Source organism: Thamnophis sirtalis, unplaced genomic scaffold (assembly GCF_051295495.1).
Source record: "Thamnophis sirtalis isolate CommonGarterSnake01/CBP01778 unplaced genomic scaffold, rThaSir2_p1.2 scaffold_4, whole genome shotgun sequence".
Classification (NCBI taxonomy): domain Eukaryota; kingdom Metazoa; phylum Chordata; class Lepidosauria; order Squamata; family Natricidae; genus Thamnophis; species Thamnophis sirtalis.
This window is the reverse complement of record NW_028261384.1, coordinates 109486318-109630496: the sequence shown is the minus strand read 5'-3', so window position 1 is coordinate 109630496 and position 144179 is coordinate 109486318. Positions and strand designations below refer to the sequence as shown.

The window sequence follows — 144179 nt, the reverse complement described above, 5'->3', positions numbered from 1 at the left end:
ATGTATCCACTTTGCTTCCTTGTTGTAGTCCTTTGCATTTTCCCACAATTCTTTCCAGAATTCAACTGTGGCCTGTTTTTCTGGTTTTTCACTGTTGGTGTCACCATTCACATTAAGACTTTGATAAAAACGCCGTTGGTCTGATCGAAATTGCTGATTTTGTTTATATTGGATGATTCGTGCCTCATATCTTTCAATTTTTCTAGCTGTTGCTGTTATCTGCTGTTTTACAATCTCTACAGCTTCATTGATGTTTCTTGTATCCAATCTATATCTCCTGATTAGGCGATCTATGATTTTGTTGTTTTTAAGCCGTTGCTCATGCATGTTCTTTAAGTTACTAGCATCTGCCCTTAATTTTTTGATTTTTTGTTCTAAACGGATTTTCCACTTTGGCTTTGATGCTTTTTCTGTTGTGTGACTAGGTACTTTAATTTTAATGCCTAGTTCATTAGTGACTATTACAGCTGCGCTGTATATTAACTGGTTTGTTTCCAAGATGGATCCCGGTTCAATTGTTGAAAACACTGCATTAACCATTTTCATGATAGGGGCCAAAATTTTCTTAGGCACAGTTTTTAGTGATGGTAAACGTTGCCTTTCCTCATTAAGCACAAAATGCTCAATGATCTTATCCTTCAATTCTTTTTGTTTTTGAGTTAGTTCATCAGTTGGTTCAGTGATAACTGGTTCTAGTGGTGGTGATGTTATTTCCTCCCCGAAAGCTTCTTCTGGGCGTTCTACTATAATGTCTTTAGTTGTGTCTTGAATATCAGTTATTTCCGCTTGTGATATTGTTTTTGGGGTTTTGCAATTTGCCTGAATTTCCTCATGTTCAACTTCACTAAACACTTTATTCCATATAATAAATCGCCTTTGATCTGCTAGTCGTTGTTCACTAACATTTGAATCTGGATATTGTTGTTTCCATAATTCATACATTCGCTTTAAATAGCCTCTTTTTTCTGGCTCTGAGTTGTAGTAACAGGCCATTATGGCACGGTTTTCATCTGCACTATATTTTTATCGTTTTGTTGGCTGGTCCACTTGTAGCCCACTTGTCGACGGATGTCCAGGGACCCCAACATCCGCCACGGCCTTTGTTAACCTGCGCGACGACCGATGCGGTATGGAATTCTTATTTGGTTTTTTTCACCATATTGTGAAAAAAATGATCCATTGGAATTTGTGCAAAAATTATAATATTAAAACAGCAACAAACTGGTGGGAACATCAGCCTGAAAAAGTTACAGAAAATCAGATGGTCAAGATCTTGTGGGATTTCTGCATACAAACCGAAAAAATACTGGCGCATAATACACCAGACATCACATTGGTTGAGAAAAATAAGGTCACAATCATAGACATTGCAATACCAGGTGATAGCAGGGTCACTGAGAAGGAACATGAAAAAATCGCAAAATACCAGGATTAAAAATTGAAATTCAACAACTATGGCACAAACCAGCAATGGTAATTCCAGTGGTAATTGGCACACTGGGTGCTATTCCAAAAGCACTGGAATTACATTTAAAACAGTTAAATATTGACAAAATCACCATCAGTCAAATGCAAAAAGCCGCACTGCTTGGATCTGCATGCATATTACGAAAATATGTTACGACGTCCTAGGCCCCTGGGTGGGGCCCGACTAGTAACCAATGCCAAATCCGGCGAAACAACTGGCCGCTGTGATACAATTGTATAATAATAATAATAACAACTCCAATGTTGCCGGTCCCAAGCCCGGATGAGAAAGGAGGAGGGTTGGGGTCAGGTTGGCATCTGGTCCCGTAAAAAAAAAACCACCAACCCATACAATATGGTGAAAAAAACACTAATATAAAATATATAATATTTCGGGGCAGATATAATCTATCAGTATCACCACGTGGATGTCAACTGTAGTGCATTGTCATTAGTTTCCTGGTTTTTCGGTCCAAAAGGTCCAAATCAGTTTGTGTCCAGTTAACTATGCCAGCTGTGTATCTTATAACTGGTATTGCCCAGGTATTTATGGCCTTGATTGTATTTCCACCATTCAATTTAGATTTCAAAATTTTCCTAACTCTGTTGGTGTACTCTCGTCTGACAATAGTTTTTACTTCTCCATGCTTGATGTTATCCAACTGCAGAATGCCTAAGTATTTGTAGGCTTCATTTTCTTTGCATTTAATTAGTTGGCCATTGGGCATTTCAATTCCCTCAGATGCAGTGATTTTGCCCCTTTTTATGGATACAGTGGCACATTTTTCCATGCCAAACTGCATTGAAATATCGGTGCTGAATACTCGGACTGTATTTGTCAATGATTGGATTTCTATTTCTGACTTTCCATAGAGTTTCAAATCATCCATATATAGTAAATGCGAAATTTTTTCAGCTTCTTTGGCTGTTTGGTAGCCTAATTTCATTTTTTTAAAGATTACTGATAGTGGGATCATTGTGATGATGAAGAGAAGAGGTGAAAATGAATCACTCTGGAAAATTCCTCGCTTGATATTAACCATTCCGTAGATCTCATTCCCTACTGCCAACTCAGTTCTCCATTGTTTCATCGCCTTTTCAGTAAAGGATGTAATATTTTTGCTAATGCCAGTTGTTTCTAAGCATTTTATGATCCGACTATGTGGCAGTGAGTCAAATGCCTTTTTGTAATCAATCCAGACCATATTCAAGTTCGTTTTTCTGTTCTTACAATTTTCTAATATCATTTTATCAATTAGAAGTTGATCTTTTGCGCCCCTGCTCCTTCTTTTGTTGCCTTTTTGCTCTACTGGCAAGATGTTGTTTGTTTCCAAATAATCCATCATGTTATCTGCAATAATGCCTGTGAGTAATTTGAAGGTTGTTGGCAAGCATGTTATTGGTCTATAGTTTTCAGGTGTTGTTCCTTTAGTTGGATCTTTCTGAATCAAGTATGTTTTTCCAGTTGTCAACCATTCATCAATTTGGCCCTTTTGTAAAATTTCATTCAGTTGCCTGGCCAATATTGCATGTAAACTGGTCAGATATTTGAGCCAGAAACCATGTAATTGGTCCTTTCCAGGTGATGTCCAATTCTTTACCTTTTTAACTCAATTTTTGACCATCTCAGTTGTTATTTCTAATACTTGCATTTGTTTGTTGCCAATGCTTTTCTCAAAGTCATGTATCCACTTTGCTTTCTTGTTGTAGTCCTTTGCATTTTCCCACAATTCTTTCCAGAATTCAACTGTGGCCTGTTTTTCTGGTTTTTCACTTTTGGTGTCACCATTTACATTAAGACTTTGATAAAAACGCCGTTGGTCTGATCGAAATTGCTGATTTTGTTTATATTGGATGATTCGTGCCTCATATCTTTCAATTTTTCTAGCTGTTGCTGTTATCTGCTGTTTTACAATCTCTACAGCTTCATTGATGTTTCTTGTATCTAATCTATATCTCCTGATTAGCCGATCTATGATTTTGTTGTTTTTAAGCCGTTGCTCATGCATGTTCTTTAAGTTACTAGCATCTGCCCTTAATTTTTTGATTTTTTGTTCTAAACGGATTTTCCACTTTGGCTTTGATGCTTTTTCTGTTGTATGACTAGGTACTTTAATTTTAATGCCTAGTTCATTAGTGACTCTTACAGCTGCACTGTACATTAACTGGTTTGTTTCCAAGATGGATCCCGGTTCAATTGTTGAAAACACTGCATTAACCATTTTCATCATAGGGGCCAAAATTTTCTTAGGCACAGTTTTTAGTGATGGTAAACGTTGCCTTTCCTCATTAAGCAGAAAATGTTCCATGATCTTATCCTTCAATTCTTTTTGTTTTTGAGTTAGTTCATCAGTTGGTTCAGTGATAACTGGTTCTAGTGCTGGTGATGTTATTTCCTCCCCGAGAGCTTCTTCTGGGAGTTCTACTATAATGTCTTTAGTTGTGTCTTGAATATCAGTTATTTCTGCTTGTGATATTGTTTTTTGGGTTTTGCAATTTGCCTGAATTTCCTCATGTTCAACTTCACTAAACACTTTATTCCGTATAATAAATCGCCTTTGATCTGCTAGTCGTTGTTCACTAACATTTGAATCTGGATATTGTTCTTTCCATAATTCATACATTCGCTTTAAATAGCCTCTTTTTTCTGGCTCTGAGTTGTAGTAACAGGCCATTATGGCACGGTTTTCATCTGCACTATATTTTTGTCGTTTTGTTGGCTGGTCCACTTGTAGCCCACTTGTCGACGGATGTCCAGGGACCCCAACATCCGCCGCGGCCCTTGTTAACCCGCGCGACGACCGATGCGGTATGGAATTCTTATTTGTTTTTTTCACCATATTGTATGGGTTGGCGGGGTTTTTTTTTTACGGGACCAGATGCCAACCTGATCCCAACCTTCCTCCTTTCTCATCCAGGCTTGGGACCGGCAATGGCGGAGTTGTTGTTATTATTGTTGTTATTATTATTATTATTATTATTATTATTATTATTATTATTATTATTTGCTGGCAGAAAACGGTATCAACCATTAGCACCAATCACTTCTATTTGTAATGCATTTTTGAATGTTCAGTTCGATGAGTTTCATGTTTAATGAATAAAGTATATAATAATAATAATAAATTAATGCTACATTAATCCACTGGTCATTGTGTAAAAATATGCCTTACTTGTATCCAAAAAGTCATGGGAACATAAAGTAGAAAAAGTTGTCAAAAATGAGATGGTGAAGATGGATTGTCATTTGAAACAAAATATGCCAGATATTATGGTTGTTAAGGACCGAGGCATACAATTTATTGAAATCACTGTACCAGGAAATGCCAGAGTTGAAGAAAAAGAACTGATCAAAATCACAAAATATTGTGATCTCGCCATCAAAACTACATGGTTATGGGTGAAACATGTAACAGTGATACACATTGACATTGGGGCACTTGGTACTATGTCCAAGAATTTTACAAAACACATCAAGAAATTGCAGCTTCCTGCAATAACATGAGTGGAACTACAAAAAAACTGCATTACTCGGAACACTGTATATTTTAAGAAGATACTTGGTTGATACCTAGAACACTGGCAGCAACCCACATCAATCATTAGCACCAGTCAATGGTATAATAATTATTATTATTATACAGCTCAGCATAAGTAGGATTGATTAGTACTTGGGGATGAAAGTAGGAAAAAAATCATGGTTGATAGGGTACACAAGAAATATTTTTAAAATCCAGAAGAAAGCAGTTGGAAATTATTCCTTTGCTTGTGCCAAGAAACTATGATAAAAGATACCATCAAACTTATATAATTTGTACGTGTGAATAAATCTTAATATCCTACCTTATTGCTCTAAATTTTACACAAGTTCCTAAATGTACGTTTTCCAAGGCCTGGAATAGTCCTTCTATATATGGTTGTTTTTTTTATTGTATGTTAATACCTATCATACCAACAGTATAAGTTGGAATAAAAAAGAACCAACATTGGGAAACGTTGTTGTTAAAACATACTTTTAACATAGAAAAATATTAACATAAATAGGAGGTGCTTTAAAGTTGAAAGAAGTCAAGAAGTTGATGAATAGAATTCACATATAAGCACACCAGCAGATAGGCTGATCATATTTTTAAGCAAAATACCATGAAAAGTACTATGTATATATAATTTTTTTGTGCATATTCAAGGATGCCATTTTCAAACAGATATGACTTTAAATCTTGAAACATAGTCTCTACTTCCCTATCATTTCCTATTTGGCAAAAATAGAGTTAATCCTGATATGTATTCCTGATACATTCCTTTCATAACAAATTAACACTTTTATGTAAATTTTCAATATAATTTGAAAAATTATTGTTTTATGAGAAAAACAGTATATCTAAACTGTGTATTAGATTAGTTGGATAGGATATATTCCCAATTGATTTTTATTCTTCTCAATTCCAGGAGGAATTGTGGCATCAGCTCCCTCCTTTTCTTATCATCTCCCTCCCATGAAGATTTCCTCTGGCTTAAATGTCAATTGTAAAGATCCTGGGCATTTCTTTACTGCAGTGCAACTACATCTTAGAAGGTAACTGCTTATCTCATGTGTTTGTATTGCTAGAGGAAAGAATGTTTATTATATGGAAAAAAAGTTGGGTACTTTTTCCACATTTTAATCCTGAAATCTCTGCAGAATTACTGGAATGATTGGAAAGGTGATAGAAAAAACACCCTTTCTATAAGATACATTAGCAGTACTTGGGTTGGATTATTTTGGCTACTACTGTATAAAATGATCCTTATAGACATAGACTATTGATTTCTGCACCTCTTGCACAGATATCTTTCGCTTCAGTCAGGTCCTTCAATATTAGCAACACTCAGAGTAAAACTATATAGCTAGATGTGAGTTTCTTGCTGAATAAAGTGTCAATACTATCAAAGTTGCTAGCAACCATTCACTTGAAAAAGTGAGATATTGGGTATATCTTTTCCATTCAGATTTTTTTTCAAAACTTTCAAATACTATCTGAATCTTTCTTTCTCCAATTCATCACAACAACTCCTGACTACACTTAAACAACAACAACAACATCATGTACTTACTACATAAGTGCATGGCTGCAAAAGTGGGGTGAAGGGTGAGAGGAATCCTGGAAGAAGACAGTAGCAAAACAATTCTACACTGTTTTTACATCTATCTAGCAACCAGAAAACCAGAATAATACAATGATGTGTTTGTCAGTAAAAGGCAGGAAGGAGTTTACATCCTGCCATAATATCTGACTGTAATTCATATGCCATACACAGGAAGTATATTTCATCTATACAGTGCACTATGCTGCAAATATAGCTTTAATTTTCTTTTTCTTCTCCCTAATGTTCTCCTGCAGGTTCAGAGTTCAATTTCTGGATCAATAAAGTTTTAATCTATTTGTTGGGCCAGCCAGCCTTAACATCGTGGGCTGAGAGAAGGTGACTGGCATAAATTGTCTCTATCAAATTTGATTCCTAATGATTCTTGAATTATGGAAAATCAAACTGTAATAAAAGAGTTTATTCTGTTGGGCCTCTCCAATGATCCACAGATACAAGATTTCCTTCTTTTCTTCTTCATGATCATATTTTTAATCACTGTCTTTGGGAATATGGTAATTATATTAGTGATCAGGTCTGAGCTTCATCTTCAGACTCCCATGTTCTTCTTTCTCAGACATTTAGCTTTTGTTGACATTTGCTATTCCTCAGTCACTGTTCCAAAAATGCTGGAAAACTTTATCCAAAAGCAGAAAACTATTTCCAGGGAAGGATGCATTGCACAGATTGCCTTCTTTTTCCAAATTGCTGGTGCAGAAATATTCATACTTTCAGCAATGGGTTATGATCGATATGTGGCTATATGTCACCCGCTACACTACAGCAGGTACTTGACAAAAGAGGTATGCAATAAAATGGTGGGTGGTGCTTGGCTCCTGGGTTTCTTTCATTCTATAGGCAATGCCCTTCCTTTGCTAAATCTCAATTTTTGCAGAAACAATGTCATTAAACACTATACTTGTGACCTTCCTCAACTCTTGGATTTGTCTTGTACAGAGACTCTCACTAATTATATTATTCTTCTAATTTTTATATTTGCCTTAGGTTTTAGCTCATTTCTTTTCATTTTGGTCTCTTACATTCGCATCATTTCAACAATCTTGAAAATTAAATCAAAAAAAGGCAGGCAGAAAGCTTTCTCCACCTGCAGTTCCCATCTAATTGTTGTGGGTTTACTCTACCTTACATCTTTTTTTCACTATGTGAAGCCAAGTTCAGAATCACTCATGGATCTGGACAAAGTTATCTCTATTCAATACAGCATTTTAACTCCAATGTTAAACCCTATCATTTACAGTCTGAAAAACAAAGAGATCAAATCAGTTCTATTGAAAATTTTTGGAAAATGGAGGCCCATTTCTCACCCCTGAAATATTTTTAGTTCCTTATAAGAAACACAGCTGCAATCCTAGTAGCCATAAAATAAAATATTTAACACTTTAGCTTAGCGTGGTTTAAGGGCATCTCCTTATCTCCCTATGACAACTTTTCATTTGGGGGCTAGTATAATATTACATAATATTGAATAAGAGAACCAAGATACTAAAGGCTAAAAGGCAGTGGTGGGATTCAGCCAGTTCAAAATGTTTGGAGAAAAGCAGTTTGGATAACCGATTGTTGGAAGAAATCTCATTTTTGGTTTTTTTTCCACTTTACATGGCTAATCCTACAAGGAAGGCAGAAAGGAAACATTCTGGTGTTGTTTCTATCCTAATCTTTATTGTCTTGCTTACAGAACTGCCTCTCCAGTTAACCCTTATTACATTGTAACAGCTAAGGCAAAGCACCCATTGACATGAGTGACATTGAGTTGACCATGCCCAACCAGTCTCATGACCAATGAGCCATGCCTGCCCAGCTGGTCATTAGGGCAGGGAACTGGTCATTAAATTATTTGAATTCCACCACTGCTAAAAAGTATAATAATATATTCAATCATATATTTAAAATTTGCTGAAAAAAAGAAATTTAATGTATGTGGTAGAAAGATAGAGATAAATATCTTTTGTGTTATCAAGTTTTTAAATTTTTAATACACTTCCATTAAAATGTATTTTTAAAAAATGGTTTCACCAATTGCATATGCATTTCTCCCACCCTCTCTGTATATAATGTCTGTCTGTCTGTCTGTCTGTCCGTCCATCCGTCCGTCCATCCATCCATCCATCCATCCATCCATCCATCCATCCACCATCCATCCATCCATCCATCCATTCCTGTAGTTCCTCCAAATCTAATTTCTAATCACACAAAGACACATGAAAAAACACAAACACAAACATACCAGCCCACATAAACACAACATGCAGTTAATAGATGATGAAGAAGAAAATGATGAGGAGAAGGAGGATGAAGAGGGGGTAGAGGAAGAGGAGGAGGAGGAAGACAGACAGACAGACATTGAACTGGTTATTTGCAATATCAAATCAATTGAATTTCTAATATATTTTATACTATAATGTGATCTGGATATTTATCTTGGAATTGGAATCTTTCATTTAATATCAGATGCTGCTTAGAAACTATTAACTTTCCCTATCAACATAGCTGTCATTAACAGTGTGATAATGTATTGCATATTTTCATCATGCAGTTATTTTTCAGTTGCAGAGGCTTTTGCTGTCCTTAAGTCATTTTTTAGTCCTCATCCATATAATCCAAATAATTTGATTCACACTGGTAGACCTGCAAACAGATTAACTGTCCATTTGTATGTATGCTTTGTGAAGATATTTAAAGCGTACATTACAAATATTCTAAAAATATATTACTTGTCATATAATGACAATAATAAAGACCTGTGCTTTTTAAAAATTATTTATTGTATACTGTTTTGCTTCCTGAAACCATATCATGAAAGAATCTCTCTCAGAGATTGAATTTTGTTTTAAAACTGGAACCAAAAGAACCCTCATCATGCCCTTGATTTCAGCAAATTATGATAGCAAGACATATGAAGGATATGAAAAGGCATGAAAGGTACAAAATATGAAGAATTCAATTCATATACTGTTGAAACTGTGTAATGTATAAGGTTTTTTACTTGTTCTCTAATCGTTAAATTGATTGAGGAATGATTCCATGTGAGCAGTAGGGAAGTGTGCACTTGTATAAATGGAGCACATAAACATGCATTCACCCACTGCTCATGCAAGTGAAGATATGGATGCTCACATTTGCCCACCATTTCCATGGCCCATTTTTGAATGGCTTAAGGCTTGGCAGTGGACTGCAGCACAGGAATTAGGGACTTTTGTTCTAGAGAGCTTTGAAGATCTAGATTCCTCCAGGTATTGGGTTAGAATGGCAGGTTGGACTGCAAGGATATTTGGTCTGCCCACCCCAAGGAAATGAACATGTTTTGTCCATGTTTTATGGATTGTTCTGAAACAGCTAGAGTATGAGATATATAACCATATGAACCCTGTAAATAAAGAAATTGATTAAAACTTGAAATAAATGTAACATCTCTTTTCCTGGCTATAGCACTTGCAATAAAAATACTAAATTGCCCAACAAGCTTTATTCACAAAAATTGGTTATTATGTGAATTCTTTTGAAAACCTGAGTGTGTTTGACTATATGTAAAAACTAATTCCCTTTAGCTTATTTTCAAACTGCAATAACATCTGTTTTCTGAACTATATTTTCCAAAATTATAAGGGTTTGAGGTGAAAGAAAGAAAAAGCCAAGTACTTCAACAAGCATCTCTTCTACTAGAATTAGTGGTAAAATTCTTTTAATTCCTACTTCAAGCATGCTGAATTAGAGCACTTCCATAGCTGGTAGTGTTCCACTGATCATTCCATGTTTTGTGTCTGACAAAATTCAACAAGTCCGAACCTCGCTGTCATGTTAAACCAAACGAGAGCTTCAGCTGTTGGGGACTTTGGGAGTCTGAGTTGCTTTTCACTACTCCCACCATAATGGATTTATTACTATCACAAAGAATTAGGACATCTTCTGATCTGCTATCTTAATGATGTCATAACTTTCAACAGTTGTTGATGAATTTGTGTAACTTGAGGACTACTGATACATTGTAAGTGAAAAAAATTGGAACACCATGGTTATTAATATAAATTAATTAATTATAATTCTCACTCAATTTCTCTGTGCCAATGCATCTGTGGAAATAATGTTGTCCATTAACCAAAATAATGAACACTTTGTCCAGTAATAAAAGCAAATATGTACCTCAATGGAACAACTAGTCCTGACCATGAACCTGCTTGTCTAGCAAAGGGGTTGGAATCAAAACCAGAAGCTAGCACAAATGGACCTTCTGTTTTCCAACATTGGGTTCCTTAGTTGTAGTAATCCAAGGAAATGTACTCATCTTCTTCCAAGTCAATTATATATCGGAGTCTCTAGAAATGTCAAAGAATTGTAACATCATGAACTTAACAGACTTTTACTATTAATTTATTCCTAATAATTAGTGCTGACAACATCACTTATTTTTAGTTCTGTCATGACAGATGTGTAGAGAACAGAAGGATGTGATATATTCTTAACCTCTTACCCTAATTACTGTGTTATATAAAACTAATGTCTAATTTTTGTCATGAGTGTAGTTAGTATATACCACTTAATCTATAACTGCACTGTCTAAAATGCAAAAGTGCAAGATACAATGTTTTGGAACTGTCACTAAAGTTCAGATAGCTGAACTATATTTGCTGCAATGGCACCTTATTGGAAATTAACAAATCGTTCTAATTATATCACATCAGAATAACTTTTACACTTTAAAAAAAAACTCAGAAAGAAGGAAGATATAGTAGTCAACTTATTTCCAGAATTTCCAAATTTCCAAATTTTGTTTTTTTGGTCAAACCTTTGTTAAGTGAACTTTTCCCATTTTACAATCTTTACAATCTTTTTTTTTTTTTTATCACAGTCAGTCATTGCTGTTGTTAAGTTAGTTGGTTTAACATGGTTAAATGAATCTGGTTCTTTGACTTCACTTGTCAGGAGGTCATAAAAGATGATCACATGACCTCAGGGCCCTGCAATCCTCATGCATCCAAATTTTGATTATGTGACAATGACGATGCAGCAATCATTGTAAGTGTGAAAAAATAAGGTGACTCCTTCTATATCCTAAATAATAGATGCTAACCTGGATACAGATTATAGTAATAATAAATGAATTTGTAATGGCACCCATGCACTTCTGCCTGAAGCAAATAGAAAATCACTGACTCATACTTTTTACACTTATAAAAGTTGTTTAGGAGACACTGTTTACCCAAAGAAACTTTTTAAATGTTCTTTCTGAGCTGACTCAAATATTTGCATGTAGTCATTTGTTGGAAAAATATCACAATTCAAATACTGATATTCTTTCTGGCCCAGAGTCCATAATAAAGATTTGATTTGATATCATTTATGCCTTCCAGGCAATAACAATGTTAATTGCCCGAATGTTATTTTAGAAAACAGATCATACATTCAATATAAAATTTCAAAAGTAAATTTATTAGGAAGCTCATTTTAAAGGAGAATTATCCTCAGTCTTAAAGAAAACACGCTTGAAATTACTGGTGTTCTATTAAGGGCAGTCTAGAGACTAGCCTTAAAGGACCAGAGGAAGAGAGGCCAGGAGGTGAGGCAAGCGAGCAGAGGCTGAGGTAATTGGGTGTCAGATCTGCAAGTCTTCTTTTCCTATGGACTTCAGGCCTGCCTCACTTTCTACTATTCATTTTCTATTGTGGGAAAATGGGAAGGGGGATTATACAGAGTTGGGTGATATGTAGCCATAATTATATTGTTTCTAAAAAGCCAATATCATCCTTGGTCTTTGTACCTGGCCAGAACTAGATGGGTGGAAGGTGGCATTGTGGCAGTGGAAGATTGGACCATGTGATGGGTGGGTGTGAGGGCAGGATCTTGAACTTTCAGCTCGGTGGGAAAATCTGGGAAGCTTTAAGATTCGGGTTTTCCCAGATGTGCCAATATGGCTCTTTTAATAAATTGGAATTTTGAGGGATCCTTTGCCTCAGTCTCGGATTTAATTTTGGATGCTATTTGGAACTCTGATAGCAGGAGAAGGTGGAGGTGAACAAGTGGAGGCCAAGGTGAGCATGTGGAGGTGAGCAGGAGCAACCCAAGATGAGTGGGCAGAGGCCGAGGTGAGTGGGAACAGGCCTCCTGGCCTTCATTTCACTGTCAGAGGCCATCATTACGTATGTTACAAACCCAATTATCAGATTTACAAAAAAGAATAGCTGATTTGCAGAGATCCCTAGCAGCTTATTAGCTATGCATCTGGGAACAAAGTGACCGTCAAGGCAGTCTCCCTCAGTAACCAAGAAAAAAAACCTTTCAATTTTGCAGAATTAAGAGTACTTTTACTGGTCATGAGTATATAGTAGCTAAGCAAAGCAAGATCTATGGCAAAAGTGTCTGTAAACATAGAAATCAATATGTGACCCAACTCCCTCCCCCTGGTAATCCCATCCCATAGTCCAATCCACACATCCCTCAGGTGTCATATGGGAATCATCTTCAAAAAGCATCATCAGGTTGGACAGTTGTCCTTGGTGGCAAATCCACTATCTGCAGCATGCACAGTAAATGGTGAGAACAACTCCCTTTTTACAATCACTCCTGTACTGAAAACTTCCCTACCCAAATACCATGCCCCCCTCCCCATTTCAATGGCAGCCAAAAGCAAGTAGTGAAGCAGAGGTTGACATCCGGCCCTCCACAAGGAAAGGAAGTCATCCCTGCAAGAAAAACAAACACACAAAAAACAACAGAACAAGACAATTTAGAAATGTATAAGTCAATTTGGGTCAGGGCTTAGTGAGGTAGGCAGAGTAGAATTTACGCAAAAGTCTAGGAGCCCTAACATGGGACTTATCGACCCATTCAGCTTGGGAGGGGGGAAAATGTTTCCAGGAGACTAGATATTGAATCCAATTTCTATGTTTCCTGGACTCCAAAATCTCCTTAATCTCAAAATGTTGCTCTCCTTCAATGAGAAGAGAGGCAGGTGGTGTAGGTATGGGTGCCCAGAAAAAGGAAGTGTGTTCCGGCTTCAAAAGGTTTACATGAAACACTGGGTAAATACATTTAAGATGCTTTGGTAGTTCCAATTGTACAGAAACAGGATTAATGATCTTCACAATAGGAAACGGACCCACGTATTTAGGTCCCAGTTTCTTTGATTTTTGGGAGGTTTGGAGAAACTTGGTAGACAAAAACACTCGATCTCCAATTTTGTATTTCCGTTGTTTCACCCTCTTCTTGTGAGCCTGTTTCCTTTCTGCCTGATGAGCAGCTTCAAATGCTTTGCGGGTCATGGGCCAGATTTGTCGGAGATGGTCACGAAACTTGGAGAGGGACAAAACTTGTGGTTTTACTTGAGGTAATTCTGGAATAGATACACAATCCTGTCCAAACACAATTCTAAAAGGAGTGAAACTGGTGCTGCTGTGAACAGAGATGTTGTAGGCCACTTCAGCATGTGGTAACAATTCAGCCCAATTATCCTGCTGATAATTAATGAAACACCAGAGGTACTGTTCCAAAACAGAATTAGTCCATTCACAAGCACCATTAGTCTGAGGATGGTGGGTGGAGCTTAGCCCTTGGGTAGGGCCAATCAACTTTAAAAACTCCTTCCAGAAGAAGGAGGACACTGGACCCCCCTATCCAAAATTATGCATTCCTGTATGCCATGTAGATGGTATACATGTGTAATAAATAATTTTACTAACGATTTAGCTGACGAGATCTTGGAACAAGACACAAAATGAACTTGTTTAGAAAACAAGTCCATGATGACCCAAATCACGGTATTTCCTTGACTTTCTGATAATTTGACAATGAAATCCATTGATATCTCCTACCACGGGGCTTCAGGATGGGCCACACCTTGGAGCAGGCACTGGGGTTTTCCCGGTGGGCGCTTCACAGCAGCACATATGGGGCAACTGGCCACATAGGACTCAATGTATTTTTTCAATGAAGGCCACCCCACCAAAATTGTCTTTTAGTGAGATGTAGAGTCTTTACAAAAGCAAAATGGCCTGCCATTTGCGAATCATGGGCCCGCTATAGAACAAAAGTTTTCATGCTCACAGGAACATACAATTTAGCCCCTATCCAAGCTAGTTCATCTTTCATGGTACATTCATTTGAATGTTCTTTCATCCAGTCATTGGACCCAAGGCCTTCCTTGAGTTGCAGATGAGGCCTGTTGTAACTTCAAAATTAGAGTTGCTTTGGCTTCTTGTAACCATTGAGTTAGCAAGACTCTTCGCTGGGATGACTGGGTGAACCACGGTTAGCTTTGAGCTGTTGTATTGTGGGAGTCTGGATAAAGCATCAGCCATAAAGTTCTTCCCTCCCGGGATGTACTTCAGGGTGAAATTGAACCAATTGAAATTGAACCTGCAGCCTTGCGCTTATACCTCTCGAAAACTAACAGAGACAGGGAGACGATGGACTATATGGGAAAAGGAGGCTTTTGCTGTCAGGTGGGCCCATCACATTTGTTTAGGAGATAGCCTTTGAGGGGTTTTCAATGCCTCCAAATTTTTGTGATCAGTCCATACTTCAAAAGGGTGTTTAGCCCCCTCAAGGAAATGTCACCAGATCACTAAAGCCCACCTGACAGCAAAGCTATGCATAGCCAATACTTGAAAGGTATTGAAGGCAAAGCTGACCAAAAGCTAACTTGGAACTGGTTAAGATCAGGAGCACTGAAAAAAGAAACAGAAGGCTTTATTTTGGCAGCTCAAGAACAAGCCTTAGCCACAAATTTCATGAAGGCCAAAATTCAACATATTACCACCAACAGAAAATGTCGCCTCTGTAATGAGAAAGACAAGACGGTTGACCTCTTGATCAGTGGGTGCAGCAAAAATTCACAAACTGACTACCTACAATGCCATGACCGCTAAGGGCTACCTCACTATTTGGAAATTTTAAATTTATCAGACTTGAACATTCTGATTCTACAAAAAAACACCCTACTTGAACAGCTTATATCCTTTGATGTTACCTTAACAGTTCCTAGGTCCTTGATTAGAATTTTACAAAACACATCAAGAAATGCAGCTTCCTGCAATAACACCAGCGGAACTACAAAAAACCTGCACTACTCAGAACACCATATATTTTAAGAAGATACTTGGTTGATACCTAGGACACTGGCAGCAACCCATATCAACCATTAGCACCAGTCGATGGTATAATAATAATAATTATTATTATTATACAGCTCAGCATAAGTAGGATTGGTTAGTACTTGGGGATGAAAATAGGAAAAAAATCATGGTTGATAGGGTACACAGGAAATATTTTTAAAATCCAAAAGAAAGCAGTTGGAAATTATTTCTTTGCTTGTGCCAAGAAACTATGATCAAATTTATATAATTTGTATGTGTGAGTAAAATTAATGTCCTATCTTTTGCTCTCAACTTTACACAAGTTCCTAAATGTACATTTTCCAAGGCCTGGAATAATCCTTCTGTATATGGTTGGTTTTTTTATTGTATGTTAATACCTAACATACCAACAGTATAAGTTGGAATAAAAAAGAACCAACATTGGGAAAAGTTTTTGTTAAAACATACTTTTAACATAGAAAAATATTAATATAAATCAGAGGTGTTTTAAAGTTGAAAGAGGTCAAGAAGTTGAGGAATAGAATTCACATATAAGCACACCAGCAGATAGACTGATCATAATTTTAAGCAAAATACCATGAAAAGTACAATCTATGTATATATAATTTTCCTTGTACATATTCAAGGATGTCATTTTCAAACATATATGACTTTAATTCTTGAAATATAGTCTCTACTTCCCTATCAATTCCTATTTGGCAAAAAATAGAGTTAATCCTGATATGTATTCCTGATACATTCCTTTCATAGCAAATTAAGATTTTTATGTAAATTTTCAATATAATTTGAAAAGTTATTGTTTTATGAGAAAAACAGTATATCTAAACTGTGTATTAGATTAGTTGGATAGGATATATTCCCAATTGATTTTTATTCTTCTCAATTCCAGGAGGAATTGTGGCATCAGCTCCCTCCTTTTCTTATCATCTCCCTCCCATGAAGATTTCCTCTGGCTTAAATGTCAATTGTAAAGATCCTGGGCATTTCTTTACTGCAGTGCAACTACATCTTAGAAGGTAACTGCTTATCTCATGTGTTTGTATTGCTAGAGGAAAGAATGTTTATTATATGGAAAAAAAGTTGGGTACTTTTTCCACATTTTAATCCTGAAATCTCTGCAGAATTACTGGAATGATTGGAAAGGTGATAGAAAAAACACCCTTTCTATAAGATACATTAGCAGTACTTGGGTTGAATTATTTTGGCTACTACTGTATAAAATGATCCTTATAGACATAGACTATTGATTTCTGTTCCTCATGCACAGATATCTTTCACTTCAGTGTCAGGTGCTAAAATATTAGCAACAACTCAGAGTAAAACTATATAGCTAGATTTGAGTTTCTTGCTGAATAAAGTGTCAATAATATCAAAGTTGCTAGCAACCATTCACTTGAAAAAGTGAGATATTGGGTATATCTTTTCCATTCAGATTTTTTTTTCAAAACTTTCAAATACTATCTGAATCTTTCTTTCTCCAATTCATCACAACAACTCCTGACTACACTTAAACAACAACAACAACATCATGTACTTACTACATAAGTACATGGCTGCAAAAGTGGGGTGAAGGGTGAGAGGAATCCTGGAAGAAGACAGTAGCAAAACAATTCTACACTGTTTTTACATCTATCTAGCAACCAGAAAACCAGAATAATACAATGATGTGTTTGTCAGTAAAAGGCAGGAAGGAGTTTACATTGGCTCCATGAATAGGAAATTTAGGAATTCTTATAGATAAGGAAGCAAGTGCATTTACACTAAAACAGTGTATCTTCATCTTCCAAACATGTCTGTATTTTTAGCATGGCTATCCTTAGAAACAGTTTTTCCTGCCATAATATCTGACTGTAATTCATATGCCATACACAGGAAGTATATTTCATCTATACAGTGCACTATGCTGCAAATATAGGTTTAATTTTCTTTGTCTTCTCCCTAGTGTTTTCCTGCAAATTCAAAGTTCAATTTCCGGATCAATAAAGTTGTAATCTATTTGTTGGGCCAGCAAGCCTTAACATCGTGGGCTGAGAGAGGGTGACTGGCATAAAGTGTCTCTATCAAATTTGATTCCTAATGATTCTTGAATTATCTGAGCTGGAAAATCAAACTGTAATAAAAGAGTTTATTCTGTTGGGACTCTCCAATGATCCACATATACAAGATTTCCTTCTTTTCTTCTTCATGATAATATTTTTAATCACTGTCTTTGGGAATATGGTAATTATATTAGTGATCAGGTCTGAGCTTCACCTTCAGAGTCCCATGTTCTTCTTTCTCAGACATTTAGCTTTTGTTGATATTTGCTATTCCTCAGTCACTGTTCCAAAAATGCTGGAAAACTTTATCCAAAAGCAGGAAACAATTTCCAAGGAAGGATGCATTGCACAGATTGCCTTCTTTTTCCAAATTGCTGGTGCAGAAGTACTCATCCTTTCAGCAATGGCTTATGATCGATATGTGGCTATATGTCACCCGCTACACTACAGTAGGTACTTGACAAAAGAGGTATGCAATAAAATGGTGGGAGGTGCTTGGCTCCTGGGTTTCTTTAATTCTATAGGCAATGCCCTTCCTTTGCTAAATCTCACTTTTTGCAGAAACAATGTCATTAAACACTATACTTGTGACCTTCCTCCACTCTTGGATTTGTCTTGTACAGAGACTCTCACTAATTATATTATTCTTCTAATATTTGCATTTGCATTAGGTTTTAGCTCATTTCTTTTCTCTCTGGTCTCTTACATTCGCATCATTTCAACCATCTTGAAAATTAAATCAACAAAAGGCAGGCAAAAAGCTTTTTCCACCTGCAGTTCCCATCTAATTGTTGTGGGTTTATTTTACCTTACATCTTTTTTTCACTATATGAAGCCAAGTTCAGAATCACTCATGGATCTGGACAAAGTGATCTCAATTCAATATAGCATTTTAACTCCAATGTTAAACCCTATCATTTACAGTCTGAAAAACAAAGAGATCAAATCAGTTCTATTGAAAATGCTTGGAAAATGGAGGCCCATTCCTCACCCCTGAAATATTTTTAGTTCCTTATATTTAAGGGCAGTCTCCTTATCTCCCTATGACAACTTTTCATTTGGGGCCTGGTATAATATTATACAATATTGAATAAGAGAACCAAGATACTAAAGGCTAAAAGGCAGTGGTGGGATTCAGTCAGTTCAAACTGTTTGGAGAAAAGCAGTTTGGAGAACTGGTTGTTGGAAGAAATCTCATTTTTGGTTTTTTTCCACTTTACAGGGGTAATCCTATAAGGAAGGCAGGAAGTAAACATTCTGGTGTTTTTTCTAGCCTGATCTTTATTGTCCTGCTTAAAGAAATGCCTCTCCAGTTAACCCTTATTACATTGTAACAGCTAAGGCGAAGCACCCATTGACATGAATGATGTTGAGATGACCATGCCCACCAACTCACATGACCACCAAGCCATGCCCACCCAACTGGTCATTAGGGCAGAGAACTGGTTGTTAAATTATTTGAATCCCACCACTGCTAAAAGGCATAATAATATATTCAATCACATATTTAAAATTTTCTAAAAAAAAGAAATTTAATGTATGTGGATAGAAAGATAGAGATAAATATCTTTTGTGTTATCAAGTTTCTAAATTTTTCATACACTTCCATTAAAAATGTATTTTTAAAAAATGGTTCCACCAATTGCATATGTATTTTTCCTTCCCCTCTATATATAATGTCTGTCTATCTATCTATCTATCCATCTGTGCATCCCTGTAGTTCCTCCAAATCTAATTTCTAATTACACACACACATGAAAAAAATACAAACACACCATCACACATAAACACAACATGCAGTAAATAGATGAAGAGGAGGAGGAGGAGGAGGAGGAGGAGGAGGAGGAGGAGGAGGAGGAGGAGGAGGAGGAGGAAGACAGACAAACAGACAGACAGACAGACAGGTATTGAACTGGTTATTTGCAATTTCAAATCAATTGAATTTCTAATATATTTTATGCTATAATGTGATTTGGATATTTATCTTGGAATTGGAATCTTTCTTTTAATATCAGATGCTGTTTAGAAACTAATTTTCCCTATCAACATAGCTGTCATTAACAGTCTGAGAATACATTGCATATTTTCATCATGCAGTTATTTTTCAGTTGCAGAGGCTTTTGCTGTCCTTAAGTCATTTTTTAGTGCTCATCCATATAATTTGTTTCACACTGGTAGACCTGCAAACAGATTAACTGTTCATTTTTATGTATGCTTTGTGAAGATATTTAAAGCGTACATTACAAATATTCTAAAAATATATTACTTGTCATATAATGGCAATGATAAAGACCTGTGCTTTTTTAAAATTATTCATTGTATACTGTTTTGCTTCCTGAAACCATATCATGAAAGAATCTCTCTCAGAGATTGAATTTTGTTTTGAAACTGGAACCAAAAGAACCCTCATCATGCCCTTGATTTCAGCAAATTATTATAGCAAGACATATGAAGGATATGAAAAGGCATGAAAGGTACAAAAATATGAAGAGTTCAATTCATATACTGTTGAAACTGTGTAATGTATAAGGTTTTTTACTTGTTCTCTAATTGTTAAATTGATTGAGGAATGATTCCATGTGAGCAGTAGGGAAGTGTGCACTAGTATAAATGGAGCACATAAACATGCATTCACCCACTGCTCATGCAAGTGAAGATATGGATGCTCACATTTGCCCACCATTTCCATGGCCCATTTTTGAATGGCTTAAGGCTTGGCAGTGGACTGCAGCACAGGAATTAGGGACTTTTGTTCTAGAGAGCTTTGAAGATCTAGATTCCTCCAGGTATTGGGTTAGAATGGCAGGTTGGACTGCAAGGATATTTGGTCTGCCCACCCCAAGGAAATGAACATGTTTTGTCCATGTTTTATGGATTGTTCTGAAACAGCTAGAGTATGAGATATATAACCATATGAACCCTGTAAATAAAGAAATTGATTAAAACTTGAAATAAATGTAACATCTCTTTTCCTGGCTATAGCACTTGCAATAAAAATACTAAATTGCCCAACAAGCTTTATTCACAAAAATTGGTTATTATGTGAATTCTTTTGAAAACCTGAGTGTGTTTGACTATATGTAAAAACTAATTCCCTTTAGCTTATTTTCAAACTGCAATAACATCTGTTTTCTGAACTATATTTTCCAAAATTATAAGGGTTTGAGGTGAAAGAAAGAAAAAGCCAAGTACTTCAACAAGCATCTCTTCTACTAGAATTAGTGGTAAAATTCTTTTAATTCCTACTTCAAGCATGCTGAATTAGAGCACTTCCATAGCTGGTAGTGTTCCACTGATCATTCCATGTTTTGTGTCTGACAAAATTCAACAAGTCCGAACCTCGCTGTCATGTTAAACCAAACGAGAGCTTCAGCTGTTGGGGACTTTGGGAGTCTGAGTTGCTTTTCACTACTCCCACCATAATGGATTTATTACTATCACAAAGAATTAGGACATCTTCTGATCTGCTATCTTAATGATGTCATAACTTTCAACAGTTGTTGATGAATTTGTGTAACTTGAGGACTACTGATACATTGTAAGTGAAAAAAATTGGAACACCATGGTTATTAATATAAATTAATTAATTATAATTCTCACTCAATCTTCTCTGTGCCAATGCATCTGTGGAAATAATGTTGTCCATTAACCAAAATAATGAACACTTTGTCCAGTAATAAAAGCAAATATGTACCTCAATGGAACAACTAGTCCTGACCATGAACCTGCTTGTCTAGCAAAGGGGTTGGAATCAAAACCAGAAGCTAGCACAAATGGACCTTCTGTTTTCCAACATTGGGTTCCTTAGTTGTAGTAATCCAAGGAAATGTACTCATCTTCTTCCAAGTCAATTATATATTGGAGTCTCTAGAAATGACAAAGACATGTAACATCATGAAATTAACAGACTTTTACTATTAATTTATTCCTAATAATTAGTGCTAACTACATCACTTATTTTTAGTTCTGTCATGACAGATGTGTAGAGAACAGAAGGATGTGATATATTCTTAACCTCTTACCCTAATTACTGTGTTATATAAAACTAATGTCTAATTTTTGTCATGAGTGTAGTTAGTATATACCACTTAAACTATAACTGCACTGTTTAAAATGCAAAAGTGCAAGATACAATGTTTTGGAACTGTCACTAAAGTTCAGATAGCTGAACTATATTTGCTGCAATGGCACCTTATTGGAAATTAACAAATCGTTCTAATTATATCACATCAGAATAACTTTTACACTTTAAAAAAAACTCAGAAAGAAGGAAGATATAGTAGTCAACTTATTTCCAGAATTTCCAAATTTCCAAATTTTGTTTTTTGGGTCAAACCTTTGTTAAGTGAACTTTTCCCATTTTACAATCTTTACAATCTTTTTTTTTTTTTTTAATCACAGTCAGTCATTGCTGTTGTTAAGTTAGTTGGTTTAACATGGTTAAATGAATCTGGTTCTTTGACTTCACTTGTCAGGAGGTCATAAAAGATGATCACATGACCTCAGGGCCCTGCAATCCTCATGCATCCAAATTTTGATTATGTGACAATGACGATGCAGCAATCATTGTAAGTGTGAAAAAATAAGGTGACTCCTTCTATATCCTAAATAATAGATGCTAACCTGGATACAGATTATAGTAACAATAAATGAATTTGTAATGGCACCCATGCACTTCTGCCTGAAGCAAATAGAAAATCACTGACTCATACTTTTTACACTTATAAAAGTTGTTTAGGAGACACTGTTTACCCAAAGAAACTTTTTAAATGTTCTTTCTGAGCTGACTCAAATATTTGCATGCAGTCATTTGTTGGAAAAATATCACAATCCAAATACTGATATTCTTTCTGGCCCAAAGTACATAATAAAGGTTTGATTTGATATCATTTATGCTTTCTAGGCAATAACAATGTTAATTGCCCAAATGTTATTTTAGAAAACAGATCATACATTCAATATAAAATTTCAAAAGTAAATTTATCAGGAAGCTCATTTTAAAGGAGAATTATTCTCAGTCTTAAAGAAAACACACTTGAAATTACTGGTGTTCTATTAAGGGCAGTCTAGAGACTAGCCTTAAAGGACCAGAGAAAGAGAGGCCAGGAGGTGAGGCAAGCAAGCAGAGGCTGAGGTAAGTGGGTGTCAGATCTGCAAGTCTTCTTTTCCTATGGACTTCAGGCCTGCCACATGTTCTACTATTCATTTTCTATTGTGGGAAAATGGGAGGGGGGATTATACAGAGTTGGGTGATATGTAGCCATAATTATATTGTTTCTAAAAAGCCCTTGTCTCTGTACCTGGCCAGAACTGGATGCGTGGAAGGCGCCATTGTGGCAGTGAAAGATTGCACCATGTGATGGGTGGGTGTGAGGGCAGGATCTTGAACTTTCAACTGGGTGGGAAAAACCTGGGAAGCTTTAAGATTCGGGTTTTGCCAGATGTGCCAAATGGCTCTTTTAATAAATTGGAATTTTGAGGAATCCTTTGCCTCAGACTCTGATTTAATTTAGGATGCTATTCGGAACTCTGATAGCAGAAGAAGGTGGAGGTGAGCAAGTGGAGGCCTGAGGTGAGCATGTGGAGGTGATCAGGAGCAACCCAAGGTGTGTGGGCAGAGGCCGAAGTGAGTGGGAGCACTCCCCCTGGACTCCGTTTCACTGTCAGAGGCCTTAACTACATATGTTACAAGCCCAATTATCAGATTCTAACTGCTAGGGATAGTTCTCTGATTTGCAGAGACCTATCCCTAGCAGGTTATTAGCTATGCAGCTGGGAACAAAGTTACTTTTGAATGAGTATTATCACTCATGTTAATCCACAATCATTATATGTACTGCAACGTGATTTGTTCCTCCCTTTACATGCACTCGCAATTGGCATAATTCTCATTTGTACAAACCTTAATACTTGATCAAATCACAGGGCTGAATAACTCCATCAGGAATATGCAATGTTTATAGGATGTCTAAATTGACCTCCTTTGATCAGAGAAAAGACAATATTTATATTTATTTGTGACTGGAAATCCTTATAGATTTTTTTCATAAAACAGAAAATAATTAACTTATGAATTTTGGTTTGGATGGTTAAAAGGAATAGACTACAGAAGGAAGAGATAGTAACCACAGTAACAGGTAATTTTATAACTGAATTTATAGCTTTTCTATTTTTCTTTCACTTTTTTCCCTTTCTTGCACTTTTAGCTTTTTATTTGATTTCTTTCTTCTTTCTTCTTACTTCATATTAATTTGTATTAGATTTTATGTTCCTTTCTAAAAAGTTCATTAAAATACATGCACAAGTATGCACCACTTATATAGAGAAAATTATATTCCAAAACCCATGTTTTCCCAAAAATAAGACAGGCTTTTGACTCCCAAAATATGGCCTTGGCCATATTGTTTTTTTTTTTTTTTAGACATTTTATTAAGATTTATAGGCCGCCCTTTTCCCTGAGGGGACTCAGGGCGGCTTACAATCGTAGGGAAGGGGGTGCAATACAAAAACAAACAATATGTGAACAAAATAAAATGATAAGACACAACTTATTTGGGGTTTTTGGGTGGCTGCTCTCTTGCATGTGGACTCCTGAAGAGCCTGGTGTGGGGATGGGAAGATACAGGCACAGCCTCAGGGGCAAACAGCTCTGTTGTGTTGTCACAGCAACACAACACAGCAGCCATGACCATACGTATGAGCAGCTGCCCAGCAACACCCCCCCCTGATTTGGCAGAGGGTCTCTCACCAACCTAGAGGTATCTCGAAGATAGCAAACCATGTGAGCCGGGGAGAACAGGCACTCTCCAGTCGGGCAGAGTGCCATTCACCAACCTAGTGGTATCCCATGTGAGCATCTGTTTCCCCAGCTCCTGCAGCTTGCTGCCTTCAGGATACCACTAGTTTGGTGAATGGCACTCTGCCTGGTCAGAGGGGATGTTGTCCAAGGGGCTTATTATCAGGACATGTCATATTTTCGGGGACACATGGTAGATTTAAATAAGGTTGATCCAAACAGAGGGGATCTTGAAAAGGACTCTTAAATTCCACAAGGTATTATACTTCATTTCCATTTGCAAAAATAGCAATAGCACTTAGATTTCTATACCTCTTCACAGTGCTTTACAACCCTCTCTAAGCAGTTTACAGAGTCAGCATATTGTCTCCAACAATCTGGATCCTCATTTTACCAACCTCAGAAGGATGGAAGACTGAGTCAAACTTGAGCCAGTGAGGCTCAAACTGCCAAATTGTTGGCAGCCAGCAATCAGCAGAAGTAGACTGCAGGGAAGGGAGGAGCCAACATCACAATGTCACAATCTGCGATCTCGACACTCCGAGACTGCCGTTGGTACTTTTGCCACTGGACAGTCCATTGAGACCTAAACCATCTCACAGAGACAGTGATCAGGAAATCAAAACTTTGCTGGTCTCAGGGACATCACGAAGCGCTTCAAACTGGCGGCAAATAGGCAGCCCAGACTGATGAAGTCGGCATGGCTCCGGAAGGAAGGAAGTGAAAAGAGAAAATGAGCCCATCTGGTGAGGTATTTTTTCTATTTTGGGAAAGAATGCCCAAAGTATTTTTTTTAAAGCCAAATTAGATCCTTAAGCAAAATAATTTAGCGGCAAAATTAACTTATATTGGATTGCTTTGGGAAGCTTTTTTTTTTCTTTGTAACTATACTTTGTGGATTGAAGTGCTCGCAACATTTCTCATTTCTCCTCTTAAAGTGAATGGATTGATTTTTTTCTTCTTCTGCTTTTTGTTGCTTTTTTTTTTACTTCTGGATTAAACCCTTCCTTTTTATTTTAACAATTATTCCTATTACTTGTTATTAAATTTCATTAAAAAAACACTTAAAGAACTTTGTTTCCTATAAACCAGAGATAAATATTAGAAAGTGAAAAGTAGCAACACTGCCACTTGGAGGTCAGAGGCTGGAGTTTTTGAAACAATGTATCTCTTCTCTTTCCTTCTTCGATCTCACTCACTCACTCACTTTGTACCTGAAGGGTTTGCAACTTGTTTACAGAAACTGATAAAGAGCCAAGGGCATGAATTTTTTTTTGCAGGTGCCTTTGAGAACTATTTTGACAGGGGAGAGGAAGGGGAAAAACAGAACCCTTCTCCTTTGAAGAGCATAAAAGAACTCAAGTCAAGTTCAAGTCAACCTAAAATAAAAAAATAAAAGAGGCCTGGAAGGCTAGAGTGGCAGTGGCTATTAGTTTTTTTTCTTTCCCCCTTCTTTTTTGGAAACATGGATCAATATTCAGATAAGGAAACCTTAAAATTCCAAAATATTATGGCTGGAATTCAAAATCTATTGGAAGGATATAGGAGAATTGAGAAGAAGTTAGAAAGACTAGTCTTCCACACAGCAAAAGATGAAGGGGTTGGAGCCCCCAAAATTAAAGGGGAGAATAAAGACATAGACGATAAAGATAAGACAGTAGATGAATTTATTAATGGAGCAAATGTGGGTGAAAGTGGAAAGAAGGGAATATGGAAAAGGGAATTCGACGAACTGGAGGCCTACCCCAGATTCCAAGATACAGAAGAAAAAAAAATGATAATGATGATTGATTTAAGAAGAAACTTTTTTCAGAAGCACGATTGACAACCAAAGACAAGCTAATTTTAGTAGCTGGAGGGCAACGAGATTACCTGAGAGAACCTTCAAGCCACAAAGTTTGGAGAGAAGTTTATAAAAACCTTATAAAAGAGATAAAAAGAAGACTGACATCACAATTGGCAAGAGAGATAAGACTGTTTTGTTACTGGAAAGATACATGTTGACAATGAAAGTTGACAATAAAAAATCAGTTGATTTTGGTGATCAATAAGTAGGAATTTAGTAATTTTTAAATTGTTTTAGATTGTTATTAAATGTTTATTTGTTAACAAATAATTAACTTTAATAACAATAATGAAATGATATTGGATACAGCTTAATGATATATACATGTACTGGCAAACTAGTAAAAGAAATTTGGATATAAATTGTAAATTGCAATTTGGGAAAAATACCTATCAATTTTATTAACAAATTTTTATTTAGATATTGTCATAAAGATGTAAGGTTTTTTTTGGGGGGGGGGTGTCTGACAAGGAGATGGAATATAAATAGTAAATGATTTTTAGCCAATTATAATAACAACAAGGAAATGTCAATGGAAATTGATTAATAATATATACATGCTCTGGCATTGACAAAAGCAACAGATACAAATTCTAAACATCGAGTTGGGGGAAAGGGGGGGGAAGGTTTAGAAACTTATCAATTGACTTTTACTTAGAAGATGTCACAAAGGTGTAATGATATTGGAGGATTCTTTGAAATAGCTAATGAATGCCTTTATATGGTTGTGTCTTTAAGTATGAATGATTTGAGGTAAAAGCACGTTCAACTAATTGTAGTCAAATTAGAATTATGGTACATTGACAGTAAGATATACAAAGATTTTTGATTATAATATGAATTATATGATATATTATTTGATTATAATATAATAATCTAATATGAATTATAACTAATGACTGTGGAAGAAATGCATGAAAGTTATCTGTAAGCAATCAACATGCTTTCTACAAGATGTAATGAAGGATGATTCATTTTTTTTGTCTTTTTGTTCAATTAAAATTTTAAAAAAAACTTTTTCAAAAAAAGTAGCCTGCAATACTGCCCTCTAACCACTGTGCAACGGCAGCTCATAATAGCTCAGCTACATAATAAAATCATGTTCATCCTGATTTGTGTAATTCTTCTGCTTATGCATTTCTTTCATGAGGAATTCATATTTTCAAGTAGATTATTTTGATTCTAAGTATTCAATGTTTCAAATAAGGAAAGTAAAGACATCTAAAGAAAGTTAAACAAAAACTTTGTGGTATATTTAAATTGATTTCATCTCAAATTGAAGCACCTTGACTCAATGAGATTTCACTGCTTTGTGATAACAAAGAAAGAATGACATCAGTTAACTCCTTCTTTTTAATGTCTTGCTTCAAAGAAAATGTTCATAGATAGATATGGCTTTGGTGCAACAGAAGTACTTCTTACAAGGTAACCTATTACTTCTTTTCTTTTCTTTTGGGATTAAAGGAAAGAAAACAATTTTGTAACAGAGTAATTATAGTCATTATTAAAGAGAAAGAGAAAGCAATACATATATAGATATTATAGGTAAAAATATTGTCAAAGATATATAGACATAGATATATCTTTCTGTTTTGTTAATAATGGGCATAATTAGCTGAGCATGATTAGCTGACATATATTTGACTATATATTCAAGTCAACTATCTTTAATCAAAATTTAGTGTAAAAATGGGGATCAGCTTGAGGTGCTTGCTGAAAAAAAAGTTATTCTTTAAGTTAAAAAAATGATCTGAAGCTGAACCTAATTCCATCAGAACTAGGATAGAAAATACCAAACTACAAGAGCTAAAAAATGGAAAAGGAACAAAAAATTAAAAAGGAGAAATCATTTTGGTACTGCTGTGAAAAGAACTCCAAAATAGATATCTCTATATAGTCTTTAGAAGGTCAAAAGGAGCATATGGTTTCCTTGTCAGTAAAGGTAAAGCAGGATACGTATTGAATATATAAACAGCAAATTAATAGGTTATTAGGGGAGAATGACTGCCATGGTGGAAACAATGGATTTTCACACCACATGCTTCAACTTTCTAAAATGCTACAGCTTTTAATATGGTATATGAAGTAGACTTTTATAATGCTATGGATTAATACTGTCCTTAGAAACAGTTTCTTCTGTAGACTGCATAACTCCAATCCATGTGGATAAATTAAAAAATATAATTGATATGTATGTAACTTCATGAACAGCACCCTTTTATTTATGGTAAACTCAGAGACTCCCACTTCATTATGCACAGAGTTGTAAGCCAATGGATGCAGGAAAGATACATATTACCAAAATTTATGAATGCAAAACTATAAGAAAAACTAAACCCATTATTAAAAGAAAAATGCAGAAATTATATTTCTCCATTAATGAAACAAATAAAAAGTAAGAAACAGATTACCATTCATTCCCAAAGAATTTTAAACAGAAATCTGAAGATGCTAAACTTAAACATATGTATATTATTGAATGGAAATTAACATGGTTCAAAGATTCAATACTAGTTTTTGTTTTTCTTTTCTCAGATCCTGTGTTTTCTGAACACTCTGAATTGGAAAATCACACTATAAGGACAGAGTTTATCTTGTTGGGGCTGTCTAATGATCCACACATAGAGTTATTTTTTCTTTTCTTGTTCTTCCTCATTTTTTTACTCACTATCTTTGGAAATATTATAATTATACTAGTGATCAAGTCTGAATTTTGCCTTCAGACCCCCATGTTCTTCTTTCTCAGCCATTTAGCTTTTGTTGACATCTGCTATTCCTCAGTCACTGTTCCCAAGATGCTAGCAAATTTTATTACAAAACAGAAAACCATTTCTTGGGAAGGATGCATTGCACAGATTGCCTTCTTTTTCCAAATTGCTTGCACTGAAGTCTTCATCCTCTCAGCAATGGGTTATGACAGATATGTAGCTATATGTGACCCCTTGCATTATAGCAGATACTTGACAAAAGAAATATGTAATAAAATGCTTAGTGGAGCTTGGCTGATGGGTTTCTTTTATTCTATAGTGAATGTAGTACCTTTGCAAAATCTTCATTTTTGTGGCAACAATATAATCAGACACTATACTTGTGAACTTCCTTCCCTCTTGGCTTTATCTTGTGCCAACACCTTCATGAATTATATTGTTCTTCTATTATCTGTAATGGTTTTTGGTGTTAGTCCATTTCTTATAACCCTGGTCTCTTATATTTACATTGTTTTAACTATTCTGAAAATTAAATCAGCAGAAGGCAGGAAGAAAGCTTTTTCCACTTGCAGCTCCCATCTCATTGTTGTGGGCTTATTTTATATTACAGCTTTTGTTCGCTATATGAAGCCAAGTTCAGAATCACTTGTAGAACTGGACAAAGTGATCTCTATTCAGTATAGAATTTTAACTCCAATGTTAAACCCAGTGATATATAGTCTGAAAAACAAAGAGATCAGATCTGGTACAGAGAAATTATTTAGAAAGTGTAGGTCCATTCCTTAATTATGAAATGATACTCCAAAATCTTGATTTAATATCTCTACAACTTCAACAGTGAGAGAGAAAGAAAGTTAATAACATAGCAAGAATGAGTGTTGTTACTTACTCAAAATCCCTAATATTTTGGTTATTGTGTGATACCAGGATATGGATAGTTCTCATTGAGCCCTGCTGTAACAGTGTGGGAGAATTCAAGTGATGGAAAGTAAACTTGCTCTAATATTCACCGGAGTATTTTTTTTTTTTAAGAATCAGGGTGAAAGTATCCACTAATATGTATTTCTTAATTTGCTTCTTCTTACAGTATGTCCCCCCACTTGCTTTAACTTACCTTGAAGCATGTAACATAAACACATTTTCCCAAATAATATCCATTTTTAAGATATTTTATAAGAGCTACATAAGAACCGAGATGCAAGATTTTTTTAAAAAAGGATGCTATATATTCTTCCCCATGATATAATAAGCTCTTATTTGGGAAGCTGGGATTTATCACTTCATATCAGAATTTATGATACTACATTATGTTTAAAAAAACAATTTACACTTCCCTAACACCATTAGTAACAACAGTCTTAGCAACTGTAATGCATATGCAGTTATTTTTCACTTAACACTGTTTCATTCATATTATTGTCTTGATAGAGTTTATAATCAAAATCCATATATTTAATTCCCATGAATAGACTTCCAGATAGAAGGATTAACTAGTCATTTCTATGTGCATTGTGGGCAATTTTAAAGGTACTACAAATATTGTATAGTCATTATTATTTTATTCATAAAATAAAGAGTCACTGAACAACTTGCTGTGTTGTAATATTATAATAAATATTACCCTAAACGCTAACCTAAATGAATTTGCCTTGGTGGATGAATCCAGATGTACTATAGTTAAAAAAAAACTGTGGTCTAAATCAGTGGTTCCCAAAGTGGGCGGAACCGCACCCAGGTGGTGGTGGGATGACTTGGGGGGGGGGCGCTTAAAGACAAGGAGGACAGCAGGAGGGCGCTAAGAGGCAAGGGGGCAGCAGGGGGCAGAAAAGGAGCTGCGCTGAGCCTGCAGCTTCAGCTGGCCAGCCTGCCATAAATTCCCCTTCTTCGTTGATCTACTTGATACTATAACTGCTGCCTCTCACTGCTGCTGCTGTCCGCTGCAGCAACTTAAGCAACAGCAGAATCGATCCTAACTACCAGCGGCCTCAACCACCACCCAGCAAAAGAGAGAGAGAGAGGAAAAACATACAGAGAGTGCGCAATCGAGCAGAGAAGGGGAGGGAGTCAAAACAACTAAATCGGAAGACACCGAGCTGCTCCCACATGGCAGCTAGGCACACACCGCTCAGGCTTTTTTCCTCCCCCCTCTCCAGACCGAGTGCCATGACTCGGAACATGCATGCTCCCTGAGTCCACCGCAGATATGGGCCACTCCTGTACTCCCCCCTCCTTGTCCCGTCAAATGGTTACTTCTGGCATCTTGCATACTGCACATTCCTTGGGGTAGCCAGTTAGTCAATGCATGCTCCACCGATCCGTGCACTGTGCACCAAGGATGGCAGTATTGCGTTCCACAGGCAGGGAGCCCTCTTTTCTGTGGGCGCACGAAGGGTGATTCCAGGACCGGGGATCCCCATGTGTGCATGTGGCAACTAAAATCCTCCGGTAACAGAAAAAAGGGGTGGTGGTTAGTGTTTCTTGGGTGGGAAGGGGGAAGCGGGGCAATGGCCAAAGGGAATTTCGACGTGGGCGACGACGAAGCAAGTTTTGCATGAACTCCAGGGGCAAACTGGTAGGAAACAGGCTGCTCTTTTTAAGTGTCTTTTAAGACAAACCATCACTCAAAGCTACTGGAAACTAGAGCCAGGAGTTAATGCCACTGAAAAGGCTCCTCTGATACCATAAAAGGAGAGGAGGAGAAAACAGTTCAGATGCTTTTAGAGCAGTGTCTCTCAACCTTGGCAACTTGAAGATGTCTGGACTTCAACTCCCAGAATTCCCCAGCCAGTATTCCCTGGCTGGGGAATTCTGGGAGTTGAAGTCCAGACATTTTCAAGTTGCCAAGGTTGGGAAACATTGCACTCTGCTAAGTGACTTTAAACCAGACATTGGGAAACTGGTATCACTTCATCAAACCCATCCATCACATTAAGAATTTACTGAACAGTGAAGTAGTTACTAAATTTTACTGAGTTTACTAAGTTACTAGTTACTAACATTCTTGATAAATGACTATCAGACTTTGAAAACCTGGTATCACTTCAACAATTTTGTTGAATTAACATTAACTAAAAAGGTTTTTAAATTGGATTTTGAATAAATGTGCAATTAATTGTTATAGTTTTGAATTTTCCTGTTACAAACCACCCAGTCACATGACACTCCCAGCCACACCCACCAAGCCATGCCCACGGAATCAGTAGTAAAAAAAATGAATTCCACCACTGGGTGGGGGGCACTGAGGATCAGTTTGTAGCACCAAGGGGACAGTGGACTGAAAAGTTTGGGAACCAATGGTCTAAATAATGTTTATGATGTAATAACTTAAATGAAAGCAGCATGTAAGACCTCTGCTATGCATGCTTCTTCATCTGGAGATTAACATCTGGTATCAGCATACAAGCCCTAGGGTAAGATGTTATAGATGTACAAAAAGTTTAAACCTGCATGCTGATGTCTTGCTAAGTTCATTGACTGTTAAAGTGTGGGAGCTTCTTCGTTGGCTTAGCTCAATTCAGGGGACAAAATTTAGAGTTTTTGAAGTTTTTGTTCTGTTAGTTTTATTAGTTTTTTAAAAGAATTAGAACTTTACAGTGAAATTGGAGGGGATGATGTCTGCATCTGTAATGAATAAATCAATGCTTATCTTTAAACAATTGAAGGAAATGGATCCATAACTTACACCATCATCCTTTCCATAATATTTATAAAAAAAGTATTCATCCGACATATCTCTTGGAGATAACTCAGCCAAATCTCGCATTAATAACTTTCAATTCTTAATAGTGCTTAAGTAAAGATAAAAAAGACTGGTTTCTTTTAGTTTCCAGTATAGCCTGTCAGCAATAACACCTGTTTTCTCTATTCTCAAAATTAAAGAAGGGATTTCATGTAGATTGCTTTTCAGGAGAAAAGAAATAAACAATCAAGTACTTTGGCAAACCCCTCTTCTACTAAAATTCAATTCAAGGAATTGATTAAAGTCCTACATGACATTGGATCATTTTCAGGACATTGGATCATTTTCAGGACCACCTCTTCCAAAGAATATATATTTCCCCCTGAAATGGACAGGGTACACTTCAGATGTAGCAGGACCTTTGAAGTGTGTGATTTCCATGGCTGTCCCTACTGTATTGAACACCCTCCCCGTGGCAATACAGTAGACGTTCCATCTCTTTTAGCATTTGGAAAGTCATTAAAACCTGGATTTTTAAAGAGATGCTAGGATAGTTTAGAACTGAATTGAAAGAATGGAACAATGGTGATTGATATTTGCTGTGGATCTTTTTAGAAGGATGGCTCATATGCAGGTATTTTGTTTTGTTGATTTGTTTGGTTAAAAAAAAACCACACACAAGGATGCACACCTTCATAGAGAGATATACACCAAGGCTTCAAACAGTTCTTCGGAGTTTTAATATGCTCAGCCCTTAGAATAAGCAGAAGAAAACATTTTTGACTTACCATACAAGCTAATAAAGTATACCATCTTTTTCTTAACAATAATCCTACTAAAAGTGAAGTTGTCTTGCAGCCTGTCTTCTATCACCACATGAAAAGCAAAACACAGGTACTTAGATTTTATTATACTTTTGATTAATAAGGATGGGGAAGCAAAATGATTCTTTGGCTCATTTAAACACTACATATTTTTGTTTGGGGAATATTTATTCTAAAATAGAATTAATTTCATGAATTCAACAAGAAATGAAGAATTAGTTTACTTCTCTTTTTATTATCTTGCTCCAGATTGGACTCACAGTCTTAGCAGGAAGGTTGCATAGGTTGACATAAGATGCAAAACATTTCTAAGATTCAAGGTAATTGCTCATTTAAAATATCACACTGTTTGCAATTTTGTATGTCTTTTTTTAACTTTTCACACTATAAACTTTGTACAGAATTAATGACAAAATGATTGAAAAACTGAATTAATGGCTTTCTTAAAATAAGCTTTCAACCAACTCTAAGCAAACTAACAGTATTATTGTGGCTGTTAAAAACTGATTGTTATTGGAAAAGTCATAAAAGTTCCGCTATATTTATTATGTTCATCATTAGTAATCATAATATTCTTATTGTTTTCCTTTTCTTTCTTCTTCAGTTCTATATCAGGTATATATTAAATTAATTCCAAGAATGGACACTTTTGGTGTGTGATGATTTTTTAAAAATCCTATCATAATTGTCATTGTAAAATATGTTCTTTCAGATATTTCACAAAAAAAAAAAAATCTTCTACAACATCCAAAAAAATATTTTTCTCTAATTTGCAACACCAGATGTCTATATTTAGCCTTACTTGGCTACTTTTAAAAGCTTTGGAAATTGGCCAAAGCAAAAATATAAACCAAATATTTTGAAATTCAAAAGCATATACAGTAGGACCAAAAAGAGAGATCTTTGGGAGTTGGAAAGGAACAATGAAGATGGAGAAAATGCCTATGGAATACAGTGAAAGCAAATCAGTGAACACCTGTAAAGGAAAAGACAAATACAGCCAAAATAAATACTGTGGGTTGTCCTGTATAATTCCTTGCACTTCAACTTCCTGAAATCTCTCCATTTTGAATTTATGAAGAAACCAAAGTCTCAGATAATATCTATTAACATGATTTTTTGTAAACACACACACACACACACACAGAGACATATATATATATATATATATATAGACAGATATATATATATATATATATATATATATATATATATATATATATATATATATATATATATATATATATATATATATATATATATATATATATATATATATATATATATATATATATATATATATATATATATAATTTAAATGTAATGGTTGTTCAAAATCACTAATCTCCGAAAGTTCTTCACTGATTGCTTTGAAATTTTGACACAATGTTGCATTTGAATATGCAAATGTTTTATATACGTATATTATATAGATGTCATGTCATATCTGTGATAGGTAAAACATGATTTTTTGTAAAAACATGCTTTTTTGAAAACCAGCGCAATCTGGTGGACGTAAGAGTAACACACGCTATACCAAATATTTCATGATTCCATTTCAATGTTTCCGATTGCATTGTTATATTGAATTTTCATAGATTTTGATTTATTTTCATTAACTATTACGTGGGGATTGTATGAGTGAACAAATGAGTGTGTTTGATTCGGAGGGCCTGCCGGGGAACCCGGGAGCCATAGGGGTGGTTGAGGGAACCACGGACATGGGAGTGGGCCGGAGCATCACGGTCGTAACAGGGAGGGGCAGATATGGCGGGGACTTAAGAGCCAAGGTGGTGCAGTGGTTAAATGCAGCACTGCAGGCTACTGCTAGATCAGCAGGTCAGCGGTTCAAATCTCACTGGCTCAGGGTTGACTCAGCCTTCCATCCTTCCGAGGTGGGTAAAATGAGGACCCAGATTGTTGGGGGCAATATGCTGACTCTCTGTAAACCGCTTAGAGAGGCCTGAAAGTCTACTGCTATTGCTATTGCTATTGCTGCTATTACTTTAGGGCTGGCCATTACCGGGGAAGGAGGGCTCGCTACGTCACAGAGATCCCTCCTTCCGGCCCTATGAGTCCCACTCCAAGGCCAGATGGCGCGAGTAATCAGGACCCTGGTCTCAGGCTGTTGTCGCTAAATGCCAGGTCTGTAGTTCACAAGGCTCCCCTCGTTCGGGACTTAATTTTAGGCGAGAGGGCAGACCTGGCATGTATTACTGAAACCTTGCTGGGCCCGGAGGGAGGAGTCCCCCCTCGTAGAGATGTGCCCAGAAGGTTTTCAGGTGCTCCATCAGCCGAGAGCCCAGGGAAGGGGTGAAGGTGTGGCTATTGTTATCCGAGAGTCTCTAGTACCTCGTAGGATCCCTGCTCCGGAGCTTGTTGGGTGTGAGTCCCTGCTGGTGAAGTTGGACCTCAAGGGTCAAGTGGGTTTGCTGTTAACGTACCTGCCTCCCAACAGCGTTGCAGCAGCCCTCCCCTCACTCCTCGAGTCGGTAGCCAAGCTGGCAATTGAGTTCCCCAGGCTTATGGTTCTGGGGGATTTCAATTTGCCTTCGCTCGGTGAACACTCTGATGGAGCGCAGGAGTTCATGGCTTCCATGACAGCCATGGGCTTGACCCAGGTAATTCGGGGCCCAACCCATTCAGCGGGTCACACGCTCGACCTCGTATTCCTCTCGGAGCAGTGGACTTGTGATCTTGGTCTGAGGGGTAATGAGATCATACCCCTGTCGTGGTCAGACCATTGCCTACTGAGGCTTGACTTTCGGAGGCCAAACCTCCGCTGTAGGGAGGAGGAACCGACCAGATGGTTCCGCCCCAGGCGACTTATGGACCCCTTGAGGTTCCAGACGGAGCTTGGGGTTATTCATGATACTCTCGCCCACAGTCCGGTGGAGACCCTGGTTGCTGCCTGGAACTCAGCAGCGACGGGGTCTCTTCACCGGATTGCGCCACTACGGCCGCTCCGAGGCTGTGGATCCAGGAGGCCCCCTTGGTTCACTGAGGAACACCGGGAGAGGAAGCGCCGGAAGAGACGCCTAGAGCACTTGTGGAGATCCAACAAATCCGAATCGAGCCAAGCACTTCTAACATCGTGCATCAAGGATTACATCAGGGCAATTAGGATGGCAAAAAGATCTTATATTGCCACCTTGATTGCCTCTGCCGAGTCGCGCCCAGCCGCCCTGTTTAGGATAACCCATTCCCTCCTAAATAGGAGGGATACGGGGGACCCCCTGCAGGGTAGGGATGAAGAGTACGTCCAGTTCTTGGTGGACAAAGTTGCTCGGTTTCGGTCGGAGTTGGACTCCGATTCTGCAGATCCAGCCGAGGCACAAGGGGATAATCTGGCAGACCATCGCTGGGTTGAGTTTCAGGATGTTGCCCCTGGGGACATGGACAAGGCCATGAGAGCTGTGAGTGCCTCCACATGTGTACTGGACCCATGCCCCTCCTGGCTGGTTGTCAACAGCAGGGAGGTGACACGGGGCTGGATCCAGGCGGTTGTTACCGCCTCCCTTCGGGAGGGGGTCTTTTCCCCCGCACTTAAAGCGGAGGTGGTGAGACCCCTCCTGAAGAAACCATCTTTGGATCCAGCCGTTCTTAACAATTACCATCCAGTCTCCAACCTCCCCTTTGTGGGGAAGGTTGTTGAGAAGGTGGTGGCCTTTCAGCTCCAGCGGGCCTTGGAGGAAGCTAGCTATCTCGACCCATTCCAGTCCAGCTTCAGGCCTGGCTAGAGCACAGAAACCGCTTTGGTCGCATTGACCGATGACCTCTGGAGAGCCAGGGATGGAGGCTATGCCTCCATCCTGGTTCTCCTTGACCTCTCAGCGGCTTTCGATACCATCGACCATGGTATCCTTCTGCGACGACTGCGAGAGGTGGGGGTGGGAGGCACTGTTTTGCAGTGGTTCTCCTCTTACCTCTCGGACAGGTTGCAGTCGGTGTTAGTTGGGGGGCAGAGATCGAACCCTAGGCCCCTAACATATGGGGTGCCGCAGGGTTCGGTCTTGTCTCCCCTACTTTTCAACATCTACATGAAACCACTGGGCGAGATCATTCGCGGCACGGGATAAAATACCACCAGTATGCGGATGATACCCAGCTGTATCTGTCCGCCCCATGCCAACTCAATGAAACGGTGGACGTGATGAACCAGGGACTTGAAGCTGTTAGGGACTGGATGAGGGCTAACAAACTCGTACTCAACCTGGATAAGACCGAGTGGCTGTTGTGTTTCCCTCCCGCCAATTTGGCAAGTATTCCATCACTCAGGCTGGGGGGTCAAACATTACACCCCTCAGACAGGGTCCGCAACTTGGGAGTCCTCCTGGACCCACAGCTGACTTTCGAACACCATTTGTTAGCTGTGACCAGGGGGGCATTTGCCCAGGTTCGCCTGGTGCACCAGTTGCGCCCCTACCTGAACCGGGAGGCTCTCACAACAGTCACTCGTGCCCTTGTGACCTCTAGGCTGGAGTACTGCAATGTGCTCTACATGGGGCTGCCCTTGAGGAGTATTCGGCGACTTCAGCTAGTCCAGAATGCAGCCGCGCGAGCGATTGTGGGTGCACCTCGCTTCACCCACGTAACACCTATCCTCCGCGAGCTGCACTGGCTACCTGTCAATCTCCGGATACGCTTCAAGGTGCTACTTGCCACCCATAAAGCCCTCCATGGTAGTGGATCTGGGTACTTGAGAGACCGCCTACTGCCGATCACATCCACACGACCTATTAGATCTCATCGATTAGGCCTCCTCCGAGTTCCATCCGCTGGCCAATGCCAACTGGCAACCACGCGGAGGAGAGCCTTCTCGGTGGTAGCTCCGACCCAATGGAAAGATCTCCCTGTGGGGATTCGTACCCTCACCACCCTCCAGACCTTCCGCACAGCCCTTAGAATCTGGCTATCCCGTCAGGCCTGGGGCTAAAGATTGTAACCCGCCCGAATGGTATGAATGTTGTGTTTTAATCATGTATTGTCTTATATGTAAAAGTCTGTTTCCCCCCCTTCCTTTGGATTGTGAGCCGCCCTGAGTCCCCCCAGGGAAAAGGGCGGCATATAAATAAACCTTCTAATCTAATCTAATCTAATTTTGATTTAATTATTTCATGTAATATTGCATTGGAATTGAGCTGTGTCATTTATCATAGTGTTCATTTAGTGAGTATAGTATATTCTGAACAGTTTGGCCTCTCTCCAGCTTCATCCTGATGGTCTCTTTATATGTGTGTCTGGGCTGTGGCCACACCCTTTCCCCTTTCTGCCCCACCTCTGATGAGCTTTGGCCATTTCCGCCAAGGGGAGCCAAAGCCCCTCCCCTCTCTCCCCTCCCCTCCCACCGGACCTTTGCTATCTGTGGCAGGGTGCAACCTGCACCATCCTTCAGCCATTTCCCCCAGCCCAGGGGAGCTCCAGAGGAGGAGGAGGTGGAACATCTCCTCCACCCCCTCACAGTGAGCCAGCTACGGGCTCTCCAAGGCAGCTCTGATGGGGCAGCAGCGGCAGTGTCAGCCTGAGGTGGAGCGGGGCTGGGGCAGCCCCATGAGGCTGCACACCGAGGACTTCTCCTCCTCTGAGATCCTGGATGTCTGATTCTCCCGGGGCACCAACTTGGGGGAGCCCGAGTGCAGCTCCTCCAAGGAGATCCTCAACAACTTCCATGAGGCTGACAGCCCATGCACCATCTCTCCCACCAGCCTCGCCCGGCCCAGCATCCCTGAGTCCTGATCAACTGTACCCGGCCACAGTAAATTATATATATAATTTTTATTTTTCAAAACAAACACAACACAAAGAATCCTCTTTCTTTACATAGTTTAGAAAGTGTATCAGTTGGTTACAAAGGACTTTTGTGCATCTCTTCCACAGTCATCAACTATAACTCATATTAACTTAAGTATTTTAACTCAGATATATTTATACATATTATGTCTTCTGCCATTTGTGGTATCAGTCCTTTAATTATCTCCTTAATCAAATTTGTATGGACTCCTCTTTGCAACTCATTGCTTATTAAGTCTCTCATGTAATTTCGATGCCCTTCTTCTGTTTCCTTGATCAGCTTATATTTAACTGTCAGTAGTGTTATCAATGATATTGCTAATAGAATTTCTCTCTTTAAATCCATAAATTCTTTTGTTTTTTCTTCTTCTGTATCTTGCCATCTGGGGTAGAGTTCCCCTCCATTTAATTCCTCTTTTCGTATTCCACTCTTTCATTTCCAGACACAAACCAATCACAATAGATATCAGCGGATTTGATTTCTTTATGGTCATTTTTCTCTTCGGTTCTTAGGACTCTAACCTCCAGTTTTTCCACTTGATAAACATTTCCATATTCTTCATCATATTTTACTGTTAGATGCTCTAGATTTTCTAACTTCTTCTCTGTCCTCTCAAATGTGTTTGATAATTTCTGAATTTCTAACAATATATTTTGCAAACTTAAAGTTTCTTTCTGCTGTTGAAATTGTGCCATTATCTCCAGCTGACAAACTGCTGCTCTGGCTTGGAAGGTTTTTACAAGATTAAGCATAAATTCACAATAAGGTCTTATTTTCACTTTTATCTGGTTAGAGATATACTTCAAAGGAACATCTGTATGCTTTTCTTCTTTTCACTCTCTATAAACAAACAGTGGGATCTTGAAATGCCAAGCCAGAATAATCAGTGAGGAAAGTAAAAGTGTTTTGTTTCCAATACACAAACCTCCAGTCTCCGAGTAGCAGTGTTATATTTCCCTCTGTTGTTACAATTTTCTTTGTTTCCTTTTGTATCTTTTTTATATTCCAAGTTTTAAAAAGTCAAATTCTTGAATGAAATAGAGAAGAAAAAGGGAAAAACACATGCAGTAATGAAGGAGAATTTTAGTCCATAGGTAGCAAAAAATAATTTTAAAAAAGATAGAAGAAAACTTAATTCATTCATTTTAAAAGGCTTGCATAAATACACTGTCCAAAGCCATTCAAAGCTTAATTCTGCTGCTTATTTCTTCTGTTCTCAAATTTAAATTAACTTTAAGTTTTTTGTAGGCAGTCTCTTTTTAAAACAGTAAAAATTCCTCACCAGCTGAAAACACTTTCTCTTTCTGTATCCTTCAATTTCGGAGCCACCCCAACTTTATCAGCCTAGGGGCTGTGCTTTTGTTGCCAGCTAGAAGAACTTCTCCTGGATCGATCAGGGACTTTGCCATGTCCCTGAGATCAACAGAATGTATTCTTCCCGTTCACCATCTCTGTGGGATGGTTTAGGTCCGTTTGGACCACCCAGGAGCAAAAGTGTTGGTGGTAATATCATGTCGTCTCGGGGTGGTGTTGGCTCCTCCTTCATTTTCTTTAGAATTCTTGTGACATGGTATTCACAGTAAAGACTGGTAACCAATGAATTAATGAATCAAAACATCATAACAATCAACAAAGTACAATGTTAAAGTGAGAAAGGCAACACTTAATTTTCAATTTGGTGATAGATATAAAAAAAATTCAGTAAGATATATTATAATTCTCAATATGGATCTTAAGCAAAATGTGATGCTTAAAGTAATATGTATGTTTAATTTAAATATGCATGCATTATTACTTATTGCATAATTAACTGTTTTACTTTTTGATAGATCCTTTGTTTTCTGAATACTTTGGGCTGGAAAACCAAACTGGAATAACAGAGTTTATCCTGTTAGGACTCTCCAATGATCAACAGATAGAGATTTTTTTCCTCTTTTTTATGCTATGTTTTATAGTCACTATCCTGGGAAATACAACTGTTATATTAGTGGTCAGGTCTGAGCTTCACCTTCAAACACCCACATTCTTCTTTCTCAGCCATTTAGCTTTTGTTGACATCTGCTATTCTTCTGTCACTGTTCCCAAAATGCTGGCAAACCTCATAAAAAAGCAAAGAACCATTTTGCATTACAGCTTTAATTCGCTATATGAAGTCAAGTTTGGAATCATTCATGGATCTAGCAAAGTGATCTTTATTCAATATAGCATTTTAACACCGATGTTAAATCCAATCATATACAGCCTGAAAAACAAAGATATCGTTCTGGTGTAAAACAACTATTTATAAACTACAGGCCCATTTTAGTCATTAAAAAGTATTGGCTGCTCTTGACATAAAAGCCCAACAGCTCCGATAATGAAAAGAAATAATGAGATAGCAGGAATGACTGTTGCTACTTTCCCAAGGCCTCAACATTAGAGTTATGCTCTTATATGAGGGTGTGAGGATTTCTTGTTGCACCCTGCTGTAATAGAAAGGCATAATGCGAAGGAAACAAAATAGTGTCACACAGAAGAATGTTATGCTGGATTGGGTTACCCAATTTATTCCTCTAATGTACCTTTAACTGGAATAATCCCATTTGTACAAATCTTGACAAATCATGAATCTCCATAACAATATGGAGAAGCAGACCTCATATATGAAAATGATGTTAAAGAAATTCAAGAGTAAATTTCTCAAATAGTTTGGACTTTGCATCTCTGTGTGTCTTCAAGTCAGTGTTGATATTTGGTGACTGCCCAGACTGATCCTTGCAGTTTTCTTGGTATTATTTCAAAAGTTATTTGAAATTTTCTTCTTCCTACTGCTGAGAATGATTGACTGTCCCTAAGCCTCTGCATGTAATGAAATTGAGAAAGATAAGAAATGATGCTGCCTAAAAAATAATCAGGCAAAATGGGTAGGACCCCACAGTCATGTAATGGTTACAAAAAGACATTAAGAACCAACCCATCTCAATGGATCAAGCAATTAAAAGTGGCAGATAGGACTTTCAGACTTTCAGCCACAAAAAAAGTCAACCTATTCTCGAAAGCACCTAAAAGCAAAACACAAAGCAATGGTACAAACTAATCAAGGAAAGAAACAACCTAGAATTAAGGAGACAATACCTAACAGTACAATTTATCAGTGGAGTGACTTGCCTCCAAAAGTTGTGCATACTCCAACACAAGAATTTTTTCTTTTTACAAATTTTATTTTAAACACATATACACATAAACAAAACAAAAACTTAGATTAGCACCAGAAGTTTTTAAGAAGACATTGGACAGCCATTTGTCTGAAATGGTATAAGGTTTCCTACCTAAGTTGCTTGGGCAAGAAGACCTCTAATGTCCCTTACAAATGTTATAAAATAACAGAGTTGGAAGGGACCTTGGAGGTCTTCTAGTCCAACCCCCTGATTAGGCAGGAAATCCTACATCACTTGCAAGAGACTATTAATGTAGTCTTACAATAAAGTAAAATTTATTAATAAAACTTATCCAATCATGTTTCTTATCTGGTTTACCTGGTAGTACTGAAGTTAGACTGTTTTGCTGCGGAAGGTAGAACTAGAACTCATGGTTTCCCAGATTCTAATTGGGTGCCTTAATTGAGTGCCGGTGGTAGTATGAGGGTTGAGTAATATGAACCCATTCCTGACTCATGCTGGACTTACTCAAAAGTATTATCAATTTTGGTATGACTAAATTATGATTATCCTTCAATATTTTTTGTGCCTTTGCTTTTGGGGAGATTGAAAGTAATTTGGTTTAATTCAGAAATATGCTTTACTTTCATTTACTATTCTTTTTAATGTGTAGATTTGAAAACCATAACAATAACAAATCAAATATATTTTGAATGACTTTAAATTAAAAAAGAAAAAATAGCAAAGCAAAATATCTTTGATATATCTATCCTTCGGGCATTTTACCTGGGGATGATCAATCCCCAACTGGTTTCCTCTGCCCTGAATTCTAGAACAAATAATAGTACAAACAAATCCATTTTTGCTCAAAGAAAGCCTTTTGTACTTTTAGATGAGGCTGTAAAAGAGAGTATTTCTCCACTGCATCAGAACTACTTCTTACAAGGTAAATGCATATCTAATATGGAATGTGAATTAAGAGAAAAAGAAACTAGTTTTATGAAGAAGTCAGTTCTCTAATATAAGTTGGGTCTTCTCTTACCACTTAGAATTAAGGACAGATGACTCAGGGAAATATGGAAAATCTTTCTCAAAATATTCTTTCAATCAAACCTAATTTGAATTGCAATATTACATTTGAGTATTTGGCTGTTGTATATAGGTCATGACTGAACACAGATTTCTTTTAGAGGATTATTAAGATTAATTCTGTTCAATTTTAATATTCAGTGTTTTTTAAACTTTGAGTTACATGTAAATTTATTCTGATTAAAAAGGGTTAATCTTAATTGTCACACAATCTCCCCTTTTACAAAAATCAAAGATAATGTAGATAGCATATAAATGTATGTATATATATATAATCTCCAAATATTAATGTTTTCTTTTTCAATTTTTCACAGCAGATAACTTCTTTATATATACAGATTCAATAGTCCAAATTCTTACTGGTGTGGGAAGTCATAAAAACAAAAAGCCAAAATATGCAGGGCAGGGAGCCAAGTCTATCAAAATGAAAACTTTAACATTTCATGTTTCAATATCTTGAAATCTCTGCAATCTGTACAGATATTTGTAGTAATATGTATCAATCTTTTCCTTAAAACCAAGTTTTTGTTGATATAATATATTTTATCTAATAAAAAATAATTCAAACAAAACATTTATCATGCAAAGAACTTAACTTTCAACGCAGTAATCAAGAAGAATGCCTTACATTATAAAAGCACATCTGGATATGCAAATGATACTAAGAACAAGTACATATTTTAAAATAATTAATGAATTAAAATTGCAGGAAAATAGCCAAAGATGCTAGGAAAATGAAAAAACAACAACACTTAAGTTGGCCTGCTTATGAAAGAAAGAAAAATAGGAAACCCAGTATAATGAATTCCCATATAGCGTTCAATGTTCAGTAAACATTTTAATTTTTTGTTTCCTTTTCTAACAGATCACATGGTTTTCAATTCAACTCAACTAGAAAATCAAACTGCAATAATAGAGTTTATTTTGATGGGACTCTCAGATGACCCACACATAGAGCATGTTCTTCTTTTTTTGATCATGATCATATTTGTAATCACTATCCTAGGAAATATAAGTGTTATATTAGTGATCAGGTCTGAGCTTCACCTTCAGACCCCCATGTTCTTCTTTCTCAGCCACTTAGCTTTTGTTGACATCTGCTATTCCTCAGTCACTGTCCCTAAGATGCTGGTAAATTTTATTACAAACCAGAAAACCATTTCTTGGGAAGGATGCATTGCACAGATTGCCTTCTTTTTCCAAATTGTTTGCACTGAAATATTCATCCTCTCAGCAATGGGTTATGACCGATATGTTGCTATATGTGACCCCCTGAATTACAGCAGATTCTTGACAAAAGATATATGCATTAAAATTGTGGGTGGAGTTTGGCTTCTTGGATTATTTTGTGCTATACTGAATATACTACCCTTGCTAAATCTTCATTTTTGTGGCAACAATATAATCAGACATTATACTTGTGAGCTTCCTTCTGTCTTGGCATTGTCTTGTGGAAATACCTTCACAAATTATATTATTCTACTAGCATCTGTGATGGTATTTACTTTTGGCTCATTTCTCATCACACTTGTTTCTTATATTTACATCATTTTAACTATTCTGAAAATTAAATCAGCAGAAGGCAGGCAGAAAGCTTTTTCCACATGCAGTTCCCATCTTATTGTTCTGGGCTTATTTTACATTTCAGGTTTGATTCGCTATGTGAAGCCAAGTACAGAATCATTTATGGATCTGGACAAAATAATCTCTATTCAATATAGCATTTTAACTCCTATGTTAAACCCCATCATCTACAGCCTGAAAAACAAAGAGATCAGATCTGGTCTAGAGAAACTATTTGGAAAGATTAGGCCCATTCTTTACCGAAAAAACAATATTCATAATTTTTGATTTAAAATCATCACAATATCACCAATGAGATAAAAATAATTAATGATACAGTAAGGATGTGAGATGCTATTTCTACCAAATCTTCAACTGTAACAGTGAAATTATGCTCTGATATGAGGGGATAACAACATCATCGAGTCTTCTATAATTGTGGGAAAGAATTCAAAGTAAGCGAGGTATTCTTACTCTAGTATCCTTCTGAACTGTGTTGGGATGGAAGTATTCCTTGATATTTGTTTCTACTTACAGTATGCCTCTTTGTCTCTTATTATCTGTAACTTTGAAGCATGTAATGTAAATGTATTTTCCAAAATAATATGCATTTCTAAAGTCATCTTATGTAATTGTATAAGAATTAAGCTACAAGGTTAAAAGTTCCAATACATTCTACACCATGGTATGATTAGTACATTTATCTGGAAAATTGGGATCTATTACTTCATATTAGAATTTAGGATAAGTAAAAGATGCCTTCCAGGTCTGACAACATGCTGTTTAGAAAACCCATCCATTTTGTATATCCCCATGGTTGTCACTGAAAACATTCTTAGCAATTATATTGTGTATATTCATCATGCAGCTGTTTTTCAGCAGTTTTAATTGAATTCCATATAATCTGATTCACATGGATAGCAGTCATGTTAGTAGTTTTATGTGCTTTGAAGGTTACTTTAATTTTATTAAATAAATTTTAAAGGTATATTCTTTGTCATTTTTTTATAAATACAAGACTACTACACAATTTTCCAATTCTAAAAATGTAATAAAATTGTTTTTTATTGTATCCTAAAACATTAAACTGCACACATTTTTGGTGGATGAATCATGGTTAGAAATGAGGCATTATATCCAGACCAATAATCATTAAGAAATAATAGATGTACATTGTGTACATCTCTAATGAATAAATAAATTAATGATTACTTTTAAGCAATTAAATGAAATTGATCCATAACATGTACAATCACACTTTCTATATAATACTTGTGTAACAAAAAGTATGTGTCCTTGTATGTATCTTTTGGCGATAATCAGATATTAAGTGAATTCCACTGAATATTTAACGGTGCTTGCATAAATGCAAAACACAGTAATTTTTTTTAGTAAATATCCTATCGGCAATTACATCAGTTTTCTATACCCTGAACATTAGAGAAGGGACTGTCAATAATCAATAATTAGAGAACAATGGTTGTCAAAATGATATCACCAGTTGTCTTGCCAAACGTAAGCCTTCTATTGCAGGGCATCTATGCAATCTAAACCGAAATTAATATAAATGGTTCATTGTCAGAGCCTGCTTTGTTCCCCGCCCATCTGTTCTACTGGTAAGAAGCAGAGGTGGGTTGCCAATTTCTTTACTACTGTTTCGGGCATGCTTGCACACATTCAGAACCCCTCCATGCATGGGCAGAAGTGGGTGGAGCCTCCTGCTGCTGCTACAATTAGTTCAACCTATCCATCCTGAACTATCAGCAATCCACCTCTAGTGAGAAAATTTCATGGGACTTTTATTTGCGAAGGTTTTGTACTTTTGGATTCAAAAAGTTAGATCTTTATAAGGTATCCTTTTTATAATATCCCAAGACATGATGCGATCTTTCCAATCATCTCTAAACTTGAGGTTCACATTGATAAATTTTATTCTTATTATTTTTAAGGGATACTAACATTACACTCATATATCAGATTGCTAAACATGTTATATGCAATAATATTTTGGAGTTTGTGGTCTTTGACTCTGGATGGGGTGGCATTCTGATGGCATTGCCCCAGACAGAGCCAATCCACAACTTGGAGGGCTTCCTAAACTTGTGACTCCTGCTCAAGGAACAGGTGACAGCATGACTAGGAAACCCTTTACATAACTTTGTGTTGTGCACCAGTTGTCCTGGATTACGATTCCCTGCACTCATCATTCAGTGCCTAGTCATCTCACAGATGGACTATTTCTATGCTCTCTACATGGGTCTACCATTGAAAATCATTTGGAGGCTATAGCTAGTGCACAGACCGTTTTGTGGTCCCAAAAAAATGTCCCCATAACACCATTGCTCTATGGGCGGCATTGGTTGCCAGATTGCTTCTGGGTGCAATGCAAGGTGTTGGAGATCACCTTTAAAGTTCTTCACAGCATGGATCCAGGTTGTTTGAGGGACAGTCTCAGCTGGCTGGAATTTACATGTCTCACCCATGATAGCCAAGAAGAGCCTGTTATTCTGATTATTTCAGCTAACGAGGTCCAGGAGGAACATTGTTGTTCCTGTCCTCTGAAACATCTTTCCCCTAGATGTGAGGTTGGCCCCAATCCTCTTCCCATTTTGTAGGTGCCTAAAGTCCTTGACTCTGCAAGTTGGCTTGGGGGAACAATACAGTGGAAGTAGTTGATCAGGTAACAACAGGTCCCACCTCACCCTATTCCACCCCATCTTCCACACATGTCCTTGATTTTAATCTTGATTCTAATTTATTCTTGTTTTAATGCTCAGGATTACCTTATAAGGAGGACAGTCAATAAATATCAAAAATAAATTTATATAACTTTGCAAAAACTAAATTGTTGTATCAAACTATTTCTTTTATTTTTTTTACTGTAAAAGTTGGTCAAAAACCATAACACGAGCATTTGATTTGAAAATTGTAAAAAAATTATTTCCAGGATTGAACTAATTCAAATGACCAAGCTTTCAATAGTTTAAATATCAAACAATAAAATAAATAACCATCACCCAATCTAAAGTTTCAATGGTGCAAGGTTTAAACATTTCATATATTTACACCTCTCCATTTTTCAAATTGCATCCTAAGATCAGATCTCTGATTGAATAGGAGAGGTCTTACATGCTGCATTCATACAAAAAAAATAAAGGTTATTTATCAACATGTCTGATTCTTAGGGGCAGTGCTCATGTATGTTTCTTAGTTGAAGGAGCCAATGTTGCATTCAAGTAGGGTTTTTTGTGTGTTAATAATTATTGCCTTTACAATGAGCAGAAGAAAAGCCCTTTTGATTTGCCATATTTGCCAATACATTATGTTATTTTTGCCCATGTAGATCTTATTAAAGTTCATCTTTACATGTGGTTGTCTTGTCTCACAATATGAAAAACAAATTAGATACTGTAGATGTTATTATGGTAGAGAAAAGGGGGGAAGCAAAATATCATTTTTACTTATTTAACAATATGTATACTTGGTTGGGGAATATGTACTCCCAGATAGTATTAATTGCATCCATGAAATTCCAGATGAAATGAAGGATCAGCTCTATTACTATCTTGTACCAAAGTGGAATCAGACACTCTTAGCATGAAAATTGAAAAGACTAATGCAAAGCATTAGTAATCCAGAAGACAACTCTTTTCTTCAAGGTAAGTGCTCATTTAAAACTTCTTATTTTTTTATAAGAAAGAACGTAATCTCATGGACAAAGTAGTTTTGTTTGTCTGTTTTGCTATCTTTTCACAAAGGTTTTTTTTTTTTTTTTTTTGCAGAATTAGTGATAAGAATGATGATGAAACCAGTGGTGGGATTTACTTCCCTTCCCTACCAATTTGCAAACGTGAACACATGGAGAAGGTCATGCATTACATCGGGCCGGATGGCCAGAGCCTCCCATAGTCGCTGCTACTGGTTCACCCAAACCAGAGAGGACTGGCTGAATACCAACTCTGGATGAAACTGATTGAAAGCCTTTCTTCAAATAATGGTTCAATCAAATCTAATCTTCTTCCTTCTCCTTCTTCCTTTTGTTGAAGTTGATATCAGGTACATACAGAGAAAAATAAGAAATAGGAGTCAACATTGGTAGTCTGCTGAAAACATTTTAATCCTATCAAAATTGCTTTTATGAAGTCATCATTCAGGTTTTGATTTTTTTTTTGAAATTTTGAAAGGTATTTGAAATTTTTAATTCTTCAATTTATTATAGTTTATGCCACTATCTAATCTTGCTAGTCTCAGAATCACATACCACATCATATTAGCATTTAGAGAGAGGGGAACAAAACCCAAGAACTTGGAAGTGAATGTAATAACAAAATATTCTTGAAAAAGAAAGTAATAAATCCATTCTTTATTATCACCAAAAGGGAAAAAAAAGAACAACTATTGTGTCTATAAAGTCACATTGGATTATGGAAAGTAACCATTCTTAATTCAAGATTGTAGAAGTAAAGTACATAACAGCCATTCATATTTCACTAGCTGGCTCACAAAAATACATAAAATCATCTTTAAAATCCCAACATTTCAAAAATAATAAAACTAATTAAACATAGAACTAAAAAACAGAAAATAGAAAAATAGAAGAGAAGTAGAGCCAAATTAAACAGAAAGGATTGCCCAAATTTTAATTCCCTGTGCTTGAACTTTCTTAAATCTTTCCATTCTGACATTCTGAGGAAATTAATATATAGGATAATATATTTCAATATTTTCCTTAAGAAAAGTTTCTCTAGACATGATATATACATTTAACTCACTTAATAAATGCATAGATGAGGATACAAATAGTATTCCCAGCAAATATAGGTTACTATTAATCATTGAATTGAAACCTAGCAATCAACAAAATGCATTGTTAAAATGAGAAAGGCAATATTGGAAGAATTACATTGGGTGAAACATATGAAAAATGGAACACACAGTGTCATACATTATAATACAATTTTCAATATAGATAAAGAGAAATTTTAATCCTTAAATTAATATGTATCTCTAAGTGAAGTCTGTCTTTATCTTGGTTTACTACATAGTTAACTATGTTTGATATTTTTGACAGATTCTATGTTTTCTGAATCCTCTGGATTGGAAAATCAAACTGGAATAACAGGCTTTATCCTTCTGGGACTCTCCAATAATCCACGGATACAGGATTTTCTCCTCTTTGCGTTCATGATCATTTTATTGTTAACCATCCTAGGCAATATTGCTGTTATATTAGTGATCAGTTCTGAACATCACCTTCAGAGACCCTTGTTCCTCTTTCTTAGATATTTAGCTTTTTGTTGACATCTGCTTTACCTCAGTCACTGTTCAAAAGATGTTGGCAAACTTCATAACAAAGCAGAAAAACATATCCCGGGAAGGATATATTGCACACATCTTCTTTCTTTTGCAAATAGCTTGTACAGAAATATTTATTCTCTCAGCAATGGGTTACAACTGATATGTGGCTATATGTGACCCCCTGCCTTATAGCAGATACTTGACCAAAGAGATATGCAATAAAATGGTGGGTATACCTTTGCTCCCAAGATTATTTTTTTCTATAGTGAATGTACTACCTTTGCTAAATCTCCATTTTTGCAGCAACAATATAATACAACACTATTCTTGTGAGATTCATTCTCTCTTGACCTTGTCTTGCAGAGATACTCTTATGAATTACATCATTCTTCTTATATCAGTTTTGGTAGTCAGTCTTATCTCCTTTTTATCACTCTTTCTCTTACATTTATATTATTTCTACCATCCTGAAAATTAATTCAGCAGAAGGCAGGCAAAAAGCTTTCTCTACATGCAGTTCCCATCTCATTGTGCTGTGCTTATATTATTTTACAGGTTTGATTTGTTACATGAAGCCAAGTCCAAAATCCTTATTGATCTGGATAATATTATGTCTATTCAGTATAGTGTTTTAACTCCTATGTTAAACCCCATCATATATAGCCTAAAAAACAAAAAAGATCTTATCTGTTGCAGAAAAACTGTTTAGAAAGCACAGGCCCAGATTTTAACCATGAAACATTACAGTTAATGCCAAAATGCTCCTTCTCCCAAATTCCCACACTATGTGTCTTGCTCTAAGCATTTTTCATTTTCATTTCATTTATTTCATTTTGCTTTATTTGTATGCCGCCCTTTTCCCTGAAAGGGACTCAGGGCGGCTCACAACTCAAGGGAGGGGAAAAACAGACAAGTTACAAAACATAAAAACCATACACAATTAAAAAGCACAACAATCATACCATTCGAAGTGGGGCTGCAAGTCTTTAGCCCCAGGCCTGTCAGAACAGCCAGGTTTTAAGGGCTATGCAGAAGGCCTGGAGGGTGGTGAGGGTACGAATCTCCACGGGGAGTTCGTTCCAGAGGGTCGGAGCAGCCACAGAGAAGGCCCTCCTCAGAACAGGGTTTTTTAAAAAAATAAACAATAAGATATTTAAGTTTGTGGTTTCTTTCCTCTCCTTTTATTTCTCTCTTTACGTCTCTGCAGCATAGCATGAAATTTAAATTTATTATTCACTCCAAAATATTTATTTCCAAACACATTTTGATTTAGTTATATAAGAATTGAGTTACACGATTAAAACTAATAAATGTGTGAATATATTCTACACCATGATAGGATCAGGACATTTATCTTGGAAGGTGGAACCTTTTCAGTAGTAGCTCCGACCCTTTGGAACGATCTCCCCGTGGAGATTCATACCCTCACCACCGTCCAGACCTTCCACACAGCCCTTAAGACCTGGCTAGCCCGTCAGGCCTGGGGATAAAGATAATTTGTCCCCACACGAATGATGAATGAATGTTGCTTACTATTTTACTTCTATGTGTTGTTTGTGTCTATTGTCTGTACCCTCCCTTCCTTATTTTATGTAAGCCGCCCTGAGTCCCCTCAGGGAAAAGGGCGGCCTATAAATACTAATAAAATCCTTAAAAAAAAACACATATAATTTATTATCAGAATTTGGAAAGAATACATTCTGGATAGGAAGCTCACTTTTAATTTTTAATTTTTTATTATTATTATGTGGTTAATCTTTGGTGAGATTCACAGCCTTTGGGGCTTTGGTTGATAGCTTAATAGCTCGAGTTTTAACCAAGGACCTAGGAACTGTTAAGGTAGTGTTGGAGAATATAAGCTGTTCCAAGTAGGGTGGTTTTTTGTAGAATCAGAATGTTCAAGTCTGATAAATTTAAAATTTCCAAATAGCGAGATAGTCCTTTAGGTATTGCTCCAAGGGCTCCAATTAAAATCGGGACAACACTCAATTTCTTTTTCCACAGTCGCTCAACTTCAATTTCTAAGTCCCAGTACTTTGTGATTTTTTCTTGCTGTTTATCTTCAATTTGTGCATCTCCAGATACTGCAATGTCAATGAATCATACTTTTTTCTTTTCAACTGTTGTTATATCAGGTGTGTTGTGGGCCAAGTGCCTACAGGCTGAATTCTGAAGTCCTACAAGATTTGGACTTTCTCATTCTCTAAAACCTTCTGAACCTGATGTTCCCAGTGATTTTTGCTGTACTCAAATCCAAACTTTGGGCACAATTTCCAGTGAATGGTCTTAGCAACATGGTCATGGCATTGTAGATAGTCAGTTTGTGAAATTTTGCTGCACCCACTGTTCAAGTGGTCGACTGTCTTGTCTTTCTCATTACAGAGGCAATATTTGCTGTTGGTGATAATATGTTGAATTTTTGCTTTCGTCCAGTTTGTGGCTAAGGCTTGTTCTTGAGCTGCCAAAATAAAGTCTTCTGTTTCTTTTTTCAGTGCTCCTGATCTTAAACAGTTTCAAGTTAGTTTTTGGTCAGCTTTGCCTTCAATACTTTTCAAGTGTTGGCTATGCATAGCTTTGTTTTTCTAATTTTCAGCTAGCTTCTCAACTACTTCTTTCTTATATTCAGCTTTTGACTTAGTTGACTTTAAAAGGTCTCCTTTATTTACTTCCTTAATCATTGGTTCTTCACTTTTCTGGATGTAATCATTCAAGCTGTGTTTTTCTTCTTCCACAGTCTGTTTTACTTGTAGGAGTCCTCGACCACCCTCTGCTCTTGATAGATATAATCGGTCAACATCACTTTTAGGGTGCAAAGCATGATTCATTGTCATCAGCTTCCTTATTTTTCTGTCCAAATTGTCCAACTCCATCTGAGTCCAGTCAATTATTCCTGCAGAGTATCGAATCACAGGTATAGCCCAGGTATTTATGGCTTTTATGATAGTTCCTCCATTTGTATGTTGCTGCTGATGCCAAAGATTTTCAAACATTTCTTGATCCAGCTATGGGGAACTGAATCAAATGCTTTCCAAGCCATGAACAGGTTTGTTCATCTTTTCTTTGAATTTTTTAGGATTAGCTTGTCAATCAGCAGTTAGTTTTTGTTCCTCTTGAATTTTTGAAGCATCCTTTCTGTTCTATGGGAAGCAAGTTATTTCTTTCCAAGTATCCATAACTTTGGTTTGCAATGATACCAGTAAGGAGCTTGTAAGTTGTTTGCAATCAAGTGATTGGCCTATAGTTTCCAAAATCCTTTCCTTTTTCTTTATCTTTTTGGATCAAAAATGTCCTTTCAATTGTCATCCATTTATCATTTTCAGGTGTTTTTCAGATCTGGTTCATTTGGGTTGCCAATCTTTTGTGCACACTTGTAAGTGCCTTTAACTGGAAGCCATGTAATTCATCTGATCCAGGTGCACTCCAGTTCTTCACTTTTCTTGATTGTCTTTGCACCATTTCTTTATTATTTTCACATCTTCCATTTTATGCACTTTAATATAATCCTCAATCTGTTTGGTCCATTTTGCATTTGTGTTGTGCTTCTTGTTGTTTTCCCAGAAATTCTTCCAGAATTTCAGAGCTTTCTCTTTATCAGGCTTTTCATTTGTTGTTACTCCATCTTCACTTTCTAAGCTCTTATAAAACTGGTGCTGATTTGCTCTGAACTGTGAGTTTTCCTTGAATTGAGTTACTTGGTTTTCATATCTTTTAATCTTTTCAGCAATGGCAACAACCCTCTGCTTCAGCTCTTCAATTACTATCGCAATCTCTTTATTCTCCAAATCGTATCTTGCTTCCAGGCTGCTTTTGAACTGCTTGTTCTTTAGCTGACCTGGCCTTGGGTTCTTCAAGTTGTTCAAGTCTCCACAAATTTTTTTGATCTTCAACTGAATTTTCCATTTAGGCTTCCTTTGGAAACCCAATTCTCCGGTGGTTATGAAGGCTGCTGCATACATCAGCTGGTTTGTTTCAGCTAATGTAGTGGTTGAATGGTTTGCACAGCCTCATTGACCTTTTTTAGTAACTTTCTCAATTCTTTCTGGTTCACTTGTTTCAGCTTTGGCAAATGTGTTCTTTCAACATCTTCCATTTGATGCTTTATTTTCAAAGCTAATTGAGCAATATCTGTTGGTGTTTGTTCTTCAGTGCTTCCTTGTTCTTTATCTTCATTCATTTCAATATCCTCTTCCTCCCTTTCTTCCTCAGTTTGCTTTTGAGTCTGCAAATCATTCTTGATGTTACTCTTCTTTGTTGGTATACTCAAACCATTAGTTGCTTTCTCTTCAATTCCTATTAATTCTGCTGTAGTGAAAAATTTGTGGCTTAGAATTACATATCATTGGTCCATTAGCCTTTGTTCACTCATATCACAATCCATAATGAAACAGCATGGGGTCCACCATTGAACCCCTAAATACTTAATCAGGCTACTTGTCTTATTCTAATTCTAAAACTTCAAAATCAAAACTCTGCTTAAACAAACCCCTGTTCCGAGGGATCCGGGAACTATTGGCAATGTAGATTGGATCCTAATGTTACTTGGGCACCAAGTGAATATTATAATTCAACCATAATGTGCCATACTTTGAGGCCCATTCAGAGACCATACCCAGAGCCCTATCCGGAAAGGACAAGGACTCGGGGTAAGCGGACACCCCTTGATTTTAGTTTGGACATGAAATATGACATAACGAATGATCAGCTTCCGATCATGGTGAGGATATATTGTAAAATCATGGGAAATGTGAGACATGTGTGGTTGTTGCAATGGTGGTCAGGTGAAGAGAATTTGTCAAGTATGGAACCTCAGGTACTGAGCGAGACTCGGCACATGGGCGTAATACGTAACTATGATGAGAAATCTAGTTACTTGAAGGTCTGGATTACTCATTCTAATTACTCAGAATCATACCAGTGCCGAGCTGTAACAATTGGTGAGATCATAAGCAGAACGGCAATAGTCTCATTGAATGCAGAAGGAAAAGGGATGGTGGTTCTGGAGCCGCTCTTGCAACCAGGTAGGAACCTCCATCCTACACCCGTTCTTCCAAAAGGTGGAAAGGATGGATTAGATGGGAAGGGACCTATAACCCCTGCCCCATTGGAATGCACTGCATGCCTAGTAGGAACAAGAGGGAATACTTTAAAGTTCAAAATGGGAAAACCTAAATCCTGTCAGAACTTCAATCTTCCGAATTGTACTTTTGGAAGGAAGCAACCCCGTCTCTATAGCCAATGTGAGGGATCTGAAGGGGTGGTATGTTATCTGCCTGCAACCCCAGGGCTGGATGAGTGTGGCCCATGTCTTACCAAAGCTAAGGTGGGACCTCGTACCATTGTTACAATGATCTACCACACTCAGGCCCCAGTGGACTGCACCCCTCAGAAAAAGACATGTGTATCTAACGGTACCATGTATAACTATTGCATTCAGAAAAACCAGCTTGTTTGTTATCAGCCAACCACTCCAGTTCGCATAAAAGTCAGTGTATGGGCCGGCCTGGCCCTACTTGACAACCCCAAGGAATCTCAGCTTTACCACCTCACAACAGTTACTGCTTTAAAACAAGGACAAAAGCCCATCACCGTATCATTTGGTATATGTGCTGCAATGGATAGGGTGGCTTACAGAAGCTGTGGAAGTCAGGGATGGAGACAAACTTATTACCACAATCATAAGTATCTCTATCCCCGATCCCATGTCTACTGTCAAGGATGTAAGAATCCAAGTCGGGATTTGTATTCTCCTTGTGCAGATCGCATGGACAAAAGAAACCTGTGCAGAGGATGGGATTGTGTTTGTCAACATACTGGAGGAGGTTATCCTACTTCTCCTCATCTGGGATGTCCATATATTTCCAATTTTCGCAGCCTCCAAAATTCAAACTCAGTCGCTTTTGAAGTGTCCCGTGATCACCCAGAGGAAGAAAGTTATGGGATAGGCATTGATGGAGATGGGGCTGACCCACTGGCATACATTACAATAAGGGTGGAAACTTTGAAGGAAGGGGAGGTAAAGTCATTAGGATGGTCTGTATATGATAACCTTAGGAAGTTAGAGGAACCCCTTCCTCTTAGCCCTAAGGCTGAGAATTTGTTTGTAGAAATGGCTGAAGAAGTAGCAAAAGCCTTAACTGTTAAAATTGCTTTGTTTGTGGAGGAACAAACATGGGAGAAAAATGGCCATGGGAAGCTCTCGAAGCAACCCCAGAGGTATATAACAATATGACCCTCAAAGGCAACCTCGCTCAACGAACACAGCATACGGGTATTGTTTGGACCCTAACTACAAATTTGGTGGGCCACAGCTGTTTCTCTCGAAATGGATCATATCCTGTGGGTCATCTAATTTGTTTAGGGGAATGGGATGATACTTATACCAAGTGGTCATCACCATCAAATCTCTCTCAACCCACAAAGTTTGATCTCTCACTCTTACCATACCTAAAGGAGCCACAACATTCATCTGGCCCATGGGAAGCCCCTGAGAACATGTATTGGATTTGTGGCACACTTGCCTATGAAATTCTTCCCGCAGACTGGGCGGGATCCTGTGTTCTTGGATGGATAAAACCTTCTTTCTTTTTATTACCTATCCAATCACGACAGGTGTTAGGAATTCCGGTGTATGACTCAGTCGATCCCATTCGTCAGAAAAGAGAGGTGAACACAGCCTTCTCTAACTTTCCTTGCAAGGAACTTACTGAATATGAGAAATCAGATACATGGAGTTCAGAGAGAATTGTATGCACGTATGGAAGAGCCACATGGGCTGAAGATGGGTCATGGGGTTACCGCACCCCGATTTACATGATAAACAGGATCATGAGGTTACAGGCAGTGTTGGACCTGGCTGGGGAGAGAATTGACAAATCCTTGAATATTCTCTCCACTGCCACGGACAAACTTCGTACTGCAGTATACCAAAATTGATTGGCTCTCGATTACCTCCTCGCAAGAGAAGGGGGAGTATGTGGGAAGTTCAACTTATCAAATTGTTGCCTTCAAATTGATGAAACTGGGAGTGTTATTAAACAGCTGACCACGGAAATGAGACAGCTCACTCATTTCCCAGGACAAGAATGGAAAGGATTGAATCTCGCCTCATATTTTAGCTCTTGGTTGTCAAAATTGCCTGGATGGCAGGCCATCATTACTTTTATTGGCCTGATTGCAGCAGGATGTATAATCATCCCCTGCATTATGCCCCTTTTTGTTCGTGCTATCAGCAGTTCTTTATCTCTCTTGGTGGAAAAACGGGCCACTGCCAAGGTCCTGACGCTTATGGGACACACAGGAGAGGAACATGAGTATGTGGGGCTCATAGGAAATAGGGAGCCTGATACTTATGAAACTCCACAATAATCTTAGGATTGGGTGAAGTTTCAACAGGGGGGAATGAAACAGCATGGGGTCCACCATTGAACCCCTAAATACTTAATCAGGCTACTTGTCTTATTCTAATTCTAAAACTTCAAAATCAAAACTCTGCTTATGCTCTTTCACCTAAAGAACAAGAACAAGGAACATATTTCTTTCTGCTTGAAACACAGGAAGCCAGGTTTTCGCAAGTAGGGGAAACTGGGTGGGCAAGTAACCACAGTATCTTAGTCATAGAACACAGCTTATGAAAAGCAAAGTTCACCTTGTAAACAAGCTATAGGTTAACCATATTTTTAGCAATATCTCTGAGTGGCGTTCTGACTTTTCCTTTTTCTGCATGAGTAACCAAGATTCACTTCTCTTTTAGTTTCACTTTACTTCCCTATTGTGGTTTGGGAATCATGTATTGTAATTTTCCTTAAATATTTGTAATTCACCCGAAATAACTTTGTGCTGACTTAGGTGAGAAGTTATGACCTGGATTAGTGCACGCCTATATGACGTCTATATGATTTGTAATAACCATTTCAAAGGTATAAAACCTCTGTCAAAATGTACCTAAGATCAGATCAGTTAGGTGGAAATCTACTGGTCTCTTGAATGCATTCAATAAACCTTTCTTTTCTGGGAAAAAGGCATCGTCTCATGCTTTTACGTAAGTAGAAAGGCAGACCCTGATTTTGCCATTACAATATGGTTCACCTTCCAAATCTGATACATTCGTTTTTGAAATCCACATTTTGCTGGCTCAGGCTGATGTTTTCTTCCCTAGTCCAGATTTTTCACTTTTTCACTTTTCCTTCCTGTAGCTTGTCAGTTCCATGCCCTGGTTGCCTAGCAGAGGGAACTGAGCCCTGTAGCTCATTTTGCGCAGAATGCCTAGGAGCCATAGTATCCAACGGAACCCTTGTTAATCTGGGTGACGGTTCAGCCGGCATAAATTTCATTTTTTTCATATTCACCATATTTGTATGGGTTGTGGAACAAATTTTGTCTTTCACCTAAGACCTGTCTGATATGGTTGTACCTGTTCAGCATATCCCTTAAGATCATTAGAGCGTGCAAGCCCCTCCACTATGAAAAGATAACGTTCCTTGGTGGGGGTTGTTGTTGTTGTTGTTGTTGTTGTTGTTATTTCCACATGACATATTTTTTAAAAAGATATATTTCTCATGCATTTCTTTCTATTTTTCAGTTTTTATTGCTGTGTTAATAATACTACCAATAATCCGTATAAATTCATTTAAATGAATATATCTGCACATTGAAGAATTGCAATTTCTATGTATTTTTGAGAAATTATAATTTTATTACAAATATTGTAGAGACATATTCTTTGAAATTTGTTGATAAATGAAGTCCTAGCGAACAATCACCATGTTTCTTTTCTAATAATTTCATGAATACTGATTTGCTACCTAAAACTAAAACCTGAAAAAAATGCTTTAGAGATTGAATCATCATTCAAATTTAGTTATTAATATGTATCAGAATATGAGAGACCAGAACAAAATAATGTATTATTCTGATCTCGGTTATATGCAGGGTGTGATGACTCAAGTGTTAAGGACAGTGAACTTGTCAACTGGAGTACTGACAGCCTAGGTTTAAAATTAGAGCAGCATGCAATTGGATGAGTTCCCATCTTTGCTCCAGTTGGTGCCCACCTAGCAATTCAAAAGCATTCAAATGCAAGTAGATAAACAGTCATGTTGGTCACATGACCATGAAAGTGTTTTGGAGCAACATTGACTCCTTCAGTTAAGAAACATACATGAGCACAGCCCCCTAGAGTAGGAAATGAATGGACATGAGAAACCTTTACCTTTCCTCTATGAAAGCACCATGTAAGACCTCTCCTTTGTACTGATTGAACTGGATATGAGGACCTGATCTTAGGATACGGTTTGAAAAATGGATAGGTATAAATATATGAAATGTTCAAATCTTACACTGTTGAAACTGGGTGATGGTTGTTTACTTTATTGATTGGTACTTGAACTATAGAAATATTGTTTATTTGAATTAGCTCAATTCTGGAAACTTTTTTTTTTACAATTTTCAAATTAAACGGTTGTGTTATGGTTTTTGATTAATTTTTACAATAAAAAAGAGAAATAGTTTGATACAACAGTTTAGTTTTTTGCAAGTGACATATCTAATTAAATGTTTGTACATTTGTTTGACTTGGTAAAGATATTTATTTAATAATTTATTTATGGCATATATTGACTGCCCTTCTTACCATAAGGTAACCTTGGGTGTTAAAACAAGAGTAAATGAAAAAAACAAGATTAAAATTAAGGATGTGGGGAGGGTAAGGCTGGACTAGGGGAAGGTTAGTCGACCAACCACCTCCACTGTGCTGTTCTCTCAAGCCAACTTGCAGAGTCACTGTCTTTAGGCACCTACAAAAGAGTCAGAGGGTTGGAGCCAACAGCACATTAGGGGGAAAGATGTTTCAGAGGGCAGGAACAACAACAGAGAAGGTATTCCTCTTCAGCCCTACCAGCTGAATTAATCAGAATAACAGGATCCACTATATACCTCCTCTGCATGGGTGGAGTGAGCCAATTACAGTGGGTTGAGAGGGTCCTTTAAGCAACCTGTATCCATGTCATGAAGGGCTTTAAAGGTAATCTCCAACACCTTGCATTGCACCCAGAAACAGATTGGCAAACAATGCAGCTCACAGAGTAGTGGTGTTATGAGGCCATTATTTTGGGAGTCCCAAAACTATCTGTGCTGCCACACTGTGCACCAGCTTTAGCCTCCAAGTTCTCTTCAAAATTAGCCCAGTGTAGAGAGCATAGCAATAGTACAACTGTGAGATAACTAGGGACTGAATGATCTGTCAGGAATCCTAATCCAGGAAAGGCCACAACTGGTACACAACAAAAATTGTGCACAGTGTCTCCTAGTCACTGCTGCCAACTGCTCCTTGAACAGGAGTAATGAGTCCTGGAGAACCTCCAAGTTGAGGACTGGATCTGCCTGGGGCAATACCACCAGAGTTCCTTCCCATCCTGCGTCAAAGATGACAAACTCTCAGAAATCACTGCATACAGCATATTTGGCCACCTGAGTATGAGGCTAGGATCCTTCAAAAAATAATAAAATAATACAAATAAAACTTATCAGTGTGTCCCTCAAATTTGCAGATGATTGCAGAAATCACAACATCTTTAGGATATCATTAAAAAAAATACCCTATGAGGATTTATATCTTTGGATCCAAAAAGTCAAAGAGTCATTAGTAGACTCTTGATATCTTGATGGGATGGTATCATAGTAGACTTTGGCAAAGGGGCATTTATATTTACTAAGCTTTTATTTTTATAGATGTCCTGCAGTACAGGGTTTAATATTCAGCAGTAAAATTCTTGGTCGCTGGTTTTATCAGTTTGACAATCAAAATTCCCAATTCTCTCTTTAATTTTTAATTTATTCTTCTTCATGGTTAATTTGCCTGACTTTTTAGGAGAAAGCTTGACTGCAAACTGAAAAATTCTTCTGTACAGATATCATAACACTTAATTGATAGCTATCTGACAAAAGCGCAGAAGAGGTCTGTAGGGTCAGATAAGATTCTAAATCCTGAGATTAGAGTCTTTGTCCAAGGCTGAGCTGTTAATAGTTTCAAGCCTTAAAATGCATTGAGAGAGTATTTTGGGTTACCAAAGTCTTAAGGATTTTTTTTGAAATTTTCAGCATTCTGTTTTCTTAGATGATTTGTATGTATTTTTCCAAGCCACTTGGTGAAATTAGAGTGAGTGTAATGAATTAAGAAATGTTTACTTTTAAACAAGAGTTCTATATGTATTCTTAATCATCATCCTTTCCATAACACTTGCAATAACAATATTGATTCATTCTACTTGTTTCTAATATAAAATCACTGTAAATATTATACTGTTATTATCCATAATGATCCCATTATTTAAATGTGAAATATATATACAAAGGAAAAATTCTGATTTATTGAATTTCCAGAAGACCTTCTCACATCCTCTCCAATGGGCTCAAAAAGATAAAAAGACCAAAATAAGGGGATCACAACATCTCAATTCATCCTGTAGTTGTTTCTCACTGAAAAGTGTTTTCCCCCCAGAATCCGGACACTCTAAATAAAACTGTCTTGCTAATTCCTACCCACTTCTCTCTGTAATTTATTAATTTAGTTATTAAACAAATTTATACAAACTAACACATGATGTTTAAAGGCAGTTCAAATCATTAAAATTCAGAGAGAGAAAGGAGGAATATGTAATGAGCTCAGTGGAAGTAGTGGTAAGTGCTGCTTGCAGGAGAATATAGTACTACCTGCTTTCTAGGATGTACTTTTGTGCCCCATTCTCAAAGGGTGTTATGCTTGAACGTAATTGGTTGGACCACTTTTCTCCCACTTTCCTTTGAGTAGCACTCAGCTATGAAGGACCCTGGATGAAGTACTTTAGCTGGCTCCTTTTTGATTTGGGTCCAGGTCAAAAAATAGCACTGAGATGACATTTCTTGTTAAGATCTCAGAAATGGTTTGCTATTTTCTTCTTCCCAAGACTGAGAAAGTGACTGCTCAAAGTCACTAGGCTGACTGTGCATAGAATTCCAATTCTCCTGGTTTCTAGCCTGTTGGGTTATCCCTGACATCAGCTTGTGGGTTAGGTTGGATTTGAGGTTATTCAAAAGTGTTCTCAACTTCCCCCTAGTTTTTATTTGTGTTTGTGTGTGGGCGCGCGCGCGTGCGAGTGTCTGTGTGTGTTATTTATGTATTGACAGGAAATATAATATAATTTGGTTTAATTCAAAATAAGCATTCCTTTCATATAAGATACAATTTTGTATGTGGATTTAAAAATAGTAGAAACAACAATTCAAATATATACTTGAAACTATGAATTTAAATGAAAAAAGATAGGAAAACCAAGGCAAAATATATTTGAGCTATTTACACTGCATGTATTTTAATCTGGGGATCATATATTCCCTATTGGTTTCTTCTGATCTGAATTCCAGACAGAATAATGGTGTCTTTTAATTATCTTGCTGGAAGCCTTCCAGTCATTAACAAAATGGTGGCAAAGATACAGAGTGCTTCTTGACTGCAGCAGAACTACTTCATAAAAGGCAATCATATGTCTCACCTGAATTAGTGGTCAGAGGAAAGAGTATTTTAAAGAGAAAGACATTTCTTTAATACAGGTTGGTTCTTATTTCATACTCTAGTACCACATTCAAGACAATGAATGAAAAGTGACCGAGGGAAACAGAGAGAAAGGCTTTCTCATAATATTCTAATTTGAATTATGAAATTTCAGTTGTGTTATTTGGCATTACATATAGATTGTTACTGCAAAGAACTTTGCTTTAGGTCATCAGTAAGAATAATTCTGCTCATTCGTAAAGTTCAGTGTTATTCCATTCAGTTGCATGTAACTACATTATCTATAAACTGGTATTCAGAGCAAAATTAATAGGCTGTATCTGCAGTGGTTTCTGGGGAAAGAAGTTAATTTTATTAATTTTTTTAATACAACCTCCCTTACTTAAAAGAATCAAAGGTGGAGTATGTATCATATCTATTTCAAAATCTACAATTATCTAATGTTTGCTTTTTCAAATTACTCATAGCAGATACCTCCATTTAGCTATACATGGCTAAAGTTAAAAAAAATAGACATAATTCAATATTCCTAATAGATGGGAGGTCAGAAAAATTCAGGATGGGAAAAGGAATTGAAGGGAGCCAATTTTTGCCTAATTGAAAAGGACTGCTGAGGCAATGGTTCTTATTTGTTTCATGTTTGAATGGCCTGAATTATTTGCACTCTACACAAATATAAATTTATAATTAAAATCTCTATGAGACTAATTTTTCTCGACATGAAAGCATGATTTCATGATTATCATAAAGAGTAATTTAATTCAGATGCATGTATTTTTTTATTCTTATGAAATAAACTTTAACTTCCAAGCTTGTACTTGGTGTATGTCACTTCATCAATGAACAGATATATAAATTGACATTAGGTACAAGTATACAAATACCTTTTAGAATGATTAATGAATGCAAATGTCATGAAAACAGCTAAACAAATCATGAAAATGAAAAATAATTCTTACATTTTGACTCTGATGAAAGAAATAGGAATGAAATGTAGAACTCTCAACATAACACATTCACATGTAACTTTCAACTTTAATTTGAAGTTTCATTATTTTTGTTTCCTGTTCTGACAGATGTTATGGTTCCTAAGTCATTCGAGTGGCAAAATCAGACTATAATACAGGAGTTTATTCTACTGGGACTCTCCAATGATCCAAAAATACAGGATTTTCTTCTTTTCTTCTTCATGATCATATTTTTAATCACTGTCTTGGGGAATATGGTAATTATATTGGTGATCAAGTCTGAGCTTCACCTTCAGACCCCCATGTTCTTCTTTCTTAGTCATTTAGCTTTTGTTGACATCTGCTATTCTTCAGTCACTGTTCCCAAGATGCTGGCAAATTTTATTACAAAGCAGAAAACCATTTCTTGGGAAGGATGCATTGCACAGATTTTCTTTTTTCTACAAACTTGTTGTACAGAAGTGTTCATCCTCTTAGCAATGGGTTATGATCGTTATGTGGCCATATGTAATCCTCTTCATTACAACAGATATTTGACAAAAGAGAAGTGCAATAAAATGATGGTCGGAGCATGGTTCCTGGGTTTCTTGGATGCCATAGCGAATGTCCTGCCTTTGCTAAATCTCCATTTTTGTAGCAACAATATTATCAGACATTATAATTGTGAGCTTCCTTCACTCTTACCCTTGTCTTGTGCAGATACCCTCACTAATTATATTGTTCTTCTAGTATTTGTGTTGGCATTTGGGTTCAGTTCATTTCTTTTCACCCTGATCTCTTACATTCATATTATTTCCTGCATCCTCAAAATAAAATCATCAACAGGCAGGCAGAAAGCTTTTTCCACATGCAGCTCCCATCTCATTGTTGTGGGGTTATTTTATATTACAGCTTTTGTTCGCTATATGAAGCCAAATTCAGAATCACTTATGGATCTGGACAAAGTGATCTCCATTCAGTATAGCATTTTAACTCCTATGTTAAACCCCATTATCTACAGTCTGAAAAACAAACAGATCCTATCTGGTGTGGAAAAACTCTTTGGAAAATGTAGGGCCATTCTTTTCTCATGAAACAATACTCACAACCCCTCAATATGCCTACAACTTCCACAACTTCCACAATTAGAGAATTGTGGATTAGGCAAAGAATTAATACAGATAGTGCTGTTTTACAACAATGTGATTAGTGACCATTCAAAGTTAGAATGTCACTGAAAAAAGTGACTTATAGCCATTTTTCACATTCATAACCATTGCAGCATCCCCATGACCATATGGTCAAAATTCAGATACTTGGCCACTGACTCATATTTATGACAGTTGCAATGTCCAGGGGTCATACAATTGCTTTTTATTACCCTCTGACAAATAAATTCAGTGAGGAAGCTAGATTCACTTAACGACCCTGTTACTAACTTAATAGCTGCAATGATTCACTACAACTGTGACAAGAAAGATTGTAAAATGTAAAACTCACTTAACAATTATTTTAGCAACAGAAATTTTGGACTCAGTTGTGGTCATAAATTGAGGACTACCTGTAACTCAGCAGGAGTGAGGGTTGCAACTTACCATGTGTCCTTTGCATTGGGAGTTATGATATAATATGAGAGTATCAGAACTTCTTCTTGAGCTCTGCTATAATAGTGTGGTCTAATATAAAAGAAGAAAAGTAATCTTGCTCTAATTTTCATCTAATTTTTCTTAAAAAATCTGAATGAAAATATTCACTAATATATGTAATATTTTTAATTTGTTTTTTGCCCACAATATACATCTCTTCTATATCTATTTGAGCTTGATGTATGTAATGTAAACACATTTTCCAAAACAATATGAATTTCTGAGTAGATTTTATGTAGTTAATGTAATAACCAAGTTGCAAGAGCAAACAAACAGAAGATGCTGTATACTCCGCTCCATAATGCAATCAGCATACTTCTCTGGAAATTGGTATCTTTAATTTTATACCAGTACATATGTATGTATTATGCATTCTATCTACAAAACCCATCCATTTATATCTCCCTGTGATTGACACTGAAAACTCTCTTAGCTATGAACATTACCTATGTTCATCTCATTGCTATTTTTCAGTTGCTGCTGCTTCATAACCTTTCTATACAAAATCCATATCATTTTGTTCCTACGGACAGACTTGCAGACCCAAGGATTAACTGGTCATTTCTGTGTTTTGTGGGCAATTATACATTTATTACAAATACTATAAAAGGATACTCTTTCTCATTTGTTGATAAATAAAACTATTATTATGGAAAGTTTATGTGACAGCTTTATTTTGTGCTATGAAGCCAAATTCAGAGTTTCTCATTAATCTGAGCAAATGGTCTCCATTCAATACAATATGTTTATTGTCTTTTTAAACTCAATCATATGTAGTCTGAACAATAAAGACATCAAGCATATCCTGGTGAAAATGTTTGGAAAACATAATCCACAACTATTTATGTTATATTCATATAGCTATAAATATGGGAGCTCACTACCAAAGGGTTTAATAATACAGTAGGAATGAAAGGTACTGGCACTCTCTTCCCCAAAGCATCTCACATCCGAAATGGAATCTTCTTCCAATGTAAGGATATTTCAGTCTCAAACTATCCTTCTTCAGATACTTCATGCAACAATATAGCTCTCTAGGGAAGATTATAATTCTGTAAAACTTGGAAGGAAAGAATTAATGAGGACAACCAGCAGTTAGATGGATTGACTCCCCTTACACTGGCCATGGGTTCACAATTTGAAGATCTAAAGGTGGCCATGGCTGATTGGTCATAGGACTGGGTGGGCATGGCCAACCTGACATCACTTATGTCAAGGGGTGCCTGGCCTGGCCTGTCCTCATATGAAAGCCCTCAATGAGATACAATTTCCCAGTCTATTTATTTATTACTACTGAATATCCAAAATATACTATTTAATCCTATTTATATATGCCATATGTGTACATACATATTACATAGTATAGAGCGTGTATAGACAAAAAGATACATTATCTACTATATATACTGTACGTATGTATACACATACACACACACATACACAGAGAGAGGGGAAGGTGGAGAGAGATAGAGATAGAGATAGAGATAGAGATAGAGATAGAGATAGAGATAGAGATAGAGATAGAGATAGAGATAGAGATAGAGATAGAGATAGAGATAGAGATAGAGATAGATGGATGGATGGATGAATGGAGAGAGAGAGAGAGAGAGAGAGAGATGATAGATAGATAGATAGATAGATAGATAGATAGATAGATAGATAGATAGATAGATAGATAGATAGATATCTTATAAAACTATATATATTCAACCTCACTTACTGAATTTTGGAAAACATACCCAGAGTCCACTTTCTGCCATACATTTAACTATAACTTCTGTACATTAGAACATTATATACACCTTCGGATGTTTTTCCCTAGCTTGGACATGACTGTTAGAGCTAGGAGATGTCATGGATTGAGTAAAGTGTGGTGAAACTCATTTAATAACACTCTTGCTTAGCAACCAATGACTACTTGTGGTCCTATGTCAAGGACTATCACTGCCTTTCTCTGCATGGCAGCTTTGTCCTAGTAAACTCGTTTGCCTTTCTGACAATTTTCCTCTCTGTTAGAGGCACGAAAATAATCCAGATGGTATAACAATCTCCTGCTGGAGCAGGGAGTTGAAGTGGATGGCCTCCAAGGTCCCTTCTAACCCTACTTTTCTATGATTCGGTAAAGATCCCCTGCTGGAGCAAGGGTTGGACTAGATTACCTACAAGATCCCTTCCAGCCTAGATTGCTGCGCTGTTTCAAAATGTCTTCTGAAGTCATATCTAGGGCTGGGTTTGTGGTCCTTCATTCCCTTCTCATTCTCTCTCTCTCTGTCTCTCCCTCTCTCCCCTTCCTTCCCCTTCCTTCCCCTTTCTTCCTCTTTCTTTCTTTCTTTCTTTCTTTCTTTCTTTCTTTCTTTCTTTCTTTCTTTCTTTCTTTCTTTCTTTCTTTCTTTCTTTGTCTCTTTCTTTCTTTTTTGTCTTTCTCCCTTCCTTCCTCTTTCTTTCTTTTCCTTCCTCTTTCTTTCTTTTCCTTTTCTTTCTTTCTTTTCCTTTTCTTTCTTTCCTTCTTTCTTTCTTTCTTTCTTTCTTATCTCTCTTTTCTTTTTCTTTCTTTCTCCCACTTCCATCCCTTCCTTCCTTCCATCCTTCCTTCCTTCCTTTCTCTCTTTCTTTTTCCTAGTTTCTTCAGGGTGACTTTGGCCCTATAGGGTCTTCTGGCAAGTAGATATTGGCTGGGTTTTGTGGTGCTCATGGAACTCCACTATCCCATAACCATCCTGCTGCAACACCAACTAGTCTACCTATTTCTTTAGTTTTTAAATTGGCAAGTTCTTCTAGTGTTTGAGTGAGGTGTGGGTGAGTGACAATTTAGCATTCCATTTTGTTGATTTTAGAAAACTTAAAACTTGTTATTAAAAAAACTACTTATGCAAAAACAATATTCATGTATGATTGATATGAATTTTTCTAAGCCACCTATCTAAACAAATGATTAATGAATTTAAATGTAAATAAACAAATAAATATTTTTGTATTTAACATATTCATTCATCCTTTCAATCATACTCAAGATAGTAACACTGATTCATCCCACAGATTTGTTGCAAAAAGAATTAAATTAGAAAATATTTGATTTCTTTTGAAAATTTGGATATGATTTGAATAAATGTGAAAAAGCTTAAATTATTTGTGTCTCTATCTTCTCTACAATTGTCTCCCTTCTTTAACCAACAAAACTAAACTACACTAAACATTAACTAAAACTATAAAAAGGATTTTATTTATACATGATTTTCTGAAGACATTGTAGATTGAGGAGTAAAGCCAAAAAAACTATTGATAGTTGGTGTTTCTTTTTGAAGGCATCAACAAATGTAATGATTTCAGCATTACTATTACAGTAAAGTCACTATGTTATACTGTTACTTTAAATGAATTAAAAGATTGGAAAAGCAAAGCAAAATATTTTTAACATAGCCACTGTTTATATATTTTAATTTGTGAGCAATATATTCCCAATTGGTTTCATGTGCCCTGAATTCCAGAAGGAATATTGGATGACCTCATGCCTTTTTTATTATCTTGTTCCAAGAAAAGCTCCCAGGTATTTAGACAAAGAGGCAAAGATACAGAGTATTTCTCTGTTGCAAAAGAACTACTTCCTGCAAGGTAAATGCATGTCTAGTATGAATACTGGTGTATAGAAGAAGAAAGTGGTTGGGTCTTACAGGTTGAGTCTTTTTCACATTTTAGTGCAACACTCAGCAAAATTACTAATAAAATGATTGAAAAACAAATGGAAATTAAAACTAAAATACTCCTTTAATCAAATGTAATTTGAATTGCAATACTTCATTTGGGCTACATATAGATCATTATTGCTGAGAACTATGTTTCATGGGATTAGCAGGGCTAATTCTGTCCATTCTTAGGTTTCAGTACATTTTTTTGCTTGAGTTACATGTCAATAAATTTTGTATAAGCAAATCTTCAGAGTGAAAATAGAGGGCTGAATCAACAGTACTTACAGAAGAAAAGAGTAATCTTATCAAAAGCAATGGACATTCTTCCACTTTTAAAAGAAACAATAATGTATATATCACACCTATTTAGATATTTTCCAAAATGTTCAAGCTGCTTTTTCCAATTTTTCACAGTAGCCACCTTCATATGTCATTTGGTGACATATGAATTAAGGTAAAGAAAATATTAGCAGGATTAATAGTTACCAGTTGTCACTTGGGTCAGAAGGAAGGAGGAAGGAAAGGGAAGGAAAGGGAAAGGAAGGGAAAGGATCCAGTCCTGCCAAAATATTGCTAGAACAATAATTTAACATTTTAGGTTTGAAGGTCTGAAAATCTGTGCATTATGAACATTTGAAATATGTAGTTATTTATAGTTATCTTTTCCTTATGACTATTTTTTTAGACAATGCCTTTCTAGCAGATAAAGAGGACTTTATTTCAAATACAATGTCTTATTCATGTGTAATATTTCTATGCGGTAAAATTGGAGCACATCACATTTCATAAATGCACACATTGATATCCAAATAAAATTAAGAAAAACTATATTTTGGAATAATTAATGAATTAAAATGTAATGAAAATATCTAAGCTCATCATGAAATTGAAAGAGCAACCTTTAAATTCAGTCAGCATAATACATTTTCATTTAATTTTCAACATTATTTCAACAATGTTTGAAGGTTCATAATTTTTTCCTTTCTTTTCTCATAGATCCTATGATTCTTAAAACATCTGATCTAAAAAATCAATCTATGATAACAGATTTTATTCTGTTGGGTCTCTCCAATGATCCACTGGTACAGAATGTTCTTCTTCTCTTGTTCATGATCATTTATTTATTCACAATTTTGGGCAATATGGTTATTATACTGCTTATCAAGTCTGATCTTCATCTTCAGGCCCCCATGTTCTTCTTTATCAGCCATTTAGCTTTTGTTGACATCTGCTATTCTTCAGTCACTGTTCCCAAGATGCTGGCAAACTTTCTAGTGAAGCAGAAAACAATTTCCTGGGAAGGATGCATTGCACAGATTTCTTTCTTTTTCCAAATTGCTTGTGCAGAAGTATGTATCCTCGCAGCAATGGGTTATGACCGATATGTAGCTATATGCGACCCCCTGCATTACAGCAGATATTTGACAAGAGAGATATGTAATAAAATTGTGGGTGTAGCTTGGCTCCTGGGTTCCTTTTATTCTATGGTGAATGTAGTACCATTGCAAAATCTTCGTTTTTGTGGCAACAATATAATCAGACACTATACTTGTGAACTTCCTACACTTTTGGCCTTGTCATGTGCAAACACCTTTACTAATTACATTATTCTTTTTATATCTGTGTTGCTGTTTGGTTTCAGTTCATTTCTTACAACACTTGTCTCTTATATTTACATCATTTTAACAATCCTGAAAATTAAATCAGCAAGAGGCAGGCAGAAAGCTTTTTCCACATGCAGCTCCCATCTCATTGTTCTGGGTTTATTTTACAGTTCTGGTTTTATTCGCTATATGAAGCCCAGTTCAGAATCACTTGTAGAACTGGACAAAGTGATCTCTATTCAGTATAGGATTTTAACTCCAATGTTAAACCCAATTATATACAGCCTGAAGAACAAAGAGATCAGATCTGTTCTATTTAAAATGTTTGGAAAATGTAGGCCTAATCCATGAACTTGCAGCAATATGCAAAGCTGTTAATATTTATGCAAATCTACCACTGAGTAAGAAAAAAAAAGATTAATATTATAGCAGGTCAGAATGCATTGGCCTGATAGTTAAGAAACTGGGCTTGTTGACTGGAAGATCAACAATTTGAGACCCAAGTGATAGAATGAGTGTCCATCCCCTGACAATCTAATAATTCTAAAGCATTCAAATGCAAATAAATAAATAGGTACCACTTCACTTGGAAGTTAACAGCATTCCATGAACTTCAGTATATAGTCATCCTAGCCACATCACCACAGAAGCATCCTTGAATGGCTCCCGCAGCTAGGAAATCGAGATTAGCACTGCCCTGTAGAGTAAAACACAATTGGACAGGAATAATCTTTACCTTTACCAGGTATAGTCTCCCAGTATTGTATTGTTGAATTAATGTGCAATGATCCAATCAAAACAAGGTAGGCATTTATGTGTGTGTTTGTGTGTGTGTGTGTGTGTGTGCACATGTGCATTTTATTTATCAGTGAAAAATGCTATTAAAGCATATATTCCTAATAAAATATCATTTAAAAAACTCATATATCTCAAAATATATTTATGCTATAGCATATATTTTAAATGTTATTCAAAATATTTATTCATAAGCAGGTGCTAGTGTGTTTATACAAACTGCTCAATATTTAAAGTAAATAAAAATGCAATATATTTTGCACCATATTATGATATGATTTTTTAACATTGAAAACCATCATTTTGTATCGAAAGTTAAAAGTATACCTGATATTTGTGAATGTATATTTAAAGGTGATGATTAAAAGTGATTCAATGAACAGTGTATCTTTTGTTATTGTTGCCATTTAAAGTTTTTGAAGATAAGATGGAAAGCTGAAGAGATATACCTGAACATTTTAATGATTCAGATTTAAATAAAATGCTATACATATTCTTCATACTGCCGTTTTTAATTTCTTCTGTTGTTTTACTGGATTTCTAGCCATAAACCATGTAATTTGGTTCAAATGAAGTGACTTTGTGGATTTTAAAGGATATGTTATGAACCAACAAAGTGATATTCCTTCTCATATGATAAAACAGACCCAATCAAGAAAGTATTTTTTTTTAAAGAAATGACAGTGAGACTAGACGGATAGATGTATAACGAGATAATGCATTTTAGTGAAGATGAGCTTAATCTCAAATTAAAAGAAGAACTGGAATCAGAAGGACGTCCTTGCCATTGGTTTGCCTAAGGAAAAATATAATTTAAACAAGAAAAATGATGGGTTTGAATTTGTAAAAAAATTGTTATGATGCACTAATGATTAATATATTATTGCTAAGGATCATAAAATTTTGTTGAAATTGAATTTGAAAAATAAATATGTTAACTGTGTAGGATTCAGTGGGCAGCGAATTTTGGATAGCATATAATGCTTGAGTAATGGGAAAATATGGGGATGAATGGTTTAAAATTTACATTGAAATACAGGTTGACAGGCTGCTTATATATAAAATCATTCGTGCTTAACATCTGATAAATTGTATTGGTTGAATAAAGATTTCTCAAATGTATGTTGGAGGTATAATTTTTAGAAGCTAATATATCTACTTAATATTCAAGTTAATATATCTACCTAACATGAAAGGGACATGATGACTCAGTGGCTAAGATGCTGAGCTTATCGAAGAGAAAGTTGGCAGCTCAGCGGTTTGAATCCCTAGCACTGCCTAATGGAGTGAGTTCCCCTTATTTGTCCCAGCTTCTGCCAACCTAGCAGTTCGAACGCACACAAAAATGCAAGTAGAAAAATAGGGGCCACCTTTAGTGGGAAGGTAACAGTGTTTCATGCAACTTTACCATTTAGTTATGCCAGCCACATGACCGGCTGGCTCTTCGGCTTTGAAATGAAGATGAGCACTGCCCCCTAGAGTCGGGAATAACTAGGACATATGTGTGAGGGGAATCTTTAACTTTAAAGTATGTAAGTAGCCTAACTGTAATAACAATGTTTATTCTATTGGGACTCTCCAATAACCCACACATACAGGATTTCTTTCTTTTCTTGTTCTTGATCATTTTTTGGTCACCATCATAGGAAATATTTTAATTACATAACACTTCCACAGTGCCACAGGCTGATAGCTTCCATGCCACACTACATTGAGGCAGTAATTGCTGCAAAAGGGGCCCAAACCAAGTACTGAGTACATATGCATGCTTATACTTTTCAGATTCCGATATTGTTCTATGTACAATCCTTGTTTTATTGATTGCATGTAATATTCTAATTTTCTGAGATTGTGGATTTGGGGTTTTCATGAGCTGTAAGCCATAATCATCACAATTATGACAAATCACGGCTTGAACTATCTTGCTTTCCATGTAATGAGTCTATCTCATATATTACTTTCATTTTTTTAAGTTGCATTACTGAAATAAATGATATTTGCATGATATTCTAATTTTTTGAGTTTCACTTGTATAATGAATTCTGTTCAGAAGTGCCATCAGTTTTATACCTCACCATGATGTCCCTGAAAACATTATTAGAGAATATTTATATATATTCATCACACAGGTATTATTTAGTTTTTTCTGCTATCTTGTTACCTTTTCTAGTCAATTTCAATTATAATTTGATTCATGGGGATAGACTTGCAGAGAAAAGAATTTATTGACCAATTCTACATGTTTTATGGGCAATTTTAGATTTATTACAAATTATATAAAAACCCATACTTTGTCATTTGTTGATAAATAAAGAGCTACGGAACAACATTCCAAGTAAAATGTCTTTTCTCTGTGTTTATATATGAAGAAGCCAGTTCTTCACAATAAACCATTTTGTTGTCTTTTCACATTTAGCCCTTCACATTCATGACAAGAATGATGAGATAGCTAATGGAAAACCTTTCTTAAAATAACATTACAGGAAAAACTAAGTAGAGTATCCTTATCTTTGTCCTTGTCTTTGTCCTTCCCCGTCTCCTTCTCCTTCTGGTTAAATTCCATACCAGGTATATGTTAAAAAGAATTAAGAGTAATAATATAGGATTCAAAGCTGAGAATGTAACATTTTTTTTTAAACTTATCACATTTGCCTTTATGAAAGGTATCCATTTAGGTTTTTTCCAGGGGGGGGGGGGCATGGAGAGAAGTCATTTAATATTTGAATTTCCCTCCCTGCAATTTATCAAAGCATATGCCACTATCTAGCTTTACTTAGCTAATCTTAAAAAGCATCACACATTGCATCTATTTAGCATTGGGGTGGGGGAACACAAATTAAAAAACCCAATAGTTCCAAAGCTGAAAACCTGAAAAGAAAGAAACAAAAAATAATTGAGGAAGAATATAGCAAATCACTTTTGTATTTTGCTTGGGGCAGTGGAGAGAAATCAGCATTTTTGTGTCTCTATAATCACATTAAACCTGACTAGTATGATTCCCATTTGGAAATGTGGAAAGGGGTCAAAAATATGAGAAAAGCATATGGAAGACAGAAAGAGCAAACCAGTGAATTCTTATAGAAAGAGGATAAGGGCAGCTGAAAAGAATGGATGTCCCAACTGGTAAATTTCATGTGCTCCAACTTCTTGAAATGTTTCCATTTGGACATTTTGAAGAAACAGATGACTCAAGTAGTATCGATCAATATTTTCCTTAGGAACAATTTTTCTTGATGTATGACTTTAACTCACTTCACAAATGTATACATGAGGAAGCAAATAATATTCACAGCAAATATATGTTACAATAGCAAATGAATTGAAACTAACGTATGTATGTATGTATGTATGTATGTATGTATGTATGTATGTATGTATGTAGAGGGAGGGAGGGAGGGAGGGAGGGAGAGAGAGAGAGAGAGAGAGATTTTCACGGGTGTGTAAGATTGAGATTGTCTTGGCAATGTTTTGGCAATGTTTTGGCAATGTTTTGATATATATATATATATATATATATATATATATATATATATATATATATATATATATATATATATATATATATATATATATATATATATATATATATATATATATATATATATATATATATATATATATATATATATCAAAACAATATATATATATATTGTGACTCAGCAGATGTCTGCTGTGAGTTTTTTCGGGATCAAGATTCAGTATGCAGCTGGGGCTTGTGGGAGGAAGTTTGGAGATAAAAGGACGGATGCTGCCACGCCCTAGTCGCTGGAGTCATACGTTCCTTCGTGCGTGCCTTGGTTTGTACAACATTGCTTGTTACACTTGGATAAGTGCTTTGGTGTTTCATGTAAACCTGATTCGTGGAGACGGTGGAAGAAGTGCATTGCTTGTAAGAGTTTTTGTTTTGCATTCTTGTCGGAGACTTGTATTTATGTTATTTTTGGGCTCGAAGCCAGTTTGAACTGAGAACTGATAAAGAAAGACTTCCTTTTAAGTTTATCTGCCTGCATTTGTTAAGAGCCGTGAAGGGGGGGGCTGTCAGAACACATATATCATACACAAACACCCACTCAGATAGATAGATAGATGATAGATAGATAGATAGATAGATAGATAGATAGATAGATAGATAGATAGATAGATAGATAGATAATGTAATTCTCTATAGTGATCCAACTGTGTTCTTCAATTTGTCTATTGAATGGAATCCCAATTTCATATTTGCATATATTATTTACTGTGTTATTTTTTTGACAGATGTTTCCTGAATCTTCTAAATTGGAAAATCAAACTGTAATAACAATGTTTATTCTATTGAGACTCTCCAACAACCCACACATACAGGATGTCTTTCTTTTCTTGTTCTTGATCATTTTTTTGGTCACCATCATAGGAAATATTTTAATTATATCAGTTATCAAGTTTGAGCTTCACCTTCAGACCCCTATGTTCTTTTTTCTCAGTCATTTAGCTTTTGTTGACATATGCTATTCTTCGGTCACAGTTCCCAAGATGCTAGCAAACTTCCTAACAAAGCAGAAAACTATTTCTTGGGAAGGATGCATTAGACAGATATATTTCACTTTCCAAACAGGTTGCACAGAAATTTTTATCCTCTCAGCAATGGTTATGACCAATATGTGGCTATATGTGACCCCTGCATTATAGCTGATACTTGACAAGAGAGATATGTTGTAAAATGATTGGTGGAGCTTGGATCCTGTGATTCTTTCATTCTATGGTGAATGCACTTCCTTTGCTAAATCTTCACTTTTGCAGCAACAATATAATCAGACACTATGCTTGTGAGCTTCCTTCACTCTTGGCCTTGTCTTGTAAAGATACTCTGCCTAATTACATCATTCTCCATATATCATTGTCAGCAGTTAGTCTTAGCTCATTTCTAATCACACTTGTTTCTTACATTTACATTATTGTTGCTGTTCTGAAAATTAATTCAGTAGAAGGCAGGCAGAAAACATTTTCCACATGTAGTTCCCAACTCATTGTGGGTGTGTTTATATTATTTTCGGGGGGGGGGGGGTTGTTACATGTCCAAGCCCTAAGTCAGGGGTCTCAAACTCAAGGCCCACAGGCCAGATCGGCCTGCAATGTGGTCAGATTCGGTTACTTAGCTGTCCTGGAAATGGTAAGATGCCAGCCTGCAATTTCTTTGGCCCAGTGAATCCCATCCTGGCAGGTGTGTGTGCGCATAGAAGCAGGTAGGCATATGTGTGCATACCAGGATGGGCTGAGCCAGGCCAAAGTGATTGGGCCAGTCCACTACCATTTCTAGGATGACAGTGCTTACCAACCTTTCAAGTGTGTGTGTACAGGGGGGAGGTTTATGGTAGTAGTGGTTCCGCAGCTGGCCATCCAAGGTGCAGGCACAGTGGCAGCACCAATGGCAGACAGAGTCAGGAGGGATGGCAAGTGATTCAGACCACTGAATGTGCTTGCTCCATCCCATGTGACTGGGACAGGCCAGGAGGCTTCCCGGTAAATCCAGATGGCCGGACCACATATCTCTCCACTGACCTCTGCCTTTGGCTGCTGCTGAGAGCCAAGACAAGGTAAGGAGGGTGTGGGGTGTTTGCTGCCAGACACCATTGCCCCACCTATTCTGTCCAATATATTTTTGCTTGTAGTTGTACAGCAGGTCACCATTGGTCATCTCTTCAACCCCCTCGGAAGTCTAGGCTCATGCATGGAGCACATTCCCCTCAGGCACCCAATGCACCTCAGCACCACTGTGGGTTACTGACACTAACGAGGCTACCAGTGGCTCACACAGGTCTATTAAGCTGCTGTCATCACTGCCTGGATCACCAAGCATGAATGAGGTGAAGCAGCCAGTTAGAAAGGCCAAGTAGAGGTGGTAGATCACACCCAGGCCAAGCAGTCAAAAGACGGCTATTGCGAGTGAGGAAATCCTCCCCATCTCTGCTGGACTTGGGTGGCCAGGTCCGGGGATCTGGCTTTCTTGCTCATGGACTTTCTACCTGGCCACTTCACCTACTTTGGGCTGGGTGGGTTTGATGAGCTATGGCAGCAGCAGCCCATGGCAGGCCCGTGATGCATCAGGTGCATGAAGAGAACATGCTCCTCATGCAGGCCAAGGGCAAGACCTCCGAAGTGGCTGAGAAGCTGACCATTGGTGACCTGGTCTTCAGTCACTAGCCAAAATAAACAGTGGGATGGGAAAATGCAGGAACTAATCCAGGAGTCAAAACTGATTTGAAGGTGCACAAAGCATATGCTGGCCTGGAACAAAACAAAGCATGACTGTGCCTGTTTTAATAGTAGGAAAGCATTCAGCTCACTTCTGCACATAAACTCCCTGCTTGGTTGCATACAGGGATCTCATTGCTTGCTTGCAAAGTTGGGGATAAAACCAATGTGATGAATTCAGATTGAATTCCAACTGCATCTCCTAAACTGGCACTTTCTCCATTTCCATACTTGTCCATCCCCCACCCCCTGGGATCTCAGAAATCATGTTAGCGTAATGCTAGAGCTATGAGGAGATGGCCTTCCTTTTTCCTCTGCTTTCCTTCCCTTGAAAGATCTCTATAGTCTGAATGCCCATGCATGCTGGAGAAAGGGGAGTGGCTCCCATCCCAGGGTGTTTTCCTTTATACTTGTGCTCTGTAGATGTGAGTAAATTGGGTAGGATGTTGTGGAAAAATGAAGTCAAAACAGACAGTGTGACAAGGTGGCACATCCAGCTTTCTGCATCATGTGTCCCCCACCTCTGCCTGCTGCTGATGTCACTATTCTGCATGCTATTGGGATGGTGAGCCCAGTGAAGCAGTCTCCGGAGCCATCGTGTGTCAGATGAGGGGCTGGAAAACATCAGCCCTGCACACAAAGGCTGGCGAGTGAGAATGGCTGACATTTTCTAGCATCAGTCACTCCAGTCCTTGCATCACCTTACAGCAGCAGCACCTATTCTCCACCCCCTGCATCACCCCGCCTCATCTCCTATGGGATGAGCCTTCTGCCCACTGTCCCACCAGCTGGAGACCTCTAGATTCCCTCCCAAACACTGGCCTGCCCCCACAAGTGATGTCAAGCTGGCCATGCCCCTCAGGCCACACCCAATCAGCCATGACCACCCAAGCCATGCCCCTGACCTGGGCCCCCAAGGACAACCACAATGTCAATGTGGTCTGCAATCCAATCGAGTTTACACCTGAGTCATACTGTGAACTAAGCAATGGTGCTAAGCATGGGAAAGCAGTGGAGCTAACTATGGCTGTTTCAGAGGCAAGGTATTAAATTCTGTAATTATGAATGACCAGGAATGTTGGTTATGTAAAGCATGTTCCTAATCTCTTCCTTTGGTTGGAAACCACTCTCTTGCTTCCCAAGACATGTTCCTGACATATCCTATTCTAAATTCATGCTGTATCTTGTATGTCATGGATTTATTCAGTTATACTTTGGACCAACTTTAGTGTAAAGTCAACCCAAAATACAGACACTCCATTTTGCTCAGAACAGATAATGTGTTACCTACACATGATAGCACCCAAGGTGTGATAATGGTAATTATTTTCCATTATAGCTTATAGATATTTTTTTCCCCTGATCTCAAATTGGCATTAAAATTCAGATCCAACCTCAAATTGAATCATTTTTTTCTCTGAATCTAAAACTTCCAGTTCAAAGTTTACTTGGTATATATGGCTTTTTTTTTTTTACAAATGAATCTCCTTTGAGAATTCACAAAGCTAAAGAAATTTCAAGGGAAAATTTACACAAGACAATTCTTTGTTTCCCACTTAAAAAATAAATTGAGCACAATCTGATTCTTTAAAAAGGCTATCATGAGGTCAGTTTATAAAGGTTTTAATGGTGGCTGAATAAGTTTATATATGAAGGAAACAGATTACTAAGGTAGTGAGATTGGAAAACAATCAGATAATTTTGAAATTAATTTGTTACTTAGCTCATTAAGATTACAGGTGAGTCAAAGGATTATTTTTTTAAAGTTACTTTTAAGCATAGTGTCAATTCACTAGTTCATTTAAATGATTATTTTGATTATGGAAAATTACTTTTCTTTCATCTAAGGAACTTTTCATGTTAGGAAAAGTTAGCTAGGATATGACTATTTTGAGCCATTCATATTACTGTCATTAAAAACTAATAAGTAGCACTAAACATCTGTAGCTAAAATTACAAAAAATAATAATTTGTCTTCAACTTTGATGGGAAAATGGATTGGATTTGGTCTCTTCTCTGACAAACTGCTAAAAAGCAAATTATATTGTTTATGATACAGCAACTTAGAATATGCAGAGAAAATTTTAAATTAAAAAAATAAACATGAAAAATTAGCAATAATTTCAGTTTTGTGGTCACTATATTGCTGCTGGTTAACATTAAAGACACTTTGAAATACATTTTTTTTAAAAAAATAACATTATAGTTCCATTTTTTTAAAAAAAGTATTTTAATTGAAATATAAAAAGGCAATCTTTTGGAAAGGACAAAAAATATTTACAATCATAATTAGAGATTAAAAGTATGCTTAATCACTATGAAAACTGTCATTTTAAAATAAAAGTTATTTTAATGTATTTTTTAAAGTATAAATGAGCTGGAAGGGATCTTGGAAGTCTTCTAGTCCAGCCCCTTACTCAAGCAGGAGAACCTATACTATTTCAGATAAGTGTCTGTCTAGTCCAGGGGTATCAAATTTGCATTATCACGGCAGCATCACATGGTGTATTGGGACATTTTTCCCTTTCCCTAAACTGGGTGTGGGTGTGGCCAGCTTGTAATCCAGTCCGCAGGCCATGAATTTGATAGCTCTGGTCTAGATTCTTCTTAAAAATATCCAGTGATGGAACTCCCATGATTTCTGGAGGCAAGTTGTTCCACTGGTTAATTTGATAGCCCTGGTCTAGATTCTTCTTAAAAATATCCAGTGATGGAACTCCCATGATTTCTGGAGGCAAGTTGTTCCACTGGTTAATTGTCCTCACTGTTAGAACATTTATACTTAATTCCAGATTGTTTCTCACTTTGATTAGTTTCCAACCATTGTTTCTTGTTCTGCCCTCTTGTGCTTTGTAAAATAATTTGACCCCCTCTTCTTTTTGGCAGCCATCAATACCGAAATGTGGTTATCATGTCACTCCTGACTCTTCTTTTCTTTAGACTAGCCAAACCCAAATCCTGCAATATTAGGCACTCATTTTTTTCAAGCATTCTTTTTTAAAAGATTGTCTCCCCAAAACTTTAAAATATATAAGAAATTTCAATCTAATATTTGGTATTTTATATTGGTATAGTTTGAAACAATGTACAATATTGTCACAATAATAAACAGAATCTGTGTAATGCTCCTATTGAAATCTCAACCTATATCTAATATGGACTTCATTTTACCAAGAAGCTACAATTTCTTTAAGTAATCTGTAACCAGGAATTATATGAAATGTCACAATTTGTTAAACAAATGTATTGATGTCTACATAACTTGTATATTAACCATCAAGGTCTAACTAAAAGTCAATATTCTTCATAAATACAGTATATAGCTAAATATTTATTTTCATTAAATATATTCTAATCATAATTACTTTAATAGATAGTACACCAACAGCAAATATATAGTTTATCTAGTAAATATTCATATATTTTTCTCCTCAGACAGACTATATTGATGCTTGTCAATTCTCAATGGAAAATCAAACCATAACTACTGAATTTATACTCTTGGGACTTTCAAGAAACCCAGAAATTCAGATGATTCTATTCTTTGTGATTCTAACTATATACACAATAACAGTATTAGGAAACCTTTTGATCATACTGATAATTAGGACTGAACATGGCCTTCACACTCCTATGTTCTACTTTCTCAGTCATCTAGCCTTCATTGACATTTGCTACTCAACAGTCACTGTCCCAAAGATGCTGGGAAATTATATTACACATAAAAAAACAGTTTCTTTGGTAGGATGCATTGTACAAATCTTTTCTTTTACCCATTTTGCTTCTGTGGATTTCTTTCTACTTTCAATAATGGCATTTGATCGCTACGTTGCAATTTGTAACCCACTGCATTATTTATTAATTATGAAAAAACAAATGTGCAGGCAGTTGGTGGGAGGATCCTGGATAATGGGTTTCTTGGATGCATTGATCAACTCTCTGCCTTTGAAATATTTGAAATTTTGTCGGGTTCCTTTAGTCAATCACTATACATGTGAACTTCCTCTGCTTTTGAACTTATCATGCAGCAAAACGTTTATGAATTATATGTTCTTACTTGGCTCAGTTATTATTTTTGCTATTACACCCTTCTTTCTTATTGTTGTATCTTACATTTATATTATTTCTTCTATCTTAAAAATTCATTCAGCAAAAGGCAGGAGCAAAGCCTTTTCCACATGCAGCTCCCATCTCATTGTGGTTTGCATGTTTTTATTTTCAGCTTTTTCCAGATACCTGAATCCAAGTTCTCAATCTCCTACAGATCTGGAGAAAGTGATCTCTATCCAATACACTGTGTTAACACCCATGTTGAATCCAATAATATACAGCCTAAAAAATAAAGATATAAAAATGGTAGTTAAGAAAAAATGGCAAACCCTGCGTAAAATGATAATGTTGTTGGTTGTTCAGAAGGACAAAGACAAGAACTACTTTAGAAATTAAAGAAGAAGAAGAAGAAAAATCTTCCCAATTAAAAAAAAACCTTTTCCAGTATTATGCTTTGGCATATGCCCAAACCGATCCTCAGAAAAGAAACTCATTTCTTATGCTCTGAATTTGTCTATGAAATTAGATGGATAATTCTCAGCGATCCTCACTGTTTCTACGGACCACAGCAATTGTGGCAATGGAGAGGGAATGGTTTGGTATGTGCAACCTAATGCCACGCTTGCACAAATGCAGCTTCACATGCTTACTTGCTGCTTGCATGGCCTGATGGTTAATGGGCTACAGACCAGTAACAGTCATGGACCAGGGGGTTGTGGACCCGTGATGTTCAATATCACTGATTATAAGAATAACAGAGCATCATTCTTTACTTATTTCATCAGCTTTTTCTACTTGTAATGGAGTATTCACAATTTAAGTTGCAATGAATAGTATTTCAATTCTCCAATTTTTATTTTATTGTGAATATGCCACTATTAATCTTGGGAAGGAAAAAGTGGTTTCCATAGTGTTTACAGGAAGATTTCTTTAATTTTATGTTGAAATAACATCATGATTTTGCTTTTTATAATATTGTCAAATAAAACATTAACATTTTCATTTCTTGCAAATTCTGCATGACAGTCAACATAGAATCAGGTAAAAATAATAATAATTGCAATGATAAAATACTTTCTACCTTCTGCAGCATTACTTTTTGTATCAGTGTTTTCCATTTTCTGTTCTAGTTTTGTATTTTTTTAAAAAAATAATAATACTTTAACTTATTTTTTTTCTTTTAAAAATGAAATATGTTTATGTTGGTTACACATATTTTTGGTATAATATCTAATATTCAGTTCAGTTAAGGATAATAACAAGTTGTATTTACAATAATGACAATTTCTTTTTCATATTCTAATTTTATTCCAGTAATACTCAATTACTGCCTCTTCTTACCAGAATCACAAAACTCTTCTTCCATTTTTCTGAAACATATGGATAAAAATAATCTGAATTATTATCATTTGAATTTTTTTTTACATTTTTTGCTTGGAATCCCACTGGAGTAGAAGGGGAGAAAATCCAGATACCTTACAGATTCTGAAATTATGATCAAAATACGCAATGGCAGCATCTCCTCTGACATTCTTAGAAGGCAGCAATGATTTTGGACTTTGAGATAGGAGAAGGGATCTGATTCATTGTTTTAAATCCTATGTTAAACCTAGTTATATGCAGACTTAAAAAGAAATAAATTAAAAAAATTATTTGAAAATAGTTTCAAATATATTCCTAGAGATACAAAACTATTTATATAAACATGCAAATGCACAACAAAAAGTTGTTGGTTTATATTTCACATTGTTATATTACAATATTGATGTAGAGCAAATAGTCATTCTGAGCGTAACATGTAGAAAGTACTAGAAGTGTAATAAAATAAATAATAAGAAACATTTTATTGATCAAGTGACTTCACTTAGAATTGCATACCATAATAAGATTAATGTATTATTTTTCAAAGGGAAAATTCAAAAAATGAAATGAATGCTTATAAAGTATAAAAGTTATTGTTAATTAGATTCATTCTATTGTTTAAAAAAAGACAAATAGAATGACTTAAATATTTCTTTATTGGTAAGTTTATTTAATAATAAATACACTTGCAGAATAAGAAACAATTAAAATTAAAAAAGGTTCTTATTTAAGCAGATAAGGGGTTGTTGATTTGAATTGGCTTAGGAAATTTTATGGTTATTTGCAGTGACGTGTGGTGAGTTTTATGGCTGGTGAGGCAGCAATTTTTTTAGACTTGTGGACTTCAACTCCCAGAATTCCACAGCCAGGCATGCTCAGTTCCGATTTAAAGCGACAGCATTTGTTTTGCTCCTTTGGTAAATAACTTTCCTTCTTTCTTTTTCTTTTTCTTCTCCCATCCCCTCCTTCCTACCTCTCTCCCTCCCTCCCCCCTCTCTCAAACACACACGCGCACATGCACGCACACACACACACACACACAAAGTTGCACAGGATTCAGAAAATTTAGGTTTTCCTCCTCATCCCATGTTAGCAATAACACTAGCAGCATATTGGATGGCAGGTGTAAGTAGAAGTGAAAATTCATTCTACTGAAAACATTGTTTTTGCTTATGATTGGATAATTAAAATTTCAGAAAATGCAAAGGCATAGTATTAAAGTGTTACATAGTGCGTAAACTAAAGAACTGTCTCAATATGCTCCCTACCCCTCTCTCAAACACACACACACACACACACACACACACACACACACACAAAGTTGCACCAGGAGAATGAAGTTTGAATTCCTCCCCCTCCCTCCGACCCACATGTACCTTTTCCAGTTGTTTCAGAGAGGATTTCAACTCTGCTCTTGCCTGCCATCATGAAAAGAAAAAAAATGTAAAAGGAAAAAGGCAAGAGTTGAGGTCAGGCTGAGCTAGTTGCTGCCAGAGTCACCGTGTGGATGACTCTGCTTAACTGTTTAAAAAAGCCTCTAAAAAAAACACCCTCTACAGGAGGCAGGAAAACAACGTGCCTCATCTACGTCAGAAATTTTTCGGCTTTTAACCCTTGCTTAGCTCTGCTTGAGTGATCATAAAGTCAGACTAGATGAGGCACCTTGTTCTCCTGCTGCCTCCTGTAGAGGGCACTTTTTAGAGGCTTTTTTTAAACAGTTAAGCATTAAGCAGAGTCATCCACTGTGACTCTGGCAGCAACTACCTCAGCCTGACCTCAGCTCTTGCCTTTTTCCTTTTACACTTTTTTTCTTTTCATGATGACAGTGGTGAGGTTCTGCCTCCCTGCCTCCCCAGACTGCATGCCCCTGTTATTTGTGTTTTTTATTTATTGTCCCAATGTTTGCCATCGTATTTATGTCAAGTAAAGATATATGATAATTGGCTTGTGGTCCTACTTGTTTGATAGAATATTTATATTTCTCTTTCCCTTCATCCTCATCTTCACTTGGGATATAAAGTTAGAAAGGGGGAAACCATTTCTAGTCCCTCCTTAGCCAAGAAAGCCATCTGGGTGACTTTGAGCTATTCATTCTCTCTCAGTGCAACACATCACACAAAGTTATAGTTGTGGGAAAAATAGGAAGAAGAAGCTGTATTGGATATGTTCACTGCCTTGAGTTATTTGTAAAAATAATAAAGACAGAGTATAAGTAAATTAAATAAAAATAAAATTAATAATATAATCATGAGGATCAACAGCTAATGGTGGACATGATATAACATTATCCTCTTGTAAAACTGGGGGAAAGTAGCAATTATTTTCAGAAGTCATGGAACAGATTAGTGAAATATATCATCTCTGGGAAAGCAACAAATAATGATTACCTGCAGATAACATCCATAAAATCTTATACTCTATACACAGAAAATCTACCAGCCATGCCTAAAATGAAGAGCCTAACCACACATCAAGGCTGGAAATTAAATATATAAATACAGAATTTATAAATCTAAGTAAAACAAAAAATTATAGACATCAAAACAATTCTGACACATCCTCCCAGTGCTCATAGTAATATAAAATTTCAGCACCAACTTAATACATCTGCCCAATTCAGGTTCTCACTCTCAGCACATTTCTGAATCTCAAAAAATATTCATTTTTCACCAAAAGACCTAAATGTACAATACTTAACTTTTTCACAAACAGTGAAAGTGACACAAATAGTGACTCTTCTTACAGCTCCATACCATCAATATTCAAGAGAGCATGCAATTCCAAGTAGTTGCCATCAATAATAAACCACCTTGCCTACTAAATAAGTCAACACATTCTCAGAAACCCATTCTGGAGGTATACCTTCATCTGCTTCCAAGTATGAGAGCCTCTCCAGAACCTGACTCACAAAAGAAAGTTTCCTTCATCTTTTCTTTCCCAGGATAAGCCAAATAATATTCTTCCTGCTAAAGAATTGGAATCTCTGCTTGCCAGCAATCTACGTTATGCTTTCCATTCTGCATTGATTCTGCCCATCTGTTTGCCAGAATACAAATCTCTCCTGATTTCTCATGAGAAAAAAACCTTGATAAATGGATAGTTCAGAAGGGAGAGAAGAAACTTGATGTACCCACTTTATGACCCAAAGGCAGATTACAATTACAACTGGAAATTCAAAGACTAGTTGAAACAAGAAAACATATTTGCAGATTTGTCACGTGTAAGCAACCAGAAGCATTCATGAATAGTCTCAGACTAATTGTTTGTCATCTATGCTACAAGAATCTCAACAGATTGACTGGATTCCTTTAGGAATAGTCAGATATTTCAGGGATTCAGAGAGAGGACAAGCCTATGTCATTTTCTGCAGTGCAAGGACTTTAAGCTTGGCCCTATTCTAACAATTTCCTCCAGTCTAGCTGAAGAGCTTCAGGGAAGAACAATTCACAATTGATCAATGACTAGTGATCATCTCATTGAAAAATATTCCTTCCATAAAACAATTTCCCCTTATTCGACATCTTCATAAACTTTGCAGCAGCATTTGATTCTATACTCCAAGTTACATTGTGAAAGAAATTGAGGCTTCCTCAATTGACCAACATCTTTGGCATATTTTTTATACATTTGTAATTTTTTTATTTAATTTTTATATTTATATGTATGGGGAGTGTATGGTATGACTGTGATTGACTGAATGTCCCACTTTTATTATTATATTGCTGTTTTTGTTTTTAACTTGTATTGTGGGGATTGACCGGTTGTATGCATGGGTGTGTTTGGTGGGCCGGGAGTTTAGCTGGGACCTCCTGCACTGAGTGCTTTGGCAGAAGTGCTGGGGGCCCCGGGCCTGGTTCCGGCCCTTGGTTGTGTGTGTCGAAGGGCATGCCGATGAACCCGGTAGCTGGGGGAGAGGGTGAAGGGACCACAGATGCGGGAGTGGGCCGGAACATTGGGGTCATAATGGGGAGGGGCAGATATGGCGGGAACTTCAGGGGAAGCCATTACCGGGGAAGGAGGGTTCCCTATATTCGAGGGATCCCCCCTTCCGGCCCTGTGAGTTCCACTCCAAGGCCAGATGGTGTGAGTAATCAGGACCCTGGTCTCAGGTTGCTGTTGCTAAATGCCAGATCTGTGGTTCATAAGGCTCCCCTCATCCAGGACCTAATTACAGACGAGGGGGCAGATCTGGCATGTATTACTGAAACCTGGCTGGGCCCGGAGGGAGGAGTCCCCCTCACAGAAATGTGCCCGGAGGGTTTTCAGGTGCTTCATCAACCGCGACCTCAGAGAAGGGGCGGAGGAGTGGCCATTGTTATCAGACAGTCTTTAGTTCCTCGTAGGATCCCTGCTCCGGAGCTTGTCGGGTGTGAGTCCTTGCTGGTGAAGTTGGACCTTGTGGGTCAAGTGGGCTTGTTGTTGACGTACCTGCCTCCCAACAGCATGACAACAGCCCTCCCCTTGCTCCTCGAGTCAGTAGCCGAGCTGGCGGTTGAGTTCCCCAGACTTATGATACTGGGGGACTTTAACTTGCCTTCGCTCGGCGAACACTCTGATGGAGCACAGGACTTCATGGCTTCCATGACAGCCATGGGCTTGACCCAAGTAATCCAGGGCCCGACCCACTCAGCGGGTCACACACTCGACCTCGTATTTCTCTCAGAGCAGTGGAGTTGTGATCTTGGTTTGAGGGGTAGCGAGATCTTGCCCCTGTCATGGTCAGACCACTTCCTACTGAGGCTTGACTTTCGGAGACCAATCCCCCGCTGTAGGGAGGAGGCGCCTTATGGATCCTCAGGGTTTCCAGACGGCGCTTGGCGTTATGCCTGATACTCTCACCCGCAGTTCGGTGGAGACCTTAGTTGCTACTTGGAACTCGGTAGCGTCTGAGGCTCTCCACAGAATTGCGCCTTTACGGCCGATCCGCAACAGTGGATCCAGGAGGGCTCCTTGGTTTACTGAGGACCTCCGGGAGATGAAGCGCCAAAAGAGACGCCTAGAGCACCGCTGGAGGGCCAGTAAATCCGAGTCAGACCGAGCACTCCTGAAAACCTGCATCGAAGCATATCTATCGGCAATACGGACAGCTAAGAACAATAACATTGCCACTCTGATAGCATCCACTGAGTCTCGCCCTGCCTCCTAAATATGAGGGTTGCGGATAACCCTTTACAAGGTAGAGCAGAGGAATATGTCCAGTTCCTCGCGGACAAAGTTGCTCGGCTTCAGATGGACCTGGACTCCAATTGCGCAGAGCCAGCCGGGGTACCGGGGGAAGGTCTTGAACACCACCTCTGGACTGACCTTCAACCTGTTGCTCCTGATGAAGTGGACAAGGCAATGGGAGCGGTGAGTGCTGCCACATGTGTACTGGACCCGTGCCCCTCCTGGCTGGTCGCGAACAGCAAGGAGGTGACGTGGAGCTGGGTCCAGGCGATGGTGGATGCTTCTCTTCAGGAGGGCTTCTTCCCACCGGCATTGAAGATAGCAGTGGTGAGACCCCTCCTGAAGAAGCCATCATTGGACCCAGCTAGTTTGAACAACTACCGTCCAGTCTCCAACCTTCCCTTCATTGGGAAGGTTGTTGAGAAAGTGGTAGCCTCTCAACTCTGACAGTCCTTGGATGAAGCCGATTATCTGGATGCCTTTCAGCCTGGATTCAGGCCTGGCTACAGCACGGAAACCGCTTTGGTCGCACTGACCAATGATCTCTGGAGAGCCAGGGATGGAGGTCATTCCTCCATCCTGGAGCTCCGTGACCTCTCAGCGGCCTTCGATACCATCGACCATGGTATCCTTCTGCGACGGTTATGAGAGGTGGGAGTGGGCGGCACCGTTTTCCGGTGGTTCTCCTCCTACCTCTCGGACAGGTCGCAGTCGGTGTTAGTTGGGGGAGAGAGGTCGACCCCTAGGCCCCTGAAATATGGGGTTCCTCAGGGTTCGGTCCTATCCCCCCTTCTGTTTAATATCTACATGAAGCCACTGGGTGAGATCATTCGACGGCACGGGATCAAATACCATCAATATGCGGACGATACTCAGCTGTATCTGTCCACCCCATGCCCACTCAGTGAGGCGGTTGACATGATGTGCCAGTGCCTGGAGGCTGTCAGGGTCTGGATGGGGATTAAGAAGCTTGTACTCAATCCAGACAAGACCGAGTGGCTGTTGTGTTTTCCTCCCAAAAATTTGGCTATTATTCCATCACTCAGGCTGGGGGGGTGAAAATTTATGCCCCTCAGACAGGGCGCGCAACTTGGGAGTCCTCCTGGATCCACAGCTGACTTTAGAACATCACCTGTCGGCTGTGACCAGGGGGATATTTGCCCAGGTTCGCCTGGTGCACCAGTTGCGTCCCTACCTGAACCGGGAGACACTCGCAACAGTCACTCACGCCCTCATGACCTCAAGACTGGACTACTGCAATGCGCTCTACATGGGGCAGCCTTTGAAGAGTATTCGGAGACTTCAACTCGTCCAGAATGCAGCCGCGCGAGCGATTGTGGGTGCACCTCGGTACACCCACGTTACACCTATTCTCCGCGAGCTGCACTGGCTACCGATCGGTCTCCAGATACGCTTCAAAGTGCTAGTCATAACTTATAAAGCCCTTCATGGTATTGGACCTGGGTACTTGAGAGACCACCTGCTGCCAATTACCTCCCAAAGACCCATCAGATCACACAGGGTCAGCCTCCTCCGGGTTCCGTCCACCAGCCAATGCCATCTGGCTACTACCCAGGGGAGGGCCTTCTCTGTAGCAGCTCTGGCCCTTTGGAATGAACTCCCTGCGGAGATCCGGACCCTCACCTCTCTCCAGGCCTTCCAGAAAGCCGTCAAAACCTGGCTGTGCTGGCAGGCCTGGGGTTGATGAGTTCCCCTCCCCTCTCGACTGGTATGGCTGTGTGATTTTCGTGTATTTTAATTATGTGTACTGTTGTTTATGTTCCCTTTCCCTTTTGAGTTGTTCGCCGCCCTGAGTCCCTCCTGGAGAAGGGCGGCATACAAATAAACCAAAACTGAAAAACTGAAATATACTATGTATACTACATTAATGAAACTCACTCAAAGTAAGATATAATTCCCAGTATCATCTCAACAGTGCCATCTCTGTTCTACTCTGTTCAAACGATGTAGCAATATTTTTAAGAGCCCTCATTGACCATAAAAGACTACTGAAAACAGTTAATTCAGGCAAAAATGATTGAAGTCTAGGAAAAGGGCCCCTTATCAATCAACAGGAGTGCTGATTTTCTTATCAGGTACTTATGAGACAGGACTTGGCAGCATAAGAAACAAAGCCATCAACATCCGAATCAACAACTAAAAAGCCACACACAATCAGGCACCACTATTGTGTAGTGCGCTTCAGTGCGCAAGAACCAGACTAGCGTAGTTACAACAGCATTTATTAACTCAAAACTGGAACTGAGGAATAGCAGGCAAATGCCTGTAATTTATACTCTGGGCCCACAGGGTCTTAACCAATCATAATGCTTGAAAACTGACCCAAATATGAATGTTCTAAGTTTCCCTCCAAAAAAGATGGAGTTTTAGTTGACCCTAACTGTTAGTTTCACTTTAGCAGGGCTTAACAAAACTATAAATATTCAATACATAACAACCACACAAATACTATTCATAGAATGTATTCTACTGAGAGAGAAGTTCCCTGAGTCTGAAAGCATGAGTCTGAAAAAGGCTAAATCCCTGGTCCCAGTAACCAAACCAGATTGGATCCTGCAATATTATCCTGGGACATGTATATTTGCCTTCATTCTTATTAGAGTGCTGTGCTGAGGGTGTGTACAATCCAAAAAGAAAGATCCTCCCAAGATATGGAGTATGAAGGGTTCTACAATTTCCCCTTATTCTGAGGAGATTCTTTGATGGAGTGAGTGAGGATCTAATTTATGAGTTAGGATTGTATGTCTATTCTGAGACTTTCTAGCAGTTCAGAGGGCTACTAAGGGGGAAGGAGGGGGAGATCTGAGGCCTTTTAATTTCAAACACTATCCTCATGTCACCATTACTGCATAAATATCCACAGTTCATATGAGAGTTCTATGCCTCTCTGCTACTTTCAGATACCAATAATGTTACAACATATGTTGCCAGATTCTGTACAACAATGCTTAAAACTCATCAGATGATGAACTATGCCATAAACTGAACTTAATGAGCCTCTACTTCACCTTACTACAGCACTCTGTAATACATAACATTCCAGATATTTACTTTCATGTTCTCCTACACCCATTTAAGGCTCCTCTTATATTGTTTTAGATTAAGGTGACCAGACATCCCGCATTTGGCAGGACAGGCATGCCTTCTTATAATTTTTCCCGTGTTGCGGGCCATTCCCAAAAGATCCCGCTTAATTTTGGCGCCTTCTTCGACTCGCTTCCTCGCCCATCCACTGCTGCTCGCATAGGCGGGGTAGCCTAGTGAGTGAGCGGGCGGATGGGTGGGGGAGCAAGCTCGCCTTTCCAGCCCCACTTCTGGACAAGCTGTGGGAAAGCCTCTGTGAAAAGAGCCACCTGGGGCCGCTGCTTCTTCTCTGAACTCAGAGTAAGTGACGGGCGGGGCGAGTGAGTGGGCGGATGGTGGTGGGATCACCGCCCGCTGCACTGCAGCTGACTCGCCCCAGGCCAGGCGGGCTGGGAGGCTTTGGGCGTCCAGGCGGGAAGAGCGCGGAGGAAGGCAGACCGGCGCTCGATGCGACTCTGCTACTTCTGCTGGAGGACCCCCTACATAGGGAAGGTGGATGGGGGCGTGGCAACGGAGTGCAAGTGGTGGATCCCAGGCTCATATGCAGATGGAGCTCTCCAGGCACAGGAGCGCTGGAAAAGTGCTCCGCTCATGCACCCACCAGGACGAAGCACGCTCGCTCGCTCCAGCCCTGCCTGCCGGCACGCTAAAATGCCAGCATGACTTTGAAGTGCTGGCTTGCCGCTTGCCTTCCACGTCGGCCCGCGTGAAACATGTGTCGCTGAATGGCGGCCGAGCCCTGCCGGCAGCCTTCCGGGCCGGCCGGCCATTCAGCGCTCGCACCAACACTCGCATGGCCACAGGACAGCGCCAGGGAGGAGAGGAACTGCGCGGGTCCCGCCGCTCATGGTACGGGTGAGGTATGGCCGGCTGGGGGTGGGGGTGGCTGCTGCCAAGGCCTCCAGCCTTGCAATCCTGGGCGGGGAAGGCGAAGGTTCGCTCCGGAGCTGTGGAAGACCGTTGAACCAGGAGGCCTCCGCCCCGGGGATCCCCCGCTCCACCCATTCAGAATACCCCCAAACCCAAAGGAGCCTGGGCACAGGGGTGCAAGCCAGGGAAGATGGGGTTTGGGGGCTCGGAGGAGGAAGGGGCGATCTCCCCCTCCATTCGTCTGTCCAGCTGCAGAGCTCCTCCTGGGGGAGGGGGAGGTGGCGAGTGCGCTGATCCCTGTTTGCAAGACCCTGCCTCCACCTTCTTGTCCCGTTGGGAAGGGGGTGGGTTGGAGACAAGAAGGGGGCAGGCTTTATGCGGCCGGCGTGGAGGTGGTATTCAGCTCCGTCTGAACTTGGGTGCCATTGTTGGCTTGAGAACCTCTCTCTTCGGTTCGCAAGGATGCGCTGGTTTCGTCTATTTCAGCAAATGCGGTGATGCTAACTGCGCCGACAGAAGCTACTGGTTGGCGTGGGAGGACCTGGCTGTCTTGCCTCCACGGCTTTCGTTGATGCTGCCACTACTGGTGCTGCTTGTGCAAGGGAGGGATTCGGGACAAGACAAGGAGCAGCTGAACTGCTTAACCTGCTTTCGAGCGCTGCCTGGGCAGAAAAGATGTGAGAGCTCTCCCCAACCGCTCCAAATTGGCTGGAAGAGGAGGAGGGGGTGGTGGCTGATCCGCTGATGCTCAGATCCATTCCATTGTATTTGTATCCCCCGTAAGAGCCAGCGTGCATGTTGCCTGGATCTCTATAGGATCCATCCATGGATCTGCCGGCCCCATAATTTAACAGCTGATAGTCTGGGGCATTAGGGTAGCGTCCTGAGAACGAATGTACAAAGTAATAACTCATGTTGGTTTGTATCTTGGAGGGCTTGATTTGTGGGGTTTGTGGTGGTTATAGCCCCCGTGCTTGAGAATTTATGATGTATTAATGAGTTATAGCGGCGGTGCCTCCCCCTCCCCCTCTTCCGCTAGAAACACCTCAGCTGGGCAGGCAGGGATGCTGGGCTTTGCCGGCTTCAGCTCAGCCGCAGCATCGGTCAGTAAATTTTAAGAAGAGGCACTGGACATCCGCTTGTCTAAAATGGATAAGATCTCCTGCTTGAGGGGGGGGGGAAGGACTAGAAGACCTCCAAGGTCCCCTCCAGCTCAATTCTGATTTGACCAGAGCCCTGGTCAACAGTTGCAACACCAACATTGTGGAATGAGGGTTGCAATGGCCATTGCAAGCCACTAAATGGAGTTTCCAGCCCCTGTTGTCTTTCTTAGAGAAGAATGCAGAATACTGGAGCTGGAGGTCATCTAGTCCAACCCCCTGCTCAAGCAGGAGACCTGATACCATTTCAGGCAAACTGTTGTACATTATCTTTTTCAAAACCTCCTGTGATGGATCACCCACAACTTCTGGAGGGAAGCCGTTCCACTGGTTAATTCTCCTCACTGTCAGGAAATTTCTCCTTAGTTCTAGGTTGCTTCTCTCCCTTGCTTCTTGTCCTTCAGGGGCTTTGGAGAATAGGTTGACCCCTTCTTCTTTGGGGCAGCCCCTCAAATATTGGAAGACTGCCATAATGTCACTCCTAGATCTTCTTTTCTATAGACTAGAAATCCACAATTCCTGCAACTGTTCTTCATATATTTTATCCTCTGGTCCCCTAATCATCTTTCTTGCTTTTCTCTGCACTCTTTCAAGAGTCTCCACGTCTTGAGACTGATTGATTGGTCGATCTCAAGTAGCTTCTATCCACCTCAAAGCCACAAAGTGTTTCCTCCAGGCTCTTATCACAGATCACTTATGTTACTAACTTATCAGCTGCAGTTATTCACTTAAGAACTGTGGCAAGAAAGGTGGTATAATGGGCTTAGTGACCAAAGTTACAATGGCATTGTAAAAAGTGACTGATTACCATTTTCACACTTAGTGACCATTTTCACACTTAGCGACCATTGCAGCATCCTCATGGTCACGTGATCAAAATTTTGATGTTTGGCAACAATTATAATTTATATTTGTAAATTGTGGTTATGTTGAAATAAAAAAAATTACAATACTATTTTTGCGTTATATGAAAATTTTTGTTGCTCCGTATAAAATTTTTAATCAAGCCCCCCCCACCCCTGGTCAAAGGTGTCCCTCTTTACCAATCTGAAAATCTGGTCACTTTATTTTAGACTCTTGTTTTTATCTTCACTTTTAATATTTTGATGTATCTTCTATGCTATTTAAATTACCCTATGCTAACTTTCTTATGATGACCTAGGATTATAATACATGTTTGATTTGAGTTGATAAGTTGTACCATTAAAATATAGCTTTATATGTACACACCAACATGGAAGACTATCTAACAAACAGAGACATTGTATTTACATGAAACAATTAGAAGTTATGTTTCTTTTTAAAGAAGTGGTGGTGGGATGAAAATTCTGCAAGGTAACACAATTACATTCTTTTAGAATACATCTTTATGATGATATCAAGCTTTTCCACAGTACAGCAATAACAACATGCATGTTTCCAGAAGAAGATGAGGCGTTATGTTTTTGTTTTTAGAAAACAGAAATACTACATACATTATTTTTGCTATCCCAATTGTTTTCATTATTTACAATCATGAAATAATGAAGTGCCTCTGCTATAGATTGTTAAATAAAAATATGATGACATTTTTGACAAAAGAGTGGAATAGGAAGATAATGTTAATAATGATAATTACTCATTAAAGAAAAATAATACTCTTTTCTTAGATAAATTTTTTACTTTTAATTTTTCCAAGGAGAAGATAATTTTGTGCAATTGCCATGAATGGAGTTGCAACTACCTTTTTGAGGTAGTTTGTATATGTTTTCTAATGTTGTTTAGCCTTTGAAGTTTCCCAATAAAAATACAGAAATTCACAAAAAAATCTGACATTCTAAGAAAAAAATTAAGAAGGAAATTATTTTGCAAGAAAGTAAACTCAAAAATGTTAAGATGGCATTTGTAATAATTGTGTAATAATTCAGTAAAGATTATATTTTACTTTAACTTAAATAAAAGTTTTATTTCTAGATCCCTGATTTGGATCTAAATTTAATTAATGTATATAAATAATCAAAATATATTTTCTTAGTTTTTTTTCTCTGCAATATAGTTAACTTTTTTCCAAATTATTCAATGGCTTTTTTCTCTTATTGCCACATTTTTAATATCATATTTTTATTTTTTATTTTTATCAAGTAGTATTTTTTTGTTATGTGACCATTTGTGAAGAAATAATCACTATACTATTCATGCTTATAATTGTTTCCCAATTTTCAGACACCTTTATGGAACTTAATTACATCATTATGAAAAATCAAATTGCAATTACAGAATTTGCACTATTGGACTTTCAAATGATCCACAGATACAGAAGTTTCTATTTTTAATTTTTCCAATTATCTACATTACAATTTTACTAAGAAGCTCTTCAATCATTTTAGCAATCAGGACTCAGTCTTAAGCTGCACATCTGACTCTGGCAGCTTAAAATTTAAAAAATCTATTATAATTAAAATACAAAAAAATATTTTAAAAATGGAAATATCCCAAATAAATATATATAGCCATCAATACTTGTCCAGTAAGTAATCTGGGGTTGTACAAAAACTTGATGGTGTTTCATTAGCAATGAAGAGGGAAACAACTTTACTCAAATACAACTAGGGACAGCCATAACAATTCTGCTAAGGAAAAGCAATCACATCCCTGCTTTTGATTTGTTTCATTAAAACATTAATCTTTCAAATATAATCATTGTGAAATTCAAGTTTTAATATTTATTCATTGAAAATATTAATTTTATATTTATATTAAAGAGAAGGAATTTCTAGGATATGCATAAATGTGTTTGAATTACAACAAATATAAGTTTTATTGCTAGTTTTCTATTTCTAAAGCTTTGCTTCTGGAATGCCTGCAGTCTGAAATTGTTTAAATGTCCCAATCTTACCCTTCCCCTCCAGTTTTTCCCATCACACAATGACATAAAATTGCACCATCCATTATGCATATTTCTTGGGGCTGAATTTCTATGATACAGGTGCAATAACATATTGTTAAATCACATAGCCATTACACTATGCACTAATCCACATTTTAAATATTTAACCAGTTATAGCATTTACATCCATGGCTGGATTATTTTTGAAAATTTTCACTGTGAATTTCTTTCCATTTTTATTTTAATTGACACAAACTTCTATAGCACTATTGATATCACTCTTCAACAAATCACTAACTTTCCAATGTGGTGTCTTTGTGTGTTGTGACCTTAGCTCTAAAGCCCACTTCTTTCTAGCACTAATGATGTTATGTAGTTGGATAATGAAATGTCTACAAGAAAATAACCACGCTCAGAAAATAACCAAGCTTGAACTACAAATATTCTCCTCTATTGATATTATTCCAATAGATATTGCTAAAATTTTACTCTAGCATTCCATCCCATGACATCATTTCTATTTTTTTTAATTCAGTTCGTTGGTGGACCTCTTTCACCAACTTCCAAAATCAATATTTTTTCATCAACATCACTTTGCATTTTAAATCTCTTTTTAAATCTTAGTTTACCTTTTCACCCTTGGATCATATGTGACAAGGCATGAGGTGAGTACAGTGGGACTGGGGGACAATATGCAAGAGTGTGAGCTCAGCAGGGCTGGGGAGTGGCTGCTACTGCTAGAGAAAGTGCCTAAGGATGCAAGCAGTTCCAGAGTCCCAGCCAGATAAAAAGTCCCAAAGACACAGTGGCCAGGATGGTGACCCCAGTGAGGGGAGTCAGGCAAAAGAAAGAAAGAAAGAAAGAAAGAAAGAAAGAAAGAAAGAAAGAAAGAAAGAAAGAAAGAAAGAAAGAAAGAAAGAAAGAAAACCAACTAGGAAGTAGGGTACAGTCAAAGATATGGTCTGGTTCAAATTTTTATCATGTGTGCTGGGGGCCAGGCATTGTCGTAATTGTAGGATACAGTTGCAAGTCTGTTTTTTCAGAGTTGTCATAACCTCAAATATTCATTGGATGAATGGACTTTAAGCAAGGACTCCCTTGCTTTCTGCATGGAAATGTGTTCAAGATCAGATAAATCAAGTATGTCTAGAGTCCTTATATAGGAAGCAGCATAGCAACATTCGTATGTGGGTTTTCAAGCTAGCTATTGATCTACCTAATAACATAATGACTATTTTTTAAATAACATCTCTCCAGATAATTTGTCTTTAATTAAAGAACTATTGCTGGGGTTGTCAGCATCAGAAGGTTACCTTAAGCATCTCCAGCACTGCTGTATTTATTGTTTTTGCATTGTGAATACCCCAAATTTCTATCTTATCCTCTATTAATATTTAATATCTATTAGATATGAGGATGGAGGGTATACAATAGATAGACAACTTGAGATTTGGGTATATTATTTCACCTTTATTCAGATTACACAAGGCTATAGCTTTGTTTTAGATTTGTTTTGTGTTAACTTTTATTTCATTTCCACATTTTAATGCTATGCAATCATTGGAGCTCATGAATATGCTTAGGTGAAGTTGCTGAAATTTAATCAGCTGAAACTCAACACGCTATGAATGAAATTCACTGAACTGGATTGAGGGATTCATCTGATATTGAATGGATTTGCTATTCTTTTGATACTGGCAAACTTCTAGATTTACTGCTAATTATAGAAGCTTAAGTGGCAGAAGTCATCAGGAATATATTTGCTCAACTTCAGATAAGTTATATTTTGCCATTGAATGTAAAGAAGGAGATCTAAGTTTCAATATGCAGAGAATTATTACATCAAACCTGCAACAACATAAATGCTTCTATGAGAACCTGCCTTTAAACGAAGTGCAATTACTATGGATGATTCAGAAAGACAGAATATTTTTATTATACTTATTGCAGTTAAATATAATAATGAGAATCTCATATACCATTGTTGGCTGTTGTCCATTACTTCTCAGCAGTTATCCTTTTTTAAATCCCCACCTTGCCCTTTTCTGTTTTTGCATATTTTTAAGTATTCATATTTGTAACAAGTTATTCCTATTAATTCTGAACTTTATTTGTTCAACATTGGAGGTTTTGGAAGAGATTAGACAATCATTTGTCTGAAACAGTACAGGGTTTCCTGCCTAAGGCCTTTTCCAACTCTATTATTATGTTATTCTGTATACATTTTGGATTCTCCCACATTGCATTTTTAAAGAATATTAACATAGCTATAATATTTATATTACACTGATGCTATTGATATTTCTTCTATTACAAATATAATTACAATTATTGTTACAAGTTATTGGAACTACAATCACCCAAATTTTCAATCAGACATTTCCATACTGGCTGGAAAATTTAGGAATTATAGTTCCAATGATTGTGAAAATTTTAGGTTATAAAGAATACAGGAGAAATTAGGAAAGGAGAATTAGAAAAAAAACAATGAATGCAACACATAATTTCCTTATAGTAATCCATTTGGCGGCACACTTTTGAAGTCTGGGGTAAATAGTACTATTTCAATGCTTAATGTAGGATTTTATTTTATTTTATTATTTTATTTTATTTATTTAGGACATTTACAAATATAACAATTAAATAAACTGAATATATTTTACAATGCAGTTTCTTTGAAACTGATATACAAAGAAACATCAAGAATTTTTAAATATTACTTGAGAAAACCAGAAAAATGTAACAATATATCTCCAACATAAGGAACATGAGTGTTCATTTGTATGCTTTTTTGTTTATTACGATAGTATTTTATCTCATCTATTTTATCTTACTTTTATATTGTATATTTTTTTTCAAATTTTGCTTATCATTGACAAAATCAACAGTATTTGAATTTCAGTTTTCTGTTGGAACATTTTCCTATTTTAGAAGATAGTCTAATAATTTATTTCAATTTCTTCAGAGTCTTGGTACCCAACATACTTATTTAGAAAGTATAAGTAGAGCCAGAAGTAGAGCCAGAAGGCCAACTGTTATATTTACTGTACTAATCTTGCCACAGATTTTTTTCATTAGTTTGTTTGCTTTAGGACCATAATAATTCCAAGAAAATAATGAAGTCATGTCAACCAAAATTCTTCACTGGAAACAAGAACCCTGGAATTGGCCTTTCTAAATTACATAAGATTGATTTACACAAATGTGTTCAACTCTTAATGCTACCATTCTGTGTGACTCAACATAAAATACTGTAGAGAAAAAGCTCCTATTTCATCTCACCTGCAAACATACTTTGAAACAATGTTAGTTCATTCATTGAGCTTCAAGTCATAAAATGTTGAATAAACAAGTAATATATATTGTACATTCACATTTACAATTAGTACAATTCTTAAAATAAATCAAGACAAAAATATAACACTGAATTTCTGCTGAAAGAACATGGAGAGACTTGCTTATCTAACTCATGTTATAAAGAAAACTTTTTTAAGAGCTGCCTGGACATCATTATTTCTCAGAGAATAAACTATGGGATTTAAAACTGGTGTAACCAATGTGTATAAGGCTGCAACTGCTTTATCTCTTTGAAAGTTATAGCTGGAAGCTGGACGTATATAAGTATAAATGACTGTAGAGTAATACAAGGTCACAACAATAAGATGAGATGAACATGTGGAGAAGGCCTTTTTCTTTCCTTCAGATGTCTTAATTTTAAGGATTGTTCTAACAATGAAGCAGTAAGATAAGCATGTTAACATGAAATTTCCCATAGCTAGGAAGATGTCTGCTGTGAAGACCCAGACTTCATTTAATCTTACTGGACTGCAGGAGAGAGCCAGAAGTGGTGGAATCTCACAGAAGAAATGGTTGATACCATTGGGACCACAGAAGGTGAGCCTCATAATTAGACCAGTATGAACCCATGAGTTACTAATAGCTATAAGAATCACCACTGTAGATAGTGCCATGCATACTTTCTTGCTCATCATGATGGTATAATGCAAAGGATGACATATGGCCACATAGCGATCATAAGCCATGATGGTGAAGAGGACCATCTCAGCTCCCAAACACCAGGTGAATGAATAGAGTTGAACAATACATCCAGAGTAGGAGATACCTTTGCTGGAGGTTGCTATATTTCCTAGCATCTTGGGAATAATGGCAGAAGTGCAGATTATGTCCACCACAGCCAAATGGAAGAGGAAGAAATACATTGGTCTGTGAAGTTTAGGATAGGAAATGATGGCAGCAATGATGGCAAGATTTCCAATTAAGGCAATAATATAAACAACAAGGAATAGAACAAAGAGCATCAACTGCAGCTTAGGTTTTTCAGAGAGACCTATCATCACGAAAGTGGTCACACAGCTTTTGTTTCTCATTCCAATTTTCTCACATGATCTGTTGATCCAAAATAATTTCCATGACAATTTCTTTAAAATATCAGTCTCTTTGATTCATTTATTCATTCATGTTTAAAACATAGTATAAATAAATTAAGGTTTTAATATAAGACACATAGAATCCTGTCTTCTTATGTATTTTTATTTCAATTGCTTTAAAGGAAAATTTAATTCTAAGAAAACTACATGAAAATGTTTTAATTTCCTTTACAGTATTGAAGTAACTATTGAAAAGTATACTGATTATCATATTTTTACACAGTATCTGTTACATATTCAATAATATAGAACATATTAGTAATTCACTGCAAGGTCCAAAATAAAATCAGTGCTGGCATTACCTATCTTTATCAGTATCCATCAGTTTTAGGTAGTAATCTAAGAACAAGAATATGACAATAGAGTCTATTGAAGGAACACTTATTCATACATAGAACACATTCATTAATGTTAATGTGATAGCAGTTAATTACAACAGATTTAGTTCCTCATATTTCACTAGGCCTTCCTAAAATAAAGCTAAACCTGTATCTAACATCTAGAGAAAATATATGCAGTGTACTTCTTTTGGGGTGTTTTGGATTTCAGCAACGAAAGTTTGTGATCATTGAGCCTGCCAACAGGTTTATGAGACACATGCTCCAAAGCAGTTAAGTGATTCTAGGCAAAAAGTGTTAATTGTCATCATCACATTACTACATCTTTAGCTGTTCATTTTCATTACATTTTAATTACTATTTATTTATTTGAATTGCATTAATCTAATTGCAGAACAAAGGGGACATTCAGAGAGTTCTCCTTTTTTGTTTGGCTTCCATTCATTGACTTCTCCATATTTCCCCCCAATATGTAGTGGAACAATATGGGATGAGATGGGGCATTGTCTGTCTGTCTGTCTGTCTGTCTGTCTGTCTGTCTGTCTGTCTATTTATATATCTATCTATTTCTATATCTATCTATTTATCTATTTATCTATTTATCTATTTATCTATTTATCTATTTATCTATTTATCTATCTATCTATCTATCTATCTATCTATCTATCTATCTATCTATCTATCTATCTATCTATCTATCTATCTATCTAGCTAGCTATCTAGCTATCTAGCTATCTAGCTATCTAGCTATCTAGCTATCTAGCTATCTAGCTATCTAGCTATCTAGCTATCTAGCTATCTAGCTATCTAGCTATCTAGCTATCTAGCTATCTAGCTATCTAGCTATCTAGCTATCTAGCTATCTAGCTATCTATCTCCTATAATCTTCTCCTCTATCTGAAAAAAGTGATGCCCAAGCTGGGTTTAGAACACTACTCCCTTCACTCAAAGTCAGCACATTTAATAATTACAGCAAATTTATCATTATGCTGATCATCAACACTCTTATTTTATATATCTAAGTAATCTCAAATAGCTGTTCTTTTAAGTTTTTAAAAAAATAATAGTTTATCTCAAAACCTATAAATTTATGCTCTCTGTGCTGTTCAAGAAAGAAGAGAGCAAACAACTTGGGCTTAAATTTATCTATACTTTCTTTTAAATCAGTCAATGAAAGACATGATAATATATTCTTGTTATTGCTTCATGTTTTCCTTTAAAAAATTCCATTTTTTTTGTTTATAAAAAAGGGACAAAGTACATCATGAAACAACTGTAACAATAATACCTGTATTGTCATATACAGTTCTTAAGTGATTGTTTATCTTTCCCTATTTTATTTTTAAATGTATTTAAAATTCAACTGTAATAAGTTGTAGTAAGCTTTGTACCATGTCTTTTAAAATTGGTCAAATAAAATAAGAATCCAATCAAAGAAATATTAGTTCTCCATCTGTGCTGGACAGATTATGTATAAAGGTCAGAAGTTAACATCTCTCACATATTCATACATACCCCATCAGTTATAAAATTGCAGTGAGTGCTTCCAAATGATTGTCTACATGAAATCTGAATGACCCTGAGTTCAATAAAATGGGGTTTTATCTATTGTTAAATTAGCAGAAATTGAAAGGACATCACTGTTGTTCCTCAGTGCTAATTTTTAATCTGTCCCTATTGCCTGTGTTCAAAGATATATTCAATCACATGCAAATTAATAAGCAACATCTTTGAAATGATTTTTCAATTTTTCATTCCTACATAAGAATGGTGGGGGTGCAGAGGGAGGGATGATAGAAATACTGATATAATTCCCAATATCTTGGACATTCCTCTCTTATGTAGTGGGTTTTATTTATTTATTAGTCCATCAATCTTGATGGGCTCTGGGAAAATAGCAACAAAATAAAATGTAAATGCAAAATGATTTTAATCTATTTATGGGGGGGGGATGCACAGTGGGGATCATTTGTGCCTCAAATGCACAAATTACTTGTATATTCTATCAGTCATTAAGATTTTTAAAAACAAGCATGTATATTTAAACATTCCTATTTACGGTACTTGACAAACATAATGTTTAGTAATATTAAAAAATGAATATATTGCAAGATTTTTAAAAGGATAACTGAAACTAAACATGGTTGATTGTGATACATTTGTATTCATTTTTAATGGAGACAGTTAAGGATTAAAAATCTACATATAATATGAAGTGAACTATATATCTTAAAGGGTTTCCTGGAAAAACAATATGCATGTGCATGCATGCATCCCACCCCATACACATACACATGCACAGACGTAATGGAAAAAAGAAGTATGCATGGGAAAAGTTGTTATTTAAATCTTTTCCATACAGCATTCATAATGAGGTTTTATGAGGAAAGATGTAATGCAGGATATTATACAATAAAAACTCATCTAATTCATAACCATTTTAAAAACAAAATTATTTACGTAAACAGTAGCAAATGTGAATGCTGATTAACATTACATTAGACATTTTTTCTCATATTCTATCTTTATCAGTCTGCAATATAAGAAAATATGCCCTATGAATCTCTCTTGCTTCATTTTTTTTTTAAAAAAAACCCTTCTATATGGATTAAAAAGGAGTATACTTACAGGTAGTCAAAATATATCTTTTCCATTTTTGCTGTGTTTTCTTTAGAAAAGGAATTAAGTAATTGAGAGGAGACGTTTCTTAGTATTATTATGCTACAGTAGACTGTAATATATAATAGAGATATTACAGTATATTATAATATAAAGATGGGTGAAGTTCTTATTAAATATTTATTCATCTTTATTCTATTAATATGAAATCTAAGCTCTCTCACCTTTAACAGTTTACAGTGGATCAAAAATAAAAATTTGGTACAATATAGAACTCAGTATTCATACTGTGAAAAATAATGGATGATATGTAGAATGGTATATAGGTAGCATCTGAGAGAACAATTTCCTAAGTGTATTCCAACAATGACTTCATCTAGAATCCTTAAGGAGCAATTTTGATTTAGGCTGAATTGTATCAGAGGTATTCCCATACTTCAACTTTTTCTTTAATTAATGGTAAACATTACTTTGATTACTTAGGTTCTCTGTTACTCTTGTTAGGATAACATAACATTCTTTACAAAGTGATCCAAAGTCAGGCCTAAGTAATAAGGAACTCACCATTTTTTTCTAATCAGAACAGATCAGATGAATAACATTCTTGGTTTGGTACAACAATGACATTTTATATTTTTTCATACATACCTATTTACGTATGTACATACGTACATGCATACATACATGCATACATAAATTATCTAAAAGGGATGCAACTTTTAGATAGTTTCAAGTTCTAAAGACAAATAACCTTTTATAAATACAAGTAGTTCTCCACTTATGACCATAAGTAAGACTAGAATTACAGTTGTAAACCATGCCAGTTTTAAGGGTGCCATCACATAACCATGCTCAATTTAACAACCTTTTTTACAGCAGTTATTAAGTGAACATATATTTGTAAAGTGAATGCCACATTTCTTAAGTACGCACTGTAGTTGTTAAATGAACCCAGTGCCACAATGGAAACTTTTTGCTGGAAACTGGAAGTAAGCACCAGTTTCCGGGAAATAACCACAGGATTCTGTAAATGTTAGCATTCCAGATAGCATCCAAAATTAAATTGGAATCTAAAGCAACATGCTGCTCAAAGTTCCAATTTATTAAGAGAGCCATGTTGGCACATTTGGGGGAAAACCCAAATCTGAAGCTTCTTCCACCCCCTCCCCCAAGTTAAAGTTCATGATCTTGCCCCCACACCCACAAGTCCATCACATGGCCCAATCTTCCACTGCCATGCTGGCAGTTCCACCCATCCAGTTCCGGTCAGGTGCATAGGTACCAAGACAAAGAATGATCTTGGCAATTTAGAGAGGAATTTTATTGTAACATTCTACTCAGTACTAACCCCCCTCCAATTTCCCCACTATAGAAGCAGCATAGTAGAATAGAAGTATGGCAGGCCAAAGATCCAAAAGGAATATGCTGCAGGCCTGACAGTAAACAGTTGTTTCCACTTTCCAAATGCAATCACAAAATAAGATTATATGACTAATGGGAGATATTGCCATATATTGTAAGTAGTTTCAATATACATTATAACAGGGACCCTAAATATTTTGGGACTGATGGCCATACTTGAAATTCTGTGAATAACTCAGGGACACAGAAAAAGAGATCAAAGGAAATTATTGTAGCAGAAGATAATGGCAGGAAAATATAAGAAACACAGCTAGCACAGTGCTTTTCAGGTGAGACCAGTCCACCCAAATATGGGAGGGAACATTCTGCTTTGACAGCTAGCACAGGTTTAAAGTAAAGCATTTTAAATACAGAAGTTCTTTGTATTAAGACTCCAGTGAAGAGACCATTTTGAATAATTAGTCAGGTGTTTAGATTGGAGTTGGCATTTTAATTCACTTACTGAGTTCTTCCCAAGTACCTGGAATCTTGTTGTTTAATGGTGTTGTTACTATTATCAAATTTAGAACGAACTTACCGGTAATTAAATCAAGCAGTTCTTAGTGATATCACACTAAAGCTTTTTAGATGTAGTTGCAACTTAAAATCTGCTATTAAAGACCCAAAGGTGCTTTTTCAAGAGGCAACTAGACTTTGTTTTTCCTTGATGACTTTTAACATCTCATCCAAGAAGTGAAACCTCTTTAAGGAATAACAAAATCTATTTCCCTTTTGAAAAACCCTGTACCAGTTAACAGTGGTGTCCCCCAAGGCAGTGTCCTAGGACCTACACTCTTTATACTCTACATAAATGACCTTTGAGATCATCTTATAAGCAACTGTGTCCTCTTCACTGATGACATAAAACTATTCAACACCACTGACAATGCTACTGCCCTTCAAGGCGAGCTTGACTTTGTGTCTGAATGATCAAAAATGTGGCAACTCCAAATCTCAACAAACTCTTTCAAGGACCTTGGAGTACTCATATCAAATAATTTAAGCACTAGAGCACATTGTAACAGAATTGCCAAAAAGGCATTAACAGTTTTTAACCTAATCTTATGAAGATTCTTCTTTGGTAATACTGTATTGCTAACTAGGGCATACAAAACCTCTGTTAGACCAATTCTAAAATACAGCTCATCTATCTGGAATCTGCACTGTATATTGGATATTAATACAATTGAGCAAGTCCAGAGGTATTTCAATAGAAGAGTATTACATTCCTCTGCTCGCAACAGAATATCCTACACTACCAGGCTTGAAATTTTGGACTTGGACAACCTGGAACTATGCTGCCTACACTGGACTTTGTAGAACACAAAATTATGCACTACAACATCCTACCAGTCAATGACTACTTCAGCTTCAACTGCAATAATACAAGGGCACACAATAGATGCAAACTCAATGTAAACTGATCCAAACTTGATTCAGAAAATATGACTTCAGCAACAGAGTAGTCAATACCTGGAATGCACTACCTGACTCTGTTGTTACATCTTTAAATCCCCATAACATTAACCTTAAACTGTCTACTATAGACCTCACCCCATTCCTAAGAGTTCTATAAGGGTCATTCATAAGCACACCATCATGCCTACCATCCCTGTCTTACTGTCCCCATTTATTCATATCCATTTCATTCTTTTTCATGTTTATTCTGATACTGTTTATCTTGCAAACGTTTGACAAATAAAATAAATAAATGAAATAAATAAAATGTACCTTTGTGACAACCATAACTGAGACACTCCATAGACATTGTACTACCAAAGATTTTGTCATTCTCTCAAGAATCTTGAAATGATCTTTCAATGTTGAATGGACATATAATGTTTTATTTCATGCAGAGAATGTAATATTTCTATTAAACAAGCTTTAGGCACAAGGTAAATATTTTTCTATTCCTGTATTGTCTTGGACATGTTAAAAATTGTATTTTTTTTCGGATGGTGTCACTGTTCCTATTATGCTTACAGCTGGCAAGTATTGAATTTAAGATAATATATCACAGTGTATTTAGCTGTTTATTTAATTTTATATACTACAGTTTTGACTAATTTATACACTGCTCAGTGTATAAATCTATTGTCATTTCAAGGTATACCTACTATATATTAGAACAATTTTTCCATGTCTTCAAGAATTTTATTTTCTTCTGACAACTAACCCCACCTTCAATATCTTAGGCATCCCAACAGTGCATTACCAACACCTGCATCACCATCATTAAATTTAGTGTACTAGAAATACAACTATTGAAGTTGTCTTGCAAGATATTTTTTAGAGATTCTGGTTTTAGTAAAATAGCACAAATAGCTTGGAATACATGTGGTCCTCTAGCCCAAACTTTTTGAGTGAGACATTTGATAAGTGATCTTGACAAACTTGAACATTGGGCACTGTTGTGACTCAGCAGTTATGCTGAGAGTTTTTTCAGCATACAAAATTCAGTGTGGTGATTCAGCAGTTCTGCTGAGAGCTTTTTCAGGATCAAGATTCATTATGCAGCTGCCGGCGGGTTTGAGGCAGGTTTGGGGATGAAAGGAGGGAGGCTGCCATGCCCCAGTTGCTGGAGTCAACATACGTTCCTTCGTTCCTTCGTGTGTTCCGTGTCTGATACAATATTGCTTGCTTATTACTTGTGATTTGCCTGTTACATTTGGAGAAATGCTTTGGTGTTTTCAGGTAAATCTGATCTGTGAAGACTGCGAAAGACCTGCTGAGTTTGTAAGAGCTTTTGTTTTTGAATTCTTATCGGAGAGTTTTGTTTATGTTATTTTCTGGGCTCGAAGCCAGTTTGAACTGAAAAACTGATAAAAAGTCCTCTTAAGTTTTGTCTGCCTGCGTTTGTTAACGAGCTGTCAAGGGGGGGGGGTCAGAACAGGGCACTATCTAATAATTGTTAAGTGAATCACCACAGTTGTTATGTTAGTAAAACAATTGTTAAATTAATATGGCTTCCTTGTTGACTTTATTTGCCAGAAGGCCACAAAAAGTGATCACATGACTCCAGGATACTGCAACCATATAAATATGAGTCAGTTGCCAAGCAACAGAATTTTAAGCATATGATCATGAGGATGATGCAAAGATAGTAAGTGTGAAAAACAGTCATGACACTTTTTTCAGTGCTGATATAACTTTTAACCATCACTAAATGAACTGTTGTAAATTGAGGACTACTTCTAAAATCCAGCTTTGGTTGTAGAGGATACTGGACACAATATGTAAAAGATACTGCTAATTTCTTATTATTCAAAGTAGTGGTTCACTACTTTATATACTGGATATTGCAACAAGCAAAAAAAAAAGATAAGAAGAAGAAGCCCAGGTGACACATCATTTTAAGTAGGCCTTCATTAGAAATGGTGATGGAGAAAATATTGTTTGTAAAATGCATGTCACTTTGCAAATATTCAGCTTTGTTTTGCCAATTGTGAAATTCTCCAACATCTTTTGAACAATTACTTGTCATTATCAAAAGTTTACAAAATCAATGTCATTGAAGATAGTATGAGAATAATAGGTTGCATCTGGATTAAACAGATTCCTCATAATGTTGTGGCAAGTTCAGGTGGAAAAAAGGAAGAAAAACCTCTTCACTTGTGGGAACTAATAAACAGGCGGACAGACAGACAGACAGACAGACAGACAAACAGACAGACAGACAGACAGGAAGAAAAAACTAATATCATAAGATGTTATGGATGGATGAATCAATAAATGGAGGTGTGTGTGTATATGTAACACACACACACACACACACATCTGTCTGTCTGTCTGTCTGTCTGTCTGTCTGTCTGTCTGTCTGCCTGCCTGCCTACCAACCTACCAACCTACCTTTCTACCCTATATATGAAGAATGGGGCAATAATATATCTTGATCTATCTTGACCAGTCCTTCATTGAAAAATCATAATATACCCACTATAACAGAATAACAGATTTGGAAGGGACCTTGGAGGTCTTCTGGTCCAACTCCTCTCAGCAGGAAAAATTATGCCATTTTCAGTGACGTGCGGTGAGTTTATGACTGGTGAGGTACTGACACAGGAGTTTCAATTTTCTTTTAGACTTGTGGACTTCAACTCCCAGAATTCCACAGCCAGGCATGTTCAGTTCCGATTTAAAGTGACAGAATTTGTTTTTCTTCTTTGAGAAAAAGTTTTCCTTCATTCTTTTTCTTCTCCCTCCCCCTCCTTCCTCCCTCTCCCCCTCCCTGCCCCTCTCTCAAACAGACATATGCACACAGAGAAATTGGATCCCTCTCTCACTCACTCAATCTCAAACAAAAACAAACACAGAAGTTGGATTGGATATATTTTCCAATGGCTTGAAAGCAGCTCCATTGCCATACTCCCCCACCCATTCCCCTGCTGCCTTTTGATTTGAGTCTTTGATTGCAGGTGGAGCCTCATTGCCTTTTCAAACTTGGAATCAGTGAAGCTAGGCTTATATACTTTTATCCAGGTGTGTGTGTGTGTGTAAAGGCAATGTAGCTCTGCATGCAATCAAACTACACTTGGGGAGGTATCTACATTTGAGGAGGGATCTACATTTGAGGATGAAGTTTGAATTCCTCCCTCCGACCCACACACATACCTTTTCCAGCTGTTTCAGAGAGGATTTCAACTCTGTTCTTGCCTGCCATCATGAAAAGAAAAAAAGTGTAAAAGGAAAAAGGCATGAGCTCTGAGGTCAGACTGGGCTAGCTGCTCCCAGAGCCTCTAAAAAACACCTTCTACAGGAGGCAGGAGGACGACATGCCTCATCTATATAAGGAATTTTTCGGCTTTTAACCCTTGCTTAGCTCTGCTCGAGTGATCAAAAAGTCAGACTCGATGAGGCACCTCATTCTCCCATCTCCTCCTGTAGAGAGCACTTTTTAGAGGCTTTTTTAAACATTTAAACACTAAGCAGAGTCATCCACTGTGACTCTGGCAGCAACTAGCACATTCTTTTTCCTTTTACATTTTCTTTTCTTTTCATAATGGCAGTGGTGAGGCTATGACTCCCCTGCCTCCCCTGACTGCATGTTCCATGGCCCATTTCAGACAAATAGTTGTCTAATCTCTTTTAAAAACTTCCAGTGCTGGAGCATCCACAACTTATAAACAATCAATAGCCAAAATATTGTGTGTGTGTGTGTGTGTGTGTGTGTGTGTGTGTGTGTGCGCGTGTGTGTGTGTAGAGATTGGTGAATAGTCTTCTGAGAAACAAATTGTCCTTATCCATATCTTTAAAGTCTTTGAGTCAAACAAAGATTGATATTGATATACGTTGTCACCAAATTTCCTTGAAACATTCTGGATAAAAATATATTATCTGAATTGAATAAATAAATAAATAAATAAAATAATTGACAAAAACATTTTTATTTTTCATAAATTAAGTGATCTTGCATGATGTGGCAATGTATATTGTATGCTACCCAAATAAAAAGTACAATTTTAAAACATGAAAGCACAAAACAGTTTAACAAGAAGTGTTGATATTTTTGAATACACAATAAATAAAAGAGCCCTACCAGTGTTTAGTAATACTGAGGCACATACCATAAGGACACAAGATATGCACTTTGAAACCTACTATCCCTACTCAAATGATACTTTATGGTAAGCATGGCACCTTTACTACAAATCTAAGTAGGAAAAACCATAGACATACATGATTGTATATGAGTGAGGTTCCTTTCTTGAAGGACATCATATACAGAGGTCCAGTGACATGAGGTGAGATTCATGGCCGGTGAGGCAAGTGGGCTAAAGCCGCCTTATCTCTGCCAGCGCGGGGGCTTCAACGGGGCTTTCGGAAAGCCGCGCCAAAGCCGCTGTGTCTACCATAGAGCGGGACATGTCCCGCTCTATGGCGGACGCAGTGCTGGGACTTTAAAGCCCTGCCGCCGGGGCCTGCCGGCACTTTAAAGCCCTGCCGCCAGGGCCCTGCTGCCACTTTAAAGCCCTGCTGCTGAATCTGCCATAGAGCGGAATGCGCCCTGCTCTATGGCAGACGCAGCACCGGGATTTTAAAGCCCTGCCACCGGTCCTCTGCCGCCACTTTAAAGCCCTGCAACCACATCTATGGTGGACACAGAGGCAGGGCTTTAAAAATAAAAAGTGCCAGCCCGCGCACCAGCAGAGGCGGGTAACACACACACACACACGCACGCACACACACACACAACTTACAATAATACAAATTGCAATTATTAACAAATTACAATAATTTTGAATTCCTCCCCACTCCCTCCGACCCACATACCTTTTCCAGCTGTTTCACGGAGGATTTCAACTCTCCTCTTGTCTGCCATGATGAAAATGTAAAAAATGTAAAAAGAACAAGGCAAGAACTGCTGAAGTCAGACTGGGTTAGCTGCTGCCAGAGCCTCCAATGGATGACTCTGCTTAACTGTTTAAAAAAAAGCCTCTAAGAAAGTGCCCTTTACAGGAGGAAGCGAGAGAACCACATGCCTCATCTACATAAGGAATTTTTCGCCTTTTAACCCTTGCTTAACTCTGCTCAAGTGATCTTAAAGATAGACTAAATGAGGCACGTCATTCTCTCGCCTCCCCCTTCAGAAGGCACTTTTTAAAGAGGCTTTTTTTAAACAATTAAGCACTAAGCAGAGTCATTAAGCAACTACCTCAACCTTTTTCCTTTTAATTTTTTTTAAATGATGACAGTGGTGAGGCCCTGCCTCCCCTGCCTCCCCTGCCTCCCCTACCTCCCCTAACTGCATGTCACTGCAGAGGTCTATATTTCAAACTTGGTACCACAAAGAGGAAAATATTTAGCATCTATATATATTTCCCAGTATTTACTTTCTGTGTAAGTTTCAGAATTATTAAATTAACATATACAGAAATAAATACAGTCATTATGCTGTACATGGACAACAGAAGAATCAGAATAGAATTTAGAAATACAACTATATAAAATGAAAAAGTGTTCTATTTATGTACAATGTGTTGGCTTTTATTAGGTGGTCTTGTTAACATTTTTTTTTCTTTTCTCAGACTTATTCTCAGCATTGAAGCCTATTCCAACAGCCGGATTCTCCCTATAAGTGTTTTAAATCCTTCCTTAAAATCCTTGTTTCTTAGTGAATATATGACTGGATTAGCAAGAGGGGTTACCACTGAATAAAGGAGAGCAACAATCTTATCTTGTTCTGGAGAGTAGGCTGACGATGGTCTGATATAAGTATAAATTACAGAGGAGTAAAAAATACTGACTATTATAAAATGTGAGGAACAAGTGGAGAATGCTTTCTTCTTCCCTTCAGTGGAACGGATTCTGAAGATTGTTCTTATTATAAAAAAATATGATGTTAAAGTGAACCCACAACAACCAACTCCCAATATCCAATCTGAGGCAGATAACACATATACATTTAGACTTGGATCTGAGCATGAGAGGTGCAATAAAGGGGGAAGGTCACAAAAGAAATGATTGATAACATTGGAGTTACAAAAAGACAGCTGGTTCAACAGTCCAGAATGAGTTGAAGTATTAACCAGTCCTACCATCCACACTCCAATAGCTATACAAGCACACACTTCCTTCCTCATGATCATGGGGTACTGCAAAGGGTGACAGATTGCAACATAACGATCAAAAGCCATAAAGGAGAGATGCAGAAGTTCTGTCCCTACAGCCCATATAAACATATAGGCCTGAGTAAGGCAACCATGAAATGAGATTGTTTTCCTTCCAGTCAAAAAACTCTGGAGCAATTTAGGTATTGTGATTGAAATAGAGAATACATTCACTAAGGACAAATTGACAATGAAGAAGTACATGGGTGTGTGGAGTTTCCTGAAAGTCCATATGGTAAGGATGAGGATGAAGTTGGCACTTAGGGCTGTAAAATAGATGGTTATAAATATGCAGAACAGAAATATCTGTATGTAAGTTGTTGCTGATAGACCAACCAGGATGAACTCCATTACAGTTGTCCTGTTCTTTATTTCAATACTGTTGATGCTGGTATTCTAGAGAGGTAAATAGTTTTACATTAAATATAAATATATAGTTGCATAATATTGGGATTTTTCTACATGTGACAACTGTTCTTAATTCTTTTAGCAACAAAATTAACATCTAATGATGTTATATGTTTATAATTCACAATATACATACAATAAAATGTGGAAAATTTGTGCTTTGTTCAACATACAGACACTAGATTTTCCTGATTATTATTGTATCCATTTGTCCATCTGGAAATGCTGAATCAAAAGAAAATCAAATTCTTTTTTTAAGTGCAAATGATTATCCTGGATTGCTCAGGGTATCCAAAATACTCTATATGTGTTATGTAATCCTGTTACTCTATGTGATGATAGATAGATAGATAGATAGATAGATAGATAGATAGATAGATAGATAGATAGATAGGGATATGTTCTTGTATGAAGAACAATACTGTTCTGAATTACCTCAGAATTCAACTGTTAAGAACATAAAAAGAGTCAATATGATTAGTTGTTCAGAAATCTTTTCAGAAAACTTGTCTCTTCAGAAGAAATGACAGAAGGCTTTTTGAAAGAACCTAATTACTGCTTACATACCATTTTAACAAACAAGCAGAAAGAAGATGAATAGGAGAAAGTTCCTCTGTCAATTGTGAAATATGAGTTGAATCATCCTCAAAGCAATTTCAACTGACTTCTACATTCCCAGGTCACATGATAAGAATGGATAAAAAACTTTTTCAGCTATAATTCTATTTCTTATTTTATTTTGAAATTGTAAAATAGTCAACTGACTAGATCTCTTTGATGAGATTTATTTTCACTTGCAGAAAATTTCCTTATCGGGAAATTTTGATTTGATTCTAATAAAAAGTTATTTCAATTGATCATTGTAATTCGTTCCTACCTTCTCTCCTCCTCCTCCATTTCTTCTTAATCATATGTCTTAAAAGACAACACACTAACCACATATACATTATAGTAAATTGACTCTTATACTGTACTATAGAATTACTATATACTTACTAGAATTACTAGTTAGTACAAAGCTGGAAAGAATGCTTCTGTTTCTACTATTGCTTTGAATTTGCTGAAAAGTAAAATGCCCCTTATTTCTCAAATACCAAGGACTACATATTTCAACCCCAATATATTCTCTTATATTAATACTCACAGTACTTATTACAATGGACTGGGAACATATTTTTCATGGTAAAGGTAGGCAACCAAAATACGTGGGACTTTGCTTAGTTATAAATAAATGATTCCAAACATATGATCCTAATTGCAAAGAGTCTAATTTATATAGTTTGGTCTACAAACATTTAATAGAAGCCTTCACCTTATTTGTTGAAATTGGAGGAAATATTGGGGGAATTAGCTAGGATGAAGGAAAATGATAATACTTGCCATCATTGCTATTATTGATGAGGTTTTTTTGAAATTTCTCTCTTGAAGTTCAGAATTATTTTCAGCTTTGGCATCTGGAAATGATCAGATCCTATTCCTTTTAAGGAGCATAATTTCTGCTGAAAAATGAGTTGGTTCATTTAAGAACATACTTTGTTGATCAAAATAATGACTAATGAAGAGATTTCTTTGATAATGCCACTGGGAAACTGACCTTTGGGACATCATCATAATTAAACTAACCATGCAACAAATTTATTTTTAGAATAAATATCCTTTGCTTATTTTGTTGGTTATACTTTTTTTAATATTTTGCATATGCGTAAACCTATTTTTGTGCAAATGAGCACTCATGAGGAGTGCACATTTGGCATTTATGCACTCACAACATTTTTGCACTCACTAAACCGACAGTAATGCCAAGAGCAGCCCAACCCTGATCTAACATCTACACAAATTTCATCATATTTAGGATATAAATAACAAAAACAAGAACAATAAATTGAATTTGTACACCACCTAATTCTAAATCATTCTGGGCAACCCATAACAATCAAATAAATAACAATAAAATAAATAAAATGTTTTAAAAAAATAAAAGATGGCCATGGTGATAAAGCAAGGAATCTCCACCTTCCTCCCCAAAGACCTGAGTAAAGACCCAGGCTTCAAATTTCTTCTAAACAAAAGTAGAACAGAAGTCATCTAGATCTTGGAGTATTATTGTTCCAGAGGATAGTGCTACTGTAGAGCACATACAGAGCACTAATGAAAGAGGATATTGTTTAACATAAGAAATCATTTTAATACTCTTTCTGGTCAAATTGTCCAGGAAGATGTTATGAACACAGGTTGTTCCTAATATAGGGCCTTAAATGTAACCTTGTATCACGCCCAGGCGCAATTGACATGCTATAATACTGGATGTTTTTAAGAAGAAATTGGGTAGCTATTTGTTTGAAATGGCATAGGATTTCTTGTTTGAGCAGGAGGTTGGACTAGAAAACCTCCAAGATCCTTTCCACTTCTTTTATTCTGTTCTCAATGGTTCTGGGTAATCCATAACAATCAAATAAATGACATTAAAATCAATAAAATGTTTTAAAAAGATAAAAGATGGCAAGGGTGATGAAGCAGGGAGTCTCAACCTTCTTCCCCTAAGGCCTTGGTAAAGATCCAAGATTCAAAATTCTTCTAAACAAGAGCTGAAATGGTGCAGTGGTTAGAGTGCAATACTACAAGCTACTTCAGCTGACTGCTAGCTGCAATTCAGCAGTTCAAATCTCACTGTCTCAGTCTTACATCCCTCTGAGATGGGTAAAATGAGGACCCTCTTTAAACCGCTTAGAGAGGACTGTAAAAGCACTATGAAGCAGTATATAAGTCTAAATGCTAAGTGCTATTGCTATCCACAGCTTCTGGAGGTAAGTAATTTCACTGAATAATTGTTCCCACTATCAGGAAATTTCTCCTTAGTTCTAGCTTGTGTCTCTTCTTATTAGTTTCCATCCATTGCTTCTTGCTCTGCTTTAAGGTACTTTGGAAAATAGGTTGATCTTGTCTTCTTTGTGGCAGTCCCTTAGATATTGGAACACTGCTATCATGTCACCCTTAGTTTTTTTCCTCCTATTAGGCTAAAGATAAAGGCAAAGGTTCCCTTGCACATATTTGCTAGTCATTCCCAATTTGTTATTATCTATCTGATTGCGCTGTCCAAAGATGTCTCCATAGTCATGTCACTGGCATGATTAAATGTCAAAGCCACATGGAACACTGTTATCTTTCCATCAAAGTTGGTCCCTATTTTTTTTCTACTTGCATTTTTACATCCTTTCAAACTGGCAGATGCTGGGACAAGTAATGGGAGCTCACTCCATTACGTGGTGCTAGGGATTTGGCTAGGGCCAAACTGCTGACCTTTCTGGTTGATAAGCTCAGTGTCTTACCCACTGTGCCCCCTACTTTACACAGTTACTCATACTATAATCATACCATAAATAGATTAGTTAAGGTATATTATATGAGGCTATTCTTGAAGACCATTCAAAAGCTATTGTTACTCCAGGATTTAATGCTACAGGCAGTATTGGACATATCTCATAATGTCCATGTAACTCACCTGAATGTTGCAATGATTATTAATTACTTTTTTGTTGCAATTCAAGGTGCTGTTAATCAAAGATCAGGTGTTGCTCAACATGAACAAAAAGGCAGAAACCAGATTCTCTCACACAAACATTTATTTAGTGCTGGACAAAGTTAGTACTAGACAAATATGTGTCCTCTAATAAGGCTGCAAAAATCCCAAATGCAATTCTAAGCAAGCATATATAGGTTTATTAGTTTTATTTGGTTACAGGAAGATTGCTTACTAGAGATAGGTTTTAAAAATTATAAAAATGTTTGTGCTTCCCTCCTGTAGTTATGATCCTGTAGTTCAACTGTAAGCTTTGGTTTCTTTATCAAGGTTTTCACAACTCTGAACCCTGAATTTTATTTCTGTCATTTCAACACAAGAATCCATCATAATTATCAGAGTTCAGATTCACCTATAAAGTCCTTCATAGCATAGATCCTGGTTATGGATGGGAACATCTTTCTGTGGTTGTTTCTGCTCCGAGTCCCATTGCTTAAGCAGTGTCAGAAAGCATGCCTTCTTCCTTATGACAGCTGCCTTGTGAAATGATTTATCCCCAGAGATCAAGATGGCCCCTATATAGATCATATTCAGAAAGCTATTCCTCCAAGGACTGGGATAAAGTAAATTGAGCCATTATTGGATGAATTTTCTTGATTCTTTGTTATTTCTAATGCCACTCATAATTTTTCCTTATGTTTTGTATCAATTTTCCTATTAAATTGTGCAAACTAAAGTATGTTGCTGTCTTACTTTTAGTGGTTGTTAGAGGAGCATAAAACTTTATTAAGAGTTCAAAACATTTATTTGGATATATACATTTGTGTTTTCAATTAACTTTGGAAGTACACAAATGTCTGTGTGTCTGTTTGTGTGTGTGTGTGTGTGTGCATTTGCATATGCATAATCACGCATCAGAGATGGTTTGCTCCTGGTTCAGTCCAGTTTGGCTGAACCGATAGTGGCAATGGTGGGAGGCTCTGCCCACCCACCCGGATGCTTCTGTGCATGCACAGAAGTATTGCACATGCATGAGCATGAGCACAAGCACAAACATAACCAAACTGGTAGAAAACCAGTTAGCAACTCACCACTGGCATGCATGTATATTTTCTGGTTAAAAATGTGCAATATATGTATTATATCTATTCATTACAAATTCTGCTTTTCCAGAATTACACTGTAGAATATAGCTCAGCATTGAATCAACTGAGAAGTCCAATTGTCTTTGTGAGTGCTCTCAATCCTTCCTTGAAATCTTTGTTTCTCAGTGAATATATGATTGGATTAGCCACAGGAGTTACCACTGAATAAAGAAGAGCAATGTGTTTGTCTTGGTCTAGAGAGTAGGCTGAAGAGGGCCTGATGTAAGTATAGATGACAGAGGAATAGAAAATACTGACTACAATAAAATGTGAGGAGCAAGTAGAAAATGCTTTCTTCTTCCCTTCAGTGGAACGGATTCTGAATATAGCTCTTATTATAAAAAAGTATGATGTTACAGTCAACCCACAACAACCAATCCCAAATATAACATCTGAGGAAGATAAAACAATCTCATTTAGAGTTATATCTGAGCACGAGAGGTGCAGCAATGGAGGTATGTCACAGAAGAAATGATTGATAACATTGGAGTTACAAAAAGACAACTGTAATATAAGTCCAGAATGTGTAGAGGAATTGACCAATCCTACAACCCATACGCCAATAGCTATGGAAGCGCACACCTGCTTCCTCATGATCATAGTGTACTGCAAAGGGTGACAGATGGCAACATAGCGATCAAAAGCCATAAAGGAGAGAAGCAGAAGTTCTGTTCCCAAAGTCCATATAAACAGATAGCTCTGGGCAATGCATCCATAAAATGAGATGGTCTTTCCTCTGGTCCAAAGTTTAAAGAGCAATTTAGGAGTTGTAACTGAAATAGAGATTACATTCACTAAGGACAAATTGACAATGAAGAAGTACATGGGTGTGTGGAGTTTCCTGAAAGTACATATGGTAAGGATAAGAATGAAATTGGCAGTGAGAGCTATAACATAGATTAATATGAATACCCAGAAGAGGGATGTCTGAATTTCAGTTGTTGTAGATAGTCCAACCAAGATAAATTCCAATATGGCACCCTTGTTCTGTATTTCAATATTGTTGTAGCTGCTATCCTAAAGAGAAACATGATTTACTATAATAATCAACATAATTCAATAATTTATCTAGCTATTCTTCAGTTTCTTCCTACCTCTTTTAATTTTCTATCAAAAATTGAAATCTGATTATTTTATGTGGTTATTTTAAAATATGGAAAAATCTTCCACTAACATTAGTGATGGACCTGGGTATTTCTGAACCCTTATGGTTCTGGTAATTTCAGTGGTAATCAACAGAATTGAAATTCACTAAATTCTTTGTATATATGTATATATGTATATATGTATATATGTATATATGTATATATGTATATATGTATATATGTATATATGTATATATGTATATATGTATATATGTATATATGCATATATGCATATATGCATATATGCATATATGCATATATGCATATATGCATATATGCATATATGCATATATGCATATATGTATATATGCATATATGCATATATGCATATATGCATATATGCATATATGCATGTATGTATGTATGTATATATGTATGTATGTATATATGTATGTATGTATGTATGTATATATGTATATATGTGTGTATGTATATATGTGTGTGTGTGTGTGTGTGTGTGTGTGTGTGTGTGTGTGTGTGTGTATATATATATATATATATATATATATATATATATATATATATATATATATATATATATATATATATATATATTTCTTATATATTTTTGGAATGTGGAATAATAATAAATAGAAGCTTTAGTAATAAGATGAGGTTAATAATATCACATACAATTTGTAATATAATATTTTAGCTATTCTAGCACTGAAAATGTATTTACACATTAAGGTGTTAAATTTCTTTACCTCTATTGTTCCCCCCTCCACTTTTATAGAGAAAAAATGTAACTCTAGTATTATATAGAATCATATGAATTGTTCATTCATGTTTTGCCATTATACGATAATTCTAATTTTAAAATTTATTAATTCTGTTCAGATACTTTATACAAAACAGAAAGAAGATGAAAAAGTTAAGATATGACATGAAGTGAAATGATTGCCTTCATCCCTATTTATTCTTACCAGTAGAATAATAAATATGAAAAATTGTTTTATGATGGAAGCTGTTTCTTATTATTGGGGGTATGCTTACTTGCTTAATTTTTTCTGTACTGACATTAGGAAGATAATAATTGCTTTATATGAGTATGAATGGATTATATTAATATGGACATTTTGAAATACTTGTGAAATAAAGTGATTATATCTCTAGAAGAGGGACCATGAAAGAATCCCGGGAGTTGGAATCTGCACATCTTAAAGCTGACAAGCTTAAGAAGCACTGATCTAAATAATATTTAGTTGTATTTATTTATCTTTTTTTCCAATGGTTTAGGCAATTTCAAGATAAAGCAATATATCACAATAATTGTAAATATAAAAGGGATTAAAATTAGATTGTGTAAAGGAGAGTTGGGGTACCTACTCTGACCCAACTACTTCCAGCTAGCAGCATCTCCTTCAGGATTCATGCCAACTGACATAGCTAGTTTATAAGGGATTAAGAAAGGCTTTTTAGGGGGCAGGGGGCAGATTTTACCTCTTGGGTCAAGATGTTCCAACAAGACCCATGGCAGAAAAGGCTATTTTCCTGGATTCCACCAGAAAGTTGACTGGTGGGATCTGCAGTAGAACACTTTTGCCAACATGCATGGGGCAAGTCAATCTCATTGGGAAAAGATTGTTGCACAGATATACTGGACCCATGAGATAAATACATTTAAAGGTAATAATCAACACCTTGAATTGCACCCAGAAGCAGATAATCAACCAAAGCAGCTTGCATAACAATGCCACCCTAGGGACTTCTAAAATTGTCTCTGTGCTGCTGCATTCTGGACCAATTACACTTTCTAAATACTCTTAATAAATCATATTTATTGATCATCACCATTACATAACTCCCCTGCCCCATTGTCTACCTTTCAATGTTGAAAAATATTCAGATGAAATATTGAGAAACTGATGCTCATTTTTCAGAGAACAAAGCACTGGAATATTTTCTATTTTTCAGAGGAGAGATGCAGCTCTTAATACTCACAATGCAGTGGGACATTTTTCTGCATATAGTATTCAATTCACTTATCCATGGACTTCTTATACATTGTTCTAAACAGACTTGCATATAACTGCATGCTAGTCTTACTAGCTCCATACAAGGATTCAAATAGAGTCTTCAGTTTCCTACTGCTGATAATGAACACTTGTATGAAGCAAAGGGACTCATTACTTCCAAAGGAAAGACAAGGAGATGTATTCTTTTTGTTTTACCTCACTTAGAAGCTGTCTCCATACCTTAAAGGGGCAATTCAAGGTGAACTTCTGAAAAAAAACATGCATCGAAGCATTTCCAATTTCATTAAAATTGCTCAAGGTGACTCAAGTTACCATGAAAAGGCAAATTGGTACCAAGTTCACAATATTTATTGCTATGGATTGGAAATAGATCCATTGTGGTAAAGTAGGTAACTATAATATGTGAGACTTTGCTTACTTATGAACTTCACTATTCCCCAAAAATCATCCTAATTAAATTTCATTGTTGTTATTATTCAATCATGTCTGATTCTTGGAGACTGCTTGGAAAAATCCCTACAGTCTTTTTTGCAAGGTTTTTCAGAAGCTTGCTTTTACCATAGCTTTCTTCCAAGGTCTGACAGAAAATGACTGGCCTAAGGTGACTCAGCTGGATTTGAGTCTGAAGCAGGATTAGAACTTCCAGTTTCTAGCTTGATGTCTTATCCACTACACTAAACTGACTCTCATGATTTAAGCTCACTTTAATTCCAAATCTAGATGCCAGTGAAATAATATTTTTCACCATCATATAGCAAAAGCCTTGAGACTCTTTGATGTTTCACATATGAATTATGGAAGTACCTGGGATGAAGGAAAATAATTATATAAAATACTTGCCTTCATATTTTTCATTGTTGAAAGTTATGCCATTTCCCCCTTTGTTAGTTTATAATTAATGTCAGCGCTGGCATCTGGCAAGGTTCAATTCCTAATCAATTCTACATCATAATAGCCTTTGACGATTGGCTTTGTCCTGTTATAAATCTTGTTTATGAATCAAGCCAGGGATGAGTGAAAACTTGCATTACATAAGTCAGGATGCCAATGGGAATGTGATCTCTGGGGCTTCATCAAAATTGTTCCAATCAGGCTTTTCAGAATTTCCTGGTACAATTATATTAATGAATCATTATTGTTGGACAATTTTGTTGTGTTTTTTTCCCCTTCAAGGTAGATGAAGTTCTGTAGCAACTTAGTCATGTAGTGTAACTTAGTGTTACTCAGTTTTAGTTTCTCTGGAATGAGGCAACATTTCCAAATAATCAGCTATTTCAAAAAATCTGCTTACTTTACAGACAAAACCCAGAACTGATATACAGAAATAAAGTATTCTTTCTCCCCCAGGTAGTCTTCCAGATAGAAAGCATGATTTAATTTTGAAGTCAATTTTTGTCAATTGAGAACATGATTTAATTTTGAAGCAAGTTTTGTTATATTTTTTCCTGAAAGATAATCTAAAAATCTCTACTCACAGTCACCCAAGCCCAGTCTTTATTACAGCCATGTCTGTCCTTAAAAAAGTATTACTATCATGTCTGTCCTTTGTTTGGTTCAAAATATGGTGACCTACATGGTTCTGTGCAAGTCTAGATTTGCACAGGTGTGACTTCATTTGCAAGAATTGAATTTGCTGTCACTTTCCTTATGGGTCTAATTCAAGTTGTTGATTGTCACCTTTAAAGCCCTACATAGCTCAGGACCAGGTTATTTGTCTTTTCCCACTTATATCTACTTGAGAGTAGGAAGGCAGGATATGGGCTCCAAAGATGAGTTGCTGCCGGTTTGGCCCGGATCAGGTGGACCAGTAGTAGAGGCAGCTGGAGGCCCCACCCACCCACCCAGACACTTTTGCACATGTGCAGAAGTTTCTGCACATGCATAAAAGTATTGTGCACCCGAACCAGTAATAAAAAAAATTGGCAATCCACCTCTGATAAGCTCCTTCTATTAAGGCTGTCCATTTGGTAGGACCAAAAAGACCCTTCTGCATAGTGTCTCACTCTGTGTACAGCATCATTTCCACAGAAATAAGATTGTTCCCCACTTTGACATTCCTTTGAAAGATCCCAAAGACATGAGTTTGTCAATGGGCCTGTGATGGAGCCTGTCAAGTGGTTGATTTGATTGTTGTTTCATAAGAAAGAAGGTATTGGTTTTTGCATTGGGATCTTATTTTTTTAAGCTGACTAGGGGGCCGTGCTCAAAGCCGAAGAGCCAGTGCTGTCCAAAGAGATCTCAAAGGTCATGTGGCAAGCATGACTAAATGCTGAAGGAGTACGGAATGCTGTTACCTTCTCATCAAGGTGGTCACTATTTTTCTACTTGCATTTTTATATGCTTTCAAACTGCTAGGTTGGCAGAAGCTGGGACAAGTAACAGGAGTTCATTCCATTATGCAGCACTAGGGATTTGAACCACCAAACGTCTGACCTTTCTGATCAACAAGCTCAGCATCTAGGCCACTAAGCCACCACATCCCTGTTTCCATGTAGCATGTAAAAATGCAAGTAGAAAAATAGGAACCACTTTTGGTAAGTAGGTAACAGTGTTTTGGGCACCTTCAGCATTTAGTTATACCAGCCACATGATCACAGAGACGTCTTCGGACAGCACTGGCTCTTTGGCTTTGAAATGGAGATGAGCACGGCCTCTAGAGTCGGGAATGACTAACACATATGTCGAATAAGAACTTTTACCTTAAGCATAAATACATATTTTTAATGTTTTAATCATTCAAATATCAAAGACTATTTAGCATTAAAACATGTGAAATATTACTCAGTTGCTTTTACTGAGAAAATGAAAAAGGGAAGGGTGTAACTTTAGTCTTGGTCCTTAGCCACATTGGTCCTGGAAGGAAGATCACTTTTTATATTTGAAGTTCCCACTGACAACTTCAATTTGAGGATCACTATCTGATAAGCAATTTTTATTTGCTGAAATAGCCTTAGAAAACAACACACATTACAACTGTGTGAACTTAAAAGATAAATTTCATTGAGAGAGCCACTTCAAAAGGGATCCAAGAGTCAATAACTATGCTTCAAAAAGCACATCTTGTATACAATTATTAGCTGCTTTGAAGAAAAATTCAAAATCCACACATACAATATATCATGCATCCTGCTTGCCTTATTCCCTTTCTGTGGAAAACTAATATTATGTGTAGTTATATGACATTATTATTTGACTACTTAAATTTGTTATATTATGACTTGACCTCTGCAATATGGAAAATTTTAAAATTATTCACAAACCCAAGATATTTGCAAAAAGATTCACAATATTAGTGTAACATGGTGAAATATTTGCCTAAATGCTTACCCCTCGTCAAAACCATAAAAAAGTGAAAGTTAGAGTATTTTGGACATGTGATGTAACAACTCAGAAAAATATTGCATACTTCATTTAATCCTCCAAGGAAAGATTGACTTCATGGCTTCAAAAACTAAGGGACTGATTTGGACAAAACTAAACAGCACTTTTTTGTGCAGTTGTTGATAAAAATAGGATCGCCAACATCCAAAGACAGATAATGGCACAAGAAGTAGTCAGTGATATAAAATTTACTAAGGGAAGATATAGCTTGACTAGAACTTTTCTTTTTTTATTAAAAAGTTTTAATAAGTTTTACAATAGTATACCTTTCTCCTTCCCTCCCTCCCCCCCAATCCCACAACCCCCTAGCCCCCCCAAAACATCCCAGAGCAAATACAAGGTATAAACATTTAACAATCATACACTAAAATAAACTAACTTTAACATTGTACCTTCGCTTGTACTTTAACTCCCCTTTTGTAAATCTAACTTTAGATGAATTGTAACATTCCTTGTTCATTCATTCATAAGCTAACTGAAATTTCTTAGTCCCATATTTATTTTGAATATATTCAGTCCATCTTCTCCATTCCATCTTTTCATCAACTTTTCATTTGCATGAAGTTTACATATGCATCTGAGTGTAGACTTGTTTCTAACTGAGATCATTTACCATTGAGACCAAGATTATTCAGTGAAAATGTTCTAATATACAACATTGAATGAGAACAACTCAAAAGAGATCTGGATTTTATATATTTGATCCCAACAATTTTTCAACTTAGGAGATACACACACACTCGTGTGTGTGTGTGTGTGTGTGTGTGTGTGTGTGTGTGTGTGTATGTATATGTATAGTTTCACAACTTCTGGTATGCGCAAATATGGGAGGGAGCATACTGCTTCCCTTTTCTGTCTTTCAGATCACCTTAGGAGCCATCCAGGCAGAAAGCCACTTTTTTATGTTGCCTTTGTTAGATTTGTGTTCTAACTTCTGGTGTTGGCTGTTGTTTTCTGCTTCATGCTTGTGCGAGTAAAGCATGGTTAGAGCTGCCATCTTTCTATAAATCTTGCAGGGGGGTGGAGTGCTGGCTTTGTGCTGTAAGTGGGTTGGTTGACTGTGTAGTTGCATCCTGATTGGTAGATGGAGATGATGTTTGTAGATTGGTCGGCTATTTCGTATCATCCTGTGTGGCTGAGGTGCTGGTTGTGTGTCCATTGTTCTTTTGTGTTGTAACGATCTGGGTGGTAGGTGGGGTTCGTTTGTTGACTAGGGCTGGTTTTCAGATGTCTGGTAGGCAGGAAGTATTGTCACATTTATTCATGTTGTGGGGGTGTTTCTCTATTTCGATGACTTCCATAACAATTCTCTTGTTGAAGTGTTGTTTTGGAGATAATTTGGTTCCTTCAAAATCAATTTCACGCTTTTCTTGCACAAGCACGAAGCCGAAAACACCAGCCTGAAGATGGTGAGTGGGACCTTGCCAAAACATTGCCAAGACAATCTCAATCTTACATGGGAAAAGATCTGAATACAACACACACACACACACACCACATACATATGGTGTTTCATAAAACTTTCTATTACAAATGTTAGAATTTTAATGTCCTACACAGAGAAGGAAAAACTATTATGGATAATAATGTATATACACATTTATTATATATAATTAGAGAAAACACACAAAAAACAAATGAAAAATATGTTGTATTTTAGAGAAAGTGTTGGACTTTTATCTACTAGATTTTTTTCTCCAGATTGGTGTTTCAAAATATAGGTCAATTTAGCAATCTAATTCGCCTTATAAGTGTTTTGAATCCTTCTATAAAATCTTTGTTTCTCAATGAATATATGACTGGATTAACAATTGGAGTTACCACTGAATAAAGAAGGGAAATTAGCTTGTCCTGATCAAGAGCGTAGACTGAGGAGGGCCTGATATATGTGTAGATCACTGAAGAAAAGAAAATACTGACTATAATGAAGTGTGAGGAACATGTGGAAAAGGCTTTCTTCTTCCCTTCAGTGGAATGCAATGAGCTAATTGTTTTTAATATAAAAAAATAGGATGTGAAAGTTAGTCCACAGCTGCAAATCCCAAATATCACATCCGAAATAAATGCCATAGTTTCATTTGGATGTGTATCTGAACATGAGAGTTGCAATAGAGGGGGTATATCACAGAAGAAGTGATTGATAATATTGGAGTTACAAAAAGAGAGTTTTAACATAAGTCCAGCATGGATTCCAGAATTGATCATTCCAAAAATCCATACAATACTTGCTATGCCCAAGCACACTTCCTTCTTCATAATAACAGAGTACTGCAAAGGATGACAGATAGCAGCATAGCGATCAAAAGCCATGAATGACAGAAGGAGGAGTTCTGTTCCCAAAGCCCAGATAAACAGATAGACCTGTACAATGCATCCATAAAATGAGATGGTCTTTCTTCCAGTCAAAAGATTGTGTAGCAATTTAGGTATTGTAACTGAAATGGAGAAAACATTCACTAAGGACAAATTTACAATGAGGAAATACATGGGGGTGTGGAGTTTTCTATAAGAGTATATAGTAAGAATGAGGATGAAGTTGGCAATTAGGGCCATAGCATAGATGAAAATGAATACCCAAAAAAGAAGGATCTGCATTTCAGTTGTTGTAAATAGCCCAACAAGGATAAACTCCAATACAGCAGTCTTGTTCTTTATGTCAATATTGTTGATGCTGGAATGCTAGAGAGATACATAGGTTTCCATTAAAATATATTAAGTATCAAATTTAATATTAATTTTAGTATGCTTGATACTTTTGCTCATTCATTCAAATGTTTATAGAAAAAATTATCTACAACTGTTACAAATAATAAATAAGATTATGAAATGTTATAACATGAAATAAAATGAAATAATTACCTCCATCCCTGTTATTTTTTAATTTCTCAATAAAGGACTTATTCTCTTGCTTATGACTGAGACATATACTTGGCTGTTTGATTTTTCTTGGACTGATATCTGGTTTTTCCTTCTAACAATTTAATGAGTGATGATCTCAATGAATGTACATCATCACTGTTCTTCATCAATTAAAATAATGAAACCACTAGGAGGAAGACCTTGGAGGCATCACCTAGGTGATATCTATTAATCATCACCAGGAAAAAATATATTCAAATTAAGAATTGAAACCCAATGCTTACTTGTACTTTTATTTTATTCATGTTAACATGTACATCATATTACATTTATTACAGGGCTGAAGCTACAAATTCTGTGGGTGACCATGATACTAATTTTGGGCATTTGTTCTCAGAATGGCCCTGGAGTATGAAATGAGGCTCCATATCACTTTCAGATTTTGTGTTATCTGATTTTCACAAATTACATTTGCTCCAGAATTCATTTCATCACACTGGATAGGTTTCAGTCTGTAAGACTTCCTATAGTTTCACTCACATAATTTCCCATTTATTCACCTTATTTTATTTATTTCATTTCACTTTGTTATTTATTATTTTATTTTATAATTTTATTTATTTATTTTTGTAAAATGTATTGGCCATTCATCTTATCTCAGGCTACGTCTGGGCAGCTTACAGCCCATCTTAAAAATCTATTTGTCAACTTCCTAAATTGTGCCATAGTTTTTTGATTGGATAAAATAACATTTTATTTTATATTTTTGCTCATTAGGGCTATATAATTTATGTGGAATTAAATGGGGACTTTAATGGCCACGCTCAGCACATCAGCACTAGGGTTGATCTACTTCACAGTAGAGTACTCTGTAGATCTCAATAGCTGCCATACTAAAAAGTTAGATGCCAGACTCAACGACACCATGAGGATTATCAGCAAATGCATTAAACCACTCTGCCTTGCTGACCTCCTGTTTTGAGTCATATCATATTACCATCTTTAAGAAGACAAGATGCACTAGTGAGAGAATACAGAAACATTACAAACAATTCATTCCCACTGTACATGCCAACCTTCCTCATTTATCAGCAGGAAGATTAAAATTTAAGAAGCCCCCATTGGCACTTGCACAAAAGCTGCTCAACAATTTTAAAATAGATTCCCAATGGAAAGCCATATGGTTTACTGAATCCCTAACCATAGGAAGATACATAAATGATCTCACAAAAAAGTGTCAGGCTTTGAACTACCACATCAGAAATGGAAAATCTTGAAAAGGATTCACATAGTGCCAGGACTCTATATAAATATCTCCCCCTCAGTGTGACTGCAGGGTTCCACATCAAACTATAGATAACACTATGACTGGCTATAGGCTGAGAGTGTATACAGTCTAGCATCTGCTACACTTCAATGGTTAGATGGAATAGACATTGGTGTTTGAACATATATCTTTTTAACATTTCTATTTTATGATGTTCTATTAATCTAGATAAAATGTTAATATATATTGTTAATCCATGTATGATATTCCATATGCTAAATAAATAATAAGGCTATGGGTAAAGAATATTTGCTTCTCTCTGATGTGTCTGCTGATTACTGTGTTACTTTTATTAGCCTTTGCAATACATCATTACCATAGGGAAATAAATAAGGAAATAGAAATAGGAATACTTGTCTGGATTATTTGAATGGTCCATGCTGGCCTTAGGCTTCTGTATGTTTGTGCAACTCCAAAGCCATGCTCAGATTATTTATCTATCTGTCTGTCTGTCTGTCTGTCTGTCTGTCTGTCTGTCTGTTTGTTTGTTTATTTATTTAATTTAATTTAATTTATAGGCCGCCCAATCCTGAAGTACTCCGATGCAAGTCCCAGAGTGTCTCTGACATTTTCTAAACTTTAGTAAATGATTATGGTATGTAGATTAGACCATTACCATTACTAATAGGACAGCTATAAATTTTTCTTGTATATTGTATTTATGATGTACTGCTGTGTGTTGATATGTCTGATTGATGATTAAAATAAAAGGACACCAACTTTGACGTTATGGCAACTGACATAGATATTATATAATGGGACTGGGGCTGTGGCTTGTTATTAACATTCTATTCAGTGACAGGTTGCTAACCAGTTTACTAATGGTTCTCTCATGCTCGCGGACATACTCATGCTCGCAGGCAATGCTTCTGCCCATGCACAGAAGTTTCTGGCATGTGCAGAAGCATCCTGGTGGAGCATCCCATCGCCACCACTACTGTTTCAGCTGAATCAGACTGAACCGGGAGCAACCCACCTCTGATTCTATTCATATATACTGAGCTGTATTTTCAGGATCCTTCCACTGAAACAAAAAAGAAAAGGCTTACACAACGTTCTTTACATATCATTGGTGCAATATTTTTTCCTCTGCTGTGTATGATAATTTAGACATCTAGAGAAGGAGATCTATGGTAATAATTTAGGAAGATAGGGTGGGGGGATTTTTTGTGTGTGTGAAGAGATGTCCTTTAAACTGACGCAACCTTATTTACCACATCATGTGTATCTCTTTTAAGTCATCATTAAAATTGGAGCATTTGCCTCAATTTTCATTCATTCATTCACTTATTTATTTATTTGATTTCAATAGCTGCTCATCTCAGCAAATGCCTCTGCACAGCTCTCAATTCAAAACACATTACAATTAACATTTAAAAATATTTTAAACAATGTAAATAATTAAAAAATGGTAGAAAACATTAAAATATCTAATTTGAAGTATATATAAAAACAATATTTCTGGCCGTTAGCAATATAGCCAACATGACAGGGCCTTTGGTACATGTAGAATCACCACCACCCAGCTCAGGAACATAGAAAGGTTTTTAGAGCTTTATAAAAATATGTGCATGTGAGATAAACTCACATGGATGTTCTTCAAATTGTGCAAATTTGTGCAAATTATGCAAATCAGGGTCCTGGCTTACATGATAGTCAACATATCATAGGTATTACATGCAAACTTTTGTTTTCTTTGTTTTTTAATCACAGAACAGGTTAGGCTTCTCTTTACAGGAATGTATTATTTGTGTAGTATCACTGGTCAGCATTGTGAGTGCTGCAAAATTAATGAAACTTGGATGGTGTTCATACAATGAGATGCATATTAAATCATATGGGATTTAAAATACACTGTTATTTTATACCCAATGTTCTGAGATTCTTTATGGAGAAATAAAGTTACTTCTTCAAACAATATTTCTTTATTTGGAAGTCATCTTTTTGTTTAAAATGCACATTTGAGTTACATAATAAATCAAAACAAAAACATAGAAAGAGAAAGGAAAAATATAGTAAAAGCACAAATTGGATTAAAGCACAGTTTGCATTGAAGATAGGATTAAAGAGATGAGGTTTTTTAATACAAATATATATATATATATATATATATATATATATATATATATATATATATATATATATATATATATATATATATATATATATATATATATATATATATATATATATATATATATAAAATTTTCAGAACAAACACAACACATCCTTCTTTACATACTGTAGAAAGTGTATCAGTTGGTTACAAAAAGCCATTTCAAACATAATTCATATTAACTCAAGTATTTTAACTCAGATATTTATAAATGTTACCATAATCATACCTCCATTTTCATTTGACTAGAAGAGATGAGTTTTAAGTCTTCTTTTAAAAGTAGATATTGAAAGCCAAACATAATTCATGAAGAAATACAGTACATGACAAAGCCTGTACTAAATGCTGTAGTAGACACTGACCAATGTGTCTAATGAAGAGGACATAGAAAGTTTGTTAATATTTTTGATGACATCTTAATAAAAAGAAATGTGAAAAACCAATTTCAGAATTAAATAGAAATTAATTTGGAAATATTTTAATCATTTAACATCAATAAAAGTAGTCATGGGATTTTTTTTCCTGTCTAATATAAACTCATATAGGATTATTCCATTATTTATTTATGATGAAATTGTGTGATTATAATGTTCTCTGAAAATTCACAATTATCTTAAATTATGACTTTTCTACAGCAATATGAGAAATCTGTTGTGGTATTCTGCCAGTTCACAATTATCTTAAATTATGACTTTTCTACAGCAATATGAGAAATCTGTTGTGGTATTCTGCCAGTTCTTACCAGTTCCGGCAAACTGGTACAGGCAGCTGCTGGAGGCCCTGCCCACCCACCCTGATGTAATGTATGAGCACACTCAAATTTGCAAACTGGTAGTGAAGGTAAGTGAATCCTATCATTGTAAGAAATGTGTCACTATATTGATAAGTGTTCAAAACCACTAGGTCTGTTTGTAAAGTAATAGATCTACTGATCTATTACTCTTCGCATGTGCGAAGAATCGGAATGGCGGCCAGGGCTCCTTCGCCTTAAAACAATCTGACGAAAAAGCGCTGGGAGCCCTTGGAACCGGCTTTTTACCCCCCCCTTGCCGGGGTCCCCCGGGATGACGGAGATTCGGGGGACGTGTGCGGGCCAGAAATTGAGGGAGGCTGATGCCTTCCGTCGATCTGGGGCCTCGGATTTTCCGGCGTGGCTGGGCGTTCTCGGCGGCGGCTCCATGGTGGCGGCAGAAGCGGAGGCGACTGAGGGCGTTTTGCGGCGGCTTCAGCAGCTGTGGGTTTTTTTTAACCCTTTCCTTGCAATTGCTGAAGCTTGGTGAGCAGCTTGGTGAGCCTGGGGAGTTTACAGTGACTGTGTTAACTGGCTATTGCCATCTTTTGGATTCGGGAAATTCGAACGGGGGTTCTACTCGGACTAGGCGAATCGGGCAGCTGACTGTGTGTGCTGTGGCCGGAGCCTCTTCCGGATGCCCCCCCTCCATATCTAGCTCAGCTGCTTCAGCGATGCTACTGCCTTCAACAGCGCTGCTCCCTTCACCAACGCTGTCTCCTCTACCAACGCTGCCTCTGGTATTATCATTGCTCTTCCCAGCAACATAGCCCCCTCCACCAGTACTGTTTCTTTCACCAACACTGCCTCCTTCTCCAACGCTGCCTTTTCTACCAAAGCTGCCTTTTCTACCAACATTGGTTTCCTGCCACTCTGGACTTTGACTATCTGACTTCCCTCACCCATATATTTAGGGCCTGTGACCCTGTTTTTCTTAGCCCTGACTGTTACCATCATTATTATTTCCTACGGCCCGTGGACTGTCAATATTGCCATCGTCATTACTCTCCATTACACCCCTTGGCATTCCAGGGACATCAGGGACATTATTCAATCTGTTCCCTCCTTCTGCAACCGTCATCTATTTCATCGGATTGGACTTTTTTGTACATCTACTTTTTTATACACCCGCCTACGAACTTCGCACGGTTGCGTAATTTTTAACTGGCATGGTGAGTGTATGGGACTGTATGTGATTGAGTGAATGATCCCACTTTTTATTACCGATTACTGTTGTATTTACTGTGTTTTAATTATTACGTGGGGACTGCCTGAGTGAACAAATTAGTGTGTTTGATTCGGAGGGCCTGTCGAGGAACGCGGGAGCCATAGGGGTGGTTGAGGGAACCATGGACACGGGAGTGGGCCGGAGCATTACGGTCGTAACAGGGAGGGGCAGATATGGTGGGGACTTTAGGGCTGGCCATTACCGGGGAAGGAGGGCACGCTACGTCACAGAGATCCCTCCTTCCGGCCCTATGAGTCCCACTCCAAGGCCAGATGGAGCGAGTAATCAGGACCCTGGTCTCAGGCTGTTGTCGCTAAATGCCAGGTCTGTAGTTCACAAGGCTCCCCTCGTCCGGGACTTAATTTTAGACGAGAGGGCAGACCTGGCATGTATTACTGAAACCTGGCTGGGCCCGGAGGGAGGAGTCCCCCTCGTAGAGATGTGCCCAGAAGGATTTCAGGTGCTCCATCAGACAAGAGCCCAGAGAAGGGGTGGAGGTGTGGCTATTGTTATCCGAGAGTCTCTAGTACCTCGTAGGATCCCTGCTCCGGAGCTTGTCAGGTGTGAGTCCCTACTAGTGAAGTTGGACCTCAAGGGTCAAGTGGGTTTGCTGTTAACGTACCTGCCCCCCAACAGCGTCACAGCAGCCCTCCCCTCGCTCCTCGAGTCGGTAGCCGAGCTGGCAATTGAGTTCCCCAGGCTTATGGTTCTGGGGGATTTCAATTTGCCTTCGCTCGGTGAACACTCTGATGGAGCGCAGGAGTTCATGGCTTCCATGACAGCCATGGGCTTGACCCAGGTAATTCGGGGCCTGACCCACTCAGCAGGTCACATGCTCGACCTCGTATTTCTTTCGGAGCAGTGGACTTGTGATCTTGGTCTGAGGGGCAGTGAGATCATACCCCTGTCGTGGTCAGACCACTGCCTACTGAGGCTTGACTTTCGGAGACCAAACCTCCACTGTAGGGAGGAGGAACCGACCAGGTGGTTCCGCCCCAGGTGACTTATGGACCCCTTGAGGTTCCAGATGGAGCTTGGGGTTATTCCTGATACTCTCGCCCACAGTCCGGTGGAGACTCTGGTTGCTTCCTGGAACTCGGCAGCGTCGGAGTCTCTTAACCGGATTGCGCCACTACGGCCGCTCCGAGGCAGTGGATCCAGGAGGCCTCCTTGGTTCACCGAGGAACTCCGGGAGAGGAAGAGTTCCTAGCTTCGTACCCTCACCACCCTCCAGACCTTCCTCACAGCCCTTAGAATCTGGCTATCCCGTCAGGCCTGGGGCTAAGACTGTAACCCGCCCGAATGGTATGAATGTTGTGTTTTTAATTATGTATTGTCTTATATGTTAAAAGTTTGTCTCCCCCCTCCCCTTTTGGTTGTGAGCCGCCCTGAGTCCCCCCAGGGAAAAGGGCAGCATACAAATAAACTTCAAATCAAAATCAAATCAAATCAAATCAAATAATCTAAGGAATTTCTTCTCTTCAATACAATACAATAATACAATACAATACAATACAATACAATACAATACAATACAATACAATAGCAGAGTTGGAAGAGACTTTGGACGTCTTCTAGTCCAATCACCTGCCTAGGCAGGAAACCCTATACCGTTTCAGACAAATGGCTATCCAACATCTTCTTAAAGACTTCCAGTGTTGGGGCATTCATAACTTCTGGAGGCAAGCTGTTCCACTGATTAATTGTTCTAATTGTCAGGAAATTTCTCCTCAGAAATTGCTTCTCTCCTTGATTAGTTTCCACCCATTGCTTTTTTTTTCTACACCCAGCTACCTTGGAGAATAGTTTGACTCCCTCTTCTCTGTGGCAACCCCTGAGATATTGGAACATTGTTATCATGTCTCCCCGAGTCCTTCTTTTCATTAAACTAGACATAACCAATTCCTGCAACTGTTCTTCATATGTTTTAGTCTCCAGTCCCCTAATCATCTTTGTTGCTCTCCCTTCAATCTGTCTAGAGTCTCCACATCTTTTCTACATTGTGGCAACCAAAACTGAATGCAGTATTCCAGGTATGGCCTTACCAAGGTGTTATAAAGTGGTATTAACACTTCATGTGATCTTCATTCTAGCCTAGAACTGTGTTGGCTTTTTTTGGCAGCTGCTGCACACTGCTGGCTCATATTTAAATGGTTGTCCACTAGGACTCCAAGATCCCTCACACAGTTACTACTATTGAGGAAGGTACCACCAGAGCCAAGGTGGCGCAGTGGTTAAATGCAGCACTGCAGGCTACTGCTAGATCAGCAGGTCAGCGGTTCAAATCTCACCGGCTCAGGGTTGACTCAGCCTTCCATCCTTCCGAGGTGGGTAAAATGAGGACCCAGATTGTTGGGGGCAATATGCTGACTCTCTGTAAACCGCTTAGAGAGGCCTGAAAGGCCTATGAAGCGGTATATAAGTCTACTGCTATTACCACTTATACTGTACCTGTGCATTTGTTGTCTAAATGTAGAACCTTACTCTTTTTACCATTGAATTTTGTTTTATTAGATAGTGCCCAGTGTTCAACTTTGTCAAGATCTTTCTGTATCTTAAGCCTATCTTCTGAAGTGTTGGCTATTCCTGCCAGCTTGGTGTCATCTGTAAATTTGATGAGTTTCCCATTTATTCCCTTATACAAATCATTGATGAAGATGTTGAAGAGTACTGGGCCTAAAGCAGAGCCTTGGGGTACTCCACTGCATACTTATCTCTGTGTACATGCATTTCCATTGAGGACTATACGTTGAGTGCGGTTGGTCAGCCAGTTATGAATCCATCTGGTGGTGATGCTGTCTAACCCACATTCTTCTACTTTATCCAGTAGTAGGTTATGGTGTACCTTATCAAATGCCTTACTGAAGTCCAAGTAAACTATATCGATGGCATTCCTTTGGTCCACTAATTTTGTCACTTTGTCAAAGAATGCAATAAGATTAGTCTGGCATGATCTGTTTTGACAAACCCATGTTGGCTTTTGACTATTACTTTGTTTACTTCTAGGTGTTCGCTAATTCGTTGCATGATTATCCTTTCCAGAATCTTACCTGGTACTGAGGTCAGGCTGAAAGGTCTGTAGTTTCCTGGATCTGTTTCCCCCCCCCCCTTTTTTTTGAAGATGGGAACCACATCAGCTCTTTTCCAGTCCTCTGGCAGTTTCCCGGTGCTTCAGGATCTCTGAAAGATATAGTTCAGTGGTTCTGAGATCCCGTCTGCGAATACCTTCAGAACCCTGGGGTGTCATTCATCTGGTCTTCCTTTGTAAGAATTGAATTAATGATTAACTTTTGTAAGTTGTTATTAAGCTCTTTAAGGGTGATTTATCATATTATGAATTTCTATAGAATATTATTATGGTTTCATAAACCTTTCAGGAACTCATCTGGCCTTCAGTTTCTTGTCTGTTGAAATCCACATAAGGCAGAACTTTTTAGTCAGGCATTAATAGTTTACATTTATGATTCTCTCCTTCCCTTTCTCTCTTGGTTTTATCTTCTTTTACATTGAAAATCAGCTGAGCAATGTGAATTGAGACAATAAATAAATTATATTCAAAGCAATAGTTTTCTTTGTATATAGGTTGCAAAAACTGATGATGTACAATAAATGGTACGTAAATACAATATGGCATGTCAAAGCATAAAGGGACAATTAGGTGTAGTTGTTACTTTTGCACACGATACATATTTGAACCTAATACATATAATGATACATTCTGTAATATACAATATGGGGATAACATGTAGCATCCTGCATCCTGTTGCCATGACTCAAAAGACATAATCTGATTAGCATTTTCATAATAAATAAAACTCAGTTGGACTAATAAATAATAATAAAACACTAGGCAGAGATGGTTATACATAGTTTGGCTCCATCGTGAATCAGACTTCTGTCCCAAATCATATGGTTTGTTATTGGGAACAGGCTTATCTAGAGTGCAATTCACTTTTATGATATAAAATTATTTGCAAGCAAGGAAAGATATGGATTGTTTATCTACTCATATAATTTTTTCACATGCCCCTCTATCTGTTTTCCTCATTCAACTAATGAGCTACTTCATTTCATATTTTTATTCTTTAACTCTTTAGTTAGTAACGTAACATACATACATACATACATGTATGTATGTGTGTGTGTATGTATGTATGTGTGTGTATATATATATATATATATATATATATATATATATATATATATATATGTGTGTGTGTGTGTGTGTGTGTGTGTGTGTGTGTGTGTGTGTGTGTGTGTGTGTGTGTTATATTTGTTATATTTGTTATATTTATGCTGATAAATAAATAAAGGGAGACTAGTATAGATCTATTTCAAGCTTTTTAGCTCTCATCAGCTAGCCACACCCTTAAAAGGCAACAGTAAAAAATATTGGGTTTCTGTCTGGATGGTCTCTTGTGACGAGCCGAAGACAGAGAGTGGAAGTGTGACCTTCCTCCCATATTTGGGCATACCAGGGGTTGTGACTTTAAATATATACCTTTCACCCTGGCCTCGCTGATAAGGAGTCGAGCCCTGTAGCTCAATGGTTAACACATCTGCCTTAGAGGCAATAGAGCACAGGTTCGATTCCCAGTAAGGGTGTGGCTAGCTGATGAGAGCTAAAAAGCTTGAAATAGATCTATACTAGTCTCCCTTTATTTATTTATCAGCATAAATATAACAAATATAACAAAAAGGCAACAGTAAAAAATATTGGGTTTCTGTCTGGATGGTCTCTTGTGACGAGCCGAAGACAGAGAGTGGAAGTGTGACCTTCCTCCCATATTTGGGCATACCAGGGGTTGTGACTTTAAATATATATATATATATATATATATATATATATATATATATATATATATGTATGTATGTATGTATGTATGTATGTATGTATGTATGTATGTATGTATGTATGTATGTATGTATGTATGTATGTATGTGTATATATATATATATATATATATATATATATATATATATATATATATATATATATATATATATATATATATATATATATATATATATATATATATATATATATATATATATATATATGAAATGTTCTACCTTCCAATAAAGCCCTTGAGAGCTTCTTTGACTTCTTTATTTCTTAGTGAATATATGACTGGATTAATAACTGGGGTTGCCACTGAATAAAGGAGAGAAATATATTTGTCTTTGTTTAAAGAATAGACTGAAGTGGGCCTAATATAAGTGTAGATGACTGCTGAAAAGTAAAAACTAACTACAATAAGATGGGAGGAACAGGTGGAGAATGCCTTCTTCTTTCCTTCAGTGGAACGAATTCTGAAGATGGCCCTTATAATAAATCCGTATGATGTTAGGGTCAGTCCACAACTGAAAACAGCAAAAACTACATCTGCCACAAAAGCCATTCTTTCATTCAAGCTGGTGTCTGAGCACGATAACTTCAGAAGTGGAGGCAGATCACAGAAGAAATGATTGATAATATTGGATTCACAGAAGGACAGCTGTAGGAGAAGCCCAGAGTGAACTGCAGAGTTTGTCAGTCCTAAAACCCATGCTCCAACCGCTATTGCAGCACACAATTCTTTCCTCATGATCAGAGTATATTGCAATGGGTAACAGATAGCAACAAAACGATCAAAAGCCATGCTTGTCAGCAACATCAATTCTGTCACCAGGAACAATATGAAAAAATAGACCTGAATGATGCAGCCATAAAATGTGATGGTATTTCTGTATGAGAAAAGAGTGAGCAGCAATTTGGGAATTGTGGTTGTGATGGAGAGTGCATTCACCAAGGAGAGATTGGCAAGGAGGAAATACATTGGAGTGTGAAGTTTCTTAGAAGTGCATATGATAAATATAAGCAGGAAATTACCCATCAGAGCTGTAACATAGCTAAGTATGAATGACCAGAATAGAATTCTCTGTATTTCAGGAGACTGTGTTAAGCCTAACAACACAAATCCCCTCATAGCTGAATGGTTCTTTGTTTCATAGCTTCTGAGTTTGACAACCTATACAAACAAATTATATTTGTGAATCAGTTATAATGATACCCCTTCAAGCTTTCTCCATTCACCCTTCTACAATAAATAAAGAAATATAATGTACCAATTAACATTTATTAGACAATAGAATACTATGAAACAATATAAAATATTCTTATAATTGTAAAGATGAAAAAATATATAGTCTGTGCCACTTTCCACTACATTTTTATCATCTAAAAGAAGAAGGAGAAGGAGGAGAGGGAGAAGGATGGGGGAGCTAGGGTTAGATAAAATGTTACTATGTGAGTTATGGACTACATCCATAGTACGTCTAAACCAATTTTATTTAACTTCAAGCTTGCCAAGAACTAATAACAAGATAGAAACTTTGCTGAAGATTTAACCTATATTTTTTTTAAAAAAACTTTAAAGTCTTAAAAGAGAAAATTTGAGACTTTTGTCAGTCTAAGGTCTATTCTAAATTCTATTCTAAATTTGAGAAATTCTTCTGTCAGGAAAGAAAAGTCTGTCTGAAACAAAAGGAGAAATGTATCAAATAATGAAAGGATAGTTCTTTACTATTGAAAGTAAATTCCTCTATCAAGTTATTTTTTACACTTAATTCTGAATATGTTGTCATATAATTACTTTGCAAGCCTTAGTGGATGTCTAAAATACCAAAGAGTAGTTCAAAGGGTTACTTGAGTTTCCTACACATTAGGAGAAAGCATTTCTCCAGCTTATTGCTTACCTCTAAATGCAAAGAGAGTTGATGCATTGCTTTTTTCCCTTTCATTCCAGAGGCAACTTTAACCAACTCTCAGATGATGTCTTGGAAGAGGAACATTCATCAAACTATTTTCAAGTTTTTGAAAGAACTTCCTGTGCCTGAAAAATGGATATAAGACATTGGGTGTGAGATGGGTGGCAAATAAATTTTATAAAAAAATAAGTAACAAGTGAAAGAAAGTTCCAAGAAAAGGCAAGTCAGTGGTGATTGCTTCATACATGTACAGTACTTAGAGTTATCAGCTGACTATAGATGCTAAATGTAGTTTGGAGAAATTATAATCATGTTCACAGTCTTGATAATAGCAATAGTAATAACAAATGGGAGTACAGTTAGTTATACAGTTCCCACTAATCACATGATTGCAATTGTTTAAGTAAAGAAATTCTGGATCAAGATCAGATTCCAATGATATATTTGTGTCCCCCTATATCCTTACCATCATTATAGCCATTAAAATTATTTGCCATTTCAGAGAAGAACAAGTTTAAATACTTGCCTTCATATTATAGCTATTATTTTCCCCCTCTTTGAAGGTTGAATGATTTTTCTTGCAAAGGATTTTTCTTGCAAGGATCAATTCCTCTTCTTTTCTGCTATCATAATGCTGACAACTAGTTTGCTTTGTTTATAAGCATTACCTGGGAACCAAACCAATTTTATTGAATGGTTTCTTGTTATAAGGTGATGGGGCTGTTGAGGAACATACCTTTGGGACATCATTATCTTTGCTTTCCAAATACTATTCTGGTAAATATTATATTTTAGAATAAAAGCTGAATGAATGAATGAATGAATGAATGAATGAATGAATGAATGAAAAGAAGAGAAAAGGAAATCTATCACATTCTAGAATATAATAAATTATTTATTTTACTCATCTTCCTGGCTTTGCCTTATAGTCTTTGAACATCAAATGTTCCTCTTTCTGAGGAACTCAGTGCAGGCATAACTTTCTCAATTCATTTATTTGGGTTACATTTACGAGCAAGACTACAGTATAGCCACTTTCTGACTGCTCATGCCTATGTTAAATCATGACTTGATGACAACTTGATTTCAAAATTCAGTCACAAAATCTCATTATGCAGCATGGTACAAATCTGACCAATGAACTTCCTTGAAACTAAACATTGTTCAGAGAGATTGGTAATATTCTCATAAGAGGCAGTTTGTGCATTTAATATCTCAAATATATGAATGTAGGTTTTCAGAACTCAATCAATATGTAGGGTATCTGTAATCATTTAAGGTAAATAAAATCCATCTCTGTATTTTCTGATACTTATATAAGCCCATGCAGAATTTTTTTAAATTATACATTTTTTTTTGTAATAGCAGGCTTTGCTACAGTCACTGTGAGAAAATTCATGATATTCAGGTCCTTCCTTTTTTTTTTTCTTTCTTTCTTTCTTTCTTTCTTTCTTTCTTTCTTTCTTTCTTTCTTTCTTTCTTTCTTTCTTTCTTTTTTTCTTTCTTTCTTTCTTTCTTTCCAATTAGTAATTATGTAACACTAGGACTATATGCTATGTACTGCTTGAAAAATCAGATATTGTTACATCATGACTTGACTGCCACAATTTGTTGAATGTATAACTATAATTGGAGTGGTAAGTAGCAGCTCCACTGCTTATCAGTACACAACACCAGGATCACCTCATGGGCTTCTTGAAAAATCTGAGCGACCACTATATTCTTGCAAAGTGGGTGTGTTCTAGGTCCCCTCTATTAAATGTTGTCATCTTTTGTTTCTGAGGAAACATGCCTTCTCTGTGGCATCCCTCACCATCTGGAACAACATCTCCCTCCCCAAGAAACAAGAACTATGACATCTCTTCTAGGGTCAACAAAGCTCTTAAAAACTTGGGTTTTGTCCCAAGCCTGAGGTTGACTTATCAATGTTATAGGGCATTACTGGAGCCCATGTTTTGGTCACTGTATAATGGCATATGGGAATTATCTTTGGAGAAAAGGGGGAAAGTGTCAACTTAGACAATGGTCTTCTAAATTATTTCTGAGTTTGACAGCGGGAAGGAAGAAAGCAGGGTGGTTTTCAATTTTTAACTACCTATTTGTGGGCATGGCCCATTTTGTGGGTGTTGCATATGTTGTGGGTGTGGCTTGCTTATCATGTGACTGGGTAGAAGTGTTTTGGCAGCCATGTGGATATGACTAGGTGGTTATATGGGTTTGGGTAGGCATGGCACAACTCGATGTCACTCACATGGAGGGGCACCTCGCCTGGCTTCTCCTTGCCCCTCCCCTCCCAGCCAGTCCTCACCTAGTCTTGCATGTTATGGTGGAAGCATTTTCAAAGTCATATTCCCCTTTATACTAGCCAATAAGATGAGATTTTGCTGTCAGAAGACCACCTGATGTACATTTCCAAATATTGTTTATCACCATTCTCTTGGTAAGACTGAGTGGAGAGATTTATGAAGAATAACAGAGTTGGAAGGGACCTTGGAGGATTTCTACTTCAACCCCTGCTGAAGCATGAGATGAGACCCTATTAGCCTCAAAAGATGAGACTATTATGGAGACATTTATTCTTAAAAACCTCCAGTGATGGTATACCCACAGTTTCTGAAGGCATCCAATTTCTCTAATTTCTCATTTCTAGGTTGGATCTGTTTGATAGGTTTCTATCTCACAGATCGGTCTCACGGTTACTTCCAGTTGAGCCAGGTACCACCTATTCTATACATTTGTTCTTGCTTTCTAAACTCTTACTTTACTCTTCATTAAATTGCATTTTGGGTGAGAAATGATGTTTTACAGTGTCATTCAGTTTACTACAATGATTTTTGCAAACTGCATTAAAGTTTGAAGAATACACCTCTGCTTATACTGATAAAGATTATTCTTTTTAAACATTAAAGCATACAGTCAATCAAATATTTCCAATCTTACAATGAAAAAAAATAGAACTGTAAGCAGAGATGGCATCAAAGTGCATCCAGAATTATATGACTGTCTTTGGGAGCAGGTTGCCCTGCTGATCCAAAGTGCCCATGTCTTAAATGGATATTATTCATATCATTATTATGATTCTTACTGTTCTGTTTATTTGTTTCTGCACCAGAGACAAACTTGTGTGTCTAATGACACTTGACCAAATAAAGTATTTTGTTTTATTCAATCAATTAAAGTTATTAGCAAGAAGGGAAAAGTATGTTTTCTTTTTCTGCTGACCTCTAAATCTGTTCCCATTCATCTGATGTCTTTCTACAATTGACATTTTGATTCTTTATCCTTTGAGTGATAACTTCTTATTTTTTTATGTGTGTATCAAGTATCACCAATATTATAATTATACAGTACTTTATCAATAGGACTGCTTTAATGAATTTGTAAATATTTTCATAAAGTAGACAAGAATTAAATCCCATGCAAAAGTTGTTCTTAATGGGCAAGGAAGATAATGTAAGAAAATGTTTGGAAGAACCGGGAAGGAACATAGAAACATATATAACTATCATCTTGGAGAAGGTGATGTGATTTTTCAATAAATATTTTTTTTGTTTTGCTTAGTCACAATGTATAATTTATAATAGGTGCAAACAAGGTCTCTTTGAATTGTTCAATAAACCACAGTTAACTGTCATCACTTTGCAGCCGCTCAGTGATATCAAACAGCTAACATTAAAATTTAGCAATTTAATAAATGTATGTGGATATACATCTATACATTAAACACATAATTTGTTTTGTAGCCATGAGAGGGGGAGTGTTGGTAAATACATAGAGCAGGGGTAGGTTTCAAAAATTGTTCAAACCTACTCTATGGGTGTGGCCTCCATTGTGGGAGTGGCTTGCCACCCATGTGACCGGATGGGAGTGTAGGTTTGTAGGTTTGTAGGTTTATTGGGATTTATATGCCGCCCTTTTCCCTGAGGGGACTCAGGGCGGCTTACAACCACAGGGGAGGGGGAGTGCAAGGTCAAAACAAAACACTTTGTGAACAAAAGAAAAATAATAAAACACAACTTTCATTCAGCAATCAAACACTCGGGCGGGTAATTGGAAGCCTATCCCCAGGCCTGCTGGGAGAGCCAGGTCTTGAGGGCTGCGCGGAAGGTCTGGATCGTGGTGAGGGTGCGGATCTCCATGGGGAGCTCCCCCCATGGGGAGTGGCTTGCTGCCCATATGACCGGATATGAAGACGCCGGCGACACTTGTCAAAACCACCTTAAATTACCTCACACACAGCACTGGCATGCATAAGAATATGATGTAAACTTGTTTTTTTTAAAGGCATCTTTGGTTTCTGTTAAAACAACTTCAACATACGCAATGTTCCGATTGCACCACAAATGCAGTAGTCATCCTTACCTTTCACAGAGGCACTGAGTTTTATAAATATGAACATGATAGTGTAGAATAATCATATCCAAGGACCAGTGGTGGGTTTCAAAAAAATTGGAACCTCTTCTGTAGGTGTGGCCTGCTTTCTGGGTCCACTAGTGGAACCTCTTCTAACATGTTTGGTAGATTTGATGAACCAGTTCTACCGAATAGGTGCGAATTGGTAGGAACCCACCTCTGACATAGAGGCACATTTTAGTTTTTAAGATTCCACAGTATAGTTTTCAGG

The 144179-nt window shown here is 37.1% G+C and overlaps 12 protein-coding genes and 2 pseudogenes across 12 annotated transcripts; 8 read left to right on the top strand and 6 right to left on the bottom strand.

Annotated features, from left to right (window-relative positions):
- Nucleotides 1–6965: 6965 nt before the first annotated feature.
- Nucleotides 6966–7922, top strand: LOC148046111 (olfactory receptor 5V1-like). Its single transcript, XM_087714527.1, has one exon. It carries the CDS (start codon nt 6984–6986, stop codon nt 7920–7922), a length of 939 nt encoding a protein of 312 aa, XP_087570653.1. The 5' UTR covers nt 6966–6983.
- Nucleotides 7923–18140: 10218 nt separating this feature from the next.
- On the top strand, nt 18141–18734 carry LOC148046110 (olfactory receptor 5V1-like). The gene has a single exon (XM_087714526.1). It carries the CDS (start codon nt 18141–18143, stop codon nt 18732–18734), a length of 594 nt encoding a protein of 197 aa, XP_087570652.1.
- Nucleotides 18735–29285: 10551 nt separating this feature from the next.
- On the top strand, nt 29286–29873 carry LOC106537697 (olfactory receptor 5V1-like). Its single transcript, XM_014051889.2, has one exon. The coding sequence runs from the start codon at nt 29286–29288 to the stop codon at nt 29871–29873; it is 588 nt and encodes a 195-aa protein (XP_013907364.2).
- Nucleotides 29874–34513: 4640 nt separating this feature from the next.
- On the top strand, nt 34514–45458 carry LOC106537696 (olfactory receptor 5AR1-like). Its single transcript, XM_014051888.2, has 3 exons — nt 34514–34568; nt 41211–41376; nt 44642–45458. The coding sequence occupies exons 1-3, from the start codon at nt 34514–34516 to the stop codon at nt 45456–45458; spliced, it is 1038 nt and encodes a 345-aa protein (XP_013907363.2).
- An 18635-nt stretch (nt 45459–64093) lies between these two features.
- Nucleotides 64094–65053, top strand: LOC106537694 (olfactory receptor 8S1-like). Its single transcript, XM_014051887.2, has one exon. The coding sequence runs from the start codon at nt 64094–64096 to the stop codon at nt 65051–65053; it is 960 nt and encodes a 319-aa protein (XP_013907362.2).
- Nucleotides 65054–70298: 5245 nt separating this feature from the next.
- On the top strand, nt 70299–71243 carry LOC106537693 (olfactory receptor 8S1-like). The gene has a single exon (XM_014051886.2). The coding sequence runs from the start codon at nt 70326–70328 to the stop codon at nt 71241–71243; it is 918 nt and encodes a 305-aa protein (XP_013907361.2). The 5' UTR covers nt 70299–70325.
- Nucleotides 71244–74798: 3555 nt separating this feature from the next.
- On the top strand, nt 74799–77867 carry LOC148046109 (olfactory receptor 5A2-like; annotated as a pseudogene).
- A 3516-nt stretch (nt 77868–81383) lies between these two features.
- On the top strand, nt 81384–82364 carry LOC106537690 (olfactory receptor 1f45-like). The gene has a single exon (XM_014051882.2). It carries the CDS (start codon nt 81384–81386, stop codon nt 82362–82364), a length of 981 nt encoding a protein of 326 aa, XP_013907357.2.
- Nucleotides 82365–92844: 10480 nt separating this feature from the next.
- On the bottom strand, nt 92845–93385 carry LOC148046108 (homeobox protein Hox-B5 pseudogene; annotated as a pseudogene).
- Nucleotides 93386–99964: 6579 nt separating this feature from the next.
- On the bottom strand, nt 99965–100885 carry LOC106537689 (olfactory receptor 13G1-like). Its single transcript, XM_014051881.2, has one exon. It carries the CDS (start codon nt 100883–100885, stop codon nt 99965–99967), a length of 921 nt encoding a protein of 306 aa, XP_013907356.1.
- An 11464-nt stretch (nt 100886–112349) lies between these two features.
- Nucleotides 112350–115146, bottom strand: LOC106537688 (olfactory receptor 13G1-like). Its single transcript, XM_014051880.2, has 3 exons — nt 115102–115146; nt 113754–113765; nt 112350–113306 (listed from the first exon to the last, which is right to left on the bottom strand). The coding sequence occupies exons 1-3, from the start codon at nt 115144–115146 to the stop codon at nt 112350–112352; spliced, it is 1014 nt and encodes a 337-aa protein (XP_013907355.2).
- Nucleotides 115147–118040: 2894 nt separating this feature from the next.
- On the bottom strand, nt 118041–120748 carry LOC106537687 (olfactory receptor 13G1-like). The gene is made up of 2 exons (XM_087714523.1): nt 120569–120748; nt 118041–118997 (listed from the first exon to the last, which is right to left on the bottom strand). The coding sequence occupies exons 1-2, from the start codon at nt 120746–120748 to the stop codon at nt 118041–118043; spliced, it is 1137 nt and encodes a 378-aa protein (XP_087570649.1).
- A 5459-nt stretch (nt 120749–126207) lies between these two features.
- LOC106537686 (olfactory receptor 13G1-like) lies at nt 126208–127350 on the bottom strand. The gene is made up of 2 exons (XM_014051878.2): nt 127345–127350; nt 126208–127164 (listed from the first exon to the last, which is right to left on the bottom strand). Exons 1-2 carry the CDS (start codon nt 127348–127350, stop codon nt 126208–126210), a joined length of 963 nt encoding a protein of 320 aa, XP_013907353.2.
- Nucleotides 127351–137874: 10524 nt separating this feature from the next.
- Nucleotides 137875–138783, bottom strand: LOC148046107 (olfactory receptor 13G1-like). Its single transcript, XM_087714522.1, has one exon. It carries the CDS (start codon nt 138772–138774, stop codon nt 137875–137877), a length of 900 nt encoding a protein of 299 aa, XP_087570648.1. The 5' UTR covers nt 138775–138783.
- Nucleotides 138784–144179: the final 5396 nt, after the last annotated feature.

What these genes read in the sequence shown, in the direction of transcription:
- LOC148046111 (XM_087714527.1), top strand. Translation starts at nt 6,984, where the DNA reads ATGGAAAATCAAACTGTAATAAAAGAGTTTATTCTGTTGGGCCTCTCC.
- LOC148046110 (XM_087714526.1), top strand. Translation starts at nt 18,141, where the DNA reads ATGGCTTATGATCGATATGTGGCTATATGTCACCCGCTACACTACAGT.
- LOC106537697 (XM_014051889.2), top strand. Translation starts at nt 29,286, where the DNA reads ATGGGTTATGACAGATATGTAGCTATATGTGACCCCTTGCATTATAGC.
- LOC106537696 (XM_014051888.2), top strand. Translation starts at nt 34,514, where the DNA reads ATGAAGATGGAGAAAATGCCTATGGAATACAGTGAAAGCAAATCAGTG. An exon ending in AAGCAAATCAGTGAACACCT is followed by an intron (nt 34,569 to 41,210) that starts GTAAAGGAAAAG and finishes ACTTTTTGATAG; the next exon opens with ATCCTTTGTTTTCTGAATAC. An exon ending in ACTGTTATATTAGTGGTCAG is followed by an intron (nt 41,377 to 44,641) that starts GTCTGAGCTTCA and finishes ATTAGTGATCAG; the next exon opens with GTCTGAGCTTCACCTTCAGA.
- LOC106537694 (XM_014051887.2), top strand. Translation starts at nt 64,094, where the DNA reads ATGGTTCCTAAGTCATTCGAGTGGCAAAATCAGACTATAATACAGGAG.
- LOC106537693 (XM_014051886.2), top strand. Translation starts at nt 70,326, where the DNA reads ATGATAACAGATTTTATTCTGTTGGGTCTCTCCAATGATCCACTGGTA.
- LOC106537690 (XM_014051882.2), top strand. Translation starts at nt 81,384, where the DNA reads ATGGAAAATCAAACCATAACTACTGAATTTATACTCTTGGGACTTTCA.
- LOC106537689 (XM_014051881.2), bottom strand. Translation starts at nt 100,885, where the DNA reads ATGAGAAACAAAAGCTGTGTGACCACTTTCGTGATGATAGGTCTCTCT.
- LOC106537688 (XM_014051880.2), bottom strand. Translation starts at nt 115,146, where the DNA reads ATGTTAGATCAGGGTTGGGCTGCTCTTGGCATTACTGTCGGTTTA.
- LOC106537687 (XM_087714523.1), bottom strand. Translation starts at nt 120,748, where the DNA reads ATGTATTTATCTCATGGGTCCAGTATATCTGTGCAACAATCTTTTCCC. An exon ending in GGAACATCTTGACCCAAGAG is followed by an intron (nt 118,998 to 120,568) that starts GTAAAATCTGCC and finishes GTTTCTCTTTAG; the next exon opens with GATAGCAGCTACAACAATAT.
- LOC148046107 (XM_087714522.1), bottom strand. Translation starts at nt 138,774, where the DNA reads ATGAGGGGATTTGTGTTGTTAGGCTTAACACAGTCTCCTGAAATACAG.